General features: G+C 43.9%; 1 protein-coding gene across 2 annotated transcripts; it reads left to right on the top strand.

Moving 5' to 3' along the window:
- The first annotated feature begins 76,377 nt into the window (after window positions 1-76,377).
- Window positions 76,378-141,477, top strand: RAP1A (RAP1A, member of RAS oncogene family). Of its 2 annotated transcripts, none has more exons than XM_037152548.2 (8): window positions 76,378-76,488; window positions 122,513-122,596; window positions 126,463-126,531; window positions 129,085-129,141; window positions 130,557-130,697; window positions 132,248-132,391; window positions 138,087-138,202; window positions 140,789-141,477. In XM_037152548.2, the coding sequence occupies exons 2-7, from the start codon at window positions 122,540-122,542 to the stop codon at window positions 138,171-138,173; spliced, it is 555 nt and encodes a 184-aa protein (XP_037008443.1). In that variant the 5' UTR covers window positions 76,378-76,488; window positions 122,513-122,539; the 3' UTR covers window positions 138,174-138,202; window positions 140,789-141,477. The 2 variants fall into 2 exon arrangements, with proteins under 2 accessions (XP_037008443.1, XP_053511852.1); XM_053655877.1 differs by having other exon boundaries at window positions 76,380-76,488; window positions 122,513-122,543.
- Window positions 141,478-144,179: the final 2,702 nt, after the last annotated feature.

The following is a 144,179-nucleotide window of genomic DNA, read 5'->3' as shown; positions in this document are numbered from 1 at the left end:
TAATAAACGTTGTTTCAGAGAGTTGTCCAGGGAAGTCAATGAGATGAAGTTGTAAAAGCCCAGGGCCTCGCCCACCAGCTTGTAGCGGGTCCATAGCGGGTTGATGGACTTTCTATTGCCATGTGAATTACTGTTTGGGTTGCGTCCCCCTTTGAACTTCATATCAGAAAGCTCAGAGCTTCTTGTTGCAACCAGTGGCCCTCTCAGCACTGGCTCCATGACGACCTTCCTCGTGTCAACAGCAAATGTCAGTTGAGTATTGCTGTGCTATGCAGACCTGACCTTGGTGCGTCTTAGCCCATGTCTGCGAGGCGGGTATCACAGGTGTCCCCATTTTATAGATAAGTAGATTGAGGTTAGGTGACTTGGCCAAGAACACACACTCAGTAAATGGCGGAGCCAGGATTGGGAGCCAGGCAGGCTGACCCTACAGCTGCCACTTTGAACCTCTGCTGCACTGCACTGACTGTTCAGTGGGCGGCAGGTGCCGCTCTTTGGGGGGAATTTTTCTGAGCCTAGGACAGACTTCCCTGGTTCTTGCTTCCCCAAAATTTCTTATTAGCCACACTGGACCGATCATTGGGTAACGACAGTGACCGCTGATTCACCACCTACGTATCGCACGCGGACACGTTGCAGGCATTACCTCTAATCCAGAGTTTCTCAGCCTCAGCTCCAGTGACATTTTGGACCAGATAATTCTTTGCTGGAGGTGGGGGGCTGTCTACTCATGGTAGGATGTTTAGCGGCATCTCTGGCCTCTCTCCACAAGATGCCTGCAGCACCCGGACACCCACCCAAGTCGTGACAAAGATGTCTCTAGATGTTACCAAATGTTCCCTGGGAGGGGAGCGAAATCAGCCCCAGGTGAACACCACAGCTACACGTGAAAAGTCTGAAGTTCAGAGAGGGTAAGCGATTTTCGCCAGTCACAAGGCTGGCAGGCAGCAGAGACAGAATCTGACCCAAGGTTTGCTGACACCAAGTGTTTTGTCCCTACATCACATTTTCTCCTAGTTCTATACAAAGACGGTGTGGACTTGACCCTGAACTGTATTTGCCCAGGAGGAACAGCATCGATATTCTCTGATTCCTCACCCCCAAGACTCTACACCTTCTGGAATGACAACATCTGGCTGCTACTTATCTGAACAGAATCTAGACCTTGGAATTTTGAAGCCAAATCAACGGAGACCTAGGCCACTCGGCCAGGCCTAGGAACTCAAGCTCCCCTTTGCACTCCCGTGTCCCCTGAGTGAGCCATGAGGCTCTGCTTGGGCTCGCACCCCAGCAGTTCTGGGACCACGGCAAGGCTGAGGTCTTGGGAAGTAATGGCAGCAATTTCGGTTTCTTGTCTTCAGCCACTTTCTAGAAAAATGCTGAGGTCAGAATGGTGACTCAAACTTCTGCGTGACTTTAATCTCCTTTGGATTCCACACTCATTGATTAAAATCTTCACCAACAGAAAATTGACAGAACTTGCAAAGTATACCACTTCCTGTTGCACAGAAAGATGGGCCATTGAAAAGAGATGGCCAGGCACAAACATACAAAGCCACATGCACCAAGACTAATTGATAGCAGAATCAGAACGACTCCAAGCCCACGTTTCTTTCATCATCTTCTACTCTCTGCTTCCCTCCTGTAGCCTTTTCTCTCCTTTGCTGGATCCTGCTGTTCAGAGAGTCACTTCTTGTACCTTAGAAAGCAGGAACCACATTCCACAAGGCCTTCTTCGTGCACAGGTGAACACGAGCGACAGTGTAATTTCTTCAGGAAATGAAGTCAGTCATTGCAGAAAGGGGAGTCACTGCCACGGCCTGCTGGCTTCCCTGAACGAGGAAGACGAGAGCTGATAGCAGCTGCCACCCACACTGTGACATCCCAAAGCCTTGGCAGCCATGGAAACTGCGTGGTCAATTCCTGCCCTCTGGAGCACCCCCCCAAGGTCCCCCAGAGGGTTCCTCATGACCAGAGTCGTCACAGAAGAATTTCCACCACGAGATCATAAAGTCCACAAGGTCCCAAACTAGTCAGTAGGACGATGGCGGCAAAAGGGTGAGAGGAAAGTTCAGTCTCCGGTGCAAGAATGCAACTTCTCCAGAAGCAACTGAAACAGCTGGCTTCCTCACCAACAGAAGCGGAGAGGAAAGCTGGCAGTAAAGACATGGAGACTAACTCAGGCGTTGTTAACTAAGAGACCGGACCCAATGCCCAGTGGATTTTGAATTAGGGGTACCAACCCATCAGTGAATTATGAAGTCAGTTTAGGAGATCACAAGAGTAGGGCATTTTCAATGGAATGGAATGGATGTATCAGACAGCGCTGCTCGCAGTAAGAGTGATTTTGTTTCAGTTATGTGTGTGTGATGGGAGCAATCTAAAATGAATTCCCCTGCTTTGCGCTCTTATCGAAGTGTAGGTAACATGCAATAAACATCACACACTTAAAGGCACAGTTGGATCGATTTTGGTATCCGTGCACACCCATGAAACCATCACCGCAGTCAGGGTGACGGGTTGGCTGCTCCCCAGAGTTTCCAGGTGCCCCTTGGTCATTCCTCCTTCCACCGCTCCCCACTCCCACCCTCTAATGACTGATCTCCTCTCTGTCACTCTGGATTAGTTTGTACTTTCTAGAAAAGTCTACAAATGGGGTCACACAGTAAGTGTGCCCTTTTTTTAGCTGGGTTTTTTCAGTCAAGCATAATTATTTTGAGATTTGTCCACACTGCTTTTGCATCGCTGATTCCGTTCTTATTGCCCGGTAGGATTCCATTGTGTGGGTTTTTTGCAATTTGGTTAAGCATTCACCTGTGGCCGGACATCCGGATTGCTCCCAGTTTGGGACTCTTACACAGAAAGGGGCCGTCAATGTTCACACAAGGCTTGAATATCGGTTGTAGGCTTTTCGTAGGTGCCTTATATCATATACAAGAAGTTCCTTCTTTTCCCAGTAAGAATTCACGTAAGAGATATTGGAGTGCTATTCATGGCTGGGCAGGTAGAAGAGAACCTGAGACCTTAGATCTGCCACAGCACGACTGGGGGGCTTATGCTGCAGCTCTGGACACTTGTTTCCTGGGGTGCTGTGTGTGTGTGTGTGTTATGTGCTATAGAGTTGGCTCTGACTTCTGGCAACGCTATGACTGAGCGAGGGCCACAGTGTCCCGTCCTCAGCAGCCTGCTCAGCTCCTGTAGACTCTGGCCTCCGGCTTCCTTGACAGAGTCCGTCCCTCCCACACTTGGTCTTCCTCTTTCCCTGCTCCTTTCCATTTTCCCACATTACTATCTTTTCCTAAGATTTCTGCTTTCTCCTGACGTGTTTCGATTTCACCATTTTTGCCTCCATTTTTGCCTCAGGACCCTTAATTCGCTCTAGGACCCTCTTGGTCCTCTTTCTGGCGGTCCAGGGTATCTGTAGAACGCTCTCCTCCAACATCGTGTTTCAGATAAGTCCAGGTTTTCTCTATCAGCCTTCTTCCAGCGTTCGCATCTGTCCACAGCGTGAACGATCCTCGACTTGGTTTCTAATGACGCATCTCTGCCCCTGGTGATCTTTTCTTGTTCTGCCATTGCTGCACTTCCGAGTCTCAGCCTTCTCTTGGCTCCTTGGCTGCAGCCTGCATTTGAACTGATGACTGAACCAAGGTGAACAAAAGCTTTAACATTCTCGATGTCTTCATTGTCTACGTTAAAGAACTGCGCGATTAGAAAGTAGTTCCCATGGGCACTTAAAAGGGAGACCTAGCTGGTGTATAATGTACAAATTTCATGTGTACATGTACTAGCTTTGGAGTTGAACAGAGCTGGGTTCCGGCTGCACCTCTGCCACACACGGGCGGCCCTGGAGGAGACTCTGCTGCTGATCAGTTCTATCTGTTTGTAAGAGTTGATGAGATTCCTTATCGCAGCATTTCGTCATGAGAAATGCTCAAGTGTGATTCCGTAACACTCACTCAAGCAAATATGGCTCTAATTACTACCACGGTAGCTATCTGGGGAGGAGGCAATGACCGCAGGGAGGAGCGACAGAGTAGTACCTCTTCTCAGTTCCATCCAAGCCTGGGAAAAACTAGCGCAATCTCATCTGTACTCCCCAAAATCAAAACGGTCAGAAGTACCCCACGTGAGCATGGCTCTCCTTGGCCCTGACCGACACTCCTTTAGATGCTATTGTTTCCCAGAAACTCCACCTTTTGTACAGCAGTGCCTTGCACACCACGCCAGCGCTGGGAGTGCCCCAGACTGAGCGCTGCCTGACTGTTAGGAAGGCCCTGGCATGAAAGCAGGAGCACGCTCCTTCCCCCAGAGACCTTGGCTGCAGTTCAAGGGTAAAGGTAGATAAGCTGATAGCAGACCTGGCAAAGGAACTACTGGGATCTGTTGGAAGGGGGCCACCTCACAGAAACCTGTCACCGGGTCAGCAGGTGTCCCAGCAGCTGAAACCCGACCCCTGCCCTGGCTCCCCAGCGTGGTAATGGGTGGCCCTGTTCACCCATCCTGCTCAGTGGGAAAAAGGTTCCATCGGTATTTGCACTTTTTTACAGACAGGGAGCCCGGTCCTGCTTTAAAAGAGCAACACATCTGCACTGTACCCCTGAAACTAATACGAAGAAGAAAAAAGTGTTGAGTGCAAACTGTAATCAAAAAACAAAAATTTAAGAAATAAACTAAAACAGCAAGCTTTCTGCCTAACCAGAACACCCAGTCTCAGGGTGTAGACTGTGTTATGATTGAAACTCTCCTTGGGACTCTCTGATCACCCCCCCCCCCAGTGATACTGTCTGATTCTTGTATCGAGTGTGCAAAAATACTTCTCTTCTGTGCCTGGGGAACACGGGTTTTCCTGCTGCTGAGACTTCGTACCTGAGCGTGGGCCACACAAGTTAGCAGGGCAGGCATCCAGTTGCTCACCGCGCTCTGAAGCCCCGATTTCAACTCCTTTTCCTTCCTTGTTGCCTCTCCTGGCTCCTCAGTCCTCTTTCTCCCATTTCTCTCCTTTTCCTCTTCAATTTTTTTTATTGCAGTAAAATACACCTAACATAAAATTGATCATCTCAGCCGTTTTTAAATGCACGAGTCAGGTGGCATGAAGGGCGTGGACGTCGTGAGTGGCCATCACCGCCATCCACGTCTAGAACTCTTCATCTTGGGAATCCTTAGGCTCTGCCCATTCAAAACCAACCCCCACTCTGACCAGGGTGGCTCAGGGGGGTCAGGCCTCGCCCCACAAAGCGAAAGGTTTGATTCCTGGTCAGGGTGTGTGCCTGGGTTGTGGGTTTGATCCCTGGTTGGGCCCAGGAGAGGCAAGCTATTGTTTCAATGTTTCTCTCCTTCACTTTCTACCTCCCTCCTGCTCTCAAATAAATAAATACATAAATAAATACATAAATACTCCTATTCCTTTCTCCCCCACCCTCTGGCAAGCCCCGTTCCACTTCCTGTCCCTATGATTTTGACTAAGCACCCCCTATCTCCCTCTTATCTCCAAGTCATGGTCTCTGCTTTCCTTCCCACTCAGGAGCCCAACCCACTTCCCTCTCCCCCTAGAAACAGAATCTATGTAACCTCTTCCTGTGACTGAGCTACTGCCTATTCTATGGCTGCCAGCAGCCCTTGAAGGATTCTTAAAACTGTACACAAATAATGAGATTATTTAAGAATAATGCCAGAAAGTACAAAAGTACGGATTATAAAAATAGAGTTTCCTCTACTGTCCTTCGTCCCACCCGCCAGTTTCCACAGCTCTTAGCCAACCATTGTTACCAGCTGGCTGTGTTGTTTGTCCAGAATTGTCCTGTGGCTACGGAGCATGTGCTGTTCAATAACAGACACGCTGGAGCCTGGGTCTGAATTCTGACTCCGCCCCTTAGTTGGGTGACCTTGAGCAAATGACTTAACCTCCCCATACTTTGACTTCTTCAAATAAAATTGAAATAATATGAGCATCCATTTCATAGGATTGCTTTTGAGGATTACTACATTAACGAATACACTTAGAGAATAATGTCCGGTGTATAATAAGCACTAGATAGACACACTTTTGTGCATTTTTAAAAGATTTTGCTTTTTTATTTTTAGAGAGGGAGGAAGGGAAGGAGAAAGAGAGGGAGAGAAACATCGATGTGTAAAGGATACATCAGTCGGTTGCCTCTCACGTGTCCCCAGCCGGGGACGCAGCCCGCAACCCAGGCATGTGCTGTGACTGGGAATCGAACCAGCGACCCTTCGGTTTGCAGGCTGGCACTCAATCCACTGAGCCACACCCGCTGGGGCTTATTGTGCATTTTTATTATTGTTATTATGCAGGCATTTTTATGTTTGTTACACAAACGGGGCGGCACCATGCATACAATTCTGCAAGCTTATTCCACCTAATAAACACTCCATGGGTACCTTTCAAAATCACTTCAACTTGTTCGCTGTAATGACAGCACAGCATCAATTGTGTGGGTGCGAGAGTTGAAGTTGTTTTGAAATCCAGGACAAGAAACTACAGAGCACATGATAGCTTCTCACAGAAACAGCCCCACATGCACCTGAGTCTAATATAATATTGCATTTCGGCTGGGATTAGAAAATAAAAAATGATTTTAAAAGAAGAATATGTCCCCAGGAAAGTACCAGTCTTGGGGTCCTGGGTTGTGGGCACGTGGGGAGGTGCCACATCAGGGCCGGTGTTTGTGTCTGTCAACGCTGGGCTCCCGCAGGACAGGACTAACTTCCTGCTGCGTTCGGGGAGCTGGCCATTGCGCTGTCTCCCTCACAGAGGCTGCGCCTCGACAGTTGCTATTCTTACTGATCGATTCCTATGAGGGGCCCTCTCCAAACATGGTTTTCCGGGCGGCCCTTGGAAAGGAAGTCATCTTATTCCTGCCCCTTCCCATGACCTGCAGGGGAGAGGCTGTTTCCTCAGGGAAGGACTATGTATAACCTGGCAGGAAAGGAGCCTCCGAGGCTCCTGAGTGATTGGGAATATAACAAACAAAGGGGCTGGCTTGTGCGTGTGTGCGCGTGCACGTGTGTTGTGTGTACGCATCATGTGCATATACGTACACGTGTGTGCATGTGTGTTTACTTAATGCCACGACTTCTTCCCTTTCTCTCCACCTCTGTTGACTCTCCCACGACTTCCTGCTCATCTTCCACCTGGGAAGCAGGGTAGAAAGACAATAAAGAGTCAAGAACCTAATCCAGAACTAAAACTCAGCGCAGCCCTCAGGAAGCCAAGAGGCTCCTGGGATAGTAGTGCAGTGTCTGGCTCTGGGGACCACATCTGGGATCCAGGTTCAACTACCTATCAGCTTCATGATTTAACCCCTCTGTGTGGCCGTTTCCTTAAAATTAAAGTGCTGAAGACAATAATCTCTATTTCATAGAGAGTCTTGGAGGATTAAATGAATTAAATTCACAAAGAACCTCTACCCGTGCCAGGCACCAAGTAAACATCGAATAAAAGCCGATTGTGTTGTTATTGCATCGAAGTCATCCCCCCCCCCCGCCTCCTTCTCTCTAAACCATATTTTTGTGTCAACTTCTTAAGCTTCGTGGGTTTGAGGAGAAGTCACAGGAAAACAATCACAAGAGGGCTAGCAGATGAAGAAATTTATCCTTTTAGAAATTTTTCACAAAGACAGAATCAGAGCCATGTCAGGGACCCTCCGATTAGATCTTATAAGCAGTAGGCACAGAAGTTCCTCTGGACATTTGAAATCAGATGGGCATGTATCCAACACATTCCTGTACAGGGTGGCTTGCAAAATTCAGTGAGCACAGCAAAAAGACCCAGCAGTACAGACACTTAACCACCCCAAACGGCCATCGTAGGCAGGCAAATGTGGAGGTGAGGGTGGGGTGCTGAGTGTTCCCTGCTTTGTGGAAAGCCCTTATTCACACATCGCTGAGCGACTCACTGAGGCCACATGCTAACAAGGGCTGGGGACCCCGGTGCGGGATTGCTTGTGCTTTCCTAGACTTTATGACAACGACTGACCAGCAGTCTCTTCTCCAGACTGGTGTGTCCTGAGGGCTGTGTCTCCAAAAGAGGAGATTCAAACAGGAATAAAAAAGGTGCTGGAAAGGGCAAAATCAGGACAACTGGAACAGCATAATCAATAAAATATAATTTTAAAAACAAGAAAGAAAGAAAAGATACTGGCTATTGAGTTCTAGAAACCCAGCTGCCTTCTCCCAGCTTCTGGACTCACAACAGCTTCATTGTGTATGGAGAAAAAAATTGGACTGTAGCTTTCCTGCAAGCGTATTTGAACTTGGACCTCCAGTGCACAGGACAGCAGCCAGCTCCCAGATGAGGCACCCCCTCCCTGCCTCTCCTCTCCATTTTTGCGAGAGAATTCAGTTCCATTTAAGTCCAGGGGATGTGGCAAAAACAACAGTCCAGACGCCACTTCCATTTTTGGCAATGGGATCCTTGCAACAGTGAGAAATAGGCCTTTAGCTCTCGAGTCCTTCAGATTCCCTGTGTACCTCACATGTTGTCAACATTCTCTGCTCACATCAGAGGGAGGAGCTGAAGTTCATTTTTTAACTTGGTTTTTCAGGAGAAAGAACACCAACATCAGCAAAAAGGGCAGGAATCACTGATTATTAATGACGGAGAGATACTACTAGTCACCAATCAATTCCTGCATTTTGCAGGTGAGGAAACTGAGGCCACAGAGACTGACAGGCTGAGCGGCACTGCGAGAGGTGTCCCCAGGACATGCCACCTTAGGACACCAGAGAGGCAGAGAGCCTTGCTGTCCCATCAGCCCTTCCTGGTACCTTGCCCTATGCTGTCACTCCGGATAAATCGCCGAGCACTAAGTACTTGAGAAGGAAGCAAAACCCGGCCCTGCAGGAGCACATAGGGACTAGCTCATTTCTTTGGATTTCTCATCCCTGTCATGTTTATTGCACTTGCTAGAACCTGTAAGAGTCACGGCGCCTCCCCACAGAAAAAACGCTTCATCACTCGTCCCGTTCAGTACTCGTCGGTTTCAGCACTGCTCTTGAGTTCCAGAACGAATTAACAGTGAGTACCAAGGTATCACTGTACACTGCCAATGAGCCATGGAAATATTCCATCATCCTCTCAACAGACCTTTATCCATCTCCTACCATGTGCCAAGCACTGTCCTCATCCTGCCTTTTCTCTCCACTTCTCTCTCATTGCCCCAGTCCCAGACATCATTACTTCTAATTGACTGCTAGTCGGAAGAACGATTGGCTGCCTCCATGCCAGGCTCCCTGTCTCCCACACATCACGTCTGACGAACTTTCCTTGAACAGCTCATGGGGTCACGCTGCCCTGGTCCTCGCGCCACGCTGGATTGCTTCCCGTTACTCCCCAGCTCGGGCCCAAACTCCTCCTGCTGGTTTTCGAGCTGCCCTGCATCCACCTTCTCTACCCAAACCTACGTCCCCACGGTCCTCACCCAACTCCTCTTCAGCTGGTGAAATTTCACTCATCCTTCAGGGCCTGGGGTCAACTGTCCCTTACTCTCTCATAAGTTCCTCTTCCCTTCCTCTGAGACATCCCTGGGCACCCCTCTCTCGCACAAGGCACCTCAAACTGCTGTTTGTCAGCTGGTGGTGCCCCCAGGCTCTTTGAGCTCTTTTGTATTCTAGTGTCCAGCAGAGAGTAGCTACTTAATAAATATCCCCCGTGGACTGAATGAGCAGTTCCTGGCATAGCACTGAGTTCCACTCCAGCACACGTGAGCGTAACCTGACACCAGAGGGCATCACCCAGTGACAGCAGGCAGGGATGTGAATAATGATTATGACGCAAGCCATATGTTTGTAGAGCGTCGTGGTTCACGGGGGAAACTTCCCTTTTGGGGTAGCCCAGGCCAAAGAGGCTGAGAGTCCATGCAGCACTCAGGAAGCTGTCCGGGACAAGCTGTCTTAGGACTCGAGAGAGTTCTCCCTTCAAGGGGAAGGAATCACTGATTATTAGTGCCCGAGAGGTATTACTAGTCACCAATCCTTTTAATACGTAATACATAATATGTAATTTTTAGACGTAATTTAATTTAATAGGTAATTTTAAAGAATTGGGAAGAAGGTAGTCTGAACTCACTTATAAATGCTAAGGAGTAAAAATATTACGTTTCCAAGGGAGACGATCTACTTTACCAAGTTTAAGGAAACTATGTCTAATCTGGTATTAATAAATAAAAAAATTGAAACAGGATACTTAGCAGCATGAGATACGGCGGGGAGGGCATGATAACCAGAATTAAAGTGGCTGTGATCATGGTGCTGGACCAAGTCAGTTACTATTCATTTATTCAAGACCATCCCCCCACTGCACTCTGAAGGCCTGAATGGCCCTCTTACTATTTTCTGCAAACACTTCCCTTAAAAACCTAAGCATTTACGATTAAAAACCACTTATTTGTTTTTTTGGCGGCTCATATGGCATTTTCACAATTCTTAACAAGAATAATTGTTCATCAGAAAAGTGAATATGTCCAGATGGTGATACCAGCCATTTAAAAACACACTTTTTATGATTTGCAGAAAACGACAGTGATTTCACGGAAAACCAATGAGTTCTCCTGGAATTAGATCTCATATCAAACATTTATCGAGTACATTTGATTAGCACACTGGAAGGGTGTTATCTAACCACCCATCACCTCCCCCACCTTCAAATGGACTTTTGGGTGGCCAAGATACTATGCAAAAAAACAATGTGTACCCAAGCGACTCCTCATTCTCGAGTTTTCCAAATACGGAAAAAGGATTTGAGTTGGGAAGTTCTTTCCTCACACCCTTCACTCACAGGGCTGCAGAAACCGTGAGGTCTTCCCATGACCAAGTAATTGCATTGTTTAGACATGTCAGGTGTCCGTGCAGGGTCGGTGGCTCTGAGCAGAGCGTGAGGAGGAGGTTCCTGGGAGGACTGTCTCCCTTTTGTTGTGGCTGCTGACTCAGCCACTCCTGGCACCTGGCCCTGCGTCCTGGGCTCCTGCCACTAAGTCTATTTTGCATTTGTTCTTCTTGGGTGTCCCGGGAACCAAGCCTGCTGGGTCCCCTGTGGGTTTAGAACCACAGCATCTACAAACTATTTGTGACACCTGCAGTTATTGGAGTGGCTCTGGAGAAACATCCTCAAGAACTGCAGACCTGACGTTGCATCAAGCGTGTTTCCCTCCGAAAGCACCATGGAGCAGAAAGGTTCCCAGGACCTCTGGCCTTCTTCCTGGAGCCGGCTACTGCACCTCGGAGAAACTGGACTTCCGCCTGGTGGCCTTTGGAACAACCTGAACTTCGTACACTCTTTTAAATAGATGCCCTGTGCAGGCCCTGGCAACGGAGAACTTTCCCAGTCTTCCAAACAGTGGTCATCTGATACTTATATTCCTCTGCAAAATTCCGTCTGTGCCACCTCCCGCCACCTCCCACCCCCACCCCTTGGTGAGCCTGAGCCTCAGGACCAATAATCGGGAGTTTCTCCCACTTGAACTTCTATTTGCTGTTGGCAGTGATATGCCACCTGTAGCGGCAGGCACTTGGCTTGGTGACACAAAATTCCTTTTGGTTTTGTTAAACTAATTTTAATAGATGTTATCTAAGGGCCAAAAATTGTGGTTAGCTACTGGAAGTTAAGCAAAAGAGGAAGATCTGAGCCCCAATCTTAAAAAGTTTATAGACAATGGCTGTGTAATATAATCCCTTAACCAAACAGCATCAACAGGGGGCCACTGGGACACAGGATCATTTGGGAAAAGCTTCCTGGAGAAGATGGCATGTAACCTGCTTCCTACAGGAAGACTTGGGAGAGTCCACTCCCCCGAAGAAGGAAGGGTGTTCTGGGCAGAGGGAACAGTACAAGCAAAGGCACAGCACCATAAAGAGGATGGGCTGTGATAAGAAGCGCAAACAGGTGTTCGATGTCAAACAAGCGCAAGGTGGAAGGAGGGGCAGCGAGGAGACAGAGGAGAGTGAGTCTACAGCAGACAGGACACAGGTACTTGCACGCCCATGTGCACAGCAGCATTACCCACAGTCGCCAGAGGAGGGAAGCTACCCAAATGTCCACCAGCAGAAAAATGGATGAGCCGAATGTGGTGTGCACACACAGTGAAATGTGATTCAGCCTTCAAAAGGAAGGAAGATTCGGACTCGCATTGCAACGTGGGTGGACCTCGGGGATGTCGTGCGGAGTGAAGCAAGCCTGTCGCAGAAGGATGAACACTGTAGGTCTCCGTTAGCAGAAGGGACCTAGGGAGTCCACAGTCACGTGCACAGCCAGAGAGCAGAATGGTGGCTGCCAGGGCCTGAGACGACGGGCAGGATAGGGGTTGGTGTTCAACGGGTGGAGAGTTTCAGTGTGGGAAGGTGAAGAAAATTCTGGAGAAAGGTGGGGTAGCAGCTTCACAACAATGTAGATGTGTGTAATGCCACCAAACTGTACATTTAAAAATAGTTAAATAGTAAAGTTTATGCTGATTAAATTTTACATCACACCCCCCCTCCCCCGCCGAGGAATATGGAAAAGCAAGAAAAGTTACTTATGACCTTACATGATACTGTTCCTTTCTTCCCAGTCTGCGGCAGCAGTTGGAACCCCCGGGAGTGGTAGGTAGGCAGCAGAAGGCTTGACGTAACGCAGTTTGTGTTTGAGGGAGTTCGCTCCAGCCAAGAAAGAAGAACCAACTTAAACAGGTTGGGGGATAGGTTAGGTAGCCAGAGCAATAAGGCAAAATATCAGAAAAGTCTCCACTAAGAAAGTGCCAGTTCACAGCTAAAGGAGAACAGACGCATTAGAAATTTACTTTGTCCCTAAGATGAGCAAGATTTGGTGGTCGATTCCTCCTGAGGATGGAGAGCAATGAATCTGGGTGCCCAGCTTTAGAAATTTAATGAATGGTGAGGCTAGAGACACAGAGAAACAGCAAATACTATTTAATTTGATCTTAAAATAATTTATTAACATGTAATAATCGGGAATATGATTGCAGTGGTTTGTAATTCGTTAACTCGGTGAGAATGACTAATCCCCAGAACTCTCTTCCTGGTGTTTTTCTGGACAGGGGGGGACCTTAGGGACACAGTAGGGTGGAGGGATAGTGGAGGGTGGAGGGGACTTTCAGAAGGTGCAGGGAAGGGGGCAAATGTTGGTGTAGGGGCACTGATGCAGCTCACGCACACTGTCACTTAGCTGCCCCAGCTCCACCCAAATCTTCCTGCAGATTTTCTGACTCCTGAGCCAGGTGAGTATTTAGCTCCCAGCTCCACTTCCCCACTTCACACCTGCTCTCCCTCCTCCCTGCCTGCCCTGCAAGCTTCATGCTCCAGCATCAGGCACAAAGCCCTCGGCCCCCAGCGACCGTGGAGCCACATCGCACAGTTGTCTAAGGTCACGTCTCTAGTGGTTTAGCTTCTCGTCAAACTCTGCCTGGCAGGGAATGTGGTGCCGGGCACAATTCCAGGGGTTAAGGAGCTAAAGAGTGAGTTCTGTGAATAGGTTCTGCGTTATCTGGAATTCATTCTCTGATCTTAGTAGATTTAAAGGTATGAATGGCCCTCTTTCCAATGGTAAAGGGATACTTGCATGACATGACAGGCAATAGCAAAACAGTTCTATAAACTATCACACCTTGCCACCTTGAGTCAAATGCTTGTAAGCCCTGAAAAGGGACGGAGAGTAAACATTTTAGGCTTTGTGAGCCTCGACTAGTCAATTCTGTGGTTGTTGCTCAAAAGCAGCCATAGATGAGAAGTATGTGAATGGCTGTGGCTGTGTTCTAATAAAACTTTATTTACAAAAACAGCAAGCCAGATGTGGCCCAGTAGGCGTAGCTTGCCAGCTTCTTCCATAAAAGGGAAAGCTTTGAATGAACAAGTATTTGCTGCTGTAGGGTATTTTAGCGATAGGAGGAGCTGCACCAGGATTGACTGATCGCTTGTAGGCATGCTGGAGAACAGAGAGAGAAAAAGTGATGCGCTCAGGGCTTTCCATTCTTAGCTCAGGGTCCAAGTAGGGGATCTAAAGTGTTCTATGAGCACAAAAGAATTGCCAGCTGAAATCAGTAGGTAATTTGCAGGCCAACTGAGAAAGGGGGAATAAATCAGTAGAGGTGGCAACTTGGGACATGCTGAGTTTGAAGTCTACGCATGTCCAAGCAGAGATGTTTAGTAGGTATGTACACAATGCTTACAGTCACGAGAATAGAGGCGCTAACAGGAAGAAGAGAAAGGAAGCAGAGAGCGGTGGGCAGAAGCCTGAGGAAACCCACATTCAGTGCGGGAGCAGGGGAGAGGGGCCAAGCACCTTTCATGGGTCTAAGACCCCAAGAAGAGAGTAGCCTGATGGAGGCCAAGGAGATAGGGTCTCAAGAAGCTGAGAGCGACAGCAGTAAAACTGGTAAGTTTTATGGAGGTTGAGGCTGAGAAACTGGGAAAGACGAACCTGAAAGAGACAGGAAAACCATTGTCTTCCCAAGGAACAGGCGGAGAGGAGAAGCGAGATGTGAATGTTGATGAGACCCATGTCCCCAGGAGCCCAGTCACTCTACTGGCATTCCCTTCCTTAAATAGCCGTTGAACTTGGGGACGGTGCACAAAGGTTAGATAAAGGAGAAGTGGCTGTGCGGCTCCCGTCCACGTGGCTGGGAGGGCTGTGCCAGACAGGCGGTGAGAGACCGGCGTGATCGGAAGTGGCCTGATGAGCCCCACTATTTGATGAAGCAAGTACCCGGCACTGAGGGAGAAAGTTCAGGGTAGAGAGTTTGGAGACAGAAGTGAACTTTTGGGAGAGTCACCTAAGGGTAGACAATTTTAAAAAGATTTTATGTATTTTTGGAGAGGAGGAGAGAAACACAGATATTCGAGAGAAACATTGATCAGTTGCCTCTCACACACCCCCAAGTGGGGACCTGGCCTGCAACCTAGGCATGAGGCCTGACTGGGAATCGAACTGGCAACCTTTCGGTTTGCAGGCTTGTGCTCAGGCTCCTGAGCCACACCAGCTGGGGCTGGGATAGACACATTTTATTTAAAGCAGTGCAGACTCCTTGCACCACAGCCACATGAGCGTCCTTTGGGCTGTGACTTATACTGTCAAAGAGGCATTTCTCTTAGGCGCAAACTTAAAATACCAGACACGTTTGTCCACATCCGGACCAGTTCTTGAATTCCAATTTTGTCAGGTAGGTTTCTTTCCATAACCACAGATAATAGAAGACTAAATTTAAAATTTCCGGCTTTCCTAGCAGCTCCGAGTGCATCCTTTTAAATTGCTAGTTCTCAAAGGGAATTCTGTCAGAGCTCATACAGAGGAGCTACACAGACCTGCAGGCACAACGGTTCTGAGTCACCCAGTATCTTACCCAGGCACGACATGTAGATTTCTGTTTATTTCTCTTTGAAACTTCCTGGGATGTGCTCTAGAAGAACCGCAGTCAGCCCTGACATGCTAGGTAGCTGTGTGTCTATGCTGATTCACAAATTCAGTTTGCCCCTGATAAAAGAAAACGTAAACACCCTGCTTTGGAATGTGATGGGAAACTGAAATCATAAGTCTATTTGTGGAGTTCCCCCCCCAGATTGTAATATCTAGAGCATCTCTATAGAAATTCCTTCTATTACACACACACATACACACACACAGAGCAGAGGTATGAGTTCTTTGGTAATCCAACTGTAAAACATAGTTTTTATGGTTATCTTTACTGATGAAGAAGAAAGAAAGAAAGAAAGAAAGAAAGAAAGAAAGAAAGAAAGAAAGAAAGAAAGAAAGAAAGAAAGAAAGAAGAGTAATTCTATATGAACTCGGGTACATATATAGAAATACATCAATATGTTGATGTATATAATATTCAATAATAATATATATTTAACCTTAAAATCAGAGTTGAACTTGACTTTTTTAATTCACTGTATTGGAACGACACTGGTTCATGGGATCACATAGGTTGCAGGTGCACATTTCTGTGACACGTGACCCGTGTTTTGCATCGTGTGCCCACCACCCAAAGTTGGATCATCTTCCGTCACCATGCATTTGCCCCCCTTTGCCCTTTGTTGTCCCCCACAGCCCCCTTCCAACCCCTTTCCCTCTGGCAACCACTATACCATTGTCTGTCTGTGTCTATGAATTTCAGTTTTGTATCCTAAGAACTCGGTTTTGAAAGGAAAACTGAAGACTTTCACTTCCAAGCAGATTCACTACCAAAAGCGAAAAACGACACGGCCTGGTCTCCCCGGATGCCTCCCCCCACCCCCAACTCTGCGCACCGCAGCCCGAACGATTTCGCGGAAACACAACTGGGTAGCATCGTCCTTCTGCTTCACACTCCCCGTGGGGAGAGTTCACCGAAATGGTAGCACACTCCTGTCTTGGTGCCTCAGTGCTTTGAGGAAATGAAACGTGGTCTTTTCTCCTTGAAAGGCTGGGCCCTGCCTTGAGAAGGAGCAGGAAAAAACTCGGGCAGATTGGAAAACTTCCACCTAAAAATAGAATGATGCCCATTCCTGCTACCATGCATCTTGTCACTACAGGGTGCGCCGTTTTCGAAGGTGGTGGGGTGTTGATTATTTTCAGTCACTGGGCCTTCTCCGAGAGAGGGCTGAGCTGTGATCTGCAGAGAGAGGCCCTTTCCTGGGGGGGTGCTTCCTTCCCCCAGTCTCTGCTCCGCCCCGCACGCAAGGCTGCAAGCCGTATTTCCAGCCCTGAACCCGGACGTGCTGCACAGGTCGCAATTTCCAACCAAATGCAGCATCTTCCATTGGCAGTCAACACGTGTAAAGTCAAGTTTTCCATCTGTCCTCAAATATCGAGCTTCCCTTTCTGTCAGCGAAATTACCCTCTTAATTACCCAGACTTGAAACCTGAAGGGGATTCACTTATTTTGGATTCATTTCTCTTTTTGAAATTGAGGTCAATTCTGAGTAACATCAAATGTACCATTTTACCAATTTTGAAGTATACAGTTTTGAGTATATTCACAATGTGGTGTGACCACCAGCACTAATGCCAGAATATTTCCAACTGGCTAAAAAGAAAGCCCATTGGGGGCTTTCAAATCCCTCTGCCTTCTATCCACTGGCAACCACTAATCTATATTCTGTCCCTAAGGATTTGACTATTCCAGACATTTCTATAAAGGAATAAAATATGTGACCTTGCGTGTCTGAATTCTTTCACTTAGCACAAGGTTTTCAAGGTTCACTCATGCTGCATTATTTATGGCTAAATAATATTCCATCCTATGAATATACCGCACAGGCTCTCCACACTGTGGTACAACCATCACCATCAACCATCCCCAGAACACTCTTCATCTTCTAAAACTGACACTGTCCTTTAACCCATAACTCCCCACTTCCCCTCCCCCCATCCCCTACCACCCACCATTCTATATTCTTTCTATGTCCCTGAATTTGACTACTCTAGGTGCCTCACCTAAGTGAAATCATAGGACACTTGTCCCTTTGTGACTGGCTTCTTTAACTTATTGTCCTCAAAGTTCACCCATCTTGTGGCATAAATCAGAATCTTTCCTTTTTAAAAAAATATATTTTACTGATTATGCTATTACAGTTGTCCCCATTTTCCCCCTTTATTCCCCTCTGTCCTGCACACCCCCTCCCACCTGCATTCCCCCTCCTTTAGTTCATGTCCATGGGTCATACATATAAGTTCTTTGCCTTCTATGTTTCCTATACTATTCTTAACAGGCCCCCAACGTCTATTTTCTACCTACCATTTATGCTACTTATTCTCTGTAACTTTTCCCCATCTCTCTCTCTTCCAGTCCTGCATTGATAACCCTCCATGTGATCACCATTTCTGTGATTCTGTTCCTGTTCTAGTTGTTTGCTTAGTTTTTGTTTTTTTTTGGTTTGGTTGTTAATAGCTGTGAGTTTGTTGTCATTTTATAGTTCATATTTTTTATCTTCTTTTTCTTATCTTTTATTTTCTTTAATATTTCGTATAGGGAAATGTTAAAGGGATTTATCTAAATGTTAAAGGGTGATGGCGAACTACTTTAACTTGACCTTATCTGGGAAGCACTTTATCCGCCCTTCCATTCTAAATGAAAGCTTTGCTGGATAAAGTCATCTTGGTTGTAGGTCCTTGCCTTTCATGACTTGGAATACTTCTTTCCAGTCCCTTCTTCAAGGTCTCTTTTGAGAAATCAGCTGACAGTCTGATGGGAACTCCTTTGTAGGTAACTGTCTCTTTTTGTCTTATTGCTTTTAAGATTCTTTCCTTATTTTTAATCTTGGGTAATGTTATCATGATGTTACTTGTTGAGCTCCTCCTTGGGTACAACTTCTTTGGGACTCTCTGAGCTTCCTGGACTTCCTGAAAGTCTATTTTCTTTGCCAGATTAGGGAAGTTCTCCATTATTTTTTCAAATAACTTTTCAATTTCTAGCTCTTCCTCTTCTCTTTCTGGCACCCCTATGATTCGGATGTTGGAACATTTAAAGATGTCCTGGAGATTCCTAAGCCTCTCCTCATTTTTTTGAATTCATGTTTCTTCATTCTATTTCTAGCCGAATGTTTCTTTCTTCCTTTTTTCCAAACTGTTGATTTGGGTCCTGGCTTCCTTCCTGTCACTGTTGGTTCCTTGTACGTTTTTCTTTATTTCACTTTGCATAGCCTTCATTTTTCCCTCTAATTTGCAACCATATTCAACCAATTCTTTGAGCATCCTGATTACCAGTGTTTTGAACTATGCATCTGATAGGTTGGCTATCTTTTCATTGCTTAGTTGTATTTTTTCTGTAGGTTGATCTGTTCTTTCATTTGGGCAAATTTTTTTCATATCAGCGTGCCTATTACATAGTAAAGGGCAAAGCCTTAGGTAGGGCAGGGCAACCCACGTCTCTGTGTTGTGATGCTGTATGTGGGGGAGGGGTCTGAGAGGAAACAGTACCCCTTGCTTCACTCTCTGCTGGTTTTCAGTCACTTCCTTTGCTTCCCACAAGCAAATCAGTGCCTTCTGGTTCTGATTCCTGGGTGGGTGGGCTTGTGTACATTCTAGAGCCCTGTGGGTCTCTCCAATGAACTCTCCTATGAGGCTGGGAGTTTCTTCCACCGCCACCTCAACCCCCAATGGTGTTTTGAATCAGAGGTTTGAAGCTTTATTTCCCTGCACTGGGACCCTGGGTTGCGGGTCTGTCTTACTCCCCAGTTGTTCCTCCTGGTTTATCTGCACTTGAATGTAGGACTGCCCAGTTTGCCAGCGCCGCCTGGCCAAGAATCCTCTCCACCCTGGTTGCCTGTCTCTGCCCCTCCTACTGGTCTGGGTGAATGTTTCTTCTTTAACTCCTTGGTTGTTGGACTTCCATACAGTTTGATTTTCTGTCAGTTCTCATTTTTTGTTCTTAAATTTGTTGCTATCCTTCTTTTGGAAGTCCAGAATCTCTTTTCTTTTTAAGACTAAAAAATATTCCATTGCATGTACAGACCACATCTTGTTCACACACTCATCTATTGATGGCCACTTACTCTGCTACCACCTTTGGGCTATTTTGACTAATGCTATGAATATGCATGATTGTGCAAATATCTGTTTGAATCACCGCTTTTTAAAAATTGACTTGAGAGAGAGAAAGGAAGAGAGGGAAGCAGGGGGAGAAAGAGAAACTTTGGCTTATTGGGATGATGCACAAGCCAACTAAGCTAACCAGCCAGGGCGAGTCCTTGCTTTCATTTCTTTGGGGTGTGTACCCAGACATGAAATTGCTGGATCACATGGTAATTCTATTTTTTATTTTTTGAAGAACCATTATATCATTTTCCACAGCAACTACACCATTTGACATTCCCACCCACAGTGCACAGGGGATCTGGTTTCTCCATGTTCTCACCAATACTTACTATTTTCTATTATTGTGTGTGTGTGTGTGCATGTATTCTTTAGGGTTTTCTGTATTTAAATTGCACGTAGATCATCATCTGTGGAAGAGATAGTTTTTCTTCTTTCTGTCCAAACTGGGTGATTGTAGTACTGTTCTTGCCTTATTACCCTGGCTAGAATTTTCAATCAAATGTTGAGTAGAAGCGGTGAAAGTGGTCATTTTTGTCTTGTTCCGCATTCTGTCTTATTCCTGATTTGGGGGTAAGATCTCAGCCTTTCATCATTAGGTGTGATGTTAGCTGTGGGGTCGCAGCTAACATCATGGTCCCCTTTATCAGATTGAGGGATTTCCTTTCTGTTTCTGGTTTAGCTAGATGCCTTTATTATGAAAGAGCATTGGATTTTGTCAAATGCTTTTTCTATGTCTATTAAGGTAATCATGTGTTTTCCCCTTTATTCTATAAATAAGTAACATTGTTCATATACCACATGAGACATTATCTGGTCTCAGATTTATGGGACAAATCCCACTCAGTCATGATGTATAATCTTTTTTATATGCTGCTGGGTTTGGTTTATGAGTATTTTATTGAGAGTTTTTGCATATATAGTCCCAAGGAATTTGATCTGTAGTTTTCTTCTGATGTCTTATCCTCCTAGAATAAGTTAGGAAATGTTCACTGCTCTTTATTTTTGGAAGTATTGGTGCAGGATTGATGTTAACTTCTTTGAGCATTTGGGTAGAATTCACCCGTGAAGCCTTCTGGTCCTGGGTTTTTCTTTGTTGGAAGTTTTTTTATTAGTGGCTTAATCTCTTTACTTTTTATAGGTCGGTTTTCTATTTATTTCAGATTTTCTTTTTATCCTTGAATCAATTTTTGGTAGTTTGTTTCTTTAAATTTGTTCATGTCATGTACATTGCCTAGTTTGTTGGCCTACAACCGTTCGTAGTATTCTCTTTGTTTTCTGATGGGTTCATAGGGGTATTCATTGCCTCCTCTTTCTGACTGCAGGCAGGAAGGAAGCATGCTGGGCACCAAGCCAGAACTGAAGATGATTGATTGGAGTGGTTCAGACTGTGTGCGCTGCAGCCAGAGCTCCCAGATTCAAATACCTACCACTTACTGGCTGTGGGACCTGGGGCGCGTTACTCAACTTTTCTATGCCTCTGTTTCTCCATCTTTAAAGTGGGAACAATGATAACAATAATGTCTATCTCACAGAACTGTGAGAATTAAAATAATAATTAAAAAAAAGAAGTACACCAAAGATCGCATTGGAGGCTGCACAGACTTCATAACTGTGAGAACCTACAGGGTGTGTAGTATTCCAAAGGGTTTCATTTCTGAAAACCTTGCTGCTCTAAACCACTCAAAACCACCAGGTAAAAGCTAATGAACACCTTCCATTTGGCTGAACGATAAAGAAAATATTTGAAGGTTACGGATGCAATCTGTAACGGACCTAAAGAGGAGGGTGATAGCTAACCCTGGGGGCCACGCCGGAGCATTAGCTGGTCCAGAGCAGTAATCTGAGCATTTGTTTTAATGGCCACTTGGAGGCAGCACAGGAAGTCTCAAGTTCACAGTTGAAGAGTAAGATAGAAACCCAAACACTTATCAGGGAGTTGCAGAAAATGATACACTCAGTGAATAGTTAAAAGAGGCACATCTGTCAAAGGACTATAGTGAAACTCAATTCATATATTAGTCATGGCATTGGGTACATGGTCCAAGAGTCTCCTTTGTGAATTTTTCACTACATGTGAGATTTCCAGTAAGTCTGGGGCCTGAATTCAGATTCCCTTCATGTTCAAAACAAACCCGAATCACAAATTTAGTCAAAGTGGTCCCAGCGGTCCCAGGTTAGTAGCGCCCAAGCCTCTGGCAAAAGCAAATTCTCTCCACTCAGGCCTCTAAATTCCCACAGAGTTCCAAAGAATATTAGCTCATAATGAAAAATCACACAATACGTGAGGACGCGAACTGCCCTGAGTGAGACAGCGGAACAACATGTAGGGGGGAAATCACCTGCTGAGACTTAAATATGGGTATTAATGTTCCAGGATATTAAATAAGTCTATAGTCCAATTTACAGAGACAATATGGCGGTTGCTGGGGACTGGGAGAGGGAAGAGTTCGTGTGTCATGGGCGTAAAATTTCAGTTTAGGAAGATTAATGTTCTCGAGATGAATGATGATGATGGTTGCACAACAATGTCGATGTACTTAATGTCACTGAATTGTACAAATACGGTTTTAATGGTTGATATGTTTTTTCTACATTTTTTTTAATTTGAAAAGATGACTATGGTTGATAATTCTTCCAGATCTGATAGAAGACACAAATGTTCAACTTAAGGAAACACAACGAATCTTTAGAAAAAAGAAAACATATCTAGATACATTGGAGTAAAACCACAAATCATCAAAGAAAATACTAAGGCCGGTCAAAGCAAAAAATATTACCTGGATGCTATGTAGACTGATAATTGTTCCTCCACTTCACAGTGGAAGCCGAAAGACAGAAGTACAATGTCATCCAAAGACTGATGTGAGAGATAATTTTATCTAAAAATAGATACCTTCGTTACCAAATCTTACAGAAATAAGGGAAAAATAAGGAAAATTCTACCTCTTTCTGGTCAAGATGGAGGCTAGGTAAACACGCCTCACTTCCATGCACAACTATAGCAAAAACTACACTAGACTACAAAACAAATATCAGCCAGAATGGTCAGAAAATCGAGTTGTGTGGAAGTCCAACAACAAGGATTTCAAGAAGCCACATTCATCCAGACGGTAGGAGGGGCGGGGACATGGAGTGGTGCAGGGAAGTGTGGAGACAGGAGTGCGCAGTCCCACATCCACGTGTGGTGGATAAAATCAGGCAGGATACCTTGGGAGCAAGGGATCCCAGTCCCAGAGCAGACCACCCAGCCCAGGGTTCCAGCACTAGGAAGATAAGTCCCCATAACTTCTGGCTGTAAAAACCAGTGGTGATTCGGGGTGGGGAGCAGAAGAAACTGCAGGATTCTCAAGCGACTACTCTTAAAGGGACTGCAACAGATGTAAGATTCATGCAGACCCACCCTATTCTGGGATTCAGCACCCGGGCAACAGCTGAACAGGCATACGGGAAGGAAGGGAAGTGACTGGTAACAGCGTGAGTGCCGGGAGATGGCTTCCTCCCTGGCAAAAATCCAGAGGCCAAACAGTGGCCGGTCCCTTCTCTGAGCCCTCCCACACACAGAGTAATAGAGCTGTGACATGGGTTGCCCCACCTTAGCGATTTACCTAAGACTCTACCCCATATAACTTAACAGGTTTGCTGTTCTGCAATAGGCCACACTACTAAAACAGTGAGTCAAAGCAGCTCTATCTAATACACACAAACAGAAGGAGGCTGCAAAAATGAGGAGACAAAGTAATATGGCCCAAATGAAAAAACAAAACAAAAACTCAGAAAAAGAACTAGACAAAATGGAGATAAGCAACCTATCAGATGCACAGTTCAAAACACTGGTTAGTAGGATGCTCCAGGAACTCATTCAGTACTTCGGCAGCATAAAAAAGACACAAACAGAAATGGAGATTACATTAAGTGAAATAAAGAAAAATCCATAGGAGCCCAACAGTGAAGGTGATAAAGCTGAGAATCAAATCAACAATTTGGAAGACAAAGAAGGAAAAAGCATTCAATCAGAACAGCAGGAAGAAAAAAAGAGTTCAAGAAAATGAGGAAAGGCTTAGGAACCTCTGGGACATCTGTAAACACACCAACATCCGAATCAAAAGTGTGACAGAAGGAGCAGAGGAAGAACAAGAAATTGAAAACTTAATTGAAAAAAATGAAAGGAAACTTTCCTAATTTGGTGAAGGAAATAGACATACAAGTCCAAGAATCACAAAAGTCCCAAACAAGGTGGACACAGAGAAGAGCACATCATAATTAAAATGCCAAAGGTTAAACAAAGAGAGAATCTTAAAAGCAGCGAGAGAAAAGGAGGCATTTACCTACAAAGGAGTTCCCATAAGGCTGTCAGCTGATTTCTCAAAAGAAACTTTCAGGCTAGAAGGGATTGGCAAGAAGTATTCAAAGTGATAAAAAGCAAGGACCTAGATTATTTTCTCCAGCAAAGCTATCACTCAGAATGGAAGGGCAGATAAAGTGCTTCCCAGACATGGTAAAGCTAAAGGAATTCATCATCACCAAGCCATTATTATATGAAATACTAAAAGAAAGAAAGAAAGAAACCAAAGATCACATTAGAAATAAAGAAAAACCTATAGGCTTGAATGATAAAGAATAATGATAAAAATACATATCAAAATTTGTAAGGTCGGAATAAATCAGTATTGAAAAGGTAATTTACAGTCTTGATTTTCTTTATCAGCAAGAAAGAAGGTAATCAATGAGTTAATCAACTAACTTAAGAAGTTAGGAACAGAGCAATTAAAACAGATCCAAAGAATTAGAAGGCAGGAGATAATTTATACATTAATTAAGCTAAGATTTATTGAGAACCCACCATCAGGCATTGAAAATAGAGCACTGATTGAAATAGTCTTTTTCCTCATGGAACTGAGACCCTCCAGGACCAAACGTGGAAATAAGCACAACACAAGTCACCAAGAGATTTGCATTCTAGTCCCTGCTGACCCAGTAACCACCTGTAAGCCTTTAAGTAAATTATTTATTCCTACTTTGCCTCCCTTTCTAGCTCTGGAAAGGAAATCATCATATCTGTCCTGTCAATTATGTGATGCAATTGAATGGAATCCAATTACATAAACAATGTTTTGGAAAATTAAAAGCATTATTCAAATATAAAATGAGTGTTATTAATATTTAACCCATCCACATTCCATTTACAATCTCTGCCTCCATAGTCTTGGAGAAATACAATGGCAGCTTGATTTAAACTGTTCTTTCTCTCAATGGGCTAAAGACCATGAAATGGGTCTAGTGTCAATGGGTGACTTTGAATCTGAGGGCTGGGTCACCTGATGCTGTGAAACCCAAGCCCACGTTACAGCATGAATTACTAAATCTACTCTCAGGCGTGCCCTCTAGTTCTACAACTCCCAACAGTGGGATGTCTACATGCTACCACATACTTGTCTGGTGTCCTTCAGGATCAAAGATTCTTGGCACCTAAAACACTGAAATCAACATTGCCTCACAGAGCGGTCAGGTTTTTGATTTGACATTCTTTTACTGAGCACTTCTTGTGTGCTAGAGAACAGTCTAGCCACTGAAAATTCAGAGATTATGGTTTGGCAGGTAAAGCTATCACAATTGCCTAGCATTCTCTCAATACACTTAAACACATGAAATCATGAAGAGGACACCCCCACTCCCACTCAAGCCCACCCCCGCTCTACCTCACACCCTCCTAACAGCTGAGCCAATGGAGAGAGTAAGAGCAGGGTAGGTGGCCCTGATTTCAATTATTACTGTTATATTTCCAGCTCCCAGGACACTTGCTGATACTGGGTAGGTTCCTAAGAAATACTTGTGCCAATGAATAAATGGAGTAGGCAGATCATTAAGAAAGAAGGCCTTGGTCTCAGGCACATGGTCCATGATGCATACTTGTCCATTGCCTTGGACGCCAAGAAAGATGAATCCAGCCAACTTCTCTCCATTTTCCCAAACCCTTGCCAATCCTCTCCCTCCTGCCCCAGGACCTATCTCCTCATTGGCTCCAGCTCTTTATTCCTAATGTGAAAAAGCCGCACTGGGTCTCTGGCTGCAGTCGATCCAAGACTGCCGTCACTCTGAACGCCCACCCTGCACTAGACTGAGCTTTACCGTGTGTCCAGTGAATAACTGAACTTAAGTAGAAATGAGGACCGCATTCCAAAGGAGAGTCTGGAGTTTGCATCTTCAGAGCTTCTCCCTGACCCAGTTGTTAATTTTAGGTGGACAATCTGGTGACCAACTGGCGGCTTGTACTGATTTCCTACCTGGCAGAAAAACAGATTGTATGTACATTGGGGAAGAGAGTGGGTGGGGAGCAGGCGTATAGGTCCCATGGTCAGGCTGAAGCCAGGGTGAATTATCAGAGTTTTAGTCAATCACACACCATTACTCTCCCATTGCTCACCACTGTTGTTGAATTTTTTGTGATTTCTCCTCATTTATCTTTTATCCTCTCTCTGTCCTCATGGCTATTCATTAAAAAAAACTATTGTGTGAATAAATTAAACAAATAGCCGAATAGTTAATCATGCTAATCATTTTGGTGATGAACAATAATGTATTTACACTTATGTTCATCAAATTTTCTGAACCCAAATCAAGATACATGGCCTGAAAATGGGGCAGATGATTTGAAATTGGAAAATATCTTGGAAAATATGTGTTATTGTGCCCTATACCTATGTCCCATAACCACCCCATCACCTCCTCAGACTAATATGCCGATACCCCTCCCTCTATCCAAACCCACAGTCATATGACAAGTAAGATTTATCAGTTGTCGACCCCCCAAATGAATTGCTTTTATATCTTTATTTAAGTCTCTGCCTGGGTCAGAAAACTAAAACCCCTTTGGTTCTTACTGCCAGACTGGGAGATTCAAGTTAAAACTGGCCTTGAATTACTATTGGCTTTATTTGCTTTACTCCCTGGAATTGCTATTTGCTTTCTTTGTTTTACTACCAGTTCACAAGTATTTTGGGAAACCCCAGTACTAGCACAGCTGTGCCTAGTCTGGTGTTAGCCTCCATTGTTCAGAAAGTACAGGTGATCGGCCTCTTGCTATGTACTTGGCATTGACTCAAGAGCGCTGGGTGCATTCTCTCTTTCAATTCTCACAACACTTTACAAGAGATATTATTGGGATGTCAATATTGTGGATAAGACTAATGCTTAAAGAGGCTCAGTAACCTACCCAGCAGGTCAGTAGCAAAGCCAAGATTGAAACCCAGGGTGGAATAAGTCTGAAGTCTGTGCTCTGAACAACAAGCAGTTTATAATCTTATCTGGGGAGATAAGACATTCAAATGCGAAATCAATGGAAAACAGCATTTGTTAAAATGCCAAAATGTGGCTCCTTAAGTTACAAATAATGGTGGTTTTCCAAGGCCAGATCTGTTTTTCTGAGCCCTGTGGGATATACCATACACGAGGGAAGGATCAGAGTTTTATTACAAAATAAAAGTTTACAAGAGCCCTGAGTTGTATATAATCGATAAATCCAGTGATTGAATGTGTAGGGTGGCAGACAAGAGAATGCAAAGGAAAATGCCTAGAGTGCTAATAACGGGTGTTTCTCAAATACTTTACAGTTTACGGAGCACTTTCCCATTTATCATGTCATGTCATCTTCACAACAATCCTGTGAATTACAAATTATCTCATTCTCCCAGAGGACAAAGCACTGATTGAGTAGCTTGCCCCCCAGGCACGTTCCAAAGCGATCAGTATGCAGACTCAGAGCTGGATTGTTACCTCCGGCTCTGACATTTGATGCTACGCCTCACGGCCACTTGGGACGCAGGCCGCCCAAGAGCCAGCCTCACTGCTTTCCCTAGAAGCTTTCCTACCTGGCCACCTCCTGGTCCTTGAGTCCTATGGAGTCCCTTCCACCAGTCCAACTGCTGGTCTCCTTTACCAACTGCCATGGAAGTTTGCAGTGGCCACATTCTACCCAGCCAGCCCCTGCAGCTTTGGGTGTAGGGGACAGGCAGCTGGACACGCTCATGAAGACCTGGCCTCCTAAAACTCATGATTATCCCTTTTTCTTACAACAACTTTTGCACCGTAAATCAAGGAAAAGCTGGGTGTTGGCCCGTAGCCAGTGGAGCTTTGTCCTATAAACCAAAAGGTTGTGATTTTGATTCCCGGTCAAGGCACATGCCTAGGTTGCATGCTCAGTCCCCTGTTGGGGCAGGTTTGGGAGGCAACCGATCAATGTTTCTTTCACATCTCTCTTTCTTTCCTTGCCTCTCTCTCCCTCCCTCTCCTTCTCTCTCAGACTCAAAGGATATACTCTCACGTGAGAACTGAATAATAATAATAATAATAATAATAATAATAAACCTTGTTGTTGGGTGACTTTCCAAGCCACTGGACAGTTTGAAATTTCAGCGGGGAGAAATATTGACATTTCCGGAACTCTGCAGTGGACAGCTTTGTCACCCTTTCCCAAAGCTCCTCTTCATAGATAGTCTAACCTCCTGACGGCCTATAAATACTTACTGAGCATGGTACAAGATGTCAGGGACTGTTCTAGATTCTGGAAAGGCAGCATTGAGCAATACGGAAAAGTACCTCCTCTCATGAACCCTGCATTCTAGGAGGGAGAGTCAGACGAAGTAAGGAAGCAGCATGCCACGCGGTGATGGGCACCAGGATGAAAAATAAAGGGGCTAGAAAATGAATGGCAGAATGGGGCCTGTTTTTGAAAGGTCAGCCAGGGAAGGCAGCTTTAACGAGGTATCCAAATGCAGTGAGGGGACAAACAAGGTCGCCTGGCTCTGCAGGGAAAGGGCTTTCCAGGCGCAGAGAAGGCCAAGCAAAGGCATTCAAGGAATGGCAGGAAGCCAGCGTGGCTGCAGCAGGCAGAGCTGAAGGGAGGCAGGTAGGAGGCGAGGTCCCAGACGAGGTCCCAGAGCTGGTCAGGGACAGAAAACTGAGAGGCTATTTTAGGCCCAGATTGCTGGGCGCTGAAAATACGAAGAAGGCAAAGTCCTTAACGGTCATGTTTAGAGTCTCATGGAAAGCAGAGACAAGGATGCAAGCCACCATATCACCGTGTGATAAGTGCTTTGACACAGATGGGGGACCTCAGAGAAAGTGACTCGTAAACCGATGCCGCCTGGTAGGTAGGCACAGAAACACCACTGGCCACATAGGGTTAGCAAGCCCTCAAAGTGTGGCTAGTATGCCTGAAGAACGGAATTCTCAATTTTATTTAATTTAATGTACAATGAGGGGAATGGGCTAAATGATTACCAAGCTCCCGTGTTCCTGAGTGCTTCTAGGAATCTAAGCCATTATCTGTCGTTGGCTGAGATGGGGCGGTACCTGCGGCCAGGAGGCCTCCCAGCATCCTTCAACCATCCTTGGGCGTACAGGAGACTGTACCACCTCCTCCAAAGTCTCAAAATCCCCCCACTTGTTGGCATTGTTGAAGCCACAGATGTGCTTGTGGGGTATGAAAATTCAGGGGGTTCACTGGAAGGTTCTGATTAATAAGGAGTGTTAAAAAAATCTTTTTCTACTTAGACAAGGAGCCTCTGTGGTTGGAAAAAATAAATCAAAGCATAAAAACGCCAGGGAGGACGCTGCTGAGTGCCGTGTCCCCCGTGTGTGGCATAGGGAAGCTTCCTAATTTCCCAGAGGGCAGGCAAACGCTTGCCAACCTAACCTTCACGTTGGCACAGACACCAGCGCCCTGTGGGCAAACAGTGGCCAGCACCCATCCTTCAGCCCCGTGCATGGCAGGCCTTCCCAGAAGCAGGCTCTGAAACCAAGGGCTGAGGCCACCTCTTCGCCTCTTGCTCTTCTCTCTCCCTACGGCCTTGTGCACCTTAGAACATACCTCAATTGAAACTATACTGCAGTTGAAAGGGACTTCAAGGTCAAATCAAGGCCAAATGAGGTAGAGCAGTTCACTTGTTGGGCACTTAACAAAAAGGGCTTGAACTGTGTACTTTTTTGTGTGCCTCTGAAACCCAGTTAGTTGTCAGTCTGAGTGACTATTATTTTTGGGTCTGCTGCTTGGTACTTAGTATGTTCATTTATGAGTGATGCTTTTTGACATGTCTTCTAACACAAAATATATGGGTTTTTCACACCCAAAGTATTTCCAGTTCAGCAGTAGAGAAAGGTCTGTGTGAAACTGAAGTTGTACTGCCCATCAATCTATCTCGATTCTGATTGGGCTCTGGTTATATGTGATGTCTGTACTAGTCCAGAAAGAGTGGGGTGGCCAACTACGGTGCTTGGCACTGAAGGGGTTTCTGGGACACGGTACTTTCAGAGCTAAAACCTGAACGTCTAAGTCCCAGGCAAACTGGCATGAGTTGGTCACCTGGGTAATGACCAGGACCGGCCTGGAATAGAGCTGGTACTACATAGGTGTTTATGAGGCAAGATTCAGACCCTGGTTTTGTTTGAAAATTTCCTACATTGTTCTCTTGAATTTGGTGATTCATAATGGTGGAAGGCTACACAAAAATGAATCTCTATAGAGGTAAACAGGATAAGTATACAGACTCCGGAATAAAAAGTAATTCAAATATTTATTTAATAATAATGTATCAAGAACAGTTCAGCCCTGGATGGTGTGGCTTGATGGATTGAGCTCTGGCCTGTGAACCAGAAGGTTGTTGGTTTGATTCCCAGTCAGGGTACATGTCTGGGTTGTGGGCCAGGAGTGGGGGATGCACGGGAGGCAACCACACATTGATGTTTCTCTCCATCTCTTTCTCCCTCTCTTCCCTCTCTCAAAAAGTAAATAAAATCTTTTTTTAAGCAAATCTTATGAGAGCAGGAACCATGATTTTTATAGCCCTATCACATACTACAGAGTAGATATCCAATAATTACCTACTAAATAAATGAGTGAACAAACTAACGAGTAAAAATAATTCAGTTCTGGCTCTGTCATTACTAATGGTGTGTCAATCAAGTTAATCAACTTTTGAAAGTCCCTATCTCTTCATCTGTAAAATGGGGATAATAATAATTAGTTACTTTAGAGTTGTTTTGGGCTGACTGGTGTCCCTCCAAAATATATATGTTGACATCCTTACCCCCCATATCTGGAGATAAGATCTTTAAAGAGGTAACTAAGGTGTGCTTGCCTCTCTCTCTCTGGAGCATGACCACGCCTTTTCCCCTCTCCTACCTTTCAGGAGCCTTTTCTTTGCCTTTCTTTCTTCTAAGTACCCAGGGCCCTTATTTTGCCTTTGTAACTTGTTTCCTTCCTGAGCCCACACGACCCAGCTGGCTCACTTCTTCCACAGCTCACTTCAGCTTCTGTGCCTTTCTAAATAAACTTTTGCTTGTACTTGAGTCTTGGCTCTGAGTTTTTTCTTAGCCAGAACTCAAGAACCAAGGTCTAACATCTGGTGCTGTTTGCCATTAACATTCTAGTGCCGTGACTCGGGTGGTCTTACAAGGGAGAAGGAGGAGGTAATTAAGTTAAAACAAAGCCATTAGGATGGGCCCTAATCCAATCTGACTTACAAGAAGAGGTAATTTAGACCCAGAGAGAGAGAGAGCAGACACAAGACACATTGATGAAGGGTTACGTGAGGACAAGTGAAGAGACAGCTCCATCTGCAAGCTGAGGAGGGAGAGGTCTCAGAAGAAACCAAACCTGCTGACACCTTGGTCTTGGACTTCTATCCTCCAGAACTGTGGGAAAAATTAATTTTTGTTGTTTAAGTGCCCCCCAGGCTGGGCTACTCTGTTACGCAGAGTAATAACCTGTAAATCACCTAACACACGAATGCTCAGTAAGAATTTCTTGTTTTTCTTATTTACTACTAATAAAAATATCTGTAGAGGGCACTGAAAGATATATAACATATTATATATAATGTTTTTATTAAATAATATTATATACAAATATTACATAATAATTATTTAATCGAATATATTATACATTAAATATTTATAATATATTAAACATTGCAACTACATTAAAACTTCATAATGAATATTTGTATAATTTATAACATAAATAATATGTACACTATTTATTTAAGTAATCAATCAAACTATATTTAATTAATTATATAAATAGATAATTGTTTATATTTATATATAATTAATATAATAAACTTTATTATATTTAAATTTTATTGTATATTAAATTAGTATATTTCAAATTTATGTATTAACTTTTTATTAATGAATAAAATGGTTTTATTTATTAAACCATTAAATATTGGTCCAATGGTTTAATAAACCAATTAACCAATTAAATTAAATTATTAATTTAATTTAACAATTTATATATTAAATTAAATATAGCCAACATATTTACATTAATTATATATTTAAAATGGATATATACTATATTATATTAATTTATAATGTATTATATATTTATACAAAATATATAATTTATAAAATAGGATATAAGGTATATTTTATATAATATAAAATATTTATCATATAATTTATAATTATAATATACAAATTATAATCATGATAGGATACATTGTATGAATTTAGAATATATTAACTATATATATATATTTTTAATTTTTTTTATTGATTATGCTGTTACAGTTGTTCTATTCCCCCTTTAGTCCCCTCCACCCTACCCCTCATCCCCACCATTACCCCCCCTTTAGTTTATGACCATGTGTCTCAAGTCCTTTAGATTCTATATTTCCCATGCTATTCTTGCCCCCCCATCTATTTTCTATCTACTGTCTATGCTACTTATTTTCTGTACCTTCTCCCCCCTTCTCCTCCTCCCACTCCCCTGTTGCTAACCCTCCTTGAGATCTTCATTTCTATGTTTCCACTCCTGATCTAGCTGTCCTTTTAGTTTGCTTTCGTTTTAGGTGTGGTTGTTAATAACTGTGAGTTTGCTGTCCTTTCACTCTTCATATTTTTTACCTTCTTTTTCTTAGATAAGTCCCTTTAACATTTCATATAATAAGGGCTTGGTGATGATGAACTCCTTGAATTTGATCTTATTTGAGAAGCACCTTATCTGTCCTTCCATTCTAAATGAAAGTTTTGCTGGATAGAGCAATCTTGGATGTAGGTCTTTGGATTTCATGACTTGGAATACCTCTTTCCAGCCCCTTCTTGCCTGTAAGGTCTCTTTTGAGAAATCTGCTGACAGTCTGATGGGGACTCCTTTATAGGTGACTGTCCCCTTAGCTCTTGCTGCTTCTAGGATTCTCTCCTTCATTTTAATTTTGGCTAATGTAATTACGATGTGCCTTGGTGTGTTCCTTCTTGGGTCCAACTTCTTTGGGACTCTCTGAGCTTCCTGGATTTCCTGGAAGTCTATTTCCTTTGCCAGATTGGGGAAATTCTCCTTTATTATTTGTTCAAATAAGTTTTCCACTGGTGGCTGTGCCTTTCCCCCTTCTGGTACCCCTATAATTCGGATGTTGGAGCGTTTAAAGATGTCCTGGAGGTTCCTAAGACTCTCCTCATTTCTTTGAATTCTTGCTTCTTGACTCTTTTCTGTTTGGCCATTATTTGCTTTCTTCTGGTCCACTCCATTGATTTGAGTCCCAGTTTCCTTTTCATTGCTATTGGTGTCCTGTGCAATTCCATTCATTTCAATTAGTTTCGCCTTCATATATTTGTCTAATTTGTCGGTATAATCAACCAGTTCTGTGAGGATCCTGATCACCAATGTTTTAAACTGTGCGTCTGTGAGTTTTGCTATTTCTTCATCGCTTAGATCTATTGGCTCTGGGGCTCTGAGATCCTCCTGCACCATTCTTGATCTGTTCTGGCCCTTTAAGTGTGAGAAAAGGCGCCTTGGATTCCCAGGTCGCTGGGTTGTGACGCTGGATGTGGGGGCGTGGTCAGAGCGGGGAAATGGCAGCCCCCTCTGCTGTTTCTCACAGCTGGGTGCGGAGGAACAGCGCCTTAGGTGGTTCACCTGGGCCGGGCCACTCAGAGTCGCTGGGTTATGACGCTGTATGTGGAGGTGGGGTCAGAGCAGGGAAATGGCGGCGCCCTCCACTGCCGCTTGTCGTGGGGACCTGCCGGCCCGGTCCAACCGCCCACTCCCTCGCCTGTCCACCCTCGCACAAATGCGCGACCTCAGTCAACACGCAGCCCCGCTGCCTCGCTGTCTCCCCCGCGGTCGCTCGCCTGGTTGCTCGCTCGGTCGCTCACTCGGTCCGACCCTGTGCCTGGATTCCACGCCTGAGTCCGTCTGACCGAATTTTCCTGTGCAACCCTGCTCCGCCAGCCGCTGGTTTCGCCCCTTACCGGTAAGGCTGAAGAATTTGTTGTTAACGGACTTCCGAAAAGTTCAATTTTCCATGTTCTGGCTGTGTTTTCTGTTGCTAGTATTTAGTTTTCTCTAATCTTGGTTGTGTGAGAAGGCACGGCACATCCACCTATGCCTCCATCTTGGTGGAAGTCCTAGAATATATTAACTATATTATAAATTCTGATATGATGTGCATTAATGTATAATTAATTAATATTAAATATGTGAACATACATTATGTATGCAAACAAAGTGAAGGGATCGGTAGAGGTACTGCGTGTACTGGAGGACCTCGGTGGGCAGAGAAAGCAGGGTTTGCACTGATGCTGATGCCGTCGCTGGGGTCGCAAAAGAGCCCGTCAGCGTCAGCAGACCACATTCTCGCCCAGAGCTGCGCAAGCTGTAGGGTGCGCGTGCATCCCCCGAGGTCTTGGTGAAGTACAGATGCTCATTCAGTGGATCTGGGGTGGGGCCTGGGAGTCTGCATTTCTTTTTGATGATTATTTATAATAATATAATAAATATATTTAAAATAAGCATAACATTTATTTATTATTTAATATGATTATTTTTTCTATTACAGTTTATGTTCAGTATTATTCTGTGTTAGTTTCAGGTGTATGGCATGGTGGTTAGACAGTCATATACTTTTCAAAGGGGTGCCCCCTGAGCATTTCTAACAAGCTCCAAGTTAATTCTCATACCATTGGTCAGAGCACCACCCCAGGTGACCGTCAGTCCCAAGAGGGGGTTATAAACTATAAACACAAGGCAAAACAAAATACATCAAGTGGCCAGGAAATACTTGCTAAACTGCCCCTTGTACCTATACATACTGATTAGAGTCTGCAGTTCCATTTAAGTACATGTATAATTTGAGCCGTAGAGTTACAGGTGCTCAGGCAGGTAAAGTTATTTGGAAAATTTCTGGAGAATAAAAGGAAGGCATTTGATTCGGCAAAGGGAATGTAGGAAGCCTACACTCCATAGAACCTCTCTGGTGAAAGCAACTTTAGATAGTCGAGGTGCTGTTGGGGTGTCTTTATTTCCCTACGCAAATAAGGACAGGAATGGCTCTTGCTGGTCCTTTGAAGGGGTGCAGGGGAGGAAGGCGTGGGTGTGTTTATGGCGCTGTTTGCTACCAGCTCACTAATGTTTGGTTTCCTTATCTTTGGAGAGTGTAATGGCTGTTGGTGCCAGCTCGGAGGCCTGATCTCAATCAGCCTGTAAAGTCATTAGCAAAGCGCCCAGGAGGCCTCCCTGGGGGCCTGCAGCCAGGGCTTTGGGAAGAAGGCCTACGGAGGGGAAGGACAGACTTGGCCTTGGGTTACTAGGGAACCTCGGATGAACATCTTTAATAGAGCTCCCAAATTTACATCAGCAGGGCCCACGGCTCTCCCTTTGCTCCCAGGAAGCAGCCCTAGGTCCCTGATCCCACGCAGGTCAGGTTTTCCTGGTCCCCCTGACACTGAGAGTTCCCCAGGGCAAGCAGGTGTTGATCCTTTGTCTGGAGTTGGAGGTGGGAAGATGGGTTGGGAAGGAGCAGTAGAAATCTCAGCCCTGGTAGAGATTTGGATTAATCAATCAACACCTGGGTGTTCTCTTGCAGGAATCCAGAATTTCTTGTAAGGTAAGCTGTCCTGATGACCGACCCCTGAGGGTAATTTCTCCCTGAATAGATTTTGGAGGACTTCATTCAAACTGTAACATCAAATATATTATTGTATTTAGTAGATGAGGAGCTTGGATTTTGGTAGTTTATTCGCTGTTTGGTCAAGTCACTTAACCTCAGTAAAGTCACAGTTTCCTCTATTTACACAAGAATACCATATATTTCCAAGTAAATCATGAATTAAATGAGAGATAAAGTGTATAAAATATTTGCCTTTTATTGTTATTTCTTCTTTCTTTACTCCACTTAATAACATTGATTTTCTTGCCCTGGCTGGTGTAGCTCAGTGGATTGAGTGTGGGCCTGTGAACCAGACAATTGCGGTTCGCTTCCCAGTCAGGGCACATGCCTGGGTTGCAGGCCAGTTCCCAGCAGGGGACCCATGAAGGCAACCATACACTGATGTTTCTCTCCCTCTCTCCTTCCCTTGCCCTCTAAAGATAAACAAATAAAATCTTTAAAAAATATTTAAAAAAATAAAAGAATAACATTGATTTTCTTATTTTATTTTAATATATTTTATTTATTTATATATTTACTTATTTATTTAAGATTTTGATTTTTTTATCTTTAGTGGCGAAGGGGAGGAGAGAGGGAGGGAAATATCAATGTATGGTTGCCTTTTGTGTGTCTCCTGCCGGTAACTGGCCTGCAGCTCAGGCATGTGCCCTAACTGGGAATCGAACCACGATCCTTTGGTTCACAGGCCCACACTCAATCCCCTGATCTATACCAGCCAGGGCATAATATATTTTACTGATTATGCTGTTATAGTTGTTCCAATTTTTCCCCTTTGCCTCCTTGCATCTGGTACCCACCCTCCATTTCCTCCGGCAACCCCAGCCCCACCCCCCGCTTAGTTTATGTCTATGGGTCATGCATATAAGTTCTTTGGCTACTCCATTTCCTATGCTATTCTTAACCTCCCCCAGTCTATTCTGTACCTACCAATCTGTACCTTCTTAATCCCTGTACCTTTTCCTCCATTCTCCCCCTTCCCCTTCCCAACTGATATCCCTCCAAAGATCTCCATACTTATGATTCTGTTCCTGTTCTGCTTGTTTGCTTAGTTTGTTTTTTACATTCAATTGTTGATAGTTGTGAACTTTTTGCCATTTTAATGTTAATAGTTTTGATCTTTTTCTTTTTCTTAAATAAGTCCCTTTAACATTTCATATAATAATGGTTTGGTGATGAAAAACTCCTTTAGTTTTACCTTGTCTGGAAAGTTCTTTATCTGCCCTTCAATTCTAAATGATAGCTTTGTTGGAGAGAGTAATTTAGGTTGTAGGTCTTTGCTTTTCATCGCTTTGAATACTTCTTGCCAGTCTCTTCTTGCCTGCGAAGTTTCTTTTGAGAAATCAGCTGACAGTCTTATGGGAATTCCTTTGTAGGTAAGTGCCTCCTTTTCTCTCACTGCTTTTAAGAGTCTTTCTTTATGTTTAACCTTTGGCATTTTAATTATGATGTGTCTTGGTGTGGTCCTCTTTGTGTCCACCTTGTTCATGACTGTGCTTCCTGGGCTTGTATGTCTATTTCCTTCACCAGATTAGGAAAGCTTTCTTTCATTTTCATTTTGAAATTGCAAACTCCAAAAAAGCAGTAGGGTCTGTGGCTTTTTTTCTTTCCCTTCCCTCCTCCCACCTTGAAGTCTACTCCAGTGCTTCCCAGTTAGATGACATTTCAATAAATATCTCCTATGTGCCAAATAAAAGACACAGTTCTTGCCCTTAAGGAGCACACAGTCTCTTAGAGGGAGACAGATGATTCGATAAATAGGTATAATCAAGCATCCTAGATGCCCTGACAAGTTCCTAAATGGGCAAAGGGCAACAAAGCAGATGATGTTTACATTTAGTTTGGAGACTAAGATAAGGAGAGGATTCAGGAGCTTCCTGACTGGTGAACACGTGGAGATTTAGGGAGAGCGCACCCTCGCAGTGGACAGGAAAGCCCCACACCCTTTCCCCATACCTTACCCTTTGCATCTGGTTGTTAATAAACCAGTGATCTAGACCACTGACTCACTCTCTTTTACAAGTGCCTGGCCAGCCTCACAGTGTTGGCCATACGTGTGGCTGGGCTCCCACAAAAGCCACAGCCAGGCCAACTGTTCTGGGACAAACTAAGGATTTATGCTCCCTGCCCAGACCATCACAGCCACAAGTATGTTTGCAGATCCATTACACTTTTTTTATCATCAACCTGCTCCAGTCAAGAAAGAAAAATTGAACTGTCTAGGACTCAGGGCAAAGCTCATGTACCAGTATCTGCAGCAGCCCTGTGGATGGGAGGGCCTGAAGTCCAATCTCTTCTCTTTCACAATAGGGAAAGGTATTGGAGTGTCCAACCAGCCACATCAGAAGTCCTAGAGAGGTCGGACGGGTGGAACTCAACAAATACAACTTTGAACCACTCTCTTAAGTAAGAAGGCACTGAACCACTATTGAAAATTAAGGATTGGACACAATTTTGTCTAGCAGGCAAAATCACTCCAGCACACAGATAAATAAAGTTGAGAAGGGTGCAACAGGAAAGAAAGAAAGAAAGAAAGAAAGAAAGAAAGAAAGAAAGAAAGAAAGAAAGAAAGGAAGGAAGGAAGGAAGGAAGGAAGGAAGGAAGGAAGGAAGGAAGGAAGGAAGGGAAAGAAAGAAAGAAAGAAAGAAAGAAAGAAAGAAAGAAAGAAAGAAAGAAAGAAAGAAAGAAAGAAAGAAAAGAAAGACTCAGAAAGTATATGTTTGAACTAAGTCTTGAGAAAGGAGAATTGGCCACATGTCCCAGAGGGTATGTCTGAGTGTAGACCTGTGTATGGGCACAGGGTGGAAGGGAAGGGGGAAGGGCATGGGTCAGTCACCAAGTGAAGGGAGAATCCTATGCAGAAACAGGCAACATCCTGGCTTGTTTGGGAATCTGGAAGAGGTTTAGAGTTGCCCAAGTATTTAATGTGGAAGAGAGGCAGTAAGGCATAAGAAAAGGTAACACAAAACTAGATCAAAACCCAATCAGAGAAGATCCTGTAAGCCATGCTTATAGGTTTAGACTTGACCATGAAGGCAATGAACAGCTAGTAGAGGGAAGTGGCACAATCAGGTGTGCCTGTCAGACTGTTTTTGCAAAACCTTTTCTTTTCAGTTGCAAAATGATTTCTTTTCCATGGGGATAAATTTTAGAGAACAGAAGAAAAATATCACTTATAATCTCGCTACCCACACACAGCTCCATATTCTAGAGTGTGTTTATTGCTGAAGAAAATAAGAGAGAAAGGGAGCTGACATGGACTGAGTACCTGGTGATAGGGGAGCTCAAGAGTTAAAGATTTTAGCTGTAGTTATAGTTGATAGGCTTACGTGATTAAAGCATGTGGAAAGCTGTCATTCCAAGAACTGGAATGCATGGCCTACGTGACACCAGAAGGTCAACAAGCAAGTCTACCTTTGTGCCCCTGGGGGTCTGAAAGCCTTCCATTGATCAAGATGGTCTCTGAGTCATTGTGTTTTAAGGAGGGAAACTCCTTATATGCAGTGATGCAGATAAAGAGTTGTCGATCAGCAGATAGATGCTAGGAAAATCACCCGTATCTGATTAACCTTTGTTCCAAACCCCTTACGTACCCTTTCTTCTTTTTATAAAAAGATCAGTTTGTTAAGATGGTTTTTGAGAGTACAGAACCTTCCATCTTCTCAGATCATTAGCATCAGAGGAAAGAGCCACAAAGATTCAATCCTTGTCTCTCCTTATTGGTTCTGGTAGTGACAGACAACATGAGCTCAGACTTTTCCAGTATCACTAGTATGTACCAAATGCTTTATCTCATTTAAAGTAACATTAAGGTTCACTGCTCTAGGTGGGATGCAGCCAGAAGTTTGTAAGGAGGGTGTAGGAGGAGAGGAACTGATTCCACCTTGTGTCACTAGGTGACCACCTAAGATGAACACCTTTACCAAAGGGGCTAATATTTGCCATGCCAGGGCCTTGTGCTCACATGGTGCTCCACTGGGCAGATAAGATGGGCCGTGGGAAGGGGAGCAAGAAGCAACTTTGGAGAGAGATAAGGGTAAAAGTTCTCTTGGAGACATCTGTGAGACACATAGCGGGCATATAGGTTTGGTCCTCAGGAAAGAAATGTGGGCTGGAACTAAACATTTTGGAGTTGGTGCTTATATTAGAATTAAAGCTTTGAGACTAGGGGGCCATGCACCAGGTGGAGAAAGAAGGGAGAGGACTAAGAAAAGAGCCCTGTGGGAAATGACAGAAATGAAGGGGCAGATCAAAGGAAACCCCTCTAGGGTTCGTGGAAGAGGGTCAAAGAAGAACCAGGAAAGAAAAACATCCTGGAATTTATCAAGTGTCAGATGTCACAGAATCCAAGCAAGATGAAGGGTGACAGAGGACAGGGGTCTGGCGGTTTAGCAGCAGGAACTTGGGCAGAGCATTTCCAGAAGGGCTGGGGAAGCCCCGCCGCAGCAGGTGGGAGAATGGATGGAAGGGACCGGGAAGGCAGGCCTTTTGGAGAGTTTGACTGTGAAGGCAGAGGCTTTGTTTGTATTCAGTTCATTTGTTCTGAGAGACTGGGGAAAATGCCACTTGATTTTTATCAAGGAAAAGTTACTGCTGATAGAGGCTGCCTATAGAGACTGGGGAGGGGGTGGGGGTTAACCAAGGGAGCAAAGTTCTAGAGCGGCCTTTCTCAACCAGGGGCAGTCAATGTCTGAAGATGTTTTGGGCTGACACATCTGGCCTGGGGCAGTTGATACTAGTTTCTAATGGAGAGAGGCCAGGGATGCTGCTCAGCCTTTTGCAACGGAAGGGGCAGGACCCTGAATAAGAAAGAGTTATCTGGCCCAAATGTCGATAGTGTCAAAGTGGAGCAACCCTACTCTAAAGGAAGAAAAAACAAATCAAGCCACAGTGATGTGGTTAGCAGCTATCTGATGTCATTAAGTAAATATTTGTAGAGTAAGTAGATTAATTCAAAATTCCTTCTGGAAACCTTCTAACTGAGGCTTGGCGTGAATTTGAATACTATGTAGATACTACAGACTCAGAGATAAGACGCAGGCTCTCATAATCTCAGTTTTGGCTAAGATCATGCTGCCTAGAGAATTAGGGAAAGGCTTGGAAGGTGGGCGTGGCAGAACAAAATGGACATTTTTTGAGTGTCTCCTGTATGCCAAGCACTTGGTATAGTTGTGTGACTTAATCCTCACTGCACTGCAGTGAGCGAGGTATTAGCTCTATTCACTGAGCAGAAAGCATACTGGACAGATGACATCAACTTGTCCAAGGTCATCCATCTAGTAAAAAATGGTACCAAGATTTAAACCCACTTATGTCTCATTCTGAAGTCCAAGTTCTCTCCACTATACTATGTTGCCTTCATGCTATTACCAAATCAAGTGACGTCTCAGCTTTGAAGGACGAGCAGGAATTTGTCAAACAAAGAGGGGAAAAGAGAGGAGCAGGGGCGTCCCAGGTGTCATGGACATGTGTAAAGGCCATGTGGTGTGGCACTGCCTAGTCTGTGAGGCTGTGTGACTGAAACAAATGGCGTGTGGCCAGGGCAGGGGCAGGGGCGTAACCTGGCGCCCAGGCAGGTTCGTACTGCGTCCTCTACCCAGCTAAGTCTTACCTGAAAGTCAGCAGCTCCTAATTTTAGCCTTTCCTGGTGCTACTGCACCAGCGAGAGCCTCATCCTGTCTCACATGGTTCTCCTTTGGTCCGGTGCCGGTTCTCCCATATTCCAAGCACAGAGGTATGTAACCATTGGTGTAGGGTTTAGTTGATCTTTTCCTTTTCTATGGCAGCAAAGCCAACTACGCAGCTTACAACTCCCATGACTGAGACCCTCATTTTACAAGGTCAAGTGAGTTATTGATGGATGAGGGACTGCTTAAGCACCTGTTCAGCAGCACGGAGGCACCCAACATAAAACTAGGGCTGCCGGGAGGCCGCTCTGACTTGTTAACTGCGATGCCAGATAACTGTCACCCTCTGCGCGGACTTTGTAACAGTTTCATTAAAAATAAAAATAAGATGTACTCAGTTGTACTTCCTGAGGCATTTCCTGTTTACGGGCTGTGTGTTCTAGCAGCTGTGTCAGAAAGCATGACCTAAGTGAGGACTTTCGGATCGAATTGCCCTTTGAAGTGCCCAGGTGCCAAGCAGGGGGATTACTCCCACCCAGGCCGGAGCCCGGCTCCTGGCCCCGGTGCTGGCCATTCTGGGCTCCCAGCTGCTGCAGCCACGTGGCTCTGTAATGGCAGCAAGAGGACAAAGGGTGTGTGGAGGTCTGGAGTGCCCTCTGTCTACATGAAATGTGTCATTTCTTAATAACTGGAAGGCAAGAAATAAATGGCTATCACAAAGTATTTTGCAGGGATTCCTGTATTTCCTGGGCATGGAGCAGAAGTTGCCAGGCACAGACTCACATTGACCTTCTAAATGCTTCCCCGGTCACCCACCCCCAATGTCTCTCCTGCTCTGGAAGAGTGCCAAAGGGCAGGAGGGTACAGCCAAAATATAGGTGCATGCGCACAAAAACATCCCTTTTTATGAATACAATCATTTTACTTATGGCTTGTACTCCTTTTTGTGTTTTTCGTTTTAATATTTTAACTGCACTTTACTTCCAGTATTATTTTTATTGGTTTTGAGTGTACAGCATAGTGTACAGTATATGAGTGTAAATCATATACTTTACAATGTGGTCCCCCTGGTATTTCCAGCACCCACCTGGCACCATTCACGGTTATTACATATTATTGACTGTATTCCTCATGCTGTACTTTACGCGTCCTGTGATTTTTGTAATTACCAGTTTGTACTTCTTAATCCCTCTATCTCTTCCTCCCAGTCCTCCAACCCCCTCCCCTCTGACAGCTGTCAGTCTGTTCTCTGTATCTTTGAGTCTGTTTCAATTTTGTTTGTGCATTTATTTTGTTCTTTAGATGCCACATACAAGTGAAATCATATAGGATTTGTCTTTCTCTGTCTGAATTATTTCACTGAGCATAATACCCTCTAGGTCCATCCATGCTGTTGTAAATGGTAAGATTTTATACTTTTTCATGGCCAAGTAATATTCCACTATAAATACAGTCATTTTAAATACAATTCATCAGTTTTAGGCTACTAATTCGCTAATTATCATTTCAGTATATTAAAATATACCCCACCAGCCTGAAAGAGGTCAATGTTATTTCACACAGGAAAAGATTAATGCGTAAAGATATTCATCACAGCACTATTCACAAGAGCAAAAGCCTCAAAATACCCTAAATCTACAATCACAGGAGAATGGGTTAAAAGAAAACATATGCACCCTGGCTGGTGTAGTTCAGTGGATTGAGTGCGGGCCTGCGAACCAGAGGATCACAGTCTGATTCCCAGTCAGGGCACATGCCTGGATTGCAGGCCAGTGCCCAGCAGGAGATGCACGAGAGGCAACTATACATTGATATTTCTCTCCCTCTCTCCTTCCCTTCCCCTATAAAGATAAATAAATAAAATCTAAAAAGAAAAGAAAACATATGCCACATTCACAGTGAGACATTATACAACTGTGAATAATCATACTTAAGAGCATTAGCATAAAAAAATGCTGACACAGTAATGTTGAGTAAGCAAAACAAGATACATGACTGTATATACAACTGACATTCTAACTGTGAAAGGCAAACGTGGGGGAAGGATCGAAAAGCTCTGGCCCACTGTTCGGACCCACTTCCATCGGCTCTTATGGTCATTTGTCGGACGCCAGCCGCCACAATGGGGAAGTGGATAGAAAGTACGTCTTTTCAGGAGGCCCTCCTGGGGCGGCGCAGGAGACCCTGGCTGGCAGCAGCCGGCTTCTCAGCCACGTGGTGCGTGCCTTGCAAAGGGATCGAGCCTTCCTTCCATTCTCTCTCACAAGTACGCCAAGGCAGTGTGAAGTCGAATGCACGCCAACCTTCCTTTTATTATTATTATTATATTTTTTTAAATTTATGTTTAGTTGTCAATCTTCCAGTTTTGAAAAGGGATGAACTTTCCGTAGCGACTAGGGAAAAACTTGAACCCGCCGTGCATGAATTAGTTTGACGTGTCCTGAAAATGTAACTAGACATCTATTTAAAACGTGTGTTTTTTACTTATGAAAGTGAAAGATCAGAAGGATGTATAACAAGACACACCCTGGATCAGTTTTACTGTCAGAAAAGGGCCAACCTCTCCCGTATTGGAAATACCTGAAGATAAAAAGAGTCCCAAAGTGGAGAGAAGAGAGAAATGGGTTCTCTCAGAGTGTCTTACCTTCTCCTAATGCCTTCAGAGTGATTCATTCATAAATTAGGAATAATTTATAACTAACCAGTGTGGCAGGTGACCAGAATGTCATTATTTCGTAAGAGTAGAAATAGTAGCAACTATTATATAATCAGCCAACCAAGCAAACAAATTTGGATCGAAAAGAATGAATTCCAACTGCTGGCCAGAAAATTCTCACCACAGGAGCGTATAGCTTTCCACTTGCAAAACTAGAAAATCGAGTCTCTTTCCTGTTGTTTTCACACCCTTTTGCTCTATTTTCTTACTAACATTAGGAGCAGTGGACAGTAAACAGAGAGACTGCTTCCCTGACAGCACAGGGCAGAAGGAAGGCGGTCGGAGGCGGTAACTCTCACTAGTCGCTTCAGGCGGGTTTCATCAGCTGGAGACCACCCATGTTCTTACTGTAATCCTCCCTTTTACATTTAGACCCCTGCTGTCCTCACCCACCCCAGCTCCGGGAGGGGGTGGGGAGGACTAGCAGTGAAGCAACTTAGTGTTTTCAGTATTGGAAAAGCGATATCACACCAAAGAATGGACTATTTTATGTTTTAAATAGCTTGTTTTTTTCTCTGTCTATTCTTAAACTGTATTACGTGTCTTGGAAATTTCTCGAGAAAAATTAAAAGGGGCACCGAGATGTGAGCTGTATGAAATATTTAAATTATAAAGCCGGCAAGGCCAGTGATGGAGGAGATTAAAGAGACAGAGAAGATGAGCATAAATGAGAAGGCTCTTGTCAAAAATTAGTAGTTACTAAACCTGTTTGTCGTCCTTCCAATAGGAAAAAAAAAAGCAATGCTATTGTGTAATTTTTATCTTTTCTTGCTTGTTTGCCAGAAGGCATGATGACATCTGCTGCCGCTAATAAGCAGCGGGGTGCAGTTCTGGGCCGGCCACCTACCTCCTGGACTCAGTTTCCTTATTTAGAAAGGAGAAAGTTGCTTCTTGTAGGTTTGACATTCTATGTTTCTCTAAAAGAAAATGTTTAGCTAGTTCTAGGCCATGAAGTATCATATCATCCACTGTAAGACGTGTTTAATTATAATATCCACCATTGTTTTATGTATCATGAAGAAAAACAATTCTGCCTCAACTCTGACACAAGGCCTTACCCATGACCCTGTGACCCAGGAACTAATTTGTCATGCCAGCCTCTAGGCTTGGGAATACGGGACGGTTCTCCAGACCTTCCACTTCATTGCTTGGCTTATCGTAGGCAATGCTTTGTGTATGTATCAGTAACAAACATAACCCGATTGTATTTATTTGCGGGTATCTTTTCTTTCAAAGGTCCCATAAAACACTTGGTTCTTGAGTTTCTCGACAATGTGTGGAATGGTGGTAATTTCTCCAGTGATGAATGTCTGCTTCCCTATTATTGGATTCATGTCCCGTCATTTCCATGCCTTCTACAAACACAATAACTTTCATTTCAATGCCAAATGAGAGTGTAATTTTTTGGAGTTTAAACAGCAACTAAGTTCAACCTGTTATTACCAACAGCGTACTTAAATCAATTGAGGTAATGACAATTTGAGCAACTATGACTAAGTTTGAGCCCGGGGAGACCAGGACAACTACCCATGACCGCAGCCTGGCTGACATCAGCGTGAGGAGTGTCTCAAAATGATTTCAGAGATATTTAAAAAATTGGAGGAGTGTGGCGGGGGTGGAGCATGTGTGTTACAGCGCAGATGCATTGAAATAAACCTTGTCTGCCTCCAGTGATGATGCTCCGCAAATATTTTGAGGTTGTTGGAGGATTGGAATGAGAGGATGGATGGATGGGTGAATGAACAAACAAATGAGCAGCTCATTAGGAATGCAGAAATGACACCTCCCTGCCTTCTTTCGGATTTTTTTTTTTAATTTGGCGAAATGGCCCTGCAGTCTTGAAGCACCAGAGCTGGTGGGAATCCTGCAACCTGCTGACCTTCACCACGGACTTGGCATCTGGTTCACATCCTGTTTCCTTCCCCAATACCTCTTAGGCCTCTATCAGGTTGTGAAGCTCTGGTGTCCACGGGGAAGGCTCCATGTTACATGATCTCATACTTCTGGACTCCTCAGCACCAGTGACCTTGCCCTCTAATCCTCTCCTGCAGCCTTCGCTTAGCCCTCTTCCTCCTCCTTGTCCCAGTATGTCAACCACTCTAGAACATTCCACCCTTGGTCATTGACTTCCTGCCTCCTGTACTTGGGTACCAGGTGGCTACAGCTCTCAGGCAGGTGGCTTCGCTCCAGCTTTGGGTGGCTCTCAAGCTGCTGCTAACCCCTGCCTGCTGTCATTCTGATCGACAGCTCTCCCACTCTTTCCCTCAGACCCTCAACACCTTCCCGTTCAGCAAACCATGTTACTTTCTACTCGCTGAGAAAATTAAAGCCTTGTGGTTAGAGCTCCCTAGGCTCTCTCCCCAGCACCTGAAAACTGAACACCCTAATTCTATCCTTTTCCCCTCCCGCCCTCTTTCAGGGTAGCCATCTCTCCAGTTCAAGGCTAATCCCTCCATCCGCTCTCTGCCTCCTCCTCCAGAAACTTACTCTGTCAATCACTCCCTCTTTCTCCTTTACTCCACGCTGCCCCTTCACTTGGTCTTTCCTGACAACATGCAAATATTTTCATCTCTACTCTCTTAAGAAACAGCTTCCACCCTTCCACACAGTGCTCTCCTCTCCTGGCTCTAGCCCTTTCTCTCTCCTTCAAAGCCAAGTTTCTAAAGTCCACCCATTATGATGGTCTCCACTTTCACCTTGCATTCACGTAACACCCAGTCCTTTAGGATGTGCCCCTGCTGTATCTTTGGCTCTTACTCTGCTACATGCCCTGAGAAATATGTTTCTTTTCTGTAAACATACTTGACCACACGCACAGGATGATTATGCCCTGGAGCCTCCTTGGATGCTCTCCTACTGTCTTCTCTTTGACCTCGCTAAGGAACTGCTGAGCATCCTTCTCAAGTACTTCCTCCTCCAGGAAGCCTTTAGTAACCCCTGGTAGCCGATGCCCTTTCGTCCTATAAGAACATCCTGTGCGCATGTCTATCACCTCTATTGTCATTGTTGCTTTATTTCTATGTCTTATCCTAGAATATTATGCTCTGTAAAAGAAGGACCATTATTATTTGGCTTAGGCTGTTATAAATATTAGTAGAATGAAATAAATGAGCAAATGAGTCCCAGAGCCTTCAAGTCTAAAAATAAGCTCAAGGCCTGGCCAGGTGGCACAGTCGGTTGGAGCATCGTCCTGTACACCAAAATGTTTCAGGTTCCAGTGCCCGATCAGGGCACATGCCTGGGTGGCGGGTTCGGTCCCAGGTTGGGGTGTGTGTGGAAGGCAACCAGTCGATGTTTCTCTCACGCACTAATGTTTCTCTCCTTTTTCTCCCTCCCTTCTCCTCTCTCTAAAGTAAAATTTAAAAATTAAAAAGGTAGCCATAGCTCTCTAATTAGATTTTCTGTTTCTTCCTGAATTAATTTTAGTAAGTCCCATTTTTTCTAGAAAATGGATCATGTCATATAAGTTTTCAAATTTAGTTGCAGGCAGTTTATATGATTCTCACATTCCTTAAAAGTTCTATAATATGGGTAGTGATTGTCCCTCTTAATCTCTGTTGGTTTATTAGTTTTTTTCAAAGCCCCAGCTTTCTGTTTTCTTGATCATTTCCATTATGCCTTTGTTTTCTATTTCATTAATTTCTCCTCTGTTTTATCTCTTCCCTTCTACTTTCTTTGTGGGGGTGCCATTGTTCCTTTTTCCAGTGTCCTGAGTTGGGTGCATGGTTCATTAATCTCTAGACTTTTCTAAAAACAATCATTTAAAAACTTTTGTCAATGTCTCTCTGCAAATTTCTCTGCATCCCACAAGTTTTGACACATTTTATTATTTCTCTCCCTATGTTGTCTAATTTTGGTTATGATTTTCTCTTTGACCCATCCATTATGATTTACTCTTAATGTTATGTAGAAATAGTTTTAAATGTATGGAAATTAAAGTAAGTTTCTTTCAAAGTGAGTTTTAAAGTAAGTTTTTTTATAGGTCATAAAATGTGATCCATGTGATGCCGTTGTCGGGGCTGAGCTGGCGATGTGACGTCATCAGTGACCGGTCCTTCCTTGTTTCCTTTTCCTCACACGTGGATTCATGGATTCCAAGATACACATATTTTACGTCTCACTGTTCCCCTTGAAAAGGTTTGCATGCAGCAGCTGTGGGTACACACCTGCTGCTGTTCTAACACACCATGCACACAAGAAGGAATTCACAGCCCAAACCCCAAAATCAGGAGCTGTATCATGAATCAGTCCTCTCCGCAATCCTCATCAGCTCCTTTCTCTTGCAGCTCAGAACCCCGTTCTGGAGTTGCCCGTCAGAAGCCTGGGGTTTATCCCACCCCCCAGCTCCGGACCTGACGTTAGGCATTTGGGGAATCTTTGCTGAGTGTAAGACCACATAATTAGAAAGAAATGAATGCTCCCATCATGCTCATTTTGCCAGCCCCAAACTGGAAATGGGTGGCAAACTTCACAAACGGTAATTTAATACTCTTACTAAAGAGATTAGAACTGAATAAAACAGGGCAGGCTCGGAGGACAAGCAGAAGCATCATGTACTGAGCAGTCTTAGGGGGAACAATGTAAGGAAAATTAATTTCTAAACAATGACTTTCTGGAAGCCTCTCAAACCTATGAAGCTTCGGCTGACCTGTCACACATGATTTTTCCAGTGTTCACACGGGCGGCAGTGCCTGTGTGCTCAGTAGGGCAGCATCTCCGCACCGGACACCAGGTCAAAGCAAACCTGGGCAGCTCAGCCAAAGGCAGGTGGATGCTGGGGAGGAGGGGGCTGAGGGTCACAGCAGAGGCCGTGGACCGTATTTTGTAGGCGCTGCTTGGCTGTCCCGCCGGTGCTCCCTCCCACCTTGCTCTGGCCGAGTCAACAGCACAGCCTGGGTGTGGTTGCTCTCAAAATTCCCAAAGAGCAATGACGATTCTTTTGGATTCCTGAACATTCCATCCCCGCGGTGGGAGAACTCGAGGGGGTGTGTCCTGCCCTCTCAATGAAGTTTTAATCGAAGCGCCGTTTCCTTCCCGTTGTTGCTTTTGGAACGGCCTTGATCTTTGCGTCTGAGCTTGGGCAACTGCGCCTCGCCTGAATTTTTCCATAGCAGCCCTTGGATTTCTGCCCCCCACTCCCTCCCATCTGCACGCCCCCATTTCCTCTCTTCTCTGTGTTGGCTCTGTGTGGTTCTTCTGGGTAAACTGGCTGAAGAGTAATGAACCCAAAATACCTAAGTAACAGATGAGTCACGGCGCTTCCACAGCAGAGTTCTGATGGTGAGCGGGTGTGTTGGGTAAATAGCAGAGGAGGTGGCTGCCCAGAGAGAGAGGAAGGGGGGAGAAAAATAGAAACAAAATGAGCCCGTTGGCAGAGGTGGCTAACAGCAGCTGAGTGGGCACAGGGGTGGGGACTGTAATTGGGCTGCAAAAGTGAGATCAGCATGGTGGCTTGTCACACGCCCAGGCTGACTCAGGCTGTGAGCAGGCCCCTCAGGAGCACTGGGCTGTCTAGCAAAACTCAGCTGGACCCGTCCCCAGACTGCTGTCCTCCTCTGTTTACAAGCTCGGAGTCCCAGGGCTTGGAATTCTTGGTTCAGGTTGCGGCAAGGCCGCTGGGCAGAGACACAGTGACGTTGCTCCAAGGCCATTGCCTTTCTGGTCCTGCGCTGTCTGGGTAATAGGGGTCGGGGCTGAAGTTTAATGTCTCCTTTGTCCTTTTCTGTTTAGAGTCGAGGCATAAGTTAAATTTCTTCTTTGTACTTTTCATTCAGATTCTTTTAGAATGCATCATTTTCCCATAACCCTATCTTGCAGCATAACAGTGAGCCAGGTGGCCAGCCCTCGGCTGAAGGCTCCCAGCAGCACTGAGGGCAGACGTGACGGCCAGCGGAGGCTGTGGCTCTCCTGAGAGATCGGGGACACGGGTTCACCAGGGACAGTGGCTTAGGAACCACAGAGCACGTGTCCTTGCAGCCTAGGACGTGACTCCTGCTTTTTATGCCTTTTTAAGTAAAAAAGGAGTTTCTGTCTTTGAAACATGAAACATGTCTGGTGTCTGATTTGATGGGGATCTGTCTGGCCAGCCCGCAGTCCTCGAACCCTTACAGGAAGTTAGTGGTGTGTGGGAACAAACTTTCCTCTTTCCTCAAGGTTCTTCTGGCTACTCTAATAATACTCAAATAGACATAAGACAGGTTAGCAAGAGAAAACAAGCAAGTTTAACACGTATGTGTGTGTGGGAACCCTGCAGACATGAGAAAGTCAGAGACCTGCATGCAGGAGAGGTTCAGAGATAGAAATGGGGACTGAAGGACATAAGACAGGGGAGCTAGGGACGAGGTCATGCACCAGGGGGCTTCCAAGGCTCAGTGAAGGGGGACAAGAAAAACAGACATTCAGTGAATAGATATTTGCCCTGCCCTGTAGAGAGTAGTTAAGGGGAAGAGCTGAGTTTCTCTTGATCAGGAAGCTAAAATTGCCTTTAGCTGGAAGTAATCTGCATACCACCGAGGCAGAGTTGGTGGTGGCTCATTCTGAACCCCAACTCCAGAACATAAAACCACCCGTGTAAGGAACAAGGTCTTAGGTGCATCCAGGACTGTTACCAGGGTATGGCTGCCAGGAGAATTTTTTTGAGAAAAAAAATGATAAAACATCCCCTGAGATAGGCTGGCTCAGATTAGGAGGATGACAGGATTCACTCACCAAAGGTCTGGTCCTTGTTTTAGGTTAAAACCCAGGAAGTTTGGGGACTAGCTTGAAGGCAAGGAAAAACAAAACAAGTTGACTTGGTTGAGCCCGCAGCCACGAACGTTCTGCTTCACTTGCTGGTCTCAGCCCGTAGCTTGGTCTCCTGAAGCCCTTCGCCCCCCCACCCCGCATAAGTGTGCAACCAGATCCGTGACTCAGAAAGAGCAAAGCTTGATCTCAAGAGGAAGGGGAGGGGGGAACTGCAAGCTAACAGGGTTTGGTAGCTAGGAAGAAAACTACAGCCCTTGTAAAGAAAGCCAAGGCTTGGTCATGGCCAATTTTCTTTTCATCTCCAATAAGTTCCTCACTAACGCTGCCTCTGCTCACTTGAACCTACACTCAGCTAAGCCACAGGTGAATGACTGAAAAATCTCTTTGGGAGTGATCCACGAAAATCATCTCAGGGAAATCCATGTTCTTGGCTTCAGAAGTCTTCATTTCAAAATGCTTTTTAAGTTCTGGCTGGGTGGCTTGGTTGGGTGGAACATCATCCCGATACACCAAGGTTGCAGGTTTGATCCCATCAGGGCACGTACAGGTATAATCAATGAATGCATAAATAACCAGAACAACAAATCCATGTCTCTCTCTCCCACTTCCCTTCCTCTCACTCTTTCTAAAATCAATACGTAAATAAGTGCATTCTAAGACAATATAAAAATATATGCTTGTTACAAAAATAAAAGCAGAAACAAAAAAACTAGCCATAGTTCCAAGCTCAAAAATGTTGACTTTTCAGTGTTTTCTTCCAGTCTTTTTATAGGCATAGATTTATTTATTTTTTTCTTCAAATATCTTATTTATTTATTTTTAGAGAGAGGGGAAGGGAAGGAGAAAGAGTGGGAGAGAAACATCGGTGTGTGGTTGCCTCTCATATGTCCCCTACTGGAGACCTGGGCCTGCAAGACCCAGGCATGTGCCCTGACTGGGAATTGAACCGGAGACCCCTTGCTTCATAGGCCCGTGCTCAATCCACTGAGCTACACCAGCCAGGGCCATAGATTTATTTTTCTAACCCAGTTGCTCTCATTCTGTATATAGAATTTTGTGTGCTGCTTTTTGCTGAATACGTCTTACTATCTTTCCCTGTTATCATATGGGAAACTGTGTCACCATGATTATTATGTTGACCAATAACGCATACAGTTGACTTAACTATCTGCAATGTTTTGGACATTGCATCTGTTTCCAGTTTTTTAAAACTATAATTCTTTAATTAATGTACAAAATTCAAAGATGTTCACATCAGCCCCATCATTTATCCCTGTGGGAAATCATACCAACATCTGAATAGGTGACCTGAGAGTTAGGGGAGGGACCTGCGGGACAGGCAGTCAGAAAAAGCTGCTGACTCCACACCTTGGGGATTCTGGCCCCCATGCATCTGTAAGACTCATGGATTTCTGGTCCAGGGTCTTGAAGGACACACCCACTGCTTAATGCAATGCCACCAGCGTCTAGCTGTGTATTTCCCTGTCCATGTGGCCCACAAGTTCCACCTTCAGCCCAACATTTCCAAAGGAAGAGAACCGATAATATTTTTGATGCGTGAAAATAACAGTAAAATAAAGGACAGGGGCTACTCTGTTGTGTGACAAAGCCGAGGATCTCATTTTAAAACATTTATAAAACATCTCACTGTCTCTCACTCTGACTGCATCTGGGCATCCCCGGGCGGGTCGCTGGCCAGGGAGGGACATTCTGAGCTGCAGAGTCAGGGCCGCAGAAGCAGGAAGAGTGGGCCCCACCGGGGTAGAGTGATGGGTAGAGTCAGCTCTGGGTACAATGTGTCCCTGACCATTGCCGTATGGTTGTCATTAAATATTTCAGGCGAATGCTGTTTTCTCACAAAGGCAAGTCCTGTGTCAGGTCGAATACAGTCCCTGAGCGTGATGTAAGGGAATGTGCTCTGTGCTTAGCGCTTCTTAGTGATTATTTCATTGAAGAATCTCAACAATCCAGAGTGAAGTACTCTTTCCCCCATTTCTTACATAACACAATTAAACCACAGAAAAGAAAAATAACTCACCCGAAGGGACATGGCTATTAAATGTTTGAGCCGAGGTTAGAACCCAGGGCTGCCTCTGAAGCCCGTGGTCTTTACATTATACCATGCTTCCTCCCGTATTAAACCTAACAGATAAACACGCTTGTAATAAAAATAAATGCCTTAATATTGGGTTGGCCAAAAAGTTCATTTGTTTTTTCCCAGAAGATGGTTCTAGTAGTGCTTAGTTATCCTTCATTTCATTTGAGACAATTTTGTTAGTTTGTATTGTGACAGCTGTCATGTCAACATGCATTTAAAAAGAACTTACCAAGATTGGTGAATTTTTGTGTAGCCATTTTAATACTGAAATTGGAAGGAAATACGCAAAATTTTTGACATAATATGCTTTATTATTTCCAGAAAGGTAAAAATGCAACTGAAATGCAAAAAAGTCTTTGTGCAGTATATGGAGAAAGTGCTGTGACTGATCGAATGTGTCAAAAGTGGTTTGTGAAGCTTCGTGCTGGAGATTTCTCACTGGACGATGCTCTGTGGTCAGGGAGACCAGTTGAAGTTGATAGCAATCAAATCGAGACATTAATCGAGAAAATCAACATTATATCATGTGGGAGATAGCTGACATACTCAAAATATCCAAATCGATCATGAAAATGAAAAATGTGTCCTTTATTTTACAGAAAAAAACTAAACAGGTTTGTGAGCCAATGCACTGGAACTCTCTCAAGTTCTGGACCTCAAGTTCCAGAGGCGACCATCATGGGCAGGCAGACTTGCTCATAACATTCACTTGAGAGGCCCCTGAAGACAACTAACTCCTGGAGACCAGGCGTCAGCCAAGTCAGCTGTGGATGCGCATCTCTTCAAGGGACCTTCTGGTCTTCTTCCCTGCTATATTCCCTCTCCAAGCACAGTGCTTAGCCCATAGTAGATGCTCAATAAAATTTGTTCAGTGAATGAATGAAAACAGTATCTTACCAAGTCTGGCCCAAAGGTGTGGACTGGAGTTAAGGTGGCTCATGCATAACTCCCCGGGTATAGATGTGCTTCTCAGGATGTGTTGTCTGAATGGAGGCGGCCCAAATCAGGTTGGTCAGGCAGGAGTGCAATCAGTTTCCATTTTTAGTATCTATAATACACACTGGGTTGTAAGCATGAAGCCATCTGACATGGGGAGGGAAGAGTTTCCTTCTTTCCCTGCCCTTGCAGTGTGGAGTGAAGATAAACTTTTTCTTTCTGTCTCCTCCTTGATTCCTACGTCAAGCTGGACTCACAGGAGGCTCAGGAAGGAGACTCCTTCTGCAGAGTGCCTGCCGCCTCCCGCTAGTTCCCTTTGGGGAACTACAATTCGGACTGCATGTGTGTGTGGGACCCAGTCATTAAGCAATTACTACTGGGCCCCAAAATTAAAAACGCAGTAGCATTACAAGTCGAATTTGTCACAATCCTCCATTTCCCGAACTCGAAAACTCCAGGCAGGTTCGGGTTGCCAGCAGGAGCCCATCTGCTGTAGATCTGGTGTGACGCTCTTCTGTTTACGTTTGCTCATTTCTCTCACAGAGTGCCAGGAGAGAGAAAGTGATATTTTAAAAATTTCATCTGCTTGTATTTATGCAAACACATCGCTCTCCAAGTGTGGGTTGAGCGATGTGAGTAGAGCAGACACAAAAGCCTCCAATGGACCGCAGTGTAACTTCCTAAAGAGCAGGGGAGAAATGCATGCCCAGAAGGTCCGGACACCAGAGAGAGGGCAGGCCCTGTCCTCTGCCCAGTCGCAGCTGACAGGGGAGATTTTTCCGGGGCTTGAGCCCCAGATCTGGGGGCTGGTTTGCATCTGTCAGTGAATCTATCTGGCTTCCCCTGTGGGCTGGCCACTTAGGGACTGATAAAAGCTTTAGATTCCTAGTTGAGAATATCACAGTAAACAATGATAAGAGAACACATTACCAACATAGGGGGAAAGGGAAGAAATACTGGCTGAGCCTCATTTACATGCCAAAAACCTCTTCGCTAAGTGCTCCACATGCCTTATTTCATTTCATTCCGACAGCTGTCAGGGGTATTGTCTTTGTGCAGACCACACCTCCCAGAGGCCGTGCGGCTTTGCTCAGGATCATACAACTTAGGCTGTTTATTTCGAGAGCCACACTCTTTCTCCTAAATCACACCTAAGAAGCTTCTAAGGCTTAAAATCTAACATCATATGCATTCAGAAACCGAATGGATAACGTGAGACAGTGCTTACTAGAAACAATGTCCAAGGTCTTTATATGTTAACAGATAGAAGCTTTGTAATCACCTCGTGAGGTAGATGCTGCTATTCTCCCAGGTTAAGGGGAAACTGAATTTGCATAGGAATCAAGTTGTCCAAATCACAGGGAGAAGTCAAAAGCCAGTCTGGGTCCAAGGGTACACATTTAAGCATTGTACCACACTGCCTCTCCTTGGAGGGGTGCTTCCAAGCACATTCTAGAACCTGCCGCCCCTTCCACCGCCCCTCCAGTGATATAACAGGGACAGTACTCAGCAAACAGTATCTCAGTTTCCCCCCAAATCCATCTTCTTGCTGTCCGGAGGCCTTGCCTGGATGAGTAATGCGGCAGGCAGGTCAGGACAGTCACTTACAACCAGCTTGAAAGAACAAAGTGGGTAGTCAACACTCTTTAGAAGTTCAAGAGCCAAGCACTCAGATTTTAGAGTTTCCCCTTGATAAAGAGGATGTCCCTGCGTGTGCGACAGAGGCAAGCAGGCCTCCTCGCCAGCAGGGTGCTGGAGGGAGACGGAGCAGAGGCCTGCACACCAGGCCCGGAGTCCCCTCGTCCCCTCCTAACTGCTCCCCTCCAGGTCTCTGCCTGAGAGAGGGTGAAATAATTAAGAGAACATCAAGGGCAGGAAAGTTACTTCCCAGTCCCCACGAAATCCCTTGTTAGGACATCGCATGGGGTGAGGGAGCCAGGGTCTGGTCTCAGAGCCACGAGTACCCCCTCCCGCAGCAATTCTCCACCGGAATTCTGAAAACACGTGACACCTGACAATTTCATCAGTTCAGGGCCACTGACCTCTCTCCCCTTAGATTGTCAAACAAGAAGAATGACAACAGCCAGCACAGCAATGGCCGTCTGGTGTGAATGAATCAAAATTACACCTATTGTTCTTGTCAGATTGGCAAAAAAATATGTTTTTTGGCGTGCCACAGAACTTTGGTCCTGAGATGAGAAAGGGTGAAAATCGCTGATCTACAGAGAAGCCAGCAGAAGGAGGGAGGAGCCGGAAAGGCTGGGCCGTGACCCAGACACACAGGGTGAAGCCTACAGAAACTGTTTAAGTAATTGAATGACTGAGTTTTCAAACCTATCGAACTAAAATTAGTTTTCTCCCTCTGGCTACCCAGCAGGTGAGGGCTCAGAAGAGACATTAGAGGGACTTGGAGAAAAAAGAAACTCTGTTTTCTTTACACTTCTGGAGGGGTGTGAGTAATTCTGTGATTCTGGTTTACGCCTGAAAAGGTCTAGGCAGATGTGAGTTTCAGCAGTCAAGTTCAAACGCTGAGACGCTCAGTCTCGCTCAGTTCCTACTTAGCTGCTCTCTGTGGTGACTGAGGTCTTTCTTGAGGGCCTGGCTCTCCCCAGTGAGGTCCGCATGCTTCTATTTAGATGGCAACCCGAGACCACGTTCATGAACCTCAACTGCGATGTGCAGTGAGGATGAACTGACTGCCTCTCTTTGGTGAGGACGCTGATGACAGTAGGGCCCTTTGTGCCCGAGGAGTGGGTTTCAGCCACTTTCTGTGCACAGCTGAGCCTGAAGATTCCAGTCTACTGTCCTTCTGTTCCCATCTCAAGAGGAAGATGTTGAAGACCTGCCAAGGAGAAGGAAACAGAGGAACGAAGCTGCGTCCTGAAGGACTGAGCTCAGCCCTGTGGACTCAAACAGGTCAACACGTGTTTGCATGGGTTACAGGACCTAGTGCTTCATGTGGCTGAGGGATGCTGTTACTCTAGAAATGGAAGAGAAGGAAGGAAGAATCTTCTTCTCCAAGAAACGGCCTTTCCTATCCATGTACAATCTTCCCCAAAGACAGGCAGCCAAAAAGTGGATGGTAGGCGCTCAGGTTTGGAGGTTCATACTTCACTTTTGCCACTTTCTTCCTGTGCAACTTTGGGCAAGTTACTTAACCTCTCTGTGCCTTTCGTCTGTATTTGCATCTGTAAAATGAAGAAAATAGTAACTGCCCTCCTCCTAGGATTGTTGGAGGGTTAAATGACACATATAAAACTTAAAGAACAGTTTCTGGAACATATTAAGCCCTCAATAAAGTTGGCTGTAATTCTTTTACGACAAGGGTAGGAGTCGTAATGATTTTGAAGGCTCTTCTAGGTTGAGGTAACCCTTAATTTACTAACAGGTGTGTAAGGGTAAACTCTACTTGGATTTTTCAACACGCGGGTTGCAGAATATATCCCTCTGTAAGCTGATCACCCTTCACAAGGACCTGCACCCCACACCCTGGGATGAGAGATATTCGTTCAATGAATCGGACCCTTCAGCCAAAGGTTCTGACGTCCTGACCCTCTCCTGTCACTGAGAACATTTTGATAACCATGTTGTGTAAGAAGACAGTCCCCCAACTGTTCTCCTTTTCCTCCTAGAGGCTGAGTTCAGGATCAAGTCGGTCTTCATTCAAAGTGCGCACGTCACCCTGGTAGCAATATTCGTGCAGGGAAGGCGGAGTCAGGGAGCGCTGGCTTTTACATTCTGGCCTCATGGCTTCGCAACTGCGAGAGCCGGCGGGAGATGTCTATTTTTCTTTTTAAAATGAGAACAATCATACCTACATAGTAGGGTTTTGTGAGGGAGGATTATATTAAATTATTTCTATAAAGTGACCCACAGAGGGGTGGCACTCATGGAATGTCAGTTCTGACCCCCACTGAGCCCCCGTTCCCTACTGAGACACAGACCACCTGGTATGAGGGGGCATTTTATTTTTAATAAAATAAAATGAGGTATCAGTTTGTTTTTGTCTCACTTTTCGGGGCAAGAGATTGTGAGGATGGGGAGACACCAGACCCCTATGGTCTGACCTTTTCTACCTTGTGAAAATTGTCCGTCTTTCTTTTCTGGCACTCAAAAAAATGGCCACCGTCCAGGTGACACAGAATGATCTAGCCCACAGGTGGCAGACACCTATGGGCCCAATCCAGCCTCCACCTTGTTTTATTGGGGCCCAGCACCTTGTTTCCACCCAGCAGCAGCGCCGAGCTCTCGCTTAACTGTTAAGGAGCAGTTACATGTACACAGTCCTAAAATGGCATTCGGCCCTTTGAAGGCAACCTCGAGGCTGATGTGGCCCCCAGTGAAAATGAGTTAGACACCCCTGATCTAGCTACTCTTAAGATTGCCTTGATCGAGCTAGGAATAAGAGCCTGTTAATCTCTGGAAGGTGGAAACAAACAGGGCCCCAAGAAAACCTGCCCCTCGTGTGGCCCCTTTCCATGTTTACAGGGTATATGGGGCAGGACAAGTGAGGCTGGGGGTCAGGCATGGCCACGGCCCCGAGAAGCTTCATTGCCAAGGGCGGAGCTGGTGCCTGTCCCGCCAGCTTCTCGTCAGCACTTCAAGGACAACCCAGGCCCCCAGCCCAGCCCTCCGTAGCTGTATTAATTCACAACCGCAGAGCCCCTCCCTTCCCTGCGAAGACCCCTTCAAGCACCCACCCATCAAACTCTACTTCCCCACCCACCCCACGTTCTCTGGCTCCCCGGAGAGCTTTTCTGAGATGAAGCAGAGCCCAAGAACCTGGGGCCCCACGGACGGAGTCATCTCCGCTGCTGACACAGTCTGGCTTGGGAAAGTACCGCTGCTGAATCAAAAAGCCACTTCCCAGAGATGACAGGCGAGCTGGAGCTTGGTTCCTGGAACACCGCTGATGTAGCCCGGAGCCCGCCTGAAGCCTTCAGTGCCTCAGTTTCCCAGCGTGTGGGAAGGGCAGTGACAATAAAGGAAAATTGCTACCTGCTGCCCAACCTGTCATCACTGTAAGTGTGAATCACGGGACCAACGTCAGGAGGCTGTGAAAATTAATTAGTATTTGCTGTGCATTCGGAGATGAAAGGCGCCAAAACTAGGCAGACCGAGGCGAGCGGTAGGCTGTTCGCTGGAGTGCAGTGAGTTTGCATAGAACCTTCCTTTAGCTTGTAAGCAGAACTTCAATTGTTGTCAAGGGAGGAAATTTTAGATCGTAGTCCTTTTATTTTTTTCCTTTGTAAAATATTCTCACCTCTCTCCGAAGCGTTCAGCCACTCCCCCCAGCTGAACTGCTCCAGAGTACAATGTACACAACAGTAAATGTATTTTAGAGTCTTCTTCGTACCACGTGAACTAAAGGAACAGTATCTAGCTTTCTTCCCCGGCCCCCCCCCCCCTTCCTCCTCTCTTTAACAAAGCAAGTAAAATTTGCCCTGGCTGGTGTGGTTCCTTGGGTTGGGCATCGTCCCACAAACCAAAGGGTGGCTGGTTCAATTCCCAGTCGGGGCACAGGCCCTGGTTGTGGGTTCAGTGCCAGGTCAGGGCTCATACAGGAGGCAACTGACTGATGTTTTCCTCTCACACTGATGTTTCTGTCCCCGTCTTTCTCCCTCCCTTCCCTTTTCTCTAAAATAAAACAAAAATTAAATGAAAAACAAGTAAAATCTGTAAGATGGATAGTCTGGGAGACACAGATCAGCATTTGCCCTGAAAGCATGTCTTTGCTTGCAGCTGCTACGTTTTGAAAGGGGCTTCCTTCCAGACTCCTTCTGGAAACTCAGACATTTCTCTGCTCCTTCCTGGCCCACCTCTTCTCTGCCTCTCTGCTCAGACTTCAAGTGCACAAAGGGGAAAGATGGCAACGGTGATCTGCCATCTGCCATCCCATAGCTCTGATGTAAGAGCTGCAAAGCAGGGGGGGTTGGGGGGGCTCAGCCTCACGGATGAGAGAGAAGTGGCCGAGGGGGAGGAAGTGGGAAGTAGCACTGTGGCTGCGGTGGAGGCTCCGTCAGCAAAGTCAGCGCCCACAGGCTGGTGGGGGCAGCACAGGGGCCTGTGCCCCGTGCTTCACAGTGAAACGGCCTCATCAGTCGATGTCCAGGCTGGCAAGCCAGCTTTCTGCACCTGTCTGCACTCCTCGAGGCTGTGGGTGACACAGGCACCCTTTTAAGTCGAGTGACTGCCTCTTGTGGGACCAATGGCTCTGCCTCTTTCTCATCTCCTCAATGCCCCCCCACTTCCTCACTTCGATCCAGCTTCTCGGAGGTCCCTATGACATGCTGGTTTCCCTTGAAATCAATTCCCAGGGTCCCCAGTTTGGTTTTATACCCTTAAAAGCAAAAACAAAATGTAAAAAAACCCATCGTGATAAACATAAATGAAAATGAGTCCCCACTCCTGACACAATCCTGGTTTTTTCAAAAAATTTGTGTACCAAGCCACAGATTCTCTTTACTTCTCATTTCGTGAGGTCATTGCCCTGTTTGGTGTCCTTTTCTTTCTTCCTCCTTTCGGGCCAACCCACTAACACCCATCCCACAAGTCACTCAGGAATGAAGTCCCTGTCTTATAAATTTACCACAAAACCACCGTTTAGTTAAAACTGTACTGGGTCCTCTATCAAAAATGATCATCGATGTGCTTTGAAGCATCCGGGCCTGCCACCTCCCAGACACACCTGGGGCCAAGTTTGTCTCCACTCCCATGACTCATCAACCTCCGCCTCCGGCTTCTACGCTGTTAAATGCCCTTAGGGGGATCGTGAGATGAGAGCCACTCCCAGAAGCCCACACTGTTAGTTATAAGACTCCACTGGGCCAGACAGAAGACTGACGTGGCTTCTTAGCTGCCAGCAATCAGCCACCACAGGACTGAAGGGACTTCCAGGACTCAGGTTTGCTGAGTGGTCCTCACAGTGGAGAGCAAACAGAGGCAGGGGGACGCCCAAATCCAGCCTGTCCTGGGAGGTGTGGGGCACCCCTGGTCTACTAAGGATGGTGGTTGGCACGTCGGTGTGGTTCACCATCATTTTAGGAGGATAAAGATCCCCAAAGGCCAATTTGCACCCCCTGACCGCCACTTACCAACGCAAAACCAACAGACGTGTGTTCCCCGAGAAGAAAGCCAGACCTTTGGCCGGGGACGAGAACAATGTCTTCGGATCCGCACGGCCTGATGACCTCAAAAAATATTTCTTGGGATCCTTCAGTTCCTCTGAGGGCTAATCATAATTTCCCAATCATTTTGGCCTTGGCACTGTCCTTGGAACCTACGTCTGTTTTAGAGTACAATCTGGGAATAAGTTATGGGCTGACTAAATTCTTGACTTGCAGAAAATGTGATAAGGAGCATCGGAGCAGTAGAAGCCTGAGCACCCCACTGCTTAGAATGCATTGATTAGTCCACTGATGATTTGTTGAAGATGTTTCTCTCTAAACATTGGTAGGAAACAAAGGGCAGTCCAAAGTGGTCACCAAGATCGCCAATGACGGAAATGCTGTCACAGGACAAACTTGGCATGAGAGAAGAGAAAATTAGGCGATGAGATCAGACTGCGTTTCTGAGGTCACATCAGCAGTCCCCTGGGCCACAGCTTTCGCTTGCTCAGGATGCCATTTATTCAGGCAGTGCAGCTGGGCGGCGGGTGAAAAAAATCCAAAATAATCCCCATTAAGTTCCCATTAACTGAAAAATTAGAAATCCTAATGACAGGCTTCCAGACCAAGCTGAGCAGCAGGAGGGCACCTCTAATGGACCCTGTCCTCTGTGAGGTTGTCACTGTCACCGTGGGCAAGCTGAGTGCCCGATGCCTCTAAGCAGTTTCCCCGGAAGTAGCCAAGATGAATTGGGCACCTCAAGGCCAGGCGCCATGACGAAGGGACAGAGAAGCAGCCCAGAGCAAGGCTGGCACCCTGCGGGAGCCCCTTGGTATGAAGTAGGGGGATTGCCTTTAACCCTGCAATTTGTGAACTGTTCCCCAGAAACTCAGCAGATTCCACTTCAAAGGTTGCAGAGTCTTGTAGGGGTGGTGCTGTCAAAAGGCAGGTAAACCCTGGCCCGTTTGGCTCAGTTAGTTGGTTGGCGCATTGTTCCATGGACAGAAAGGTCGTGGGTTCAATCCCCAGTCAGGGCCTATACCCAGGTTGCGGGTTGGATCCCCGGTCGGAGTGTGTACCAGAAGGCAACCAGTTGATGTTACTCTCTCATGTCAATATTTCTCTCTCTCTCTCCCTTCCTCTCTCTCTAAAACACAATGAAAAAAAAATTCTCAGGTGAGGATTAAAAAAAGAAACTTTAAAAGCAGGTGAAATGTCCTGGAAAGGACTCCCTCACCTCTGTGGTCCCCAAACTGCATTCTCCTTCGATTTCAGGTAGAGGAAGGGGCCTGTCATGAGAGCAAGGTGGCTGGGAAGGTGGCTGGGAAAGCCTGGTCCCCTGGCAATGCGCACGCGTGGACACTCTGGCCTCGCGGACCCGGCAGACAGCTCCCCGGGTTTTCTGTTCGAGCGTGGCATCCCCTCACCAGCTCTGCGTTTCATCTCAGCTCCGCACGGCCCACTAGCGCCACGTCCTCTGGCGGCACTGAGCCCAGAGCGTGCCCAGCAGTGCTTACTTAGCTCCTTACAGGGAGTCTGCTGGCCCTCCCGGCGCCTGGCACCGCGCTCCTACGGAGCGAGGACGGGATCAGGCGGCAAGTCCCGGCGTTGTCACTACTACCCGGAGGTGTAATAAATCTACATGGTGCAATAAACCGAGGCAAGGCTCTGTTCTCGCTTTACACGCTGCCACTAGTTTTATTGTAACAGCTCGGAGGCAGCGTTTTCCTTTTTAGGCAGGGCAGAGGAAGCTGTGAAAGTTGAAGAGAACTAAAGGGTGCTGAATGTAGTGAGCGGGACAGGTAGGGCACAGGAGCCGCCTCATCAGGGCACCCGACGGCTGACGTTTTTGTGCATGATGGTGAGGCCTCTTCGAGGCCTCGGAAGGTCCACAAGAACTCACTTTGGGTTCATTCTCATGTCCAGGTATCTGTGGGCCACAGAGTCGGCCTCTTTAATGCCAGCGCTTTCGGTGATAACGCCGAGCTGATTACAAGATCACAAATTGGCTCTGGAGCTCATTAGAGTCAGCAAATGAGCATTAGTGAGATGATTGCACAGGCTGCGTTTGTGATGATTTGTTCATTTTGGCAATTACAGCGGAGAGGGTGAAGAGGGGCAGTGAGAAATCCTACAACTCCCAGCAAAAAGCTGCTGGTCTACAGGATGCCCGTCCAGAAGGGCACAGGCCCCGGCTTCTCCTTTATGCCACCTCTGTATGGCAGGAAGCAAGGGAAAGGCTTGAGGACTGGTCCCCTCTACCCCTCACCAAGTTCGAAGCCCAAACGAGGCCTCTAGTCATGTCCGCAGCATCCCTGACACTGAATGAATTTTGTCAGAAATCCTCCTCTTTGGTAGCAAATTCTCTTCCTATTCTGTTTTAGGCAGTGGTGAGATACAGAAAAAGCCAAAAAAAGGAGTAAAAGATTTTGACTTCTTATTTTTTTTTTAACTCAAGTGTTCGTCGTTGCAGGTATCTTAACCCTGTGGTTCGAGAGTCTTCGTTTTCTCATCTTCTTCCATCTCACCTAAGCGCAGGGGTCCTTTTCCCCAAACCAGAACTACTGAGTGCTGGTGCTCTGCTTTACGTAACGTTGTAGACTATGTGCTGAAGGCTGATGACACTGGGAAGCACATAGTCTATATTCAATATACAGACGGTCCCAACCGGCAATCAGTCTACGTAACAAGTTTTTGACTTTATGATGGTGCAAAAGTGATACACATTCAGTAGAAATGGTTCTTCGAATTTTGATTTTTGATGTTTTCCTGGGCTAGCAGTTCGTGGTATGATAGTCTCTCGTGATGCTGGCCGGCCACAGGCCCAAACAACCATGCAGTCACGAGGGCGAGGCGCCGACACTCAACAGTGTGCTGTGTTGCCTGCATTGCTTTGGATATTTTGCTCCGGGTGTGTTTAAGGTGGGTCGGGCTGAGCTCTGATGTTCCCCAGGTTAGGTGTATCGAATGCGTTTTGACTCACAATGGGGTAACATCCCTGTAAGTCAGCTGTATAGGAGCAGGGGTATAAATGTTGGTTAATTGACTTTCAAAATAGTTGTCTAGCTTATCTTAACAACTACCCTAGTTTACCATCCTCCCTGTGTTGCCCGGCGATGCTCTGCTTAGGACCTTGCGCCCCCTGTACTGGCTCCCTAGGTAGCCCTGGGTTTCCCTGGGGAAACCCGAGCACTGGCTCCCTTGCTGCCCTTGGAAATCACTACTCTCCTTCCCCGAGTCTCATTTACTAGCAGCAAACGCCCAGACAGGAGCTTCCATTCTCCGAGTTAGAATGGTCTCATGAATTCTGTTTTCTTCTGCTATGCTGTCTTCCTAATGCATTCTGCCTCCGATTGTGCTGTAATAAGCTCAATCAGTACAAGCTCTGGGAAAGCCGAGTTCCTGATTTCTGAACCTGGTTGAATTTGGGATTGGCTTCCTCAGCTCAGCATTAATATTGTGAATGCAATAGAAGTGAAATTTTCACTTTCTGGCCTCCAGCTAACATTTTTTTTTTACAGGCAAAGTTTGGTGTCTGGCTCAACTAGTTGCTCAGATGCACGGGGAATTTTTGACTCCTTTTTTGGCCTTTTCCCTATCTCACCGCTGCCCACCTCGCAACTCCCACCCCAATACACACACACACACACACACACACACACACACACACACACTCACACACACACAGACGAGTCTGTGGAGATGGAAATGCTGGCGTCCTTGTTTGAATTCCCCTTAGGTTGTATCATTGTTTGGAAGTTTTTGGTTCTCACCCAGAAGCAGATACAGACAGAGTAAGGAGTTGCTGTCCTAGCCCAGCCATATAAAGAAGCATGAATGCAGGCGCTGCTCCTTCTGCAAGGCTGGGCCAGCGTGCTGCGGTCTTCCTTCCAAGGAATACACAAACTCATCTCGAATAATATTTATTAAGTGCTTATTTTGTTCCATTACAGCATCTTATTTAACAAATATTTATTGAACGCTTAACAGTGTCTGTTATATCACCTTATTTCACTTAATTCTCACCCTTTGAGGTGGTACTGATTTTTTTCACTTTATAGATGAGGACGCAAATGTTCAAAAGTGTGAGGCTGCTTGCGCCGAGTGGTAGAACCAGATTTGGGGGGTGAGGTCTAACGTTCTTCACATTTCATCATGTTTCCTCTTGTGTGCTGTTGAACTTCGTGCTAATGGGTCCTACGTGCAAGAGCTGGGCCTCTCTGGGCAAGGCAGTTGCTCTTAAATGGACTACAGAGCACAGAAGTCCACCGTGAAGGAACCCCATTCTTGAGCTGCCCTCCCCTCCTGAGCTTCTCCTGGCAAACCCTCAGGCAGTCCGTTATGAAAGTTTTCCCAACTTCCCAGGGGAAATCTGGAGCTGAGGTCGTCTTCGAGATGGGGTCCAAGTGCTAGAAATCACGGGAACAAATAGGAAAATGGATGATGCTGAAAGATGCTGGCTGTGAGTTCCTTTATGCCACACGTAGTGGGTCTGGAATGGAATTAATTGAACTTGTTAACAAAATTGAAAGTACCATGAAAATCGAGTGAGAGGAGACATCTCCACCTAGATTTTTAAAAAAGATCCTTGAACAATAATGTCAATTTAAAGCTTTTTTTTATTAGTAAATAACCATTTACGTTTCCTGTAAAAGGAGCTAGTCCTTTTTCAGCATTTACTATGTATCTGTTACCATGATACATGTTTGTGTATTATTTAATCTTCACAACAACTCTAGGAGGTAAATGCTAATCTTCATTTTACACACAAGGAAACTGAAGTTCAGAGAGGTGAAGTAATATGTCCCAGTTCACACAGCTGGTAAGTGGCAGGGTCAGGATTTGAACTTATACAGTGTGACTCCGGAGCCAAATGTTTAACCACACTTGGAGTTGCCAGATAAAATACAGCAAGCCCGGTTAGATCTAAATTTCAGATAAACAACCCAAATATTGTGTGGAACATATTTATACTAAAAACATATTTGTTCTCTCTCTAAAATTCAGATTTAACTGGACATCTTGCATTTCTATTTGCTAAATCTAGCAACCCTCGCCATGCTATCCTGCCTTCTGCAAATTCATGTATCTATACATATTCAGGTTGCTTAACTTGTGTTTTACATATGCTTGAGTTTTGTTACAGAATAAACCATGTGAACTCATACCCACAAAGTTAGGGCGAGCCCTCTCGGATTCCTTTTCCCTCCATTTATTGAAAGGCTGGGTTGGTCTGGGGACAGTGTCCTCATTGATAAAGTAGTTAAGCGCAAGCTCTTCCCTTCTGATAAGAAAAAAACTTTGCTTACTGCTGGCACATTCTGGCCTCCTGCCTGCATGGAGCCTTCTCATCAGTGGCCAGCAGTGTCCTGCCTGGGGCTCATCCTCATCCTACTTTCTTGCTGCAAAAAATTTTTGACTTTCTAGGAGCTGCAGAGCTTCATGGCTGAGTAGCTGCTTCCCTCTAGATGTGGTGAGGTTCACAGAAGGGAGTGGAGAAGAATGAGCCGGCTACTGCTTAGCAGGAAGGGGACCCTGCATGTGAAGTCTGTAGTAGACACGAACAGACACTGTACGCACCACCAAACAAACAGCTCCTCCTTATCTGCGTGCGCCCTCTCCCCACTCCTGCGCTTCATGCCTTCTCTCCCCACCCCAAAAAACCTCAGTTCAGGAAAGGGAAACTGCTTTTGATAGTCACTTAGAAGGCAAATGTACTGTCCCACAAATCACATAAAGCATTAAAAAACAGATGAAAAGGAGTTTGAAATGAGCTGATCTTTCTTATCTTTTAATAATGTGGATAATGGAAAACGACCATCTATCTATTTAAAAGCCAGGATAGTTACAGAATTACCTGTAGAGTCAAGATTTAAAAAATTTTTTGTACAGCATAAATTGTTAGGAAACCAGAATGAAATAATAATAATATTCATTATAATATAAAAACATTTCGTCATTATGAAAAGCATTTTACATGCCTGATCGCTTAATTTTTACCAAAACCTTATGGAATTTTGTACTTTTATTGGTACCATATTACAGAGAAGAACTATGAGGCTGCAAGAAGTGAAGAATTTGCCCAAGGTGCATGGTTGATAAGCAGTAGAACCTGCATTTAATCCCGTGGAGTCTCACCATAGGCTGTGGTTCAAACAAAAGAAAAAGAAAACTCAACAAAAATGTTTTTCAAATCTGTTGCTGACACTTTTACTCCAAAGGCATAAAAAATATCCACGAGGTGAGTAAGGTGGGTGGCAAATAGCCAAAATGGTTAGAATTAGATGATTAAATTCCTAAAATGTACAATCTACCAAGACTGAATCACCAAGAAATGGAAAACCTGAGCAGAGTCTTTACTAGTAAGGAGAGGGATTCAATAATCAAAAACCTCCCGACCAACAAAAGTCCAGGACCAGATAACTCTACCAGTGAATTCTATCAAGCATTCAAAGACCAATTCTTTTCAAACTCTTTCTAAAAAGAGAAGAGAAGGAAACTTTTCCAAACTTATTTTACGAGGCCAGAATCACCCTCATACTGAGACCAGACAAGGGCAACACAGGAAAAGAAAATTGCAAGTCAATAACTCTGATAGCACTGAGGCAAAAATCTTCAACAAAATGTTAATTCAATGATGCATTCAGAGGATCATAAACCACGATCAAGTGGGGCTTGATTCTGGGATGCATGGATGGTTTAGCATCTGCATATCAGTCGACATGATACACCACCTTAGCAAAATGAAAAATAAAGATCATTTGATCATCTGAATAGATGCAGGAAAAGCATTTGACAAAATTCAACATGCATTTATGATAAAAACTCTCAACAAAATGGGTAGAGAGAGGAAGTGTACCTCAACATAAGAAAGTTTGTATATGACAAGCCCGCAGCAAACCTCACACTCAAGGATGAAGAGCTGAAAGCTTTTCTTAAGATCAAGAATAAGACAGGGATGCCCACACTTACTACTGTTATTTCACACAGTAATGGAAGTCGTAGCCCGAGCAATTAGGCAAGAAAAGTAATAAAACACATCCAAATTGAAAAGGAAAAAGTAAAACCGTCAAACTTATAGATGATATAATATTATATATAGAAAACCTTAGAGACCCCCATCAAAAACTATTAATACTAATGAATTCAGTAAATTGTAGGATACAAAAGTGATACATAAAAATCTGTTGAATTTCTATGCACTCTCAACTAACAATACACTCTCAAAAAGAGAATTTAAGAAAACAAACACATTTATAACTGCATCAAAAAGAATAAAATATGTAGGAATAAATTTAACTAAAGAGGTGAAAACCTGCATACTGAAAACTACTATGAAACATTAAGGAAAGAAACTGAAGACAGAAATAAATGGAAAAATATTCCAGGCTAATGTAATGAAAGGATTAATACTGTTAAAATGTTCATACGGTGGGGAGCAAGGGGCGGGGGAGGCTGGGATGGGAGAAATAGACAAAAAGCTGTACTTGAAAAGTAAGTAAATAAAATTAATTTAAAAAAATAATAAAAATAAAAATGATCTTAAGTAAAAAAAAAATGTTCATACGACCTAAAGCAACCTTCACATTCAATGCCATCCCTATGAAAATTCCAGTGGCAATTTTTAAAAAGATTTCCTTTATTTTTTTTTTTTTTAGAGAGGGGGAAGGGAAGGAGAAAGAGAAGGAGAGGAACATCAATGTGTGAGAGAAACGTGGATCAGTTGCCTCTCACATGCCCCCAACTGGGGACCTGGCCTGCAACCCAGGCATGTGCCCTGACTGGGAATCAAACCAACCACCTTTTGGTTTGCAGGCCAGCACTCATTCCACTGAGCCACACCAATCAAGGCTCCAAAGGCATTTTTACAGAAACAGAACAAACAATCCTAAAATTTGTGTGGGGACACAAAAGATCCCCAATAGCCAGAGCAAACCAGAGAAAGAAGAACAAAGTTGTAGACATCACACTCCCTGATTTCAAAGTCTACTACAAAGGTATAGTAATTAAGAGTATGGGATTGGCATAAAAAAACAGAAACATGGATCAATGGGATACAATACAGAGCCCAGGAATAAATCCATTCATTTGTGGTCAATTAACTTACAGCCAAAGAGCCAAGAATATACAATGGGGAAAGAACAGTTTCTTCAATAAATGGTGTTGGGGAAACTGGACAGCCACGTGCAAAAGGATCAAAATTGGATCACTATCTCATGCAAAATTAACTTAAAATGGATGGAGGACCTGAAATCATAAATCTAGAGGAAACATAGGTGGTAAGTTTCTTGACATAGGTCTTGATGGTGAATCTGACGCCAAAAGTAAGGGCAACAGAAGCAAAAACAAGTGGGGCTATTCCAAATTAGAGAGCTTCTGCACAGCAACGAAAACCAGCAACAAAACAAAAGGCAACCTCCTGCGAGGGAGAAAATATCTGCAAATCATGTCTGAGAAGGTGTTAATATTCAAAATAAATAAAGAACTCATACAACTCAATAGCAAAAGCACCCAAACGATCCAATTAAAGAATGGGCAGAAGATCAGAATAGACATGTTTCCAGAGAAGATATAACAGATGTTCAACAGGCACGTGAAAAGATGTTCGACATCATCAATTTTCAGGAAAATGCAAATCACTACCACAATGATCTATTAGCTCACACCTATTAGAATGGCTGTTACCAGAAAGACAAGAAATGATATACCAGCAAGAATGTGGAGGAAAGGGAACTCTTCTGCACTGTTGGGTGAAAATGTAAATGGGTCCAACCACTATGAAAAACAGTACAGAGTTCCTCAAAAATTAAAAATAGAACTACCATATGATCTAGCAATTCTACTGCTGGGTATTTACGTGAAAAAAACTAAAGACGCTAATTGGGAAAGATAGGCATCCCTATGTTCATTGCAGCACTTTATGCAATAGCCAGTATGTGGAAGCAGCCTGAAGTAACCATCAATGAATAAAAATTTTGATATACATACATACACATACACGCATATGCACACAATGGAATATCATTCAGTCATGAAAAAATATGAAATCTTGCCAATATGCTGTTAAATAAATTAGACAGAGAGAGGTAGAGAAAGACAAATACCACATGACCTATCTTCCATGTAGAATTTAAAATAAACCAAACTCGTAGATCTGAAGAACAGATTGGTGTTTGCCAGGGGCAGGGACTCAGAGAGTGGGACAAGTGGTTGAAGGGAGGTAAAAAGGTAAAAAAAAAAAATAGGTGCCAGATGACAAGCACAGAGCTCTTACCACGTCACTCACCACGCAAGTTGGACGGCACCTCTATGGTCCACACTCTGTTCAGTGAGACCAGTCTGCTGATCACTTGCTCGTACATCACAGAAATGTCAAGTTACCACAGAATATTCTAAGTGCTCCTTGTCCCTTTCTGTATTTATCTTAAGGCCAACTGCTGCTCTGGTCGGAGTGGTTGTTTCCTTCCAAAATTCATATGTCGAAATCGTAACTCCCCAAAGATGGTGGATTAGAAGGTGGCTACTTGGCAGGGGCTGAGGCTGGGAGGGTGGAGCCCCCGGAAGGGGGTTGGTGCCCTTGTGAGAGAGACCCCCAGAGAGCTCCCAGCCCCTCCCACCAGGAGAGGAGGCAGGAAGACGTTGCGAAGCGCCAGAAAGGAGCCCCTAACTGGACCACGACCACGCTGACACCTTGATCTCAGACCCTAATCTTCCAGAATCGTAAGAAATAAAGAAAAGAACCTCCTTGCTGCTGTTCACAAGCTACTTGGCCTGAGACACTTTGTTACAGCGGCCCCAATGGGCTAGGACCATGCAGCAAACAATTCTGTTGAAAAATAAATGCTATAATTCCTTTATAATACAAAAAAGTAACTAAATATAAACAAACAAATAAATAAATAGAACAAAAAAATTAAAACAAAATATTTTTTTCTGAACGTTTGGGCCAAAAACGTGGGTGCGCACTGTACACAACAAAATACAGTATACATTCTCTCTTCACAACGCACACACTCCTAAAACATTTATTGAGAACTTACCATGTGCCTGGAACTTTTCGAGGCTCTGGGAATATGGTGATGAACAGAACAGGTCAGGTCCCTGCCCACAGGACAATTACATTCTGACTCAGCCAAGGTTTTGCCACCCAGAGACTGGTTCCAGTTGGAGATCTTGCCAATTAATAGCTCTGTGCTTTTTGTACAACTCATTTAATCCCCCAGTCAAGTTGTCCCCTCTCCAAAATGACATACTTTAATGGTGTCGTTGGTGGGATGAGATTAGGTTCCGTGGAATCGTTTTGAAAACTGTAAAATGACATACCAAGGCGAGGTCCCAGTTTTACTTTCCTGGAGGCGGGGACCGTAATATCTTTCCTACCTTTGTATCCTCCGCAATGAGCCTGAGTACTTGGCAAGCAGCAAGCACCCCATTAAGGTTTGTTAAACAAATGTATGTAAGGTACTAACTACATATGTGAGGTATATTTTTATGCAAAAACCACTGCACCAATGGGAAAAGTGTATCAGGCACAGCAGATGTAATTAATTCTACTTCTGGTTTATAGGTTTCTAAGAGGCTGAGGTCTAAAAAGACACTTTCTCAATCGTTGTTAGATAGAAGCCTCTTTTCATTGATCTGTATCACAACCTGAATGCTTCTTAAAGGCCTTTTCCATAAATTGACCCTGGCAGCAGCCAGGCAGGTCCTGACATTTCCAAGCATGTCCTGCTCTCTAGGATTAGAGTGCCCTAGGCTTAGGGAGCGTTCAGAAGGAAAGGCTGCATTGCAAGTCTGTTTCTCTTCGAAAGTTTGAATCTCATGTTAGAAAAGCTCGTGACTTTATTTTTATTTAAGATCAGTTCCTTCAGTTCCATGGTGAAAGCTATAGGAAGAATAATAGTAAAAGCATGGGTCCACTGATGTAACACTAAATAGGTTAGCACAGATAAGCAAAGGGTAACTTTGTTTATGTGTAAGCTATTTTCTAAAGGCCAAAGTCTGTTACATGCAAGTCCCCATGTCACATATAAAGCTTTGTGCTTCCATCAATATTGAATAAACTTGTTGGTGTGCCCAACTGTACTTTTCCAGTTTTACTGGAATGCGTATTCACATTTACCAATACTGAGGGAGTTTAAAGAACCTAAAGTGAGGCTTAAATGGTATTGAGCACTGTCTTGCGGCAATTAATTGAATCCAGATTCTAGGAAAAATACATGATAGTGGAAGCTGGGGAGAAAAGAACATTCCCTTGAAAATTATTTTTTTCTTAGGAAAAAAGGAAAATCAACACCCTCTCAGCAGGCACAGATGCTGTGGCCATTGAGCCTCTCTGAACAAGGCGAGAGTCCCTTAGTCAGCGAAGTCACTCGTTGGGCCAGCAGTTTTGGTAGTTTGGGCGATCCTCATCACCCTCCGGCTCCAAGTCCTCCATTTCCCGGAACAGAGACTCATCCACCCCAACGTGGTTTCCAGCATCCTCCAAGAACTGGACATCACAGGTCAAGGCTCTATCAGTCCCAAAGAGCTGTTTCCCGCTTAATTTATTTTTTCCTGCGTGTTCTCCTTTCATTCGGTGCTTATACATTTTCAGGAGTTTCGCAAAACTTGGAAGGCCAAGTTAAGACATTCCCAGTTGTGACAGGGATGCCGTGAAATAACTGCCTCCCAGCTTCTGCTGCATTTCCTCTTTGTTTCTCCTGGGGCATAAAGACATCCTCACCAGATTCCTCACAGGAGTGTAACTCAACTCAGTGGCTAGTGGAGGAGCACTCAGTGGACGTAAAAAGACGACAGACCGACACTGGCATGATTAAAACACTCTGCAAGGAGGAATATGTAGTAATAGGAAATGAAATAAATACAAAAATAAAGGACAAGGCCGCAGCGAAGTAAAAACAGAAGCAGTGACATTTCAGAGAGGAAAAATCAGAAAAGGTTCCAGGGAAGAACTACAATATGACACAGACCTTCAAGGATTTCAACAGATTGGGGGTCTGAGGTGGGAGGCACTGTTTCAGGCAGAGACAATTTAGGCAAGTGAGTCGGCTCCTTCATAAAAAGTTGGTAGGTATTAGAGGGAGTAGTTCGACTTTGCTGGAGAACCAGCCCTGTCTACGAAAGGCTGAAGTGCAAGGTCAGGCTGGAGAAGAGAGATGGAGGAGATACACCACCGGGCAAAGGGCAGACTCAGTAGTTTGTACCTAATTTGGCAGAGAACTACTATTAATTTTTTGTAAATAGGGTAGGGTTGTAATCTGGCCCTGCTTTAGAGAGATGGTTCTGGCAAGAACACAAGAGGGACTGAAGGGAAAGAAACTAAGCAGACCAAGTGGAAGACTATAACAGAAGCCCAGGCTACAGGTCATCCGTCCCTGACTTTGGGCAGGGGCCAGGCAGATGGAGAGGGCAGAGGGAAGGGACACTGTGTAGGAAGGAGCTATACCTGTCTAACATAGGAACCCCTGGCCATATGCGGCTGTTTAAGTCAAATTAACATTCATTAAAGTTAAGGAAGAGTTAAAATCCAGTTCCTCAGTCGTATTAGCCCCATTTCAAGTGCTCGAAAGCCACCTGCAACCTCTGTGTTGGGCGATGCGGACCTAGAACACGTCCGTCTGCAGAATGTGCTACTGGACGGTGCGGATTGCTGCGCTTTGGGGACTGACTGGGGAAGGGGATGGGACGACGGGTTACACTGCGGTCTGTCTAGTGGCTGAGAACTGAGAAAGGCAGTGCCCTGAGCCAAAAAGGGAAATCGGGAGGAGGAGGAGTTGGATTTAGGGGGAAAGATGTCCACTGTTTCAAACACCAGGCAGAATAAAGCACCTGTCCAAATGCTTGGCTGTCCCAGGTGAAAGGAGAGAGCGGGTGAAGCACAGTGGGCTCTCCCAGTGCTGGTAAAGGGGCCAGGCAGTATGTAGTTGGCTCATTCCCTCCTACACCTTGGTTCTCCCAGCTCCTGCAGCCCCCTCCACCTCTGCCAGGCCAAGCCTCACATATAAACTGGGAGGAGGGCAGGGGACCAGAGAACTCTAGCGCCGGAACCCTTTTTTCCCACAGCTACCTTCACTTCCCCTGTCCCAGCTGCCTTACTCACCCTTCCCCATGCTCCATCCTTGGAAAGTCCCCTTACTTCCACGCACTGATTGCTTCCTCTTGAACTATTCTTTCCCACAGGGACCATCGAACCATTGGCTCCGCCACTTTGAGACATGCCCTCTTCCTTCCCAGCTGAGATTCCAAGGTCTGTCCCTGTTACCACTCCCTGACATGTTCCCCTCCCCCTTTTATTGAACTTCACCAGCAAAACCCAGGGGGAAAACCACACAATCTTGCTGTGTGGTCTCGCTTTCAGTATAGGACCATGAACGCGAGAGGGCCCCCAGCATTGTCCAAACTACTACACCCCTCTAGTAACTCTTCCACTGTCCAAGGACATCCTTTCTCACCTTCTTCTATCTCCTCAAATGACCAATAGCCCAACCCCAATCACAGCTGTCACATAAAGGAAAGCACACAGTCCAGATCTAACTCATCAAACCCAGCGAGGCAGCCGGCACAGACAGTACGAAGGGGAAAAGGTGCACTGTGTGTGGGTGGGGTGGGTGGACGGGATTGCGAACAGGCACCACCACTCTTTTAGGTGGAGTGATTAGAAAAGATGCCCCTTCTCCAGGCCGATGTGGCCTCGCAGTTTGGTTGGTAGAAGAACAGGGGCTGGATTTCAGTTCCACCTGCCCCCTCCTGCTGCACAGTAGCCTAAACATGCCACCCAGTGTACTACTCGACAGACCTGCATTTGCACCCAGACTTTGCCTTCTTCCCCAAAATAGTGTGTGAACAGTGTCCTTGCTCCTATCCAAGGTCAATCCCTTCATTTCTCTGCCAGGTCCAGCTGCCTCTCCCCTAGCTGAGGACACTCTTTCTCCAGTCATGCTCTCTTATCTTTGGCCTCATCACCGTTCTACCTTAGAGAATCCTTCCGGTATACCAACATGAGGAACCTCTTCCATTTTAAAATACCCTCCCCTTGATCCCAGGCAATCCTCTGGCTAAGGCCTGGGTCTCAGTTGCTCTTTACAGAGAAGTTCCTTAAGAGCTCTTTAGAGTTGCTATAAACACTTTCTCTTCCCCGCCTCCCATTCTCTCGTTAACACACCCTAATCAGACTTTCTCCCCTTTGACCCTGTTGAAATTGCTTCTGTCCAGGACATCAGCTACCTTGACCAGGCCAAATGCAGCCTTCGAATTCTCAGATCTCTTCTTACTCATTTAATCAGTATTTGATAAGATGGATCACTCCTACCTTCCTGAAACAATTCTTATCTCCTAACATTCCACCCTCTCCAGGTGTTCATCCTATCTTCTCCTTTTCTACTAAAACCCCAAGTGCTGGCTTTCCTTTCAATCCTTCTCCCCCAGCTAATCTCCCTCCTGAAGCGATTTTATGTAAACCTAAGGCTTAACAAGCATCTTTGTGCTGATGAATCCCAAGTCTGTATCTTCAGACTTAAATCCAGTGGTTTATTCATCTCCACTTGGACATCTAACAAGCACCTTATGTAACGTGTGTGACATAACATGTGCGACACTTCCTTCACCCCACATTTTCTTAGTCTTCCCCAACTCATTAAATGGCATGTGATTAACCCGTCCGTCAAGGCCCTGAACCTAAGAATCACCCATAATCTTTTTGTTCCTTCACATACCCTGCCAAAATCATTTGTTAGAAATGTGTCTGAACTGTCCTCTTCTCAGCCCTTCCCTGCCCCCATCCTATCCCTTCCTTGCTATTGTGTATTTTACACACATTAGTAAGAGTAACTTTGAAATACATGAATCAGATGTTGTCATTCCTCCACTCACCCTCCCATGGCTTTCTGTTGTTCTTATAATAGCCCATAAGGCTCCATTAGATCTGGTCACTCCCCCACCTCTCAGCCTACTACTTGCTCTCTGGCCAGTTGACTCCTCAGCCGTGCTGGCCTTTTGTTACTCCAGCAACAAGCCAGGCGCATTCCCACCTCTGAACTTACGCTGATTTTCTTTCAGCTTGGAAAGGCTATTCTACCCTCCTTCCCTCGCCCCATGTATTGGCTAGGCTCCTACTTGCATATCACACTTGCATGTGCTCAGAGGTTTCCCCTGAGTGAAAATACCTGGTCAGCTATGAAGTCACCTCCTTCCCAGGTTTTTTTTTTTTTTCACACCACTTATCCCTACCTAGAATTTTTGTTTGTTTGCTGTCTGTCTCCTGACTCCCATCTTACTGGAAGGCAAGCTTCACGATGGCCATTGCCTGCCTATGGCTTTATCCCTTGCGCCTAGAATAGTGCCTGGCACAATAGGTGGTCAGTTGGCATTTGTCCAACGACTGCATCCCCGCCAAGATTTTACTCCTCCTGAATCTTTGGACTCTTCCTCCGTCCGTTTCCGGACTTACGCACCCCCCCACACCCCAACCTCCGCAGAGCCTCGACTCTCTACACCTCCCCCAAGGTCTTTGGCTGTCTCCACCCCTTCCTGCGCGTCCCCTTTAAGCGGACTCCGGAAAGCCGCGGGGAAGGCGGGCCGAAACCTCGCTGACGCGAACTCCGAGGGGCGGGGCGGGACTAGGGGGTGGGGCCTGCGTCCTGCGTGCGTGCGCGTTCTGGAGGCGCCGCCGCCGCCGCCGCCGCTGCCGCTGTTGAGGCCGCCGCCGTCGTCTCCGCGCAGAGCCGAAGCAGGAGCCACGGCCGAGAGGAGGGAGGAGGAGGAGGAGGAGGTGGAGGAGGCGCTGGACCGGGCGGGGTGAGTGAGGGGCGGGGAGCCGGAGCCACCCCAGAGGGAGCGGGGGGCGCGGGTCGGTCGAGCCGGGGTTGAGGCGACTCCTGTCGCCGGTCAGTCCCGTGGTTCCCCCTTCCTCCTCCGCGTTCCCTCGGTGTCCGGGGCGGCGGCCCGGGGGCCTGGCCGGCGGGAGGGGCCAGGGCTTGCGGAGGCCCGGCCGCCACCGCCAGGGCCAGAGCCAACCACGCCCGCGGAGGGAGCCGGTCGACTGTGGCTGGGCCTGCGGGAGACGGACGGGAGGGGCCCGGGCCGGGTGTGGGAGAGAAAGAGGACATTGTGTCCCCCACCCTCCAACTCCCGGAGGTGTCATGGCACAAGCCCATTTCCCTCGCCTTCTCCCCGGACGCAGTGCCCTCGTCCCTCGCAGCCTGAGAGATAGAGAAGAACGGACATCGCCGCTATTTTCCTCTCGCGTGTCCCCAGACTAGGGTCAGATCCTCCTTTAAACCCAGTTCTCCCTTTGGGGGCACTCGAAGAGGGGATGGGCGCGTTGGGTGAATTATTTGCCCTCCCGCCAGTGCTGGCGAGGTGCGGGTAGATGGAAGCGTTGCCCTGTGTTCTGTCGGTCAGGGTCCAGGGTCTCCCTTGCCTTCCTTTATCTCCCGGTGCACAGGGCTGACATCTCTACGACCCACTCCACCTCCCGGCCCCTTTCCCGCCCTCTCTTCCCCAGGTCTTCGTAGCATGCCATGTGTTCGTCTTGGCGTTGCTTTTTGGGGGTCTCTGCTTCCCTAAATTTTGATAGGGAGGAGGTCCGTCTGAATCTTATTTTCCTTCAAACTGGTACTAGTAGGGGTTGTCGTTTGCCCCCTCACTCAGGAAGTTAAGGGACAGTGTCTTAAGCTGAATTGTGTAATTTACTGCTATGGGGAGAAGGTGAGGGAGGACACTTTTGCCTAAAAAATGAGGTCTTTTCACGGGGCTGACAACCAGAGTTTAGGGGACCTTTTGACTTCTTGGGAAAAGAACTCGCGTGGAGCGGTTAGGTGTTTCTTTTTGGGAGGGAGCATCGTTTTGCCGTTGCTTTGAAGGGAGGAGAGTGTAAGAAATGAAAGGGACCAGTAAGAGGGCAGGAGGTTAATGGGCCACGGCCTTACAGGTGGCCACAGTTTTCTGCTTCCTGAGTGTGGGAGGAGGATTCTTTCTGTTTTTAATCACTGTCAGAGTCAAGCATTAGCTCTCAGTGGTGATGTGGGGCTCCTACCTTCAAAAGCACGCCGAAGGGCAGCCTCAGAAGGGGTGCTGCTGGAAACAGGATTTGGAAACTTTCTTTTGGTTTCCTGTCAGTGTGTGGGGGTGGGTGTGCATATGTGTAGTTTTTCTTTTCTTTTGATGTAATTGATATCTGCCATATTTTGACATAAAAGCACTAAATCAGGCCCCGAGCTCCTTTGTGTCTTTTTTATGATTTCCTATAACACTTTCTGTTTTGAAATTACATTTGCGTTGGTTGAAATTCCTTTTTATTCTGGTGTTTTAGTGAATCTTGTGCTTCCTCTGTACTTTGAATTCTATACTGCAAACTATAATTAGGTACAAGTTTTTGAGGATAGCACGGTGCCTGGTGCATGGTAGGCACTCAGTATTTCTTGAGTGAATTGAATGATTTACAGAATGGGCCTGGGTATTGTACATCTTCTATGCTTTTGAGCAGTACCGTACGTTTGAATGTTGCATTTCACTTCCAATATATAAAATAATAATTCTTGATCTTTTCTAGGCCACTGACATTTTTGAGAATATAATGAAATATATAGACTGCAGAAAATAAGTAATAGGCATTTATGTACAAAATTTTGCATGCAGTTACAGGGACCCTCTGAAGCCAACCATGGATACCTGTCTGAAAAGTGAACCGGAGCTCTGATTATTGCCAGTTGCATATTAAAGCTGTGCAGAAGCCTTGTTCATTTTCTGTGTGTCCTCAGGAATGGCAGTCTTTACACTTGCAGATTAAACTTTGGGTCTTTGGGAACAAGATTTAAGAGTGATTGTTATTGCCATCTTATGGGGCAAAGTTCTCTTTAATAGCTGCTACAAGTCATTAACAGTTACTGATGGCTTCCAAGGAAATCAGATTGCTATAGTTGCTTTTGGAAGCTTAAAATCATAGTCACGATGAATTTACAATTTTTATTGTACAAACTTCTGAGCAGTATGAACAGCACTTGAAAATGTTCACAAATCAGACTATTCAGTTTTCCTGTTCTCTCTTCCAATCTTGTTTATATGCATGGTATTTCATGTAGTTAATAATTATTGTATCAACATTCAGTATTAATTCAATAAATGCTTTCCAAATATCTTTGGGAATAAAACCAAGTCCTTACTGTCACAGAGTTTATGTTCTGATAAGGAGAGATGAGCCATGACCACATAAATAAAAAATATGTCAGATTTTAAGAGCTATGCAGAAGAGTCAAGTAGGGTGAGAGGACCACGCAACAGTGCAGGCAAAGATAGGCAGGGAGACGTGAGACAGAGCGGGGACCTGGAGGAAGCAAGGGGTGTGCACTTTTGGGGAAGAAGGGGGCTGGCAGAGAGAACTGCAAGTAAGTGCAAAGACGTGTACTCTGCCTTTTTTAGAACAACTAGAAGGCCAGTAAGCAAGAGGGAAAGAGAGAGAGTTGCACTTGAGGTTAGAGAAGTAGCTGGGCCTGCGCTGCAAGGCCTTGCAGGCTGGATAAGAACTTTACTGTGGATTTTACTAGAATGAGATGGGAAACCATAGAGGGTTTTGAGTCTGAAAGAGACCTGTTCTCACTTAAGTTCGTGAGAATCATTCTGGCTGTCGTGTGGAAATCCGATTGGTGGAGATGGGGGGAGGCAGGAGTAGAAGCAGGAAGACCGGTCAGGAGGATAATCATTATTTTAAATCTTTTCCAGTGGTTGCAAATTAGTCCATCTTCCTGCTGTTAGGCATATAAGTAGTTTCCTTTTCCCCTATTAAAATAACAATGAAGTGAGCATTTTTGTGTATACACCTTTTGCTTTTCTTTTGGAATATTTCCTTGGGATTGATTTCCAGAACTACTACTGAACCCAAGTATGTGAATAACAGACTTGTGTTCTTGGTGTTGTATTTATGAATTGCTCCAGAGAGTAAGTCGCACTAGTTAAAGTGATAGCCACAGTCGTTGATCTTTAGTTTCATGGCAATGTCACCCGCATTGAGTATCATTATTTAATACTTTAAAAAATAATAGGAGCCCTGGCTGGTGTAGCTCAGTGGATTGAGGGCAGGCCTGCGAACCAGATGATCATAGTTCGACCCCCAGTCAGGGCACATGCCTAGGTTGCAGGCCAGTTCCCAGCAGGGGACACTTGAGAGGCAACCACACATTGATTTTTCTCTTCCTCTCCCCTTCCCCTCTAAAAATAAATAAATTAAATAAAAAAATAAAAGTAAAAAATAATAAGAGTTATAAAAGGAGATATTATGATTGTTAGGTTTAGTTTTCCAGTGGCTCACATTTAGAGTTCACATATGTATTGTTAGCTAATCGTTGGGGATAGAGACATGAATTGAGCAGGGTCTCTGCCCTCAGAGAACTTCACATTCTATCTTAATTTATAATCTAATAGTGAAGTAACTTCAACTCTTGCAGTGTTCACTGTTTCCCATGAACTTCATTCACAAGTTGTTGATGATCTCTTACATACAGTTAACATTCCAGTCAGGCATTTAATTTTTCATAGTGATAATTTCCTATTTTCTTACAAAGAGATTTTTTAATGGTATCTGCAATTCGTTTAATTTCTGTTCGGTATGTCTTTAGAATTTTACAACTGTGGCAGCCCATGTTTGTTCTTTGCAATAAATTATGCAACTAGTACTTTGTTGAGGACTCTTCACAGTTGAGTTTTTAAATTGTTGCAATTCTTTATAGTTATTCAAAGCACAGAGACTATTGTGTCTGTTAAATGAGGTCAGCATTGCAGCTTTGAAATTTTAGTTTTTAAAGGTCTATTTTTTCTAATCGACTTTTTTTTCTTTCTTTCTTTCTTTTTTTTTTAGAGAGAGGGAGGGAAGGGGAAAGAGAGAAAGAAATGGATTTGTTGTTTCACTTACTGATGCATTCATTGGTTGACTCTTGTATGTGCCCTGACCAGGAATCAAACCTGCAACCTTGGCATATTGAGACAACGCTGTAAGCAACTGAGCTACCCTGCCAGGGCGATGCCAGTCTGTTTTGATAAAATTCTACCACTCTGTGGGCATTGCTCAGCATTTCTGGTTCTGAAGTCCAGATGGCTTGATTTGGCTTGAGCTGGGGAACTCCATCTACAAAGTGAATGGGTTGAACTAATTGAATTACCCGCACACACCTAGCCCTGTGACGGTGTATGCCTGGGACCCAGGGGTTGTTCACTGAACCCCAGACAACACCTGAGCTTCCAGTTACAAAATTCCCTCATCCTAGAAGTTTAATATTGGGTTGGCCAAAAAGTCTGTTACATTTTTTCTGTAGGATGGCTCTAGTAATGCTTAGTTGTCTTTAACTTCACTAGAAACAATTTTGTTAGATTGTATTGTGATGGTGTATCCACATGCATTAAAAAATCGAATAAAATTTGGTGAATTTTTGGGCAGCTATTTAATGTTAAAGATGGAAGAAGATACGCAACATTTTCAGTATATTATGCTTTGTTATTTCAAGAAAGGTAAAAACACAACTGAAATGCAGAAAAAGATTTGAGCAGTGTATGGAGAAGGTGCTATGACTGATCAAACATGTCCAAAGTGGTTTGCCAAGTTTCTTGGTCCTGTTGACATTTTGGCCAAAAAAAATTCTCTGCTGTGGGGCTGACTTATGCGTTGAAAGGTGTTTAACAGCACCCCAGCCTGTGCCCACTAGAAGCCAATGATGGAAGATAGCTGACAGAGTCAAAATATCCAAATCAGTAAAGTTATTGGTGACAATGAAAAATGTGTCTTTTATTTTATGGGGGGGGGGGGAAACCATAACAGGCTTTTTGGCCAGCCCATTGAAAATATCTCATATAAACCATTTATATATTAATGTTTTAGTGAGTTTAAAATTATAAACATAAACTTCCTTCTAATGTTCCTCTTCAAATTAAACTCATCAATTTAAAAAAAGGGGTTGTGTCATATTTCAAGTACCATATTTTGCTGTGTATGATGTGCACTTTTTCCCCAAATTTTTGAGGGAAAAATAAGGATGCTCATTATGCATGGGTATAATGATTATCCACCACGGATATAGTAGTGGGATGTAATAATCCCGTGTATAGTGCACACAAAATATGTGTGCGCATTATGTATGGAAGCACATTATACAGGGCAAAATACGGTATTTTCTGCTCATTCTTGTATCCTTTGCTGCCAGACTTAATGCCAGTGACATTGTACCTATGAAAACTATTTGTGTTAAAGATAAAAATACTTAGGCTTTCATTTTCTGTTCATGAAACTTGGGGTAGTTTTTATGTGCCCTTCAGCCCTCACAGAGGCAGTACTGGCCCATTCACATGTTGAAGCATTGTACTGGTGGTTACAGGTTTACACTGAATGATTCACAGCCATGCTCTCCAGCCCGCGTTACACACTTTGAGGTGCCTGATTAAGAGGGCAGGCCTTTGGAGGTCGAAGGGGTGAGTGTTCACCAACCAGGAAAGGCAAAGTTGTGTGTGGTCATTAGGTGACATCGAAACAAGAAATGATGTGTTTTTATAAGTGGTCGAAAAATAGTTCTTTTAATACAGTTTCCAGAAGTTCATGGAGGATTAAATATGTTCTACAAAACTTCAATCATTAGGCAAGTTAATGGCTTTTTTTTTATAGTAATGACATTTATTTAGGCGATACAAATTTAAGTTAGGTAAATCTTGAAAAAATTTTCTTTGCATATCCAGTTTTCCCAGATATAGTTTGCTTTCTCTAGCCTGTTTAGTTCACATTGGTAGAGAGTAGTTCAAAATGTGGATTGATAAAGTTAACCAAATCTGGAATTACATATGTAACCCTGTGTCAGGTTTCAGGATATATTTAAATTAGGTTATATTTCATAAGAATAAGGAATATACCAAACTACACATTCTAACTGATTTAAAAAGACACTGTTGGATTCAGTCAAACTTCAAGTACCTTTCTATAACTTTCGAGGTTGTTTGCAATACTCTGCTGTATTATTCACTTATTCTGGTTGTAAGAGAGCACAAAGAACGGCTCCAACTGTTTCTTTGGACAGACCCCAAAGGCAGTTTATGAGAGTCTAAGTTAGCAGCAGTAGGAAATGCTGTCTTGTTGCAGACTGAATGGTTCAGATCTGTCAGACGTGTGATCCAGAGAGTGGATTCATTCACTGTTTTCCAGGGACATTTTTCAGTTCATTTGGAAACAGAATCATTCTGTTCTAGACAAGGATTATAGAACATTAAGCAAGCAACCCAACCATAACTTAATTATTTTAGCAGTTGAAATTTTAACACTATCTTGGATTTTATGTAGCTTTCAGTATTAAGCCCAAATCATTGACACCTTTTGAAAATACTGTTTAACTTCCATTGTATGCTTGAGAAAATGTTGCACAATTTCATTAGTAGATTTTAGATTTAGTCATTGAACAGATGTTTGAGTGACCAGTATTAGGCTCTTTGATGAAAACTGAGATGGGAAGCTGTAGTTTCTATTTAAGGAATTTACAGTCTAGTAATTTTGTTTGCCAGAACCTGACATATGCTTTATAAATAAATGTTGTATTTTCGTGTTAGAATAAAAATAGAATCATATTCATTTTCTAAGTAAAATATTTTAAATGATCTCTTAGCTACTCATCAACTATTTCTGTGGTCTCATTTTTTAACAGCTTTTTAGTATTAGAGCAAATTAATTTTCCAGTTGTTTAAAATATAGTGAAATAAGTATTGCTAGAATGCCTATTTTACTTTAATCCAAGACTTTATTTTTAAAATTGCTTTTCTGCAAAATGCCACATTGTGGGAAGTATTTTTTATTTTTTAGCTAGCATTTCATGTTTAATGTGAGGGCTTTTTTTTTCTTTTTTGTGTTCCGGTTTTATATTTTTTCTATACTGATTAAAATCATCCTGTGCCACTAAAGCGAACTATGCACTGGAATAGAAACGTGCACGTAGACAGATGCATCACTGGGCATTTTCAGTGAGTGTTGGTAGCTTTCCAGCTTTATTTTCAAGTTCCTCCCCCCTCCGGACCTAGCTCTGATGTGCTTACATGGCAACAGCAGTATATTTAATTTACAAAATGAGAATAGTTTTTCTGATTTTTCTGTTTTGCATATTCTGGGGTAGGATTAACTGAACGTTTGCTCTCAGTAGACACACAGCAAGCCAGTTCACTTATTCGGCACTTTCTGTTAGAGCATTGGCTGACTTTTAGAAAGAGAGCCTCATATAATTTTACGAGTACTGCTGAGTTTTGGGTGACGTTCTCTACACGGTCTAAAGGTAAACACGGATGTCACAGAAGCTGGAAACCAGAGCTTGCCATTTTCTTTGCATTAGGAAATGTAGTTCTGTCCAAGTACCATGTCCTTGTTAGGTTCAAGATCATTGTTAGTAGTTCTGCTTAAACGCTGTTTTCCTGTTCAAAGGAATTCGTGCTCCATCGCGGCAGATTTTAAAAGAACATAGATGCAAAGAAATAATTGAAAATCTCCCATAACCCTGGCTAGTGTGGTTCAGTGGTTGGAGCATTGGCCATTGAACTGAAAGGTCACTGGTTCAATTCCCAGTCAGGGCTCAGGCCTGGGTTGCAGGCCAGGACCCCAGTTGGGGTGTGTGTGAGACTGATGTTTCTCACATCAGTTCCCTCCCTTCCACTCTCTCTGAAAATAAACAAGTAAAATCTTTTTAATAAAATCACTCAGAGATAATTATTACTAACATTTTAATGCACTCTTTTTCTAGTTTTTTTCCTTGCATGTGCAGATTTTTTTATTTTTTAAAAAATTGGAATTGTACTTTTATGTAGACTGTTTTGCTCCCACTTTTTTCTCTGATCAGAATGTTGGTGTTCTACCTAGTGTGTCACTTTCAGGCTGATTGTTTAATGTATTACTATTTTAAGTAACACCGGGCAGACGTTTTTGTGCATTTACCTTTGATTACATCTTTGTTGCTGTTTCTTTCCTTCTTTGGGATGGATCCCCAGAAGTGGGGTAACCGGATCAGAGGGTGTCGCCCTGTGTGTAGTGGTGTGTGTGTCTCAGTGCCCTTCCGTGGCACTGAGTGGGTCCGTTTTTTCAGTCTCTGCCGGGTCGGTAGAGATCCTTCAGAGTTCCTGGGTCGTAATCACGGAGTCTTCATAGTATTAATTAAAGCTGTCACAGCATGTGATTAGTAATTTGCGGTCATCTTGAAAAACTTGGTTGGAATGAATTTCTTTGAAAATATTTTAGGTAAAAATTATCTTTCTGACATGAAAAGATATTTTTTAGTTAAGATTTTATTTATTTATTTTCAGAGAGAGGGGAAGGGAAGGAGAAAGAGACGGAGATATTAACGTGTGGTCGCCTGCCACGTGCCCCCACTGGCGACCCAGCCCGCAACCCAGGCATGTGCCCTAACTGGGAATTGAACCTGCGACCCCCTGGTTTGCAGCCTGCACTCAATCCACTGAGCTACAACAGCCAGGGCAAAAAGATACTCTTTACAGTTACAGTTTGAGCATTGCTCTTTTTATTGGGAAGAAATAGCATTTTAAAGTTCTCCCTTTACTAAAATAACATACATGAGAAAGCTTATTGTATGTAGTAAGTAGAAATAACTATGTAGAAGTAAATTATTGGAGAAAGGATGGAGGGCTTAGTCACATGGTTCAGACAAAAAAAAACAACTTTGTTTTTAGAGCAATGGCTTTGGAGTTGGGTAGCCTGGGTTCAAATCCTTGCTTTGCCACTTACTAAATATGTGATTTGAGGCAACTTACTGGGTATGTAATTCAAGGTTACTTATTAAATATATGGTTTGATATTGAAGTTGGGCTTCCTCATCTTTCAAAAAGGAGTAATAATACCTACTGTGGAGGATTGTTGTGATGATTGGAATACAGTATAAACTGCTTGGCATATAGTAGACATTTAATAAAAGCTAGCCAGTGTTAAATGTGTCATTGTTTGTGTTTTTTGACAGTTCTGATGGGGGGGTCAGGAGAGGTCATTTGTGTGGCCTTGCCTAGATGACTAAATAAATGCAAGGGTACAAATGGCCTTGAGCAATGGCAGCTGGAGGGGGTGCGGCAGGCATTCTTCATGGTAGGAATGGCCTGAGCCAAGATAGAGAGTCCGGGACAAGTTGGAGGACAGGAGATTGGTCTGACAGAGTCTAAATCCATAATTAGAAGATAGGGCGATAAGGCCGTAAAGGTCGATTGGGCCTCGACTTGAGAAGTCATCGAATGCCAGGGCGAGTTTCGGCTTCATGCAAGCGCACAAGACATTTTGATGGGAGGAAGATGACCTGATCTTTTGGAAGATGAGTCTGGCTACGGAGTGTGCAGAATGGGTGAGGAAGGAGGAGACGGAGGACAGGGAGGCTGGCAACAGCGCAGGCCGGGAGAAGGCCTGCGGCTGTGGAGGGAAATGAGCGGAGGTTTTGAGGGTGTCGCTGCCGCGAGTTGGTCTCACGGAGATCTGGCTCTTCAGACGTGTGCCCAGACCAAGGATGGAGCTCAGGAGAGAGTTGGAGTCAAGACACAGGCTGCACGGGGGCAGGCAGCCTCTGAGAGAAGAGAAGACTGTGTGTGCTCTCGTTGTCGCTGCCTTTTTAAAAAAATTGAAAAGTAGAAATTCCTGTTATTTCATCAGTGAAAAGCAGGTTTATGCTATTCGTTTGAGAAATGTGTAGTCACAGAAATGTTATTTAGGATTTTGGGTGCTTAGTTAACAGGGAATCCTTGCATTTAGCCATTGGTCTTTCTGAAGATATCTTTTCTTTTTTTCATTTAACTTTTCTCTTGCTCTGTTACAGTTGTCCCAGTTTTCCCCCCTTTGCTCTCCAGTGCTCTCCCACCCCCCACAGTCAGTCCCCACCCTGTTGTCCATGTCCCTGGGTCACTGACACGTGTTCCTTGACTAGACCCTTCCCGATCAGAAGGTATCCTGAAATACGTCTCTGAAGGTGAGGTTCTTCTGTGGGGTCTGCACAGCGTGTGACACAGTGCGGGCCTCAGAGACGTCAGTTGTGTGGGCAGAAGCGATGCCAGTGGAGCCCAGACTTCGTGTTTGGTGAGCAGCTTAGCGTGTGGAGGGCAGGGAACTACGGAGCAATGGAAACAGGGCGCCGAATACATGATCTTCAGGAAAAATGATTAGTGTGCACATGCCATTCTTAGCCATTCTTGTGCCTGGCTCCAGCTCTGTGTTAATTGAACTTTCCATGTGGCTGAATAATATGCAGACAAAGTAGCCTAGAGATTGATGGTAGTGGTTCTTTCTGACCAATAAGGAAACTCACCTCAGCTCTGAATTATCCGCTCGCTCTCTTTTGCTTAAACAACAGAAATTTCTTCTTACAATTCCGGAAATCAGAAGTGAGAGATCAAGTGGTCAGCGGCGCTGGTTTCTTCTGAGACCTCTCTCGTGGGCTTGCTGGCGGCCCTCTTCGCTGTCTTTCCTTAGTATGACCAGCTGAGAAAGGAAGCAACCCCCCGATTTGAAAACGTTCAATATAGGCTGTTGTACTCTCGAGATGTGTGTGTGTGTATTTTAAAACATTGAGTTGTTATTTATACCTTTCTAAATGTTTCTTCCAGTTTTCAGCTATTTTCTAAACCCAAATAAAGTCTTTATTATTAATTTTTATTTAGATCTCTTCCCTTTAAAAATGAATTTGAAGGTATTTTTAAATTACAGTCGTGCACCACGTAATGTTTCTGTCAGGGATGGGTCGCATCTATGACTGTGGTCCCGTCATATCACAATGGAACTGACAGATTCCTACCGCCTAGTGACAGTCCCCTCACAGTGCAGTGTAAACAGACCTGCCATGCTGTCTGGCATGTGAAAGTACAGCACTACCGTGATGTCCAGTCCAGAAGACTCGGTATGGATGAGCTGGGATACTGGTTTACGCACTTGCCCCGCTTTTTATTGTTGTTCTAGTATATTCTTTCTACTTATAAAAAATTTGCTGTGAAAGTGTGCCCTGTTAGACTGTTTACATCACGTGTCTACTGTGTCTCTTGATTGCATCACTCTGTCTTGCCCGATTCAGTCTTGTGTTATTTGAAAATTTAGTGAAGTATGTGTAGTGTTTATAATGCCTGTAGCATGCACAGTGATGTCCTGGGCCTTCACAGTCATCACTTACCACTCACTTGCTGACTCCCAGACCTGGGGGTCCCCAAGTTCACTCAGGATAAGTGCCCATCCAGGTGGCCATTTTTTACCCTTTGTACTGTATTGCTGCTGTACCTTTCCTCCATGTAGATGTACAGATGTTTGCCATTGCGTTACAGTTACCTTCAGTATTCAGTACAGTGTACACTGTACAGGGCATGTAGCCTTGGAATGACAGGCTATACCATAGAACCTGGGTGTGTAAGAGGCTGTATACCATCCAGGTTTGTGTAAATGCACTCTGTGCACTCTGGGATGTTTGCACAGTGACAGAATCTCCTAATGACACATTTTCCAGAACCTGTCTTAGTGGTGCGGCACCACTTGACTGTTATAAGCGAATGTAGCACAGAAGGTTGGGGGTTGTTCGTGGGTTACTTTTTCTAAAGACTTTTTCTTATGTAAGCTGCAAAAGTCCAGATCTGGTCGATTACTAAAGAGACCCCAGATAGCCAAAACACTGATTTAATGTCTCAGCTATCACGTTACAGTGGATTCTGTTTTGAGTTGGTTCAGAGATGTTTCTGTTTGTCAACAGAAATCAGAACTACGTCATTTTACCAGGACTGCTTACCCCTCCCTTCCCTCCCCAACCACACGGAGAACAGGAGCGTCCCTGCTTTGGGCCACTTGGGCTCTGTCACTCTGCTGGCAGTCGTGCCCGTCCCGCTGTGTGCGTCTTACATTCTTAGAAGTCGGCTTGCCTCTTGGCAGGAAAAGAAAGTTATTAGATTGCATGGCTAGCAGCTCGTGGTACACTAGTATAAGGAAATTCACAATTTTGTATGTTTAAAAAATTCATTCAGTTTTTACATGAGGTGATTTGTGAAGTGTGTGAGAATAGAATAGAATACATTTTGCTATTCTATCCCGAGAGGATTGAAATAAAAAAGCATAAAGTCCACTATGGGTTTTTCCTTAATATTTTCTTGAAAGTAAAGCCCTTACATCTAATTGAATCAGCACTGCAAATCTATGAAATACTGTCCATTTTTTACTGGTGATGAAACTCAAAGTAATTGTATAATTTATGAAAAGTTACAAACTCTAATTATAGAGAATAATGCTGACAGCAAAATGCCAGAAGCAGAGACTGCCACAGTAGAAAGCATAAAATAAGCGATCAGTAAATATTTGTGTTTTGCTTGCTTGCAAACATGAATGAATGAATGAATGACTATGAGTGGACTGAATGAATGAACAAATCAGTCCATAGGTGGCGGATAGAACCCTGCCTCTGTTACTCATCATTTCTTCAGTACAGCACAGCACTTTTCTTCCAGACGAGTCTAGAAATTTTCCAAAAACAATTGAATTCACCTTTCTTTTTTCTCTACAAAACTCCCTCCTCCCCCATGTGAGTTAAGCTACTTCAAATAAACCACCCAGTAAAAATCCTGAAGAGGGAGATAAAGACCAGAAGCAGAGAGAGTGTAAGAGTATAATTTTCACTTAGATTTTAACTGTCTGAGTAGTCTGTAATGTTTTCAGCTTCAAAAAAAAAAATCTACACGAGACCCTTGCATTCACATTCACATGTGTGAAAAGATGATATATCTTTTGGTTCTGTTTGTATCTGTTAATTTTTTTAAATTGTGAAAAATTTACTGCAGTGCAAAATGAGATGGTAGAATAACAGTAGTCGAAATGATTGTGTAGCCAACACTCATTTTCCATCTACTCTCTTTCAGTTGTGTGGAGGGGCCTCTGGTTCTGTTTTCTATTAGTACAGCAAAGTTTGTGGCTTGTTCAGAAATATGAACTCATAATTTAATAGGGTTAAAGAAATACGTAATGGGATAAATTTTTTTTTTAGCCGACGTTGATACCCAGGCGGGCTAGTGTTATAGTGTGAAATCTCCAAACTGCACATTTATACAGTTTTTAATTCTTCAAATGATTTAATATCTTAATAAATTTAAGTTTAGAATTATTTTAAATGAATACCAAAAAGGAATGCATACCTAAAGGATGGAAGTAGGTGCAGATAATCGAGAGACAGAAACTATTTGAATGGAAGGTTGCAAAAGGGAAGGGATTATGTATGGTTCAGGATTTCCATGCGGAAGTCATTCCACTAGACTGGAAAATATACTTGCACAGAAAGAGAGATGGTGAAGTGCGGGCCCTGGGGAGGTAAGTCACTGTTCAGTGGTATAAGGACCCTGGGTTAATGTGGTGGCTGCAGGGGCCTTCGGACAGGGCGGGGTGAATCCTGCGCTCAGGGAGTGGGGGCTCTGTCTCACTGGTGTGAGTTGAAAGTACAGTAAACTTAGAACGAAGAGGGAGGGCTGTTACTGTAAAGAAGGAACATTTTGGAGTTTGTAGTTGTCTGAGACTAAGGCTGTAATGTGACAAGTTTATAAAAGATTATCCTCAAACTGCTGTTTCATTTTTTGTTTTTTCATTTTTATTGATTTTGCTAGATTTCTGTGTGACAGCACGTGGGCTGCCCTGATGTTGCGCCCTCTGCGCTCCATTCTGGTCACACGGGGCGGGCAGCAGTAGGTTTGCAGCTAGGAGTCCACGACACAGTTTCTTCTTGTACAGTTACTTACTAATTATTGTATTGTTTTTCATGCTTCTGCCCACTTTTGCCCATCCTGTATAGTCGGTGTAGTAATGACACACATCCCTGGCACAAAATTTTCATGGTTCAGAAAGTTTTGCATGTAAGGTACAAGTATCAATTCACTCTATATATCTAAAAATTGATGTAGGTGGAACTTGTATAAATATAATTATTTAAGAATATTGGATTAACTTAAGAAAAATCATGAGCAAGTGAGTTTGGAAGGTGAATCTTATGTCTCAGACCCTCTTTGTTTGTTTACATTTTTCAGTATGAAGTTATTTTGATGGTATTTCTTTTACATCCAGATTGTAAGTGGGAACTTAAGTACCAGTAACTCAAATGGTCAGATAGTATACTGTTTTTAAAAAGTTCCTATGCTTTTTGAATATTGAATAGCACACTTTGGATAAACTCCATTGTCAAACATCCCTTTGAATTTTAAGTAAATGCTTAGTAACCTCTTACTTGTACTCAAATGTCCTAATTATTACATTGGAATATGACAGCATTGTAATTCAAGAACCAGCCACAATCTGTGGTGGAAACCGTGAGCCTCAGGGGCTCAGGTGATGCCGTTGTTGTGTTACTCCCACTGTGCTTTAGACTTGGACAACTGTCACAGTAGGACAGGCTTGAGATTGTGTCACCACGCAGTGCCATCTGCCTGCTGTGCGTGCAAGCTGTAGGCCTCATTCACCGGAGTTAAAGAACCCTCACTTGGTGGTGGTCTTAGCTGGCTCTGCTTAGGATCAGGTGTGCCCAGCTGAGCCGGTGTCTCCGGGGGGTTGTCACAGTTTGGGTCCTTTGCAGCTGTAACGCTTCCATAACCACCTGTCTGGTGTCTCCTGTGTTTGGACGTGCAGAAGATGGACTTGTGAGCTTTCTTGGTAAAGAAAATGCCTACTTAATCAGTAACATTTTAAATAATTTGTAAAGCATTCAAATACTTGCAAAAGAGAGAATTTAGTTGAAGGACCCACCATCCCTTTTTGTCTTGTGGTTAATTTTCACAGTAAACGAACTTTTTTTAGACCAAAGTGTTTTGTAGAAAATCAACTATCGAATTGCATTCATCTGCACAATTTCTAAAAAATGCTCTATTATGGGAAGAAAAGCAGATTATCAGTGTTTACATAGCGTGATTTCAGTTATTTGTACAAAATGTTCATTCATATATAGAATACAGGCTCAGGAAATACCAAAAGGACCAAAGTGGTTATCTTGAATTAGGATTTCAGGTGATTTTTTCTTTTCCTCTTTAAACTTTTTATTTTCTAAACTTTATACATTGTTTGTATATTTTATCATTAACAAATGAAAGTTCTAAAATGAATTCATCAAAGAGTGTAAAATTAACTTTTATAAATTTTTTTAAAGGTGAAGATAATTATGGGGGAAAAAGGCCTTGCAAATGATTACTGAAAAGAATGCATTCCTGAGATGGAATTACATGTATAATAAAACCTGTACTTTAAACAGAAATGAGCAGAATCGGGTTGCCATTTTCTGGGTGTGGGAATGAGAAGTGGGAAAAGGATTGCACCATTGGTGGGAAGCTCAGACTTCGATTCTTCTAAGTCGAGTTTGCCTCAGTTACATTCATTTATATGCTGTTTCGTGGAGTCTTGTTAATTACAGGATACAAACTTATTTATATAAATAATATGCCAAACCACACTATGAATATTGGGTCATTAAATAATGTATTTGTGGTCAGAAGGCAAAACATTCCATGAAAGTTGACATAGCTGTTAACTTCACCTCTCTTTATTCATCTGTAAACTAAAGAAGAAGAGTACCCCCTCTCGTAGACATGTTTGGTGATTAAGTATGTATGCCTGGCATACAAAAAGTGCTCAGGTGTTGTTGCTGCCATTGTTTTTACAACCAACAAAAGCTGGTATTGACGTCCAAGAAATTACAAGTACATGATCACTAGGGAGCAGGGGAGTCCAACCTTTTGGCATCTCTGGGCCACACTGGAAGAAGAAGAGTTGTCTTGGGCCACATGTTAAATATATTGTGACACGTAATCACAAAAAACCTCATAGTGTTTTAAGTAAATTTTCGGTTTTGTGTGTTGGGCCGCATTCATGGTCATCCTGGGCGGCATGTGGCCCGGGGGCCGCAGGTTGGACCCCCCCAGGAGCAGTATCCTCAGCTTTATATCCACTGTTCTGACTAACCCCACGCGGTCTGTTAGTTATGTGGGACTGTTTAGCTGTGCACTCAGGTAATTTCATTACATATATAATAATCTTGGCATTTGTGGTTTATTGTTTTAAACTCAGGCTATTTAACATGAGAGATTTGTAATCAGAGTAGGGAACAATTTGCGTACTTGAAGACTGACGTGTGAAATAAGGGTGTGAACTGGAGAGCTGAGCGGAGAGTACAGCACCCCGGTTATCCCTGTCCAGCAGTGACACTCTGGTTCCCTGACCCGTTCGATTTTCATCACGGGGTTAAAAACCGTTTCCGTGTGAGCCATGGTGCCTGAGAAAGCCGGGATTTAGTGCTGGCTTTTGCAGATTTAATTGAAATGAGTTTAGTGGCAAAATTGATGAATATTGCTTATTTCTTGTATACTGTTCCCGGCGCCATACGCCCAGTCCAGAAAATGGAAGTGGGGTGTGCTTGACTGGCTGGTGAAGACATTCAAACCTTCGGCTTCCTCAGAGGAAAGAGAGGAGTGGAGCAGGGATTCCTCCTAGGTTGCTGGGCGCTGAGGTTGTTTTTTAGTTTTATCACTTTTGTATGTAATTGAAACATTTTCCTAGAACAAATTAAAATATATCCATCTGGATTTCATATTTCCATGGATACTGAGGGACATAAATGTGCCTCATTTAATAAACACCACTAGCCCCATCCATGGAAATACCGGTTTTATTGGGTCTGCAGTTCAGCCCAGGAATGTGCAGTTTAATTCTCCAGGGATGGAGCCCTCCCCACTCGTTCCGATGCAGTAATTCCGTGTCTTTCTCCTGCATTTTATTCGAGTATTAGATTTTTAAAAATAGCTGTGTATTTTTAATGTGGTGGAAGTACAGGAATAAGTTTTATATTTAATAGTGAAAATGTTATGTCTTTTCATTGTTTGTACCTTTTTAATGAGTTCAAGGTACATACATTACTCACTCAACCCAAGTAGTGCCAAGTTCATTGTAGAAGAAACGGGCAGGTACCAACGGGCATGTCTCCAGCCCCTTTTGTTGGGATCAGTTGCCCCGCCGCAGCCTTTGTAGGTATTTTTTCCTGATTGTCCCCTTCTCTTGACATTTAATACCACAGATATACTGTATATATTTTTTATGTATTGTGTATTAGACTGTACTTTATATTCTAAAAGAGTTGAGGGGTTTTTGTTTGGTTTGGATTTTTTGGTTGTTTTTTGTTTTTGTTTTTTTTTTTGCTCAAGAGCCACTTTTTACCCACTTGGGGGCAATATTGCCCCTGTTGAGAATGTACCCAACAGGCTAAGAGAAAAATCACCTCCCAATCTGCAAACATTTTCTTATATATCTTTCCCAGTGCTGTTCAATGCATGTATTTTTTTCTTTTAAAAAAATGAGATCAGATGCATAATATTTTTATATTGTGAGTTTTCCATGAAAAAATATATTTTAGTAGTGTCCTATCCAGTGGATAAATAATATCAATGCATAATATTGTGTGAATTTGTAATCATTTCCTTAAATGATACCCTAGAGTCTTCAATTTTTTATTATAAAAGCGATGCTGTGAAAACTTATTATAGTTGAATTTTTTCATGCACTGTTAATTCATTCTGTATGTTTAAATATTTTTGGTATGTATAACTTAAAAAATGAAAGTCCCTTTCCCCAAGAACATCTACTGTTAATGTGAATATTTGTTAAAGAAGAATAGATCGAACTTTAATAATGGCAAATGGCTTTTTTGCCTAAGGTATTTTGGTCATTTTTTCATGTCACTACATAATTCTACTTTATTCTTTTAAGGAGTGTTCTGCTGTATTGGTGTACAGTAATGTATCTGTTCTTCTAGTGATGGATCTATTGTTTCCTGGCTTTTATTTTTGTTTCTGGCATACATTTCTGTTTGCTTGTATTTTTTTATACAGTGAATTTCCATTGGTGGTAGAAATACTGGGTGATTTAAAAATTGGAAGCACTTTATATGCTCGAGTCTTTTTTAGGCTTACTCTTTTTCATTTTTTTATTTGCCTTCTCTGATGTTGATAGTCCTACATTTTAATTACTGTAACTTTATAGCATTGTACTTTTATGTCTGGAAATAGAAAATGTTACATTAAGTAAGCCAATGTGCCTGTATATTTTTCAGATTACAAGTTAACAGTTTGGCTAGGGTTTGGTTTTTTTTTTTCTTTTCAAAGACAAGCATATGTATTTTAACTAGATTAGAATAATACAAGATTTTCACGTTTAGGCTTGAAACCATTTATTGCCTGGCATTAATTCAGGACTCTAAAAGCACCTCTAACTTGCAAAGTGAATAAACAAGCTGCTGAGCTGTGAGCCTTCTGGGAGGATCTGGACCACAACATTTCTGTCGGATACGCCTTTTAATCTTGGGTCTGTTGATTGAAGTATGTTAGACTCTCTGCCGTCTAAGTTGTATTCCTCTTAGAAGGAAATACATCCTCTCTTTTTACATTTCTGACAATGACCTTATTTTAGATATCTTAACGTGTTTCTACTAGTTTTGTACAGTTTCTTTATATATTGTTTCAAGTTATTTATACATTTTTCTTAGGTTTAGAGTTTCATAAAGTTAAAAATATATCAGAATAGATTACTATATTGGGTAGCGCTTTTGTGAATCAGCATCTGATTTTTACAGACTCTTAGTCTAATTAGTGTTTTCTGGATTCAAGCAGATTTCTTTATAGGAAACCATTAAACGTTGCTAAAGAACTGTGCTCTATCAAAGTAGAAATGTTTTTAGTTTTTTTAAAGCACAGTTTTTTCTGAGGCAGTTTCTCCTTTAAAATTAATTGCTCACACCATTACTAAAGTCTTTAAATGTTGATTCTGATTCTGCTTATTAACTACAGTTCTGTCCATGAGCAAACTTTGTTTTTTAAGACACATGCTTGAGTGAGACTTTCAAAATGTCCTGGAAGAGTTAGTTTACCTTCGTGATGAAGAATCTCTCCTGAGAGGACCACACTCACCACTAGGATGAAGGCTAATTGTAATCTGTATACAAACGCCACTCAGTACGGGCCAGTTCAGACGGCCGTTTTCCGAGAACAGCCTGTGCTGGAGCCCGGGTCACCCAGCTGGCTTAGGCGGGCTCCCAGTGGAGGTTCCCCTCGCTCTGGGGCCGGGTCTTCATCTGGCAGAGTGGGAAACAGGCGCACACACTTTCCCCCTCGTGGTAGTGGGGGTTTCATGGGCTTTTTTGCGTGGTATGTTTAGAACAATTGACATCTCCAATGTGTTTTTGTCTGTTGAGGCTCACCATTGAACCAGGTTGGCGATTTTATTCTTCAGTGCAGAATTTAACTTGACCACTTTGTGAGTGTGCACAAAGCTGGTTTCTTTACTCACGATGGCAGCAGCAGCCGGGACAACCCCTGCTTGAGCACTTGCTGCGTAGGACTGAGACCTTTGGCCAAGCCCGCGTGATTGCTCAGATCCTGCCTCACCACGCCTGCTGCCTGGTGCTTGATTTTCCAAAGCCTGAGCCATATGAGAAACATCAATTTATTTAAATGGATAGTACATAGAAGGGGAGGATATTTGATTTTAGTTCAATGTTATGTGAGATTAGTATCGATTATAAAAATTAGACTGGGATAGACATTTGTGTTTGTAAACTTCAAAATTTTTTTATTTTATTCTTTCTCCTTATTTGAAATATGTCCCCCTCACACTAAGTATTGTGATAAATTGGTGCCCACTGAGACTTTAAGGATACCTGCCTGGTGGAAAGGGCTCTCCATTGGGTTTGTTTGGAGGACACATCTCCACTGCACACAGAAGTGGGGAGATTCTGTGCTTTGTGCTCTTACAAAAGTAAAGTGCTTTTCAGGAAAGCATTGGGGAAAAGTTCCCATTTTCACAGACAAGTTTCGTCACGTTCCCCTGTCCCTACCCTTGCTCCTCTCCTCACCCGTCTCAACTGGGTCTGGCTCTGAAATAGAATTAACTAAGGAGACTGGAGAAATATCCATATCCTGGCCCCACAGTTCAGAGATTTTTATTTTAATTGGTCATGGTAAGACATGATACGGGGGAAGAGACCACGCTTTATCTTAACCTGCATCTGGAAGCCTGCCTGAGCTTCTGAGTTCCGGTTTGGTCTGGGAGAAGGCAGCGATTGAATGCAAGGGGGCGTCTGCTCAGTGTCCTGCCTTCAGGAAAGGAGATAGGCATAGGTCTCCGTAATCCCTCAAGTTCTCTAAGGAATGCACTGCCCCAGACGTCTTCACGTATTCCAGTGCTGGTTCGTCTACAGACTTTGCGCTGCTGCAGTTCTAAGGCCAATGAACATCATTCATGCAGCACGGATTCAGTGGACAGGGTGAGTGATAAAGCAGTACGGTGCTGTGGTTAACCTCACAGCTGCGGGAGCCGAACTGCGGGGCTGCGCTCCCGGTTCTGTGGTCGGTGCTGAGCTCGGGCCAGGTTGTTGCAGCCTCTCTGCTTCATCTGTAAAATGGGGTCATAGTCTCTGCTCACAGAGTGTTGTGTGGATTAAAAGTGAACAATGCATGTACAGAGCTCAAAGCCATATTTTGTACCTGATAAGTACTTGATAAATAATACAATTTATTTCTTTTCTTGTATCCTCTTTTTTAACGTTTCCCACCTTTTCCTTACCCATCCCCCCCCCAAGATGAGTTGATGCCTTCTGCAGTGAACTGGAGCAGGGACTGGCAAACACTTTTCTGTAAGGTCCAGGTAAAAAGTGCTGCCGGGTTTAGGGTCACGTGGTCTCTGTTGGCCTCCTCACATCTGCTGTTCCAGGCTGAAAGCCGCCATGGACGATGCGTGTAAACACATGAGCATGGCCGGGTCCACTGAGTTGAATTTTACATAGTGGCATGAAGCACTGTTTTTCTTTTGATTAAAAAATTGTTTGAGAATGTAAAAACCATTCTTAGTTTACAGGCCACACGAAAATAGGCAGCAGACCAGATTTGGATCTCGGGTCCTAGTTCAAGGTCCCCGGAGGAGAGTGAGGGAGCCTGCACAACAGTTGGAGATGCCCTGCCCTAAGCAGCCTTCATTCACACATTTCCCTGTACTTTGAAAAAATCTAGAAAATTAGTTTATTGCCATTGGTGTTAGAATTCAAAAATTCTACTCCCAGCTTTGATCTTAAACTATTAGCACTTGTGTGGGACAGCGAGCTCTTTGGGGACGCTGTCCTCAGCGACATTGTACTTAGGATTCTTCGTTTGCAAGCAACAGACCAGTACACTCACACACAGTACATGTGCATCCTACATGGGGGGAGAGAGGTTTATTTCAAGGAACTGGAATATGTGAGCATGGGGACTGGCAAGTCCAAAATCTTCAGGGCAGGCCAGCTGGGGACCCTGGCACCCTTGCAGAAGAATTTCTTCTTTGGTAAAACCTCAGTTTTTTTCTCAGGGCCTTTCAGCTGATTGGATGAGGCCTCCTCACTTTGCTAATGTCTGCTTAAAGCCATCTGATTGTAGATGTTAACCACCCAAGTATTATTCACATCACGCCGTCACAGCAGCGCATTCCAGTAACTGAGGACTGTGGGTATCCCAGCCAGGTGGACACACATGACAAACCATCACACGGTTTAATAAACACTTTTCTAATAAATGAACAAATGGCTAAAGTGGTTAATTAAAGCAGAAAAAAGTGTTTATTTAGGGATGTTGAATAGCAGAATTTACGTAAGAAGTTAGCATGCGAGCTGTAGGAAGCCGGAGGAGGACCAGGGCGGTTTGCATGGGCCGGACCTAAGTGGCAGGAACCAGCCATGTACCGCAGTCAGGATGAGTCAGCCTTGACCGGCTCCGTCTTCACGCGTCATCCCACTCAAGATTCCGCTTTTTGGGAAACTCCTCGCGTGGCTGGCCTGGTTCAAGGTTGGGTGAGATGTCTTCCATGCCCAGTGGGGGCCGTGGAACCTTCATTGACATTCCCACCGAAACTGCAGTGCGAGAGACCAGGGTTATTTCCCAACAGAGAGTTGGGATCCTGTTCCAGAAGGAGGAAGGGATACTAGACATGCAAAAATAACAGATGTCTGCTTCACACCAACTCTCGTTATCCACCCACATGGAGGGACAGCTGGTGAGGCGGACATGGCCGCGGGCCAGGTCGTGGAAAACGTCACAGGCCGATAATGAGCTTGGGCCTTATACTGTAGAATAGTGAGCTTTTTGGGGAGTCATAGACCCCACTGAAAATTCTAAATTTTTGGACTGGGCCCTCTTCCTTCCTCTCTTCAGACAGTTATGCTTTTAAAAAGATTTGGTTTGGTTTTGTTTGGCATAGCATAACAAGGAGTTCTTGTACTTTCTAAAGTCTGTCCATGATTGGTGGGAGAGGGGCCAGTCCCTTCCCCTAAAAGGTTAAGAGCTCACGGTGTCGGTGTACACTGTCTAATGATTTTTGGTGGGGGAGCCTCAGTAGAACTGTATGTGCAGTAAGTCATTGGAGGGTGGTTTCAAGAGATAATGGATTGAAGGCTGCAAAACCATCATAACATTACGTCTCCCTCAGCTTCTGATATTTGCATTTTCTCCATTCTCCTTAATCCCCCTGCTCATCTCATGGAAGGGTTTAACTAAGAGATGATGAGGGCCTTGGTTAACAGACTGGTAAAAGGGATGGAAAGGGTAAATAATTTTAAGAAATATTTAGGAGCTAAAAATCCATAGAACTAGCTTAGCTGTTAATTATATATGGGAAATAGAGTAGACTGGCTTCCATGTTTCTAGCTTGCATGACAGCATTGCAGAGGCCAGATGGGACGCCTGACCACCAATGTGAGGAGGGACAGCTCTGTCCTCTGAGTGGGGCTGGAGGAAAAAAGACGGCAGTGACTAGACATGGTAAGTTTGCCAGTGAGGAGAGGGAATGAGAAAAAGGGCAACAATTGGTAAAAAGGTTGATGGGCCGTCCTGAGGGTCCAGGTGAGATTTTAGAAATTTAGTGATATAGTTACATAATGGTATTTCCTCCAGCAGTGAAGGCAGGTTTTAAGGTTCATTCATGAATATCACATTATACAGACTAATGTGGGAGGAAACACAGAAATACCAAGACTAGAGGGCCTAGGCAAAGAATAACTCAGATAAAGATGATAAAGACAGAGCCCTTACCCTGGCCTGGGTGTGTTTATAAGGGTGTTTTAAAAGCACTGATTCATTTACTAGGAAACCCTATGAAATAGGCACTAGTATCCCGGTGATGAACCTGAAGCAGAGGGAAGTTAAGACATTGCCGAGGATTACAGAGCCAGTAAGTGATGGGAGCTGGACTTTAAACCCAGGAAGTTAGGTTCCAGAGTCTGCTGTGCACAGCTACTGAATCACACTGGTGATCAGGTGTGGGAGAGAGGGAGAGGGGATGGTGGGCTGGGAGATGATGAAGGGATCAGAATGTCTGGAGTTTGAATGGGGTGTGGGAAAGGAAATTAGACAATTACCAGTGATTCTTGAAGACCTCTTTTCGTGAGTCCTATCTGTGTGCTGATGGTAAGATCCTTGTAAAAGTAAACCTCTCTGTTTCCTTTTGTATGCCCCACCTCCCTGGGTTTGACAGAACCCCTAGTGAATGAGCAATTTTTTTCTACTCTTTCTCTTCTCACCATATCTTAATGTTTTTTTGGCAAGCTTTTTCACTTCAGTGCGTTGTATCTCCTAGAGTACTTACTGCCCATTTATTGGGGGAGCCCGGTCAGTTACAGCTACAGATGCCCGTGCTCCGACTTGTAGGAGAGACAGCACTTGGCTTCTGTGAGCTCTCTTGGCCAGACTTCCTTCCCTTTATTTCTGTTTAACTTGGTACCTAATCTGCAAATAAGTTTCAGCAAATGCGCACTAAGGGAATAAAAAAATGAATGCACCCCCAGAGCAGAGCACCTAAATGCTTGGCTTTTCCCAACAGTTTTTGTTACTCTCCTCAGTCGATAATTTAATCAAACTAACACTTTGAGGAAGGATTGGAGTAATTTTTTTTTCTTATTAAGTCTAGGTAACCAGTTTTATTTTTCTCTCTCATGGCCTCATGTCCTTAGTAGATACACATGATAGGTATTTGTGATATTAGGGACTATTATATATTTTTTCATATTAATCTGGATATTGAGGTAAGTTTGATGTTTGCTGTGCTTGGTATGCCTTGCAGATCGGTTTGGGCTAATATTTCAATTATGTGTTTCTAGCCGGTGAAGCTACTGTCAGAAACAGGGCTCTAGATCTAATGCATGTCAAGATGGTTGCTTCTAGAAAGTTTTATCATAGATGTTTCATTGTAGTTCTTCCCTTTGCACCCAGACCTCAGGCTTCGGGGATGCAGTCCTTAAGGTGTCTCTTGAATTCAGGTGGTTTTTGATTTGGCTGTAAGTACTTTTTCCCCGTTAACAAGCGTGGTCCAAACCTGGGCTTCAAAGTAAGTTTTTTTATTTTTATTGATTGGTATCCTTTAACTAATGTGAAGTTAATCAGATTGATAAATTGTTTTGTTATAACAACAAAAGATTGTGGTTCATTTTTAAGAACCTCAAGAGAAGTATGTAAGTGCAAAAGTATTAAGACTCAAACACAGTGTGCAGAGCTGGTCATTTCATCATTTATTTGTGCACTGCGTTTTTCAGATTTCACAGTTTGTATACGCTGCTGTTCTGATACCTTTCATACATGCCGGCAGGTTCAGTTTCTCCTTATCAGTGTGAACTGTATGAACGTTGTAGATAACATTGCCAGTCTTTTAGTTCGTACTGCATTGAGAATTTCACTCCTTAGTGAACATGACTTAGGTACTTCCTGTCTAGAACTAACTCTACATAGAAATCTCTGTAATCATTATATTTTCAGGTATATTAAAACAAAGTCGTTATTCAACTATAATTTCTATTTACCTGTGTTTTTGTGTGTGTGTGTGGTTGCTAGGAAATTTTACCACATTTCATGGGACTCTTTCTTTTTTGACAATTTAAAGACTGTTCCCCTACATTCACATTTTAGTTTTATAATTTTAATTATTTTAATTTTATTTATTCACCAGCTCTTTTAATATTTTTAACTGTCTCCATGTTTGTGACCCTTGGCCAACCGTAAGATTGTGGGTTTTTTCCTCCTATACTGTCTTCTCTGGATAAAAGAAAGGTACAATTCATTCATATATAATAACTTTTTAAAAATTAGGTTCTATTTGAAAAATTAGAATTAGATATTATTAAGCACACATTTGTCAGGTTTAATATTTTTCTAGTCACAATTTTTCCAGCAGAGATGTATTCAAAATAATTTTCATAGTTTAAAACTTTGATCAGAATGGCATTTTCAAGGACACTTGTGATATATTAGTTTCTGCAAACTTGCAGCTTCATTATGTGCTGGGCCTCGCATAAATGCACATACGGAAGTGGAAACGGGAGTAGGGAAAGTGGAGGTGGGGTCAGTCGGTTGTGCTGAAGGAAGGTGGGTGGACCCGGATATCACAGATATTTCCTGGCAGTCATTTCTGCCAACAAACAGTATTTCAAGTGTTTAATGTCCTCTGCTCTGTTGGAAGTACTCTAGCACCTTTTCAGCGCGTGACTAGAGGCCTGAAGTCATTGGAATGAGCTTTCTTAAAAGAATTCAGCCGCCATGAGCAAAGAGACCTGCTGAAACAAGGCTTCATTTTGAACTTTAAAAAATTAGAAGCTATTATTAGAATATGGGTTGTGTTATCTCAACCCTCCATCTGTCACCTTGTTTTGTTGTATAGTCTTCTGGTCATTAACCACTTTTATTTAGTTTTGTAGTAGTTAGATATGGAAAGAATGTGAGATGAAGTACACATGTGGAAATTTTTTTCCCTTGGATTTGGTTTTGCTTCTACTGTAGAAAATGAAACTGATCAACACGGTGTCAGAAAACAGCAGCGTAGGTTAGAACTCGGACCTGGAGTCCTGCTGCCTGAGTTCTGGTCTCAGCAATGCAAACTGCGGTCCCTGGTCTTCGGCAAGGTGCTTTTCTTGGCCTCGTTTTCATTACCTGTATACTGTGAATGATTATAACAGGAGTCCTACCTTATGTGCATGAAAATCCAATGGTACGGCCTATAAAGCACCTGCCATGGAATATTAGGTGTTATCATTGCTTTATTCGTTTTGTTTTTTCTTTTTCTGTTAATCAAAACTATATACTACTGATTCTGACTTAATTTTTGAGGTTACTGTTCGGCTCCAGTTGAATTCTAGCAGGCATTTGGGTGTTTAAAGGAATGTTTAGTGCATTACTCCTTTTAGCTAAAATAAGCTTAAAGATGCAAAAGAATGAATGTTGTCTTAGATTCCTAAGACCTGGGGAACCGGTCTGAATGCTTTTGTGCGTTTGGTTAACCTTTATGCCATTCACAGTGTGAGACCAGTTTGTACTGATTTCCATCCCTCTGTGAGCGCCTTAAAGAAGAGCCACTGCCCTGCTCCTTGAGGTCATTGGGCCATTAGGAAACAAGCTTGTTAGAACTATGACAGTGCAGAGAACCCGCTACTTACTTATTTTAACAGTGAGAACTTGGTTTGGGTTTAGATTTCTTCTAACAATACATGAGTAATATTTGTAGAGTGCTTTTTACAAACTTTTGTAAACCATCTCATCTCATTTGATCTTCATAATTCTGTGGAAAAGGTAGGACAGATGGAGTAACTCCTACTCTCAAAGATGAGGAAATCTGGACTTTGGAGATGTTGAATGACTTTCCCAGAGATAAATAGCTAGTTATGTCTGCTATCTGTCAAATTAGTTTTCATTGTAAACTCTTTATCCAAGTGCTTCTATATAAACCACCTATAATTTCCAGAATGTAAAACTCAAGTTGTTGAAATTACTGGATTTTCACATTTGCCAGAAGAATGCACCTTTCGATTTTTGGTAGGCTATATATGTCAGCTTAGAGGAACAGATGCCAAGTTCTGTCATAGTATATTATTATAATTGTAATTTTATCTTCAGCTTTAGGATTTAGAGATATTTGATTCAGAAGTATGTCCTCAAAATAATTTGGTAAGTTCACTGACTAAATACAGTTTTGATTCAAAGGGCATTATGAATTTTTTCCCTTACAGTATTCTTAGTTAAGCCACCCACTTTCAAAAGAAAAATGACTTTTTATTTTTACTAATCATTTAAAAAATTATTGTGCCTTGTGAATACTCATGGGGAAATCTATAATACTCTTTTAAACTGGGGACATTCTTTGTGCTAGAAGTTCAGTTCCGATATTTTTAGACCCTCTGCTCTTCTGTTCACGGGCTCAGTGCAGATCACGGCACAGCAGTACAGAATAGTCCCACCTTGCTTTCAACAAAGTTGGCGTCGATGGAGAAGGCAGGGCTGATTATGAAACAGTCAGAGTGGAGGTTGCCAAACTACTACAGTCTAAGGCCTGTCATTCTGTGGCTCTCAAGGTAGGAATGGCTTTTGCTTTTGTTGTTTTACAAACAAACCATAAAATTTGAAAAAACCAAAGCAGAACATGCAATATAGACTCTGTGTAGCCCACAAAACATACAGTCTGGTCCTTCACAGGAAAAATTTGCTGACAGTGAATTAAAAGAATATACTCATACATCACATAAAATAAAGTTAACTAGAGACATTAGGGAATGCAAATCAAAACCACAATGAGGTACTATTTTATAATGACTAGGAAAGCTGTAATCAAAAAATGGACAATGGCAGGTTTTGACAAGGCTGTGGGCGGATTGGAACATCCATTGCTGGTGGAATGGGAAATGGGAAGGGTGATGTAGAAACCGTTTGGTGGTCCCTTAAAAAGTTAAACATAAAGTTACCATATGACCCAGCAGTTCCACTCTAGGTATGTACCCATGAGAATTGGAAACCTATGTTCACATGAAAACCTGTTCACTGTGTTCATAATATTATTGGCCCTAATGGCCAAAAAGTGGAAACAGCTCATGTCCATCAGCTGACAAATGGGTAAACAAATTGTGGTGCAGCCAGAGAATAGAATATTATTGAGCCATAAAAAGAGATGAAGTACTGATATGTGCTACAATGCAGATGGACCTGGAAAAACATGGTAGGTGGAACAAGGCAGGTGCAGTACTCTTCCATTTGTAGAAGTGTCTAGAATTGTCAAATTCCTAGACACAGAGAACAAATGATTGGTTGCCAGAGGCTGGGGGGCTGGGGAATGGGGCATGACCGCTAATAATACGGGGTATGTTGTTAGGGTGGTGAGACGTTCTGAAATTAGGTAGTGGTCATGGTTGTCCAACCTGTGAATGTACTTTAAACCACTGAACTGTATTCTTTGAAGGTAGCAAGTTTTGTATGTGTAAATTATATCTCAAAAAAAGAAAATGTGACCAGAGACTGTGTAGTTTTTATAAAGAAAATAATGGGAGGTCAGGTAAAGAAGAGAAGGCAAAAGGCATGATTTAACGCAGGGGTCTGCAACCTGGGGCCGCAGATACCAGTCAGGACCTATCAGGAATGCAGCTGGACAATAGGAGGTGAGCTTGAATAACCCCCCGCCACACCCGTCACACACACACACACACAGAGAGAAAAATTGTCTTCCACGAAACTGGTCCCTGGTGCCAAAAAGGTTGGGGGCTGCTGAGTTAATGGGTATAAATTTGAAGTTGGGGTTTCAGATGCACCCCAAAGGGCATGGAGGATTTGGGTAGAAAAGGGGGAAGTAGGTATGGCATTAGAGATCTAAGAAAGGGGTGGAAGCCAAGATACTGTGCTTAGCAGAAGAGGAAGACATGGCAAGATGTAAGAGGAAGGAAGACAAGCTGAGTCTCTTATTTTTGTGGGGCTTCTGAACTGGAATATTGAACTGATCCGACCTGCGAAGAGATCACACTTTGTGCCATCATTTTCATGGAATAAATCGTGTATTCTTCTAGCCTGGTGCAGAATTTCTTCCAGCCGGAAGGTAAGACCTACGGGCTGTCTGCCCCGGTGCTTGAACAGGTTACCTGCAGGGGTTTTAGTTCTCAGTACAGTTATGCTTTGAGGGATTTGCTGCCATCTTCTTTGCTTTGAACCAGTTTTAAGTCACACACTTTATAAAGTCCTTTCGTGGGCATTGCCTCCTGTAATGCTCTCACCACACCTGTGAGATAAATGCTATCACTTCAGCGCCAGCATGGGACATGACTTAGAAAGCCTCGGTTCAAATCCTGGTTCTACCATTCTCTACTGTATGAGAATTTTGATGAGTTATTTTACCTGGCTAGGTTACATACTTTCTCTTACATAAAGTGGTAATTATAACATGCTAGAGTAGTATTTAAATAAGTTGACAAAAATAAAATTCTTAGAATCTTGTCTGACACACATAGGAATCCCTCAATAAAAGTTACACTATCGATAGATCCTGAGAATTGAATGAGGCTCAGAAGTCCAGAGCCTTCCAGACAGTAAGCGGTAGAGCCAGCACTTAACGATAGGTGTTCTCAATTCAAGTCCTGTTGTTCTCATTGCGTTTTACCAGATTTTATTACCCACTTATTGATCTATCAGTCATATATTAAGAAACTTTCTGAACTTGCATTTAAAAGGAGGCCAGCCCCGACTGGTGCGGCTCAGTGGGTAGGGTGTCCTCCTGCAGACGGAAGGGTCGCAGGTTCCATTGCTGGGGAGGGCATAGGCCTGGGTTGCGGGCCAGGCCCCTGGTGGGCAGGGTCTGCGAGGGGCAACCCGTACAGGTTCTTCTCATACATCGAGGTCTCTCTGCCTCTCTTTCTATCTCCCTTCTCTCTAAAAATAAACGAAATCTTAAAAAAAAACAAAAGACCAGAATAAGCCAGATATTCATGGCATAGGAGACGCTGTAACTTACTAACCCAGTCTTTTGTTTTAATCCACTGGTACCCAGTTCTTAGCAATTATAACTGAATTATGAACTATGAAGGGAAAATGACAAAGGAATGTTAGAGTTAACGTAATTAACAAAAATTAACTTGAGCATGATAAAATAAACAATTAAAAACAATAGGAGGGAAAACCGGCAGTAATCAAAAGAATGGATGTCCTCACTGCTAAACAGAGCAGACTGAACTGATAGGGAGAAGAACTTCTTTCAGAGACAAATGTCAGAAAAGAATAGGAGTTCACAAAAGAAAAAACATGTGACTGATAAATATTTGGAAAAGTCTAACCTCACCAGTTAAAGAAAGTCAAAGTACAACTATACATTTTTGATGGTATTAACAAAATAAGAGCATTTAAGTTGAAATAAGAAATTTTAACTTGAAACTCTGTGCTGTTAGGGATATGGTGAAATGGGACTCTCATATTCCTGATGGGAGTGTAAATTGATGGAGCTGCTTATTTCCATGATGAACCTTAAAAATATTCCTCACGTTAGATCTAGTAATGAGCCGTCTTGAGAGTATAACCCACAGAAGAGAATGATAGCTCTGGGTAAAGGTGTGTGTGCAGAGACTCACCGCAGCATGTACCTGCAGTAGCAGAACACTCGGACTGTCGGCAGAAAGGACATCACTGTCCTAGTTGAATCATTGTACGTTTATCGCATTGTTGTATAATTTGTTGAAGCATTTTGTGAAGAATTTGAACGACCTTAGAAAAAGACCGTGAGATAAAGTGTGGAGAGAAGAGAACTCGGGGTGGAAAGCCGCAGTGCCATCCCCTGGGGTCCAGCAGTGCGCTGGTCTTGAGAACGCCCCTGCAGGAGTTCGTTCTGCATACTCCTGCCTGGTGTAAAAGTGAGTGAGAGAAAAGCCCCCTTGGACCCAAATCCTCTTTCCCTTGTACTAATGACCACCCCATTTCTCTATTCTGTAACCAAACTCCTCAGAAAAATTCTCTGTAATGTGATGTTCAATTTCTTACCTTCCGGTCTTTGCCGAACCCAGCCAGGCCCTTGCCCCTCGGTTATGCCACTGAAATGAGCTCATGGAGTCTCCAGTGACATCCAGTGGTCAGTTTGCTCATCTCAACTTGGCGGCTGCATGTTAGCAGAAGAGCACTTCCTCTTCTTGGAAATGCGTCCTTCTTTGTTCCAAGAAGTCACACATGTGGTTTTCCCCAACCTCACTGGCTGCTGCTTCTTGTCTTCCTCCCTGGCTCCTACCTGTGGGGTTTTTTTAAAAGTTAATATGGTGAATTACATTAAAAAAAATTATAATACACATCGTTATAACCATTTTTAAATGTAGAGTTCAGGGGCATTAAATACATTCACATTTTCGTGAGACTGTTAGCACCATCCATATCCAGAACTTTTTCCATTTTTCCAGACTGCCACTCTGTATGCTTTAAAGACTAACTCTATTCCCCTCTTCCCTTGACAACTTCCACTGTACTGTCCGTGAATTTGACTGTGGACTGCTGTAGGTCCTTTATGTAAGGGGAATCATACAGGGCTTGCCCTTTGTGACTGCCTTGTTTCCCTTACTGTAATGTTCTCAGGGTTCATCCACGTTGTAGCACGTGTCAGAATTTTCCTTTTTATGGCCGAGGAGTATTCCACTGTACGTGCATACCGAATTTTGTTTGTCCACTCATCTGGTGGCAGCTACTTGCGTAGCTTCCACTTCGGGCCTGTTGTGAATAATGCTGCTGTGAACGTGGGTGCCCTTACAGATACCTCTTTGGGAGCCCCTGCCTTTCATTTTCTCGGGGATACACGCGGGAGTGGAACTGCTGGGTCGTGGTAATTCCACTTCATAATCTTTCGAGGAGCACCACGCTGTTTTTCCCACCTGCAGTTCAGTTTCTCCGCATCCTCACCAACACGTTGTTTTCTGGTTTCCTCATTTTTTTTGTTTTGTTTTGTTTTGTTTTGTTTTGTTTTGTTTTGTTTTGTAATAGCCATCTTAGTGGGTATGAAGTGACATCTGATTGTGGTTTTGATTTTCATTTCCCCAATAATTACTCACGTTGAACATCTTTGTGTGTGTTCAAGGCCATTTGTACGTCATCTTTGGATAAATGTCCCTTTGACTCAGTTTAACTCGTTTTTAAATTTGTTTTGTTTTTGAGATGTAGGACTTAATTTGTATGTTTAACTTCTAAGAATTTTATAGTTTTGCTCTTATATTTAGGTCTTTGATCCATTTTGAATTAACTTTTGTATACAGTGTAAGGTAAGGGTCCAAATTAGTTCTTTTGCAGGTGAGTATCCTGGTTTCCCAGTACCATTTGCTGAAGAGACTGTCCTTGCCTCATTGAATGGTATTAGCATGCTGGCAAATCATTTGGCCACTTAGATATAAGGGTTAATTTCTGGGCCCTCTAGTCAACAAATTTGGACATGTTATATTTTAATTTTTATTCTGTTTGGAATGCTAATTTTTCTCTTGGTTTCACCTTTGAATCATAGATTGTTTGGTTAGTTTCCAGAAATTTTGGGGTTTTCTTGATATCTTTCAATTATTGTTTTCTAAGTTAATTCCATTGCATTTAAAGGAATTTCTTTAAATTTATTGAGATTTATTTTATAGGCTAGATTTGGGTCTTTCTTATTAAGTGCTCAATGTGCATTTGAAAATAATGTGTATTTTGTTGTTGGGTGAAGTGTTCTATAAACATCAATTAGATCCAGTCGATTGATTGTGAACTTTGTTCTTAACTGATTTTCTGCCTGCAGGATCTGTGGGTTACTGATTAGAAGATACCAAAGTCTCTGGTAATAATAGTGGCTTCATCTATTTTTCGTTGTTGTTCTGTCAGTTCTTATTTCATGTATTTCGTTAGGTGCGTCCACATTAAGGATTGGATAATTATTGAAGGATTGGCCCATTTATCATTCTATAATGCCTCTCTTTATCCCTGATCATTTTTATTGCTCTAAAGTCTGCTTCTTCTGAAATTAACATGGCTGTTCCAGCTTTCTTTTGATTTGTGTTCATATGGTATATTTTACTCTATCCATTTACTTTCAATCTGTCTGTGTTTTTATATTCAAAAGTGGGTTTCTTGTAGACAACATATATGGTCGGATCTTTTTTTTTTTGTAACCACTCTGACAGTTTCTTTCTTTTAATTTGTGTATTTAGACCATTGATGTTTATAGTGATTGTGGGTATACATATCAGTTGCACTTCTTCTTTTTAGTGGTTTCCCTTGTATTTGAAATATATATTTACAGCTAATCCAAGTCCACGTTAATGTAACACTCCACCACTTCATAGGTAGTACCAGTACTTTATAGCAGAGTATTCACAATTCTTCCCACCAGACTCTTTAAGAGCTTGGTCTTAGATCCAGATACGCCAGCAGAAAGATCCTGCCTTTCAATCAGGGGTTGCTAACTGGGTTCCTAGGTCTCTGCTTCTGTCTCTGTGTTGATGGTTTTCAAAAACTGGGGACCTTTCAAGTCAGTAAGGTTCAGAATCAATAAATGGTATTATGCTGGCTCCAGATTTGAGGTTCCTAATCTGACAGTGTTCTCACTCTTGTTTTACATACTTCTCCACTGTTCTGCTCAAAATACCAGTAACACTCTCCTTACGATAGCAAGGCGTTCATATGTGTTATCTCATTTGATGTTCACAGCAACATTGCTGAACTGTGTCCCTTACTTGAAGATTAACCCTCTTTCTACTTCAGGTCTCAGCCCCATTCCATACCCTCCTCACTAGTCCATATACTCCAGTTTCTCATTCTTTTGTTCCATGTACAGCCTTCTTTTCCCCTCAGATTCTCTGCTCAAGGACTTCAGGTGGCTTTCCCCCTCTGGTCAGAAAGTTTCAAGTTCTTAGTATATCTGTCACACAGGGACTTTGGCCACTCCTGTACTTCCCCCTCCCTTTCATTGAAAATGCTCAAGCTACCTAGACTTCTTAAAATAATTTTTTCATGAGACTCCTCATTCTCCTGAATTTGTGCCTTGTTAAATGGAATTTCATGTCTGTTATAATCTCCCTCTACCTGCACCCCTTCCTCTGCCTGACCTTCAAGAAATTCGTGCAAGGCATAGTGAAAAAAATCTCTCTTCTTTCCATACCCCTTCATTCCTCAGTTTCCTTCCAAAGGTATTCTGTGCAAATACAGATTTCTAGGTATATATATGAGTAGGGGTGAGTTAGTCTGATGGTTAAAGAGTATAAACTCTGGAACCACTCTGTCTGAATTTGAATCCTGGCTTCTCTTACTAGATTTGTGGCTTGGGCAGATTACTAGTACCCACCTCCTCGTAAGCTTTTTGTGAGGATTTCTGCAACAGTGCCTGGAATGTGGTAAGCTCTCAGTAAACGAACGTATGCTGTTATATAACAAGTCATATTATATAGAAAAGAGAATGGCATTTAAAATCAAGAGAGAGCCTTGGTTGGTGTTACTCAGTGAATTGAGTGTTGGCCTGCAAACCGAAAGGTTTCAGGTTTGATTCCTGGTGAGAGCACATGCCTGGGTTGTGGGTCTGGTCCCCAGAAGGGGGTGTGTGGGAGGTAACCAACCAAAGTTTCTCTTGCATGTGGATGTTTCCCTCCCTCCCTCCCTCCCTCCCTCCCTCCCTTCCTCCCCCTCTTTCTAAAAATAAATAGATAAAATCTTTAAAGTAAATAAAATCAGGAAATATACAGCTGCCTAGTTAGTTTTCACCTACATCATTTAATCCAAGTTAAACTTTGTATGGTTTTCTCAGCTTTATAATGGGGATAATGCTATACAGTTTTGATTTTTATGCACTAAAAAATACAAAGGGAAAGACCTTTGTAAATGATAAAATGCTACATAAAATTAAGTTGCTATAGGTCACATCATTTGCTTCCTCTGGGCAAGGTCCAGGCATGTCAGCTGGTTTTAAGAAATGAAGTAGCCTTTAAAGAAAAATTTCAGAAATTTACTGACAGTTATGCCATTTTGCCTTAGAAATTATTCTAAATTCATACTTTAGACATGGCTTGTTTTTTGTGTTAGTCTTACATTTTAAAATTACGATTATGTAATTTATGAGGCAGTGCCCTTAAGAGAATCAAGTGTCTAGAATTGGTATACTTAGCTATACCTAGCATAAATTAGTAAACCTAATTTAGTAAACTTTATTTTTTGAGAAAAAGATATTTTTGTCAACCTAGAAATTGTTGGTCTCTGCCTATAAAATTTTCTTCATACTTCACAAATGTGTTTATTTACCTGTGATGATAACAGTTGCTAAAGAATATTCATTTTACTAAGTAGATGGTAATACAAGTAAAAAGGGTTCCCTTATGATGCACCTTCTGACGACTTACTGTGTTGCTAAAATAGAATATAGGCATTTCCTTTTTTTTTTTCACAGCTCATGGACTTAAGAACACATGTCCCACCCAAAGGCAGCGAGTGTGGGGTATTTTTGGATACTGTGATATCCTACCTTCTTCTGTTGATGAGGTGCATTCCCAGTATTCAGCATGTAGGAGGAGGAGTTGCAGTCGGATTGAGTGGGTGCTCCAGCAGGATTCCAGTCCCGCAGGAAGCCCCAGGGTTCAGGCTTCTACCCATTTCGTGAGACTGCTTGTGAGAAAAGGAAGGAGACCGGGGGAGGGGTCCGGGGAGGGGGCTTCTAGAGATGAAAACTCTAAGTAAAACTCGATAGACACGTTTAATAATAGATTAGACTAGAGAATTTAGTGCACTGGAAGATGATCTCAAAAATAACCAAAATGAAGAGGCTGGGATGGAAAATATCTAAGCGAAAACAGGAATTGGAGAGTTGTGGCAGAAATCCGTGATCTTCCTTGATTCATTTCCCCGAAGTAATGGATGTGTCTGTTGGCTGCTCTGTTGACCAAGCTTTACAGTTTCCATTTGTGACAGTAAGGTTTGGCTATATGACAAACATTTGTGACAGTGAGGTTTGGCAACGTGGGTGCAAGTGGGAGTGACGCGCGCGCAGGTTCTAACCCTACAGATTATGCCTGTGAGGGGAAAGCGGTATCCCTTACCTTCCTTTCTCCTCCTTCCCGTGGCCTGGAATGTGGGCGTGGTGGGGACCGATCCTTAGCTGTGTGGAGGAGGGCACGCTGGGGGGAGGGTGACAGAGCAGCAGGGTCTAAGGGTTCAGCCGCGTTAGCTGGCTGGGCTGCCCCACCAGCCTGCACCGTCCCTTCCATCTGTCGTATGAGAGGGGAAAAATTCCTGAATTTTGTTTAAAGCCACAGTAGGGCCTCTTATTATGGGAGCCTAGTCCATGTTCTAAATAATAAAAGAGCATGAGAAGCTCTAACAGTTGAGTAGAATCCAGATGTGAAGAAAAATCAAGTAGAGAGAACATTTGATGAGATTATGATTTTGAATTTTTAAAACTGTAAATACCCAAATCCTAAACAAGCTATAAAAATCAAAACCTAAAACAGTTCATGGTTAAATTTGCACCTGTTCAGAGATCTTAGAAATAGCCATGGAGAGAAGACAGATTACCTTCAAAAGACCTACAATTAGTTTGATTTATTGAAAGGAAAAATTAAAACCAGAAGTCAAGAGAATAATTACTATAGTGTGCTAAGAGTAACTATTAAAGCTAAAATATTTTTAAAGGGTGTAAGTAACATAAAGTTTTCTGAAAAATAAAAGCTGAATGACTTTTTACCATCAACACCACTGAGACAAATTTACAGAAATACACTGCAGGTAGAAGGAAAGTGATCCCTGCTGGAATGCCTGAGATCAGTTGGAAATGAGAAAGGCTAAAACCTAAATAGCCAAGCACTCAGTGTAAAGTAGAAAAAGAAAGAAAGAATAGACCTCAAAGCAGAAATTAAAGTAATATAAAACAAGCCACAGTGAATAATGCATAAAAACAGAGTTTATTAAAAAGTCATAAAGTGAACAAACCTGCTAAGACTGATCCAAAGTCGGGGAATGGCATAAATAAACAACACAAATGAAAGAGACGCTGTGACCACTGTTGCTGCAGAGATGATTACTGGACTAGCACACCAGCACACTTTTGTCTAAGGAATAATTTCAGTGTATTATTTTGTGTGTTGTCATAACAGCATATTAAGCCTTTCAAGACCTTTATCAGACTTGCCAAAACTTTGATTCCTGAATAAGTAAGAAGGTTGAATTGATTATCTGGCAAGTTTGGATAGAAAATTATGTTGATACACAAAAATTTCAGAATAAACACAAATTACAAAAAAAGGAAAGGCAGTCTTAATGTGCTACTTTTCTATGTGTTATTTGAGAGAGCTAAAGTTCTCATCTACCATAATAGCATATCTAAAACTGGAAACTGAGAGATAGCAGTGTAACTGCCTTATTTATAAATACAGGGGAAACCATTCAAAGAAACGGAAGTTTGAAGTCGTTGTCATAGGTTAAGAAGATATAGTGAATGTCGTTTCTTTGTTCCAAGTGTTTTTTATTTTTGTAATGCCTGCTCACAGTGACAGTTTGCAGATGTTACTTTTATATGAGTAAAGAATAAAGCTTTTGCAGGGAAGACCAGATAATAACAGAATTTGAAACTTCATTATTTGGAAAAGAAACTAGAGCTGCTTATTGAAAGAGCGGATATGATGGTGGGCAGGGGGCGGGGAGATCGCTGTCTTCACATATTTGAAGTGGTATAGACTGGAAGAGGAATTCTCTTTATTTTGCTTATCACGGTGCAGGCACTACAAAGAACCAGCAGTGTGAAGAACATTCTAACTATCAGATTACCCAGAAATGGAATGGACTATTCTGTGAGGGTAGATTTGAAAGAAGTAGACAGTCCACCATATCTAGAGATGGTTTTGGAGTGAATTGCCACAAAGAAAAACACCTGTAGTTCAGGCATATTCAATATTTATAATAAGAAAAGACAAAATTAGCTATTCATACAACATGTAACATTTGGTACCTATAAATTAAGTATATTATTTTCTAAGTCTTTAACTTTTGTCATTTATTGTTTACAAAATTAAGATTGGGGGATTTCTTTTTACGGTATTGGGACTGTTTTTTCTTATTACTTTTGTGTATCTTACTGTTATTTATTTTTAATTTTTTTTAAAGATTTTATTTATTTTTAGAGAGGTGGTAAGAGAGGGAGAAAGAAAAAGAAACATCAGTGTGTGGTTGCCTCTTGTGCACCTCTCACGGGGACTGGGCCCACAACCCAGACATGTGCCCTGACTATGAATCAAACTGGCGACCCTCTGGTTCGCAGGCCAGGACTCAGTCCACTGAGCCACACCAGCCAGGGCTAATTTTCATTTTCTACTTCATGTTGAATTGGTCGAGATTCCTTTGTCCATTTTTCCTCTAGAGATTTTCAGGTTATATATAATCCAGTTGTGGACACTACATTTTTCACATTTAGATTTCTATTTTCTCAACATGTATATAGAGAGATTCAATATCCTTATCGTTTTCCCAAGAGAAAAACTTTAACGCAACTTTACTTTTTAACTCCTCCCAAATGAAAATGTTGAGATAAGAGTAGTTTTATTTCCAGGTTTGTGTATGCATTTTATAGTGACAATTAGATTTCTAGCGATAATTTTTCCCAATGTATTTGTTTGCCTTGATTTCTTGTACGAGTGCCTTTCTATTTCTTGAATAGTTTTCCTCTTTTTGTTGGATTATCAACGCCACTAATTTTGGATACATATTTTTATCATTAGTTTTTGCTGTTTGTATTATTTATAGTAGTGCTATTTAATTTACAATCATTCTGAGACTGGGTAGTGATATTTTTGTATGGATTTCAATCCTGAAATTTGTTGAGGCCTGATCTGTGGCTCTGTGTGGTCTGTGCTGATAAATGGTCCACGTGCCCTGGAAGAAAACGTGCAGTTTGCCGCTGTTGGGAGTGGTGGTCTGTGTGTGTCTGTGGGGTTAAATGTTAGCATCTGATCATGGTTGCGTATTTGCCTGGTTTTCACCTTAGTTCTGTTGGGTTTTGCTTTACATATTTTGCTTGGTGTTTTAATTGTTTTTCTATCGAACATTTATTAATGTAATTACTGGTATATTTGGATAATCTGACATGTATTTATTTTCTGTTTGTCTGATCTTTGTTCCTTTATTTTTCCTTTCTTCTTCTGGTTTTAGTCATTAACCCATTCCAGAAGGTGGTGATTTACAACAGTAAGGAGCATTCCGACTCCAGTTTCTTGGCTGTGGAATTAGGGAGTGGCTTGGTGGGGCGGGTCTGGCCTGAGGTCTCCCCGGGGTTGCCGTCAGATGGTGGCTGTCGGGGATCGTCTAGAAGGCTCCTGTACTCATAGTTCTTGGGGCACGCCAAGAGCTGGGGCTCCTCAGGCCCCCCTGTCTCTGTGCTCTCTCCAGAGTGGCAGCTTGGGGGCAGCTCGACAGCTCTGGTGCTCTTTCTGGCTTCAGAAGTCAGACCACCTTACTTCTGCTGTTTGTTTACAAAACTCGCCCATGTTCGGGCGGCGAGGGTGTATTTTTTCTCTCTAGGAAATGTTCAGGATTTTGCCTCCACATTTGCTGGTTTGAAATTTCAACTACAGTATTTGCAGTTGTGAGTCTTGACAAGGGTGGTGGTGGTGGTGGTGGTGGTGACGATGACGACTGCTTTCACTGGGCACTTTACATCTGACGATTCCTGACTTTCTTAATTTACCTCCGGAAGTGTCCTTCTGTTATTTCCTTGATGTTTCCATTCAATTTCTAGACCTCCTTCCAGACAGCTGCAGGTTTGGGGTTTCTCCTCCTCCTTCTTGAGCCTTCCGCCCCTGTCCTTGGGCCCTGCGCTCTGCAGTGGGTTCAGTGCCCTGGTCCGCAGACTTGCTTTCTGGCCTTACCCGGTTTTCCCTTCGGCCCATCTACTGGACTTTTTCAGTGGTCATATTTTATGTTCTAAGTTTTCCATTGTGTCCTTCAGAAATTTCTTTTAAGGACATTATGGACATTTCTTTTCAGTCTTGTATAGGCCCTCTGAACTCAGTTTTCTTTGGATCTTGCTTTGTTTGTTGAATTTATTGCCCCCGCCAAATTGTTTTCCTCAAAGTTGTGATTGTCTTGTTTTGTTGGGAACCCAGTGGCCTCTTCTGTCTACAGTTCATCTCCTGCCACTTGGGTGGGGATTGGCAGGGGGCGCAGTGGGAGGACTGGGCGTGCCGGCGGTACGAGTGCGAAGACACGTTTATCAACTGTTGGTAAGGACGTCGTGTCTCATCATTTACCTCTGTCTCCATCCTCCCAAAGCCCTGGGCTGGACAGGAAGGAGAAGAAAGTGTCAAGAAGGTTCTCTCAGCGAAAAAATAATGTCATTTCATGTCAGTAAAAAGTTGAGCTTCATTACTGTGTACTATGAAGAACACTTCATATTTTAGAAAGTTAAATCTTAACCATGATTTCCGTATTTGCTCATCACTCCCCCCCCCACCCTGCCCCCAGCATGTTGTGGTCAGTTGTCAGTTTTTAAATATTCGTGGCTTCCATAAGCATCGAAATGTAACCAATGAAAATAACTGCTTGTTAAGCAACTACCATCAGTGTTTTTTAATGTAAAATTTTTCTTCTCTAAAAATTCTTGTCACAACTAAATTTTCTTTAATAGATTTTGTTTTTTAGGTTTAGTTATAGGGAAATGATTGTGTCTTTGAGTTACTTGGTGTACATATTTAAAAACAAATAGTGGGATCTATTTGTGTCACAAAGACAATCAAGTTCTATATTACTTCGTGATGTTTAGAAGTACTATTGCTGAAGGAAAAAGAGAAAAATGCTGTAGTGTAACTTTGGACCATGATGTTAGGGATTCAAGATTGACTTAAAATTTAAACACAGAGTAATGTTTATTCTTGGCCTCCTTATTTGTCAGGGAATCTCAACTGGAGTGAGAAACTTCGTGGTGCCGTGTTGGGGGTGCAGGGCCCGGGGTGTCCATAAAAGGGCATGGGGTTTGCTTGGGAGAGCACGGTGGTTCTCTGACTTGGCAGCCATGCGCTAGAACGCACCCCTTTGAAAAGAATATATTAATTCACACCATTCCTTATTGGGTATATTTGTGTGTATGTGTGTTCTTGCCTAAGCCTTACATTTTTGTATTTGTGTGTGCGCATATAGATTTACATCTGTAAGCCATGGTACGTGTTACGTGTAAAAGAAATAATTCTCTGTACATACAGTGCATGTGAAACATGACTTTGGACTTGAATGTCGTGCCACTTGACTTGAGGCACAGAGGCCAGATAGTTCAGTGTTGCAGAATACCCAGAATAATTTGGCCATGCCTGAGTGCTTTCCCCAAATCTTCTTGCCCTGGGAGGCAACTTGGAGAGTATGAGTATTCCCTCTTGAAAGATACACATTTTTGGATTGAATGAAATGACGAAATCACATCTTGTTGAAATGACAGCAGTCCTCCAACTTAGAATCAGTTGGGGCCTGCAGAGGGAGTTTCGGGAATGCGCATCTGTCTGGGTGAGGTGCGTGCGCTCGTGTTGACCATCAGCATTTTTTCCCACAGAAGTCAGAGAACCGCCTGGTGCAGGTAGAGGTATAGGATGACTAGTGTCCGGCACACACCTCTCCCACTTTACTTTTTCCTCAGGAATCTCAAACTGAACATTTGGCAGAAAGTATTGTCTTGGTTTGAAACCTCCTTTTGTAGTTCCTATCTTAATGGGAGGCATTCCAGCAGCCCCTCATTTGTCCAAGCTAGGTATCTAGGAGTTATCCTTGACTCCTCTTCATTTGCCTTAATAATGGCCCATGGTCAGCCGCGAGGTCCTCCCAGCTCTCCCTGCAGGAACCACCGGTCCCTCTTCAGCCCCGCGCCCCTTCCTGTGCAGCCCTTCCGGGGCCTCCTCCCTGTTCTCCCTGCCTCACTTTCTCTTTTCTTCAGTCCATTTGATATGAGTACTTTTACCGGCTATTTTGCTAGAAAATATATCTAACTACATGACTTTTTTTAAGTATCACTGTTTTCTCCCTATCGCTTTCTAGGTAAAGCGTAAACTCTTTAAATATGGCAAATACCTTTGCAAGCACTACCCAGTCCCCATACCCAGCCTCACTTTCTAGACCTTTTAAAACCCTGTGTTCTAGCCACACTGGTTCTTCTCTATTTCATGGGTCAGAGTGCTTGCTCAAGCTGTTTCCTCTGCTTAGAGCACCCTTCCCTACATACCTGGAGCGTTCCTATTCAGTTGTTCACTTAGCTCTTACGTAACTTGCATTGAAAAGCTGTCTTGCACTCCCCTTTGTTATTCTGCCCCTCCCCAACCGTCTGATTTTGTCTTCATAGTAACTTTGTTCACGTCATCTGGTAGTTAATTTGTTTTTTCTTCCTCTCCATGCTACTTGAGGATGGGAAACATGCTTTTGATTTTTGTGTCCCTGGCACCTAGCACAGAACTGATGATACCCAGGAGGTGCTTTCTAAGTGTTTGATTCAGAACAACAGCCATACTTGCCATAGCGTCTGTTCATAGTCCACTAACATACCTTACTGTTAATCAGCTCAGGTTGCTCTAATAAATTACTGTGGACTGGATGGCTGAAACAGCAAGTTTCCTTTTCACAGTTCTGGAGGCTGAGAAGCCCACGATCAAAGTTCTGGCACATCAAATGTGTGGTGAGGACCTGCTCCTGGCTTGTATCCTCACAAGGCAAGCACAGAGAGAAACAAACTTCGGGTCTCTAAAGGCACTAACCCCATTTATCAGGGCTCCGCCTTCATGACCTCATCTAACTCAGTTACCTCCCGGAGGCCGCTCCTCTTAGTACCATCGAGTTAGGGGTTGGGTTTCAAGGCAAGAATTTGCAGGGGATGCATTCAGTTCGTGACACTATGAATATCGTTGGCATTCTGAGAAGTTTCCCTTTTTTCTCACTGAATTTTATTTTCTTTTTTTAAATTTAATTATTTTTCAAGTACAGTTTTCTGTCTTTTACTCCCAGCCCACCTCCCTCCCATTTCCACCCCTGTTAGTTTTTGTCCATGTGTCCTTTATACTTGTTCCTGTAAATTTCTTTAAATTAACTATAGTGAGCTATAATTTATATGCAATACCATGTACCTTTGTTAAAGGTACAGTCTAATAAGTTCGATAAACGTGTGCACCCTGTACCCACCGCCACAGTCAAGATACTGGTGGTCATTTAAGTTCCCTTGTACACCGTCGTCACCAGCCCTGCCCTGTCACCTCGGGGCCCGGGCAGCTCTCTGGCACTGTGACTTAGTGTATCTCTTCGAGGGTTTTACGTAAGTGGAGTCCTACAGCAGCCACTGTTAGCGTCCGTTGGGCTTATTTTGCTGAGTGTGTTTCTGAGATCCGTCCATGTTGTTGTGTCTGTCAACAGTTCGTGCCTTTACGTAGATCTAGTTTCTGTCTCAGCATTTCCTTCCACTCGAAGAACTTCCTTTGCTTTCATAAGAGTCTGCTGGTCACCTTTTCCCCCCACTATTTTTTTTAATAGTCTGTAAAAGCTTTTACTTTCATTTTTGAAAAATACATTTATTGTATTTACCATTTAGGTTCACTGCTTTCTTCTTGAAGCATTCTAAAAGTGTTTCATTTTCCTGTCTTGCATAGCTTCTCAAAAGGCTTCATATTTTAAGTTTGTTCCTCTGTCATCTAAATTCTTTCTCTCCTCACATTTTCCCTTCTTGCAGTTTTTCAGGAATTTGATTATTGTGCCTTGTATTTTTCTCTGTATTTATACTGAGAGAGGGCTCAATGAATGTCTTGAATCTGTAGATTTATATTTCTTATCAAATTTGGAAAATCTGTTTGATAGCTTGACGTTGTCCTGTGGTTCTCTTCTCTTCTTTTTCTTCTGTCATTTCGACTCCCTCTTGACCTTCTTCCTCATCCCCTTTCCTCTCTCCGCATCTTGGTTCTCTGAAATTTTCTTTTGTCGTATCTAATACACTATTGATTCCATCCAGTGATACTTTATTGCAAATACTGTTTTTAAATTCTAGAACTTAATTTTGGTTCTTTTCCCCCCTATCATCTCTCTCTCCTCTCACGTTTTCCTTTAAACCCTGAGCATATTTACAACAGCAGTTTCGGAGTCCTTACTATGTTGTCTCACTTCTGGGACTGTTTGCAGCTGACTCATTTTACCCTGATTTCAGGTTACATTTTCTTTCTTCCTCGCGTGTCCACTAATTTTTTATTGGATGAAATGGACATTGTAAATTTTACAGTGTTTTCTATGATGGATATTTTTTCTTCTTGTGAAGAGTTTTGGATTTTGTTATGACACGCAGTTGAGTTACTTGCGGGTTGTCTCTCTCCGTTCGAGGCTTGTGTTCGAGCTGTGTTAGGGGCGTCTGGAAGCACTTCCCCTGTGCGAACCCTCTGGGTTGAGTTGATTGCCTGTGTTTCAACAAGGAGGATTTTTCTGGTCAGAACCCCATTATTTCCCAGTACTCGTGGAAGTGTTCACCTTGTAGATGCTTCTTTATTCTTTATCTTACCTCATGGAGTTTCATCCCGAATACCCGGCTTAGCATCTGGCCACAGACTCAAGTGGACAGACTTCTGTGCAGATTTCTGGGGGGTTCTGTGTATAACTTTCTTTCCTGGCATGTTCCTGGTCTCTGCTTAACCTCTCCCTCCTGCACCACAGTCTGAACAGTGCCTTCCAGCAGGAAGCCAGGCCGTGGCAGGTCTCATTTCAGTCTCCTGCCGCCAACCCCCCTCACCCCCCAGGCCCCCCCCAACCCCCCATCACAGCCCTGTACTGCTTGGGGACCGTGTGGGACAGTGCTTGTTTTTATGGTAGTGCTGCGATTGCAGGATGGAAAGCTCATTCTTACATATTCTATCCTGGCCACTGGAGATTCTTTCCTGCCTTTTTACCTTTTAAGCATCGAGATTTTAAAAAATGCTTGTATTTCCTGTTCTTCTCTGTAGCAGTTTGGGCCTCATGGAGGATATTACTAATACCCACCTATGTAATAAGTTTTAACAGCTTCATCCATAATCTCCCATTCCTATCCTAGTAACCTTCAAGGTAACATTTTACATAGTTCAGCTATAGTACAATAGTGAGAGCAGAATAGTATAGAATTACCGTATTTCAAGCAAATTAAATAGCATGTACATTATATTAAAGGTTATGAGTAAACTTTTTAAAAAGTACATAAGTTTAAATGATAGCTTCATAAATAATTGAATTTATAATTGTTAACTGCTAGTTTTAACCTTATTTTCTGATTAGTCTTAAAAGTAACATGAACAGGCTAATGGTTGATGCTTGTCAAAGATGATCTGTAATGGGTCAGAATGCTTGGCCATAGTCCTGAGAGTTTATATTAAACTCGGCGTGGTCTTACTGTGTAGCCTCTCTGTCTTCGCTTTGATGGTCTTGAGGGGAAAGCAACCAAAAGCAAAATCACACACTACTTTGTGTAACAGTTATATTAGCTTGGTCAAAAATTTTGGTTATGGGTTTTTTTTGTACGATGGCTCTGGTAGCACTTAGTTGTCTTTAACTTCACTCAAAAATCCTTTGTTAGATTATATTGTGACGACTGTCATATCAGTGTGCATTTTTTAAAAAATCAGAATTGGTGAATTTTTGTGCAGCCATTTTCATGATGAAGATGGAGGAAAACATGCAATGTTTTGGCATATTGTGCTTTATTATTTCAAGAAATGTAACAATTGAAATGCAGAAAAAGATGTGTGCAGTGTATGGAGAAGGTGCTGTGACCGACCCAATGTGTCAGAGTGGTTTGCGGAGTTTCTCGGTGTATTGACATTTTGGCCACAGAATTCTCTGCTGTGGGCCGTCTTGCACGTTGTACATTATGGGGAAGGTGTTTAGCAGCCCCCTGGTCACTATGCACCAGAAGCCAGTAGCAGGAGAGAGCTGACATACTCAGATATCCAAACCCGTACAATGATTGGTGAAACAGAAAAACGTGTCTTTTATTTTATGGAAAAAAACAGTACCAGACTTTCTGGCCAACTGAATGATAATCTTTGTTTTTCCCCAGGTTGTCGGTATTTAAACAGGCCACACCATGCGTGAGTACAAGCTAGTGGTCCTTGGTTCAGGAGGCGTGGGCAAGTCTGCTCTGGTAAGTTAGCCACCGGACTCTGACTGACTAGCGTAATACAGGAAGAGCAGTGATACTTTCCTGCTTTGAAATTTCAAGTCACTAAAGAGAAAAGGTGGCAGTATTCTTTCATATGCTTACATCTAGTCCAGAGGGGAAAGGGATTCTTTCAGTAACCGTGGATGTATAGTTTTATAATGGTGACTCATTCATGCTTTCATTATCAAATACTTACTGGCTCTTACTATATGTCAAACACCAGTGTTCCTGATTCAAAGAGGTGTGAGGTGGTTTTAATTTTTAAGGCACTTACACTTCATGGGGGAGACTGAGTGTGACGGGCAGCAGTGGAGTAAGTCCTGCCGTACCTTCAGCTCCCAGAGCTGTGTGGCGTGAAGGTGGGCTGTGCGTGTGTGCTGCATTGATTCAGTAAACATGAATGGGGCTCTGGCGGCGTCGGGCTCCGAGGTGCTGATGGGGAGCGCATATCACCCTGGATGAGACGTGCTCATGGACAGTTAAACCAAGAACCACATGATTATAATCGCCAGAGATAGTTTGAAAGAAAAGCACCGGTTGTTAAGAGAGGCCCCTGTGTCAGGTGAGCCTAACAGCAACGAAACCACTAAGAAGACAAAGGCCGCACTTGCCGGGGCAGGGGTGGGGCAAACGAGGGAGAGCGGAGGGAGGTGAGGTGAGAGGTGGGCAGCGCCAGGTTGGGGCTCGAAAACCATCTCAGACCTTGGAACCTGCTCTTCACGGTGATGAGAAGCCGCTGAAGACAGGGTTTGGGGGAGGGCTGGCAGAACGGGGTGTGCGTTTTAAAGAGGGCGCTGGCGCTGCTCTGTGTAGAGTAACCAGGCAGAGTGGGTGTGGGGCAAGTTAGAGGTGAACGCAGTACCCCTTCTTGTTTGTGGAGGGTGCGTGAGGGCCACGGCAGTCAAGAAGAGGAAAGTAGATGTTTCGACTTAAATAGGGTGGACCTGACATAACTTAGTGCTGGAGTGATGTGGGGATGAGGAGAGAAGGCGCCGTCGAGGACGACCCCCACACCTCTAATCGAGCCGCCCACTCCATGGGCGGGCCACTGATGGAAGGGAAACTCTGGGGAATGAGGGGATTTAGAGTGGAGGTCAAGAGTCGTGTCCAGTTTTTTGTTTGTGAGATGTTGGAGAAAAAACATCAAATAGATAATGGATCCTCAAGATAATAGATTAAAAGAAAAACTTTTGATAGGACTTGGGGTACAATGGATACATTGCTGATATTTAATTTCATGAGTATGCAATGTTAATTCAGCACGTCTATCTGAAATTTACTCCCCCACAAAGTTCACACAGTGACATGGTCAAGGATATCCACTGTGACATTCTTCACAGTGGCAAGAGTTTGGAAACAACCTAAATGCCTAGTTAAGTAAGCTTTTAATAGCATATTTTGAGTAGACTACTGTATAACTATTAAAAAATGTAGCAGCTCTATGTATATAGATACGTAATGATATCCAAGATGTACTATTTAGGGAGCAAAAAGGTCCCGAACAGAGCAGACTACCGTTTGTATTTCACAAACCAGGGAGGATGAGGAAGAGACACATAAAATGCACGGACCGCCTGTCCTCCGCAGGGTTAAGTACACCACAGATAGCGGTCACTTCCTTGGGAGTGGGATGGAGTCACTGGGGACAGAGGTGGTGGGAGGGTTGGTGAGTGACCACTGCATATTCCTTTGGATCTTTGGCACTTTATCCTATGTCCATGAAATTACCTTTTTGAAAATAAAGTAATTAAAAATCCCTAAGAGTAAGGTTGTCTGGGGAGAGGAGAGAGCTCACACTGGGCTCTGAGGACTCAGCCTTTGAATGCTGGGCAGAATTGAAGGATCCCGAATATGTAAAGAAAATGTCTTGTACTTGAATGTGAAGACTCTGTCTTGACTGGCTGCTCAGAAGTCAGGTCAGGCAGAGGAAAAGGATCTGGGGGTGAGGTGGCTGGGCTCGACACAGCAGCTTCAGTGAGTGATGGTGGCGGGACCCTGCTGGGCGTGACCCTGCTGGGCGGTTGAAGAGTGAATGAGAGCTGAGGTCATGGAACCACCCTTGTAGATGAGAGGGGACCGTGAGGGGCAGGAACCGGAGGGGGCGTGGAGTTAGGGGAGGTTTTCATTTTCAGTCGGGAGATGGGAGAGCACGTTAGTGGGCGGGAGGCAGTAATCCCGGGGAGAGGAAGACAAAGCTATAGGAGAAGGGAGTGACTGGTACAGAACAGACAGTGAGTGAGGAGGGGAGCAGAGGATCCAGTGGGAAGACAGCAGTCTGCGTGAATGAGTGAGATGTCAGCGAGAGCCGAGAGCATGAGGTTCCAAGAAGTAACGGAAGCTTGCGTTTAGAAGAAAGGAGTGAGGAGTGTGGGGGTGTCTTTTTGCAAGTCCCTTGTCTAACGACTGGGTTGTGGAACGACCTGGGTTCCCAGACCTGCCGCTGCACGATTCCTGGTCTGAAGCATGCGGTGCACAGGGCCCGGCAGCAGTAAGGCCCGCGTGAGTGTGACCCGTAGGGTAGTAATGTGGGTGTAATGATTCATGGGTTTAATTTGAACATTTCACCTCAAGTGTCATGTGGTGTGCTTGAGTGTATCATTATGCTCCAGAATTACATGCTTATGATTTTGTAATAAAAAGGGGCATTATTGGGCCAGACCCTGTATTTATGTATGTATGTGTGTGTGTGTACATATATATATATATATATCCTTTTAAAAACTCCACTGTAACTTTATGAGAGAATGTATTATAGTATTATTAGGAAAACAGATCTTTTTTCCCCCTAAATCTCTTCCTTGAACCATGTTGAGGACCTTTGCTCTAGTCTAAAGCATAGTAAGAAGTTTTTCATATTTAAATGAAAAACTTCATATTTTTCATATGTAGTAGTACTAAGAAGATGAGGTGATTAAATCCTTGATAAAAATAAAGTTCTTGGTATAATTCTGTCCTGAGTTTCCTTTGAAGAATAGAAGCTTAGTAGGAGAAAGACATTAGAAGTTTACCATATTCAAGTCAGCTGTTTAGCCGAGGCCCAGATCACGCACGGAATGCTCCTCTGGGCAACTGAAGCACAAGTGAGCTCAGCCCCACAACTTAACCTTCTTTTCGAGCAGCGATGGGCTGGTCCTGTTTGAAAGGTCCAGGAACTATTTCCAGGTCATCCTCAGTGCTTCTTTTCATTTGTCAAGTGATAACGTTTCTAGTCTGTGCTCACCCTAATCCTAGAGATAAAAGGAGATAATCTGGAAAAGACTTGTAGGCAGCGTTTTCCGATGAAAAGCATAAGGCTTTGGAGTCAGGACGGTGTGGTGTGACTCTCAGCTGGAAAATGGGAAAAATACCTGAGGTGAATGTGAGGTTTGAATGTGATTATACAGTAAATTCAGTACATTTTAATTCCCTTTTCCCCAAATTTGAAAGACTGGTTCAGAACTTTAAAATTTAGAGCCTTTTATCTGTCTCCTTTAAGACCACGAGATAAAAGTTACTATAGATACACAGAAGAGCAGTAGGAGTGTACTGATAATTTTTGTTTTTTAATAAATTAGAATGTGTCATTATTTGTATCTGTTGTATTTTAAAACTCAGTATAGTAGTTAATAGTAAGATGTCAGCAACAGCATTGCTACAGTCTTTCACGTGACCAACTCCTTTCATCCTAAGGGTCTCGTTTACCAGTGTGGACTCAGATCGAAAAATGTTGATGCTTTACGTTTGCATGTTTGCCCAGAATTTTTGCTTCATGTTATTTCATCTTTACCACATTGTGAGGTGAAGTAACATTATAGGGGTTAGTTTTCCTTTTAGATCCTTAACTTTTTTCTGCTTTTTTTTTTTTTCAGACAGTTCAGTTTGTTCAGGGAATTTTTGTTGAAAAATATGACCCAACGATAGAAGACTCCTACAGAAAGGTAAAACGTCAAACTTGTGTGTATATACATGCTTACAAGTAGTTCCTTACGATTTTAAAACTTCATCCATGGAATTGCTTCTTAAAAATAGTTTTGAGCAATAATAACAAATGTTCTGTATCTGTTTTTAAAAGTTATACCCAGCCCTGGCTGATGTGGCTCAGTGGATTGAGTGGGGCCTGAGAACCAGGGGGTTGCCAGTTCAATTCCCAGTCAGGGCACATGCCTGGGTTGTGGGCCAGGTCCCCAGTTGGGGGGTGTGTGAGAGGCAACCACACACTGATGTTTCTCTCCCTCTCTTTCTCTCTCCCTTCCCCTCTGTCTAAAAAATAAATAAAATCTTTTTTTTTAAGTTACACCTAGACAAAATATTTATTATTGAATACTGCTTAGCTACAGGGAGCTTAGTAAGCTGTTCTTTAATATACTCATTTTCCTAGTGGGGAATATTTTTAACGTGGAAAAATTGCACATAAATAAGTAGGCATAATTTTGACAAACTTTTTGTGAACTAAAATCAAGATCCCTTTTATGCCTGCAGTTTTCCAGTGACTGAAAGATTTATGTTTAGTTAGATAATAACTTTAAGGGTAGTATTTCACCTTTAGACTATAAAAAGTTAGTTACTGGGTTCTGTGTGATACTGTAATGGTAGACACATGCCGTTCTACATTTGTTCCAACCCACAGAGTGTAGCCAGGAGTGAACTTTGTTGGAAACTGTGGACTTTGCATGGCAACGGTGTGTCGATACAGTAGGTTCGTTGATTCCAGCAGAACCCACCCTGGTGCGGGTGCTGATGGTGAGGGGGGCTGGTGGGGAGCAGGAGAAAGGTACGCGGGGACTCTGCTTCCCCGCCCTGTTTTGTTGTGAACCTAAACAGTAAGCTTATTTAAAAGGAAAAAGTTGATCTTGACAAAAGTACTATTTACTTAACTACAAGACTAGATAGAATTGTAGAGAATTTTTATGGTTTTATTTCCTAGACCTTATGGGCAGGGGGTGGGGGGAACCTAGAGTTATAAGAAAGACTAGCAGCCAATGATACACTGAAAAAAGAGAGAGAGAGAGAGATTAAACCTACCTTTCAGCAAATGGGAAATTAAGTTCATCCAGCTGTACGGGAGGAGCAGGTTCACTGTCTGCAAAGTGTGCTTTAGAGACTTTGAGAAACTGCAGGCCTCATTCATCATGCCTTGACTCCGCCCATTTACAGGTCACCACAAGTCACCCCATAAGTGGCGGGACAGTGAGTCTGGCCACCGATGGTGCTCGTCAGTCCCTGCTCTGACACAGAAGCAGAGTTTAAAATAGTCCTCGGGTTAATTTTAGAAGACAGCGTTGCATGGCTGAAATCCCCCCAAATAAGTCGCTGGTTAAGGCTTTAGCTACAAATGGGCATCTGTACCTGGAATTGACAGCTTTCCTTAATCCCTTCTTGATGACAAATTTTCCACACAGTGGAGAGTTGATACTTTCTTTAGGCCAACCTTCTCTTCTGTTATGAGATGCTGGGAAAAGAAAAGTTCAGTGTATAAAATTCCATCTTATGCACACAGCTTCTCCAAATAAGTACCTTGTTCTTAAAGTCCCGAGGACTGAGTTCAGTGTTATCCATCAGCACTTCTGGGTTCCCTTTATCTCTTTTTTAATAAACTTTATTTATTGAAGTTTTAGAGAGAGGAAGGGAGAGGAGAGAAGCGTGGATTTGTTGTTCCACTTACTGATGCATCATTGGTTCATTCTTATATGTGTCTTGATGGGGGGATTGAACCCGCAACCTTGGCATATTACACTGTAACCAACTGAGCTACCCAGCTGGGGTCCCCCATCTCTTAAATTAAATTTTTTTATGTATTAAATTTGGGATATAGTATATTTCACTAAAACTTGCAACAACTTGAAACATGGTAAGTTGCCAAAATTTCTTTGCCCCAAAGCTTGTCTGCGTTAATGAGTTATTTAGTACTTTTGTGCTTAGTTTTCTTTAAAGATAATGTAAACATTTTATACATTTTTGAACATTTGCTTTCTAATAATAAAGTTTTTTTAGAATTGATATTTTTTCTTCTTTTTAAGCTATTCTTTCTAATTTTTTTTAAAGATTTTATTTATTTACCTGTAGAGGGGAAGGGAAGGAGAGAAGGAGAGAAATATGAATGTGTAGTTACCTCTCATGGGTCCCCTGCTGGGACCTGGCCTGCAACCCAGGCATGTGCTCTGACTGGGAATTGAACTGCGATTCTTCGGTTCGCAGGTCCACACTCAACCTACTGAGCTACACCAGCCAGGGCTAAACATTTTTTATTTTTTATTATCAGAGTTTACAATGGTCAGCAATATGTAAAGTCGGCATTAATAGTCCTGGCTCCTGGACCATTAATAGAAAAGGCCTGAGACTCCTGTTCTTAATCGTAACGGCAAGTTAAGCCTCAAGCAGGACAGCGTCTGCTGCGGAAGACTGTGCAGTTAGCTGTTAGCATGCACTGTGGGGAGGGGCGGAAGGGAAGCAGGCCGGCCTTCTGACGTCACCCTTTGTCCCCCGCCCCACAGCAGGTCGAAGTGGACTGCCAGCAGTGCATGCTCGAGATCCTGGACACGGCGGGCACGGTGAGGGCGCCGCCGCTTTCGACGGGTTTGGTCTGGGCCAGGCTTAGCAGCAGTGGTTCCTCGGAGTGAAAGTAACTCTTCTGATTAAGAGCAAATTCTCTAACTGTGGGGCTTCTTAAGTATTCTTATGTGCATGACACCATCTGTGGTGAACCTGAAGCCCACATCTCACTATTAATTCTGTGTCAAGTTCACCCGTAGAATCTGTGTGGTGGGTTTCTGTTCCCTGTGTTCAGGTAAGAAGGAAGCTATTACTGCTCCAAAAAAGGTGTTTGAAATCCAGAATTTTAGGTGAGCTAGGTATTTCACTGGGTTCACATAAGACTTTCTCTCTTGGCACCAGAGTAATTTTGTTTTATAAAAAAGCAAAGTTTGTTTTTTGCCTTTTGTCCGTATTGTATTTGAACATCTCGGGGCTGCTGACGCGCTTTCTGACGAAACCCTCTGGGGTTATTCGGAGCCTCGCTTCTCTTACCTTCAACTGGGTACAACGACGTCCGTGTGTCTTGTTTCGGACCACTGCCTACCCTGGAAGAACTTGGCTCACTCTTTCCAGTACCACTGCAGTCAGAGTTCTCGGTGATTTTTGCATCCAGACGGAGTCTCTGCAGATGTCTTGGAGAGACTTCTCCAGCAGCGTGGCCGTCGGCGCCTGGGCCTCCGTCCTGCTTCGGCCATTCACTCCCATAACTGACACCGGCCGGTCTCATTTTCAGGCCCGCCACTCCCCACTCCCTGCTTTCTCTGCTCACTTCCTTTCACACCCTTCAACTTCAGGCCAACCTGCAGTCGCTCATCCTCACGTCTTTGGTCACTCTCACGCCCTCACCCCCTTTACATAGCTTCAGGCCCGTGGCCTGTAGTTCCTCCATGGTCCCCTGCCTGCCTCTGAGTCCCTGTGACGTTTCCCCACCTTCCACTCAGTCGCTCCCTGTCTTTCCATTTGGTTTCTAGGAAACACCACTTGTTGGTTTTCTTCCTGTACCGTTGGCCACTCCCGAGTTTCCTTTCCTCTCCTCTTCATCTCCCTGACTGTTGGTGGTGAGAGCCTCCGGTTCCACCCCGGGCTTCTCGCCCCGAGGCGCTGCCCTGGGGGCCGTCTTTGCAGCATGGGAAGGATTTAATTAGGATCCGTATAGTGAAAAGGACCAACACCCTTTTTTCCTATATCACATGAAAGCAAATTAATGAGGTGAAGATTTTCCTCCTGGTTTTAGTTTATTTTCATTGTTTCCAGTCAAGTAAGTAGGGAGGGCAGGAACATTGCGGCAGGAGTTTCTAGAAACTGGATGTCATGTCTTATGTATATAAAGCATGGAATAAAAAATGCAGCAGCTCACTTGTGGTGAGTCTGATTTACTTGTTCCAGTATGAGTTCAAGAAGTCACATTTATAATTGCATGTTTTTGTTACAGGAGCAATTTACAGCGATGAGGGATTTGTATATGAAGAATGGCCAAGGCTTTGCACTAGTATATTCCATTACAGCTCAGTCCACGTTTAATGACCTCCAGGACCTGAGGGAACAGATCTTACGGGTTAAGGATACAGAAGATGTGAGTATTTTTATCTTCTAGACACACTGCCATCTCTCTGGCCAAATAAAAAATGTCTGTTTTCTCTGTCTGTAGAGTACTGGGAGGTTATCTACCACATGCCTGAAGGGCCCCTGTGACCAAAAAAATGTTACCTTTCTAAATTTACCTCTGAATCACGTGTTTGCTGAGATGGCAGGACAGGAGGATGGACACGAATGAGAGCGCGGTCCTTGCGCTCTGTGGGCACTGAGCGCGGTGGAGAGAGCAGGGGCGGCAGGACGCTTGGCAGGAGAACGGGGCTCGAGTGAGCTGTGAGAGGTGGCAGTTAGGTCAGAAATGGGGGCAGAGAGCATCGCCAGGGACCATGGGCTGTGCTCCTATTTCTAAAATTCTATTGGCATAGTTTTTGCTTACAGGTTTTTTTTCTTTCTTTGATTATGTTAAAGATTTTAGTTAACTGGGCTTTTGGAATTCTTATTTGGTGAGTAGCATCGCTATTGTGCTATTTTGCAAAGATGAAATGTACATTTTATATGTTCACTTCAGTTTTGAACCGCGCACTGTTCCTTTTCAGTTGTATCAGTTAGGATATAAGATTTCCTTTGTGCCTTTCTTTCTGTTCTGTTTGTTCTCTCATTGCTAATGGGAACATGCGCCTGCTCGGGACCCTAACTTCCGTAGTGGTGTGAGTGGGAGGGATGTATACCATGTGACTCAGGACCAACAGTAACCCAGGGGGTAGTTCTCTAAGAGAATCCTGTTTGGGACGATTAAATGCAGATCACTGAGCTCTAGTATGTTAATCTCTTTACCCCACATAACAGACTAGAAATGGTGGAGCTGCAGGTGCCTAGTGTTTCATGATGATCTTCTCTTTTAGGTGCAAGATCCACCATGTCCCTTAAATTCTTTGTATTGTGTCCATCACCTCACACGTGGCTTTGCTCTCTGGACACCTTGGAACTAAGGATGTTGTACACTTTGTTAGCAGCCCGTTTCACTGGAAGGAAGTGGGGGTGTGGGTAGGCATAGCCCAGCATTTCCAGTGGAGAAAGACGGAAGGCGGCGCTGCTTTGCTGCTTTATTTTCTCCTTAACGACCCACCTGAGCTGGTCTTGAGGTCTGCAGGGCAGATGTGGAGGCGGGACCTGTTTCTGTGTGGGTCTTGCTGCTGCTTTTGGTGTTTGTCCGGACGGTGAGGTGAAGGGCTTAAACTACAGGCCCGATGAGCACCTTCTTCTCCGTATCAGGTTTTTCTGTTTGGAATCCAGCTGTCGTGAGCAGCCTACATTAGAATCTGGGATTATATTCTGAAAATAATTAGCAGATCAATGTTAGTAGGGTCTTTTCCATAATTTTTCTGTTTGTTAGAAAGGGTTCCTCCTCCCCTCCCCTCCCCTCCCCTCCCCTGCCCTCCCCAGCACACATTCACATTCCTTTCTTTAAACTCTGGGCGAAACGTACAGTCCACATCAGTGCACTCCAGTTGGTAGCTGGTAATTGCTTACTTAGAAAAGGATACATAAGAATTATGTTAGTGTTCATTTTCTGTTGCTTCCTCCCCACAGGTTCCAATGATTTTGGTTGGCAATAAATGTGACCTGGAAGACGAGCGAGTAGTTGGCAAAGAACAGGGTCAGAATTTAGCAAGACAGTGGTGTAACTGTGCCTTTTTAGAATCTTCTGCAAAGTCAAAGATCAACGTTAACGAGGTAACCTAGCGCGGCTTGGCGGTGCAAACAAGCTTTCTTATTTCCTTGAAGTTAACAGCCAAAAACTGTTTAAGAAAAAAGGTGTTCTTATAAACACTCTTAATTCTATAATTTACAGAAAACACTAAGCAATTCCTAGAAACCATATTTTCTTGCTCACATAAAATCGCTTTGATGACTGATGGGGATGTTCGTATTTACCTTGTTGGCAAAGGTGAAGTTTAAGTTACAGAATATGTTTCAAGTCCTGCTAAGCCTCTAAATATGCCAGGAAGTGGTATGTGAAAATTGTCATATCACCCTTGTATTGCAACAATTACTTATGCAGATATGTAAGAGTGGATTATAGGAAGCCATAGAAATTAAAATAGTTACTGTGGTGCACTTACCTATTAGGCAGAAATGTATTACCTTGTGGGTATCACAGAAGTGAGAGTTTTGAGTCCTCCCTCCTCTCAGTACGTGACTTGGAGGAATCTGAGTGTGGACTGCAGTTCACACTCTCCTCCGCCCGATACAGCAGGTGCACGGGGCTTTTTCTGTCCACGACGTAAGCACTCCACTCTCTTGAGACCATGGCTATGGACAGGAATGCTGGACAAGTAAGCTGCCTGCCAGGGTGTAAAGGGCCGGTGGTTTGCTGGGTCCCTGAGAGATCAGCGCAGTCCCCAGCCGCCCCCACCAACCAAGTGGAGACTGGAGGTTCCCTGTGCTTTATTAATTTTCAACATAAGCATTTTTAACACCTTCATGCTTCTCTGGGAAGCGCATCGACTTCACTTGCTGGTGTGCTCGCCAATCATAGCATCCCAGGTAATCAGTCAGAGTTCAGCTCACACAGTGTAGGTGAGAGCAAAGAACAGATTAGGTTATTACAGTCTTGTGTTTTGCTTGCTGTTCCTCTGGCCTTTGGTTCTATAAGTCATTTTTATTTGACTAATATTGGGTTGGCCAAAAAGTTTGTTTTGTTTTTTTCTGTAGATGGCTCCAGTAGTGCTTAGCTGTCTTTAACCTCATTCAAAACAATTTTGTTAGATTGTATTGTGACAACTCTAAATGTATCAGTGTGCATTTTTTACAATTTTATCAAAATTGGTGAATTTTTGTGTAGCCATTTTAATACTAAAGATGGAAGAAAACATGAAACATTTTTGGCATACTAAGCTTTATTATTTCAAGGGAGGTAAAAAACACAACTGAAACGTGAAAAAAATATTTGTGCAGTGTATGGAGAAGGTGCTGTAATTGATCGAATGTGTCAGAAGTGGTTTGTGAAGTTTCTCTGTGCCGTGGGCATCTCGGCCAGATGATTCTGTGCTGTGGGCTGTCCAGTGCATCGGAAGGCGTTTTGCAGCACCCGGGCTCTGCCACCAGAAGCCAATAGCAGGAGAGAGGTGACGTACTCAGAATACCCAGATCAATAAAGTCATTAGTGAAGAAGACGAAAAATGTGTCTTTTATTTTATGGAAAAGATGTAATGGATTTTTTGGCCAACCCATTATTTTCATTGTCTGACTTCTGAAATGACTAAATTACTTTTAAGTATGTGCCAGGAAAAATATTAAACTTGCTGCAAATTTCTGTTTTATAAATAAGAGTATCAAAGCTTGTTTTGTTTTGCTTTTTTTTCTGGTAAAACCAATTTTAATAATTACATAAAAATAAGAAATTCATAACTTTCTTTCGTTGTGTGCCCATGTGTTTAGTGCTGTGTTAGGCACCATTCCTGTCTTAGAGAAGTTTGCATCCCAGCAGGGGACACTCCTGCTGAGACCTTCAGTAATGATTAGTGTTCACTGCCAAGTAAATACAAGTGTGGGATGCTTCCAGCTTCAGCTTTCTCTGGTGTGGAATCACAGTTTCATAGATGTTATTTTGAAAAACTTGGCTGATCAAAATTTTTAATTTTTAGTGCAGTCTTTTCCAAAAAGAAAGATAACTTTGAGATAAAACCTATTAGGATAACGGTAGTGGTGCAAGGTCACCACCTGCAGGGTGATCAGCCTTAGGGATCTGGTTCCTTGCTCTTCTGTCCTCTCCCTTACTGGGACCACCCACCGAGTTCCGGGGCTCAGCTGGGCTGGGTCGGGCCAGGGTCCGTTGAGCGCAGTGGGCAGGAGGTATTCCTTTCAGCTTACACGTGACCTGTTCAGGGGAGTCCCACGCCACTCAGGCTTCCTCTGGGCCGTGGCCTCCAGCACAGAAGGGCTGCTTCTTCCCAGCAGTTGTTGGAGTCACCCCTTGACGTGAGGGTTTGTAAAACAAAAGTAGAAAACAAAACAGTGGAATACATTAGCTATGGAAGAATCTTTACTCTTTGGGGAAACACTACAAATTTCATGCTAGGGTTTTTTGTTTGTTTTGTTTTTTTGTTTCTCTCTTTATTGCCTGATAATCCAGCTACAGAGTCCCTTAAATAGTTAACAGTTCCTCGGACAACGAATGCCTGTGAACGTGAGATTTCTGAATGCCTGAAGATGGAGGGTCACACTCTCACGAGATTCAACTCTTGGACTCAGATTTGCAGTCCATACAGGGACACACTGCCTGGCTAAACAGCCGTCTCATTCTCTGCTTACCACTTACCTACCACCTACCTATTTTAAACTCTTATCCACGCCATTTTTGCTATGTTTTGAAAGTAATACATAGGCGTACTAGAATCACCACCAAGAATTAATTGTTCTTTGCTGAGAATAATAATAGGAGTCAAACATCCTAACTGAGGGATGGCAGGAGTGTTGAAAAACGATCCTGTGTTCCCTTTAGATTTGTCCGTAGTTCAGAGAGATGAGGGAGAGTCGGGGCTGGGGACTCGCGGCCTGCCAAGCGGCGTGGTTCGAACTCGCCTCCGCAGGAGGCAGCTCCTGCTCTGAAGCGGGCAGTGTGTGCCAGAGGAGTGGGCGAGGGTACTTACTGCTGCAGCATCAGCCACCGTCCTGTGCTGTGTCAGAAACGGACACTGGCTGGTGCAAGGAGGCATGGTTCTGATGAACTTGCGTTTCAGTTCATCTTTTATCATTTTCCCTTTATAGCTTATGCTCTGAGGAGAGGAAGCTGGCGAGCACACGTTCATAGCTTATGCACACAAAGCCTTAAAGGGCCTCAGAGTTGTGGAACAGCTTGTACTTTGGAGCTGTATGACAACTGCGTTGTTCGTGGGTTCCGTGTGTTCAGCTTTCTTAGCAAAAGATAACAGTTAAATGGTTTGAAGACGATGGGAGGAGGGGAGCAGAAAGAAAAGAATATACGTGAATCGTCCCTGTCATGGGTTTAGGATAAAACACTCAGTGTTTTCCTTAACGATCGATAACCTTAGGGCCATTTTTAAGGAGAAGTAGGAGTTGTTTTATCTGGGTCCATCTTTTAAAATATAGGCCAATAACTTAAAAAATAATTTACTTTGAAAACTTACTGAAAAGATATATAAGAATAATAAAAAGAACTTTTGTTTACCCTTCAGATTCCTCAGTTACTAACATTTTGTCATGTTTGTATAGTACTCACTCTTCTTTACTCCTAAATTAGTGTGTGCCCTTAGATCCCAGATGTTCTCTTACACAACTGCTATACATACAGTTACTAGAAATCAAGAAAATTGCCCTGGCCAGTGTGGCTCAGTGAGCACTGGCCTGCGAGCTGATAGGTTGCCAGTTCGAAACCCAGCCAGGGCACATGACTAGGTTGTAGGCCAGGCCCTGCAGCGGGGGGCGTGTGAGAGGCAGCGGAATCTCTGCACATTTGTGTTTCTCTCCCTCTCTTTCTGCCTCCCTTCCCCCTCTCTAAAAGTAACTAAGTAACATAAAAAAGCTTCCTGAAAAATCAAGAAAATTGATGCCGACACAGTCTGTGTTCAGCACACAATTTAATTTTGCCAGTTGTCCCCATACTGCTCCTAAAAGCTAGAACATTTTGATGCATGTCTACAAAGCACTGTTTGTTACAGGTGAATAATAGTCGGGAGCGTCGGGGGTCATTGGTTTCTATTCCAGGTCATTGGTAAACGGGCGTTTGCATTGCACAGCAGAGAACTGAGCCCGGCCGCGCTCCTATCCTTGGGCGTGCGGTAGCTGGTGCTGTGGGCCATGGACGTGCCCGGATGCCTCTGCTTCCGAGACGGAAGGAGTAGCGTGCGTTTGTCTCTGGGACCTTGTATTTTGCATCCAGAGTGAGCCCGGAAGATTTATTAACAGACACTGTCTCACTTCAGGTCAGGGCTCATAGACCTTTTCCCTTTCACCAAACTGACCTCACCGAAAGGGGCAGGCAACACCATGCACTGAGGGGACACCGTAGCACCTTTGTCCTGTCACAGCCAAAATGTCTGTGACAGGTCTGGCTGTCACAAAGGTCTGACTGTGCGGAAACACCAGGCAAACACAGATCAAGGACAGTTCTATAAAGTCTCTAGCTATTTTGTTCAGAAATGACAGTGTCATTGACAAAGGTGAGGGACTCTTCCAGATTATAAAAGATCTAAGGGGGCCTGGCTCGTTAGCTCAGTGGATTGAGCACGGGCCTGCAAACCAAACAACCGCGGTTCGATTCCCAGTCAGGGCACATGCCTGGGTTGCAGGCCAGTTACCAGCAGGGGACACACGAGAGGCAACCATACATTGATATTTCTCTCCCTCTCTCCTTCCCTTCCCCTCTAAAGATAAATGAATAAAATCTTTTAAAAATCAAAGGGGCAGGCCAACCAGCGCAGGAGGTAGTCTTGGGTGGACCCTTGGGGGGGGTGCAGCGTTACTGTGAAGGACATTACCATGAAGGACATCACCGGCTAGCGGGCAGTAACCGGGTGTGCACTGTGGGCGGGGCAGACCAGTGGAGGGTGCTCACAAGTCTTGAATGAGGTGATGGTGTGGCTGTGGCTGTGGCTGTGTGAGAGCAGCCTTGTTCTGAGGACGCGCACACCCTGAGAGCAAGGAGCCTGAGCTACGCGGGCTGCTCTCCAGCAGCTGAGAGGATAGTAAGTGTGCATGTGTGCGTGCGTGTTGAGAGAGCGCACACAATGGTCACGGGGCAGAATGTTACTGACGGGTGAATCTAGGTAGAGGATATACACAAGTGCTTGGTGTGATTTTTGCAACTTTTCTGTGATTTTGATGTTCTTAAAAAATAAGTACGAAGAATCGGTTTTCAGGCATAGAAGATTCCACGAAGAATGTGACTTTGCTGTCCTCTTTTGCACTAAGTCTTTTGCTTAATTTGATACTGGAAATCTTCGGGCACGTGTGTTCCCTCGTGGCGAGTAGGCAAGTCCTGCTTCACCCCGACCGGGAGTCAGCGGGGGCTCCTGAGGCACCTCCTTTAAAACGAAGCACGAAGCCCTGGCTGGTGTAGCTCAGTGGATTGAGCGCGGGCCTGCGAACCAGACAATCGCGGTTCGATTCCCAGTCAGGGCACATGCCTGGGTTGCAGACCAGTTCCCTGCAGGCCAGTTCCCAGCAGGGGACAGACAAAAGGCAACCATACATTGATGTTTCTCTCCCTCTCTCCTTCCCTTCCCCTCTAAAGATAAATAAATAAAATATTTTAAAAAATAATAAAAAATAGTTTTAAAAAAAAAAAAAACGAAGCACGAGATCCAGGAGCAGAATGATTTTTAACAGAACCAGGATTGTGTTCTGGAAGAAGGTCTCACCAGATGTTGGTTGCCTCAATCACTACTTTTTTCTTGCTTTTATCCAGATATTTTATGACCTGGTCAGACAGATAAATAGGAAAACGCCAGTGGAGAAGAAGAAGCCGAAGAAGAAGTCGTGCCTGCTGCTCTAGGCCCGCGGCCAGCAGCAGCTCTGAGCCAGGTGAGACGCCGCCCGCGGGCCGTGCTGTCCCTGTCCCTTTGCTCTGGGCTGCCCCCAGCTTAACCGCTTCCTGTCGCACTTACCAGGGTGTTTCCAGGCTTCTGGAACTTGTAAGTGTGGTGCCTGCTTTGTGCGTGCGCCCCTCTGTGGAGTCGTTTGTGTCCCTTTGTGAGATGCTCAGCTGCGTCCTGCTCACCGAAGTGTCCCCAGTGCCTGGTTCAGAATTGTCTTCAGAGAACAGTGGCGAAGTGAATAGAACGCCCACCAAGGTCACTCCCAAATTCATGCCAGATTGGCTTACAGAAAGGCCTAGGTGCACATCGCGTGAATTATTTAAAGTCAACATACTCACATGTCTTAACAGCAGTGTCTCCTCCCCAGATGGACCTCCTGCCCTGCATCCCAGCAACTCTGAGGAGGTCTCCCTCTCTTTGAATTTAATACAAACAAAAGCGTGCATTGCTTTATGTCTGGCTTCTTTCACTCAAAAATGTGGGCCTTTGCAGAATTGTCCTGACTGCGTGTAGCGCAGAGTAGGTTTGTTTTTGTCACACAACTGTGTGTACTAGCAGTACGTCTGTGTGTTCCGCCGTACAGACATTCGGGTTCTTGTCGGGAGCTGGTGCAGGCGGTTCTGCCATGCACGTCGGGTGCAAACCCTCCGGCACGGGTGTGTGTGGCTGTTCGGTGTGTGTCCAGGAATGGGATGGCCAGGTTGTCCACTCTGTGTGGACAGCCTTAGTAGGTCCCCCAGAGAAGTGCCTCAGTAGTCGTACCAGTTAACACACCTTCCGGCAGCGGGGGTTCCCGCCTCTCCCCAGATTTGGTGTCGTGGTCTTTTCACTCTGAGCTGTTCCACGGGCCTGGGAGCTGTGTCAGTGCAGTGCTGGCGGTCGCTTCGTCTCAGGTGTGGGCTGGCTTCCTGCAGGTGTTTTCTCTGGGGGCTCCCACCTAGTAGTGACTTCACCACCTGAGTGTTCAGTAAGTGAGCGCTTTGGGAAGAAATTAGTGCCAGCTCCGAAGCCACCTGTCAAGTGAGAAGCCAGGCCCTGTGGGGTGACGTCTGTCTGTTTTTCTTCAGTTGTGCATTTCAGCTTCTGCATATCTGCATTAACTGCAGACAGTACCACACAGGAGTGTTTTTATGCGGTGGATTTCTGGCGTGACCTGGACACTAGGCCCGCTGACAGGAGCGCCCACGTGAGAGCTGGCTGTGCTAACCCTCGTCTGTTGGGTCTGTTTGGTAGGCTGCCTCTTCCGGAGTCCCCGTCCCATGAGCTAGAATGCGCTTCCTTATAGGTGGGGGTCTCTCTCTTTCTCTCAAGGGAGACAGTTGAGTAGTTGCACCCCGTTTAAAGGAAGTAAGAGGGTACTGGGCAGAAAGGGTAAGGGGGCATGCAGTCACCTCTGGGAGCTGGATTCAGGAGGGACAGCTCGGGCCAAACCGTGGCTTTAGGCTCTTGGTGGGACCCTGGTTCCGTGGCTCTGAGTCCTCAGCCCCCTGAAGGTGGTTCTTGTCGATAGTTGCCGCTGCGCAGAGGTGGAGCCAATGAGGACTCCGTTCGTGTTCTGGGGTGTGCTGTTTAGCTCTCTTAGCATTGGCTGGCCTGGTTATGCCCTTACCCTGACTGGTCCTAGTTGAATTTCCCTCTTGAAGTGTCCACTCAACTCATACTGAAAGGAAGAGGCGCCATCTCCTGGCCTGTCGGGAGAGTTCACTCTTGCACACCCTGCGGGCACTGTGAGATTTGCCTCAGGGGAGACCTTGGCCTAGATCTAGAAATTAGTCTTGCATCCTGGTCACGTAAGTCCTCGGCCTCTGCTGTGTCGCTCAGCTTACAGTTAGGTGCTGGGTCACCTGGGCTGTCTCTGAGTGCTGGGTCAGAGTCCAGAGCCATCAGAGCACTCAGCTGGCAGAGCACGTTGTTGTGATTACAGACGGGAGGGCCACGTCGGTCCCATTTGAAAAGTGCTGAGAGACTGGCGTGTTCTTAGCCCTTCCCATGTGTGCAGTCTTTAAAGACCTCAGCGAGCAACTCCCTTCCTTTGGAAGAGCCTGTCTTTAACCCAGTTCTTTCCTGCTGAGCAGCAAGGCTGTGGGGGGGGGGGGGTCTCCCGCCCTGCAATGTGAGACCAGCTTCCCAAGTCATCTCCCCTGTCCTAACCGTCCTAACCGTCCTAACCGCCGTGGAAGCAGGAGCCTAACGAATGTGGCGACGAGATGGTTGAGTGAATCGCTGCCCTGGGGGTTGGTGCAGGCAGATGCTGATTCCTTAGGGCAAGGGACTTTCCAGGTGGAGCTGTAATGGGACAGAAATGAGACGGTCACTGTGTTCTGCTCACAGACGGCTGTCAGGTGTGTCGTGACACACTAAGTGTGATGGAACTACTTTAAGTACTAAACCTCTGTCAAGGAAGCTTAGTATAGTCCCATGACTGCAGCTGGTGTTGCCAGTTCGTTCTCTAGTAACGATCACCCAGAACCATCGTTTCTTCTGTTACTGGTCTGCTGCCTGTTTGCCGTCACCTCCTAACGTCAGGAGATTAACACGGACTTTCCATATCTGTGTCTGTTCCACGCTCTAGATTGCAGGAATGAAGAACTGTTGCCTACTTGGAAAGTGCCAGCATTCCAGACTTCAAAAACTAAATCTGAAGAGGCTTCTCCTGTTTTATATATTATGTGAAGAATTTAGATCCTATATTGGTTTGCACAAGTTCCCCGGAGAGAAAAAAAATTTGCTCTGTGTATATCTCTTGGAAAATAAGACAATAGTATTTCTCCTTTGCAATAGCAGTTATAACAGATGTGAAAATAAATATACTTGACTTCTAATATGATCACACAAAAGAGCATGGATGCATTTCCGAAGTTAGATATCGCTACTATAATCAGATGATTTCATACCGACCTTTGTACCATGACCCCCGCCAGGCACTGACTCGCGGACCATCACACTTTGTGTCTGTAATGATAGAGATCATGAGACGCCCCTCAGACTCATTACAGCAGGTAACTTTTTTGAGTCGTTGACTTCATTTTATATTTAAAAATTATGGAATATCATTCTGTCATTATATTCTAATTAAAATTGTTTGTGCATAATGCTTTGGAAAAATGGGTCTTTTATAGGAAAAAACTGGGATAACTGATTTCTATGGCTTTCAAAGCTGAAATATATAATATACTAAACCAACTCTAATATTGCTTCTTGTGTTTTACTGTCAGATTAAATTACAGCTTTTATGAATGATTAAATTTTAGTACATTTTCATTTGGTTTGTGTGTTTTCGTTATTGTTTATAGATTTAAGGCCTTTATCTTATAATGACTACATTGTTTTCAGTGCAACAAGTAGTTCTTTTCTGCCCAGAACCTGCAGGGCACTTGGCCGTGAGTCCCCGAGTGACTGGTGACGTCTCTAGAAACAGACCTCACACTGTCTGTCCCAGACGTATTTATTCCTGCTGTCCAGTAACACACATCGGACTACAGAGAATAGTTTTGTATATTCTCTCTTGATCTTAAAGATTGTATCTTACCACTGTGTATTATTTTTATATGTAAAAAGTAAGTTTAATACTGTATCAGGGTTTAACTTCTGCAGATCTTCCATGGCTTGTAATCTCATCTAGGGGATGCTTCTGCCATCGTTCACCTGTGGGTCTAGGTCCCCCAGTGAAATGGTCTGTGAAGTTTTCCAGACTTGCTTTATAATAGATGGGAGAACCTGAGAGAAGTGGGTGTGAGTGAAATGGCGTGGACGCTTTTGCTTTGGCTACTTAGAGAGCAGCATAACAGTGGCGGTGTGGGAAGGATCGCCAAGTTAACACGTTAGCGAAGCATCTAGTGGTGCTTTTCATTTCCTTCCCAGTTTTCTCCTTTTTTTAAAACAAAAGATGGCACTTAAGTAGGACATGGACTGGGTGATGATGACTTATGCGTCCCCCACAGAGGTCGAGCAGAACAGTGCTGGAGAAGGAAGGAAACAAGCGTAGGAAACCCTGTGCCTTGTCTCTGAATATCAGGAGACCAGACCCAGAGAGTCAGAGTCTTTGCTCAGGGATCTAGATGCCGTCTCGTAGCAACCAGGTGTGAAGTAGCGTTCATGCCTCCCGAGACCCCTCACGAGTGTGGTCAACTAGCCCATCAGTTACGAAGTTGAAATTTAAAACTCAGATTTCACATGTAAGCTCTGACCAACCTGAGAAAATATTAAAGTATTGTAAAAAAAAATGGAAATTGTATTCTTTTGAGTTTCTAATAAACTTAGTTACCTAATACTTTCCCTTCTATGGATGCACTTATACTTATGTCTGGGATTGATGGGCCAAAACTCTAATAAATGCAATATATTTCTAAAAAACGAGTGAAGTATTAGGGCCAGTCTGCGCAGGTCAGGGTGGCTTGTTTTAAGGCCTCTAAAGTCGTTCTTGCTTTAAAACTTAGCCTCTCAAGCATTCTTTCGGATCTGAACACAGGCACACGGCTCACAAAGGAGTAACAGTGTCTGAATAGAGCCTGTTCCGTAAACTACGTAGCTGTTTGCCAGACTAAGTAGAGGTCATTAAATAAGAATGACTCCAAGTTACAGTCTGCTTGGCGAGTAGCGTGAACTTGGTGTCCTCTGGTTTGGAGAAAGATGACAGACACTGGTTCCTTTGTCACAGCTCGTACGGTCCCCTTGGGATGGAGATGGGACTGAGGAGAAAATGCCCGTGTGCCGCCGGGGGTGTGCAGAGGGGGCCCGTGCAGAGGGGGCCCCGCTGGGGTCCGGGACAGGCACTGCGGTGTCAGGGAGATCGCCTTTACTGAGCGAGGTGGACAGGGGTCCTGTTAGAAAGTGACACAGGTGCACTCCCACACTGCCCTTCCATGAGCTCCTCAGCCTCGGCTCCGGGGGACGGGACACCTGAAAACAAGGTGTATTTCTATAGCCCAAAATGGCCTCAAGATCATATGAAGCCTGTACGATAAGTAGATACACGAGGACTTCTACCCTGTTCATGTGTGTGGCTGTTCAGACTACAGTGGCTTTGGTCATGTATCACGTGACTTAGAGGAGACGCGATGTCACACTTGACAGGTAGCTTTTTTTCTGCTAACATGCACAGTGTCAGTGGCTTAGTGGTGCCTTCCAGCCATCTAGTTTTCCATACCAACAATAAATACCTAGTCTGTGATTTTACCGTCCACCAGGGGGCGCTTCAGTATCGGTTAGCATTTCTATAAGCACGAAGTTCAAAGTCCTTATGCAAACCGTCTGCTCTATAAGCACTGCACACCTCATGGAGAGGCATGAAGGCCTTCCCACAGGAGTTTGCCATCCGAGTGGGCAGGGAAGACACAGAAGCAGTCTGTCTAAATTGTGTGATTGTGGCACTGTGGCCACAGGGTTGCTTCTGTGCCTTACGGGCCCTGCAACTGAACTGGTCACGTGGGCACCCCGGCCTGCCCCTGCTGTGGTCGCTGCCCCCACGCACCCCTCCTGGAGCAGTCTGCTGCCTCGAAGTGTGTGCATGGAGAAAGTTAATCCTTGGGGAGATACTGATCTTTATTTTATCGCCAACTTTATTAAAACAGGTTACTTGATAGGGAGCTGTTTTTCTCCACTCATGAACATTCCCCATTCTCTGGATCTGTCCAGTTCCAACTATTTCGCCTCATTATCCTCACTGGCATGGCAGGCAGTTCACGTGCCTGGTTTCTGTTTTTAGGACCGAGGGACAGAGAGACATAAAGGTGACCTGAGTATGTCCCTTTGTAAGCCATCACCAAGTCTCAGAGAACACGAAATACGCTGTTACAAATTGTATGTGTGGGGAAACCAAACGGTGAAGAAATTGTCGGGTGTCTGGAGGAGGGAAATAATTTGTAAAATAATCCTTTGTCTTATTCGGGTTTTGTACGTACTGAAGGTGCTACTGGAATGTGAGTGGGCTCAGCTCCAAACCTCAGAGGGCAGGGTGGTTGGGG

The sequence above is a fragment of the Artibeus jamaicensis genome, unplaced genomic scaffold (genome assembly GCF_021234435.1).
Source record: "Artibeus jamaicensis isolate MK-2021 breed Jamaican fruit bat unplaced genomic scaffold, CSHL_Jam_final scaffold_1689, whole genome shotgun sequence".
NCBI classification, from domain to species: Eukaryota; Metazoa; Chordata; class Mammalia; order Chiroptera; family Phyllostomidae; genus Artibeus; species Artibeus jamaicensis.
Note: the sequence above shows the minus strand (reverse complement) of the source record. Positions and strands in the feature narration are given on the sequence as shown.

Excerpts from the sequence above, each read along its gene's own strand:
- RAP1A (XM_037152548.2), top strand. The coding sequence starts at position 122,540 with ATGCGTGAGTACAAGCTAGTGGTCCTTGGTTCAGGAGGCGTGGGCAAG. Across the intron at positions 122,597-126,462 it reads GCGTGGGCAAGTCTGCTCTG|ACAGTTCAGTTTGTTCAGGG; the intron begins GTAAGTTAGCCA and ends TTTTTTTTTCAG. Across the intron at positions 132,392-138,086 it reads CAAAGATCAACGTTAACGAG|ATATTTTATGACCTGGTCAG; the intron begins GTAACCTAGCGC and ends GCTTTTATCCAG.